The sequence below is a fragment of the Astatotilapia calliptera genome, chromosome 14, assembly GCF_964374335.1.
Source record: "Astatotilapia calliptera chromosome 14, fAstCal68.1, whole genome shotgun sequence".
In the NCBI taxonomy this organism is placed as follows: Eukaryota; Metazoa; Chordata; class Actinopteri; order Cichliformes; family Cichlidae; genus Astatotilapia; species Astatotilapia calliptera.
In genome coordinates, this window is record NC_137435.1 from 17388999 (window position 1) to 17504588 (window position 115590).

Below are 115590 nucleotides of genomic sequence, written 5' to 3' on the forward strand. Positions count from 1 at the left end.
GTGCTCTTAACCCTTGACAACATGACCTTACGCTCTTTCCAACTGACAGCTCTTTAAAACAGATTTTATGTAAACTCAAATGAACCTCGTAACAGCAGATTGGTTTTAATTATATACCCCTTAAACTGACAACAGGGTGTATTTCAGAAACACATTTATGTTTCTGACACTCAAAGAACTTTTAGTTTAGTCGTTGGGAACTCTTTAAAATCTTCTTTATGTTTTTATTTTCTGCATCATTCATTTACTCAGAATTAAAGGGATCGTAAATCCTCAGCATAGTCAGCCAACTCATGTGGAATGGATTTAGCGTACTATGCAAACTCGTCATTTTCCCAGAAATACAAAAACAAGCTCATGAGAACAAATGATTAGAAATAGGTCCAAATCCAGAGACAGAGTCACAATAGTCATGCAAGTCCAAGTAACAAAATCTGGGCTTTTTGCAAGGATCAGTGATACTAACCTTTGGAAAGTAAGAGGAGAGTCACCTCCAACACAAGAAAATGTCAGCTTTCAGTTACAAGTGGCAAACACCTTATATGAAGGGTACAAACAAGCTTATACCAAAAGCTGCCCTGAAGTAACATGATCAACTAGTTCACCGGTCACTGAAAGAATCCAGGCTTGTTGCTGTTTTGGGTTTGCTTGACCCTGAACTCCAAAGCATTCTTGGTTTCTTTTGACACTCATTCCTTACCTCAGTGCATGTACATGGCCACCTGCAGAGTGAAATTAGACAGTCTAGTTTAAAAATAGTACAGACATACTTACATGTCCATTACATTAGCCACCAGCAGCTGTTGTCTACAATGAAGTCTATATAATAATCATACTGGGACTTTAGCATAGGTAATTGCAAAATTCTCAGTCCTTATTTCAAGTAAAATGTATCTTTAACTTTATATTAAGCTAACAAGTGCCACAAACTGTAAATCTTCAAAGGTCTTGGTTATTTTTGTCCAAACTTACAGTAGCCTATTAATGGAAAGAGCCTTACAATGGGTTTATTTCAAAAGGCCAATAAGCTGTAACGTCACTAACGATCGCAAAACAAAAAAGTCTGACTGTATTTCCATAAGTTTTGTTTGCATTAGCTTTTCCTAATGACCTCCTCCATGACCATGATAATAGATCAAAGTAATTGAGAAGCAGATTGACAGAAAGGTTCCAGTTTTTTATCTACCATAGAAAATAAATTTTACAGGACAGTCTGGGCAATGAACTTTTTCTGCAATTTTCCACATTTATTTCATGAGCCCAAATAGTCTTTAATATATAGAAAAAGAGATATGCTGTTAGAATTGCACTTCCTTTTCTGATATTATTATATCAGAAATATTATATTATATCCTCCGCCCCTTCCTCACACCTCACGCCACTGCCATTCTCATCCATAATCTTGTTATCTCTAGAATTGACTACTGCAACTCATTATTATTTGGCCTTACACAAAAATCTATCAACAAGCTCCAACGTGTCCAGAACTCTGCTGCCCGTATTATTACTAGGACTTCTTCTACCCACCACATCTCCCCAATCCTGAAGCAACTTCACTGGCTCCCGGTCAAATTTCGCATCCATTTTAAAATAATTCTGTATACATTCAAGGCTATTCATTCTCTCTCTCCACCGTACCTCTCTGACTTATTACAGATGAAGCTCCCATCCCGCTGCCTCAGATCTTCATCTTCTCTTTCTCTCTCTGTTCCCTCTGCTCGTCTGACCACAATGGGAGGGAGGGCCTTTAGCTGCTCTGCCCCTCGACTTTGGAATTCCCTACCCCCGGACCTCAGAAATATTAGTTCATTCTCTCTTTTTAAGTCCACCCTCAAAACTCATCTGTTTAAAATTGCCTATTCTTAAATTTCTGTATGTTTTAACTTTTATCTTCTATTTTTATCATCGTGTATATTTCCAGTTTTTATCTGTTACAGTGTCCTTGGGTGCTTTGAAAGGCGCTATTTAAATAAAATGTATTATTATTATTATTATTATTATTATTAAAATATCTGAGGGATTAAATGACAAAAACGCCTTTACACCAACAGAAGGGGGGATTTGATTGGTATGGCCCACTTAAGATCAAAGTGGGCTTTATGGGCCCACAATGTAAGATGAGTTGAACATTCCTGCATTAAAAGATACAATTTATCATCTGTTACCGATCACCTGTTTAAGACCTGCTCCAACACAGTCTCCGTGTACTGCTAATGCCGGCCCTAATCACAGAAAAATGGACGGGCATTCGGAAAAACAATCTGGGAAACTCAAATATGCAGATCCACCCAAAAATAACTTTTATTGAAATATCATTTGTAAGGTTTCTTTCCACAAACAATATCAATAGAAGGAATTCAGCAACACAAAATTGTTTTAGGTTTCTCTGTTCCTACTCAGCTGGTACATTAGGTACATTGTAGGCATGCATACCTTTTAAAAAACAGAAGTAAATTCAACTAGATTAAAGGTGCTTAGTAATCTCCAATGTATCCACACTTGTTTTTGTAACTGCACTGAGTCAGTCAGCATTATCGAGCCTTTTTAAATATCTTAGCAAAACCCAAATACAAAGAGTGCATGACAGAAGCTAGTCATTGTGGTTTTATTTTCATTTCCAAAATGCAGTGCTGTAGGCTGTTATGTATTTTTAGCTAAATGTAGGGGACCCACAGCGTGACATCTCTTTTGATGATGGGAAGATGAAAGGAACATGAAGTATGACTAGCTAAAAGGAAGCTGATATTTATGATATGAGAGACTGCTCTCCTTTTTGTGTAGACCTCAGTTTGACTTTAAAAGATGATCTCTTTTTCTTCTCACTCGTTTCAAACACTGCAGCCCTCTTCTGTAAATGTGTCACTCCCGTTCCCTTTACTTACTGTGATTCAGATAGCCTGGGGCTTCTGCTCTCATCCTCTTGTGTGGATTTGCTGACTTAAACAGAGCGACGTGAAGTAGAAGCTGAAGTGAATGCCCTGGTGTGCAAACAAACAGTTGCACAAGGACTACTGTACAGAGCAGGTATGCACATAAATACACCCCCTTAGTGGGAAGCAGAGCTGTACTAGTCATTCTCCAAACTAGCACACACGACAGTCTGCCTCTTATGTTTTTAACAGCTGGGTTTTAGATTTTTTCAGACTTCAAGTTCTGCATAGGTGAAGTATGTCATCACAAATGCTTGCATGTGTTTCACTCATTAATGCATTCATACCTTTCATCAATTTACAACACCTTGTGTTTTAATAGCCCTTACTTCATAAACTTAATGCCTTTGTTTTCTTTCTAAAACAGCAAGAATCCATCTGTTTTACTGTGTGGGCTATGACTCATGGTGTGACAGACACCTTTATATTTACAGTGATGCCAGCCAAATACAGAGCTCACCTGTCTCCAACTATGCCCTGGAACATGACTCATTGTTTGCTGTAAACATTGTAAATGTTGTATGGTTTATGTGGGGATTCCCTAATGAACGCATTTGTTTTGATCTGGGATTGAGACTGTCTGGATTGGTGCACGAAGAAGTCTCATTTCTGCACATTTTCCCTCCCTTTGTATTTCTGCATTCTTAACGGCATGTGAATCCAGCAGGCAACTTTTCTATTTGTCTGAACTGCGTCAGCACAGCCCAAGGTCAAAACTCCCAAACATCCCACACGCAGATATTGCAAACACCTTGTTTGTCCTGCAGCCCAGCAAATATCAACTCTAGTGATGATACTGCAGTGAACAAAAGGACAAGGAAAAGGACAAGAGAGACAAAGATACAATGAGCATTGGGACACCCATAAAGGAAAAGCGCCTAACGGAAGCACACCCACCTGCCCACCTCCCCCTTTTTCTTTCAGCCTGCTGCACACCTTTGAGGCCAGCCATTCTTGTAGCCCACCTTAAGAAAACATCCGTGCCCCCACACGATGTTGAGCCTTGTGTTTCCTTCTGTCTTTAATCTTAGTGAAAAGAGCTTTTAACAAGGCCAGGGAGGATGAGTGGATCTGCCAAAGAAGAACAAAGGCAGGGAGGGACTTGGAGAGATAGTAGCAGAATGGAAGGCTCTGTAATCTATCACCTGTTGCCCTTGGGCGGCCCTGTACTCCCTGGGCCCTGGGCTTGCTGTGAGCTCATGTGTGTATGTATGTATATCCAGGTATGGTAAGGTGATGAATAAATAAGCAAAGAACAAGAACAAAACAGATATTCTGGATTCTTTCAAAACCTCAGATTGCTTCAAGTAATTTTCTTCACAAGGAAGGAGTTCTCTGCTTGCCAGCCACTCCACACTTATGCCAAACTCCCATATCACAGACATATTTTGACATAGTGTATTTGTGTGCTGTTTCTTTTTTTATTGATTGGTTTGTTTGTTTGTTTTGGTCAAGATAATGGGATTAATGGAGCAATATATCAGTTTCCATAGTGCACATATGAAGAAAAAGTGCAAAATTAATTTATAGTAGCATTTAAATGAGAAAAAGTATGCAAAAGTAATTATAAAATACATCAAAATAGTCACATCACGTGAGGTTAAACTCAAACTTTAGTGTTGTTAGAGGGATCTATATGGGTTTTGCTACATTCTGCTGCCTCTTAAAAACTCAGTTCTCAAGTTCCTCTATCTTTGTCTGCCATCTTGTGGCTTCATGTTGCACGTACCGTAATATAGCCTATATCCTGTACAACATACTATATGGCCAAAAGAGTATACGATGGCTTCCCTCTGCTCAGGAAGATTACATTAATTCTGTGAGAGGCAATGCACAAGCTCACTCTACTTCTTATTTCCACACTATACTGTACAATATTGTAGTAATATTTCGATGTCATGTCTTATTGCATTTATATTCGACTTTGCTCGTATTATTTATTTATTTATTTAGTTTCATCTACCTCGTGTCTATTTTGTGGTATGTTTGTAATCGATGACAATGTGTTGCTGGAACACTGCGATTCATAAATAAACTATCTGTAAAAACTATACAGGGAAAATCTGGTGTCTTGATCTGTCTTAATACAACGCGCTTTACTTTTTAGCTTAGTTAAAGTTGGCTAGACTTCACGCTTCTCTAACTGAGCATCATTTTCTGTACTAGTCGTTCGTTCATTAGTTTAATGAGAACTGTCTATTCGTAAAATTCACTCAGTTTCTGTGCGATGCCAGTGTCCTTTCAGCGTGTTCGTCTCTTCTCTTAAAATTCCAACGTAGCCAATAACACATGAACGCAACACCACTAGATAACTAATGACGTAGCGCGTAGCTGTACTGGTTGTGGTCGGAGCAGAGGAAGCTGGGAAAGGATAAAGGAAACCTCTAGCATCGTAGATAAACACCGTAAAGAGGTGTGAAGCCAGCGGGCACACGGCTGTCACAGTACTAAAAGAACAGTAAAAGAGTCCGACTGAGTTCTCCATACAGCGAGGGTCAACATGTCTGAGACATACGGTATGTTTGTGTGGAGTAGGCGGTCATTTAATGCTTGCTAGCTGTTATGTATGACTGCTTCGTGGTCTAATGTGACAGACTGGCAGCGTTGCTATCAGCAAACTGTAAGATTAGCTTAGCTTAGCCACAGGCTAACTTGCCACCTCACCGTGTCTGTGGATTTTAACAGTAATAATTAACATTCAGTGCTGACACGTAGGTCAGTTAAAGTGCTCTGGTTGGATTTCTTCGTGTGTATTAACTGACACCTCTGTCGTTTGATGGTAGCGTGTAGTGCTTCACGGGCAACAAGGAGAGCAGAAGATGGTGAGACATCAACGGGTAAAAGTTGGCCAAACTTTAAGCAAAAGCCATTAATAGCATGTGTAGAGACGTTGAGTTAACGTGAACTTGGGGAGATTCAGGCAAGTTCTGTGACCTTGCGACAGGAAAGGCTGCTGCGATTTGATGTATATTTTTACTTTTAACTGCTAGCAACAAGGCCTGTAAGAGGAAGTTTGAAAGCGATGGTTGATCATGCATCGGTTACCTGCAGGGCAGACGTTGCTTGGTGTCTCACTGGTGTAATGCATCTGCTTCCATGCTTATTTAAAGTAACTCCGCTCTTGCACTTGACACAGATACGTTATAAATGAATCCTGACAGAATGAATGCTGCCTGCACTTATCTATGATCATTCACATAATGAGCAGATACAGAGATGTATTCGTGGTCTCATAAATTCATTAAACAGTACTCTGTCTGATAGTCAGTAAGCCTGACACTGCAGAGCCATTTGTTATGAAATGGCACACCATCATCCTCTCCTGTTGCACTCCCAGATACACTCTCTCCCTCTGTTTATACTTGTACCCTGTCTCTCTCTTTCCTCGTATGAAACTTTATCCAAGTGGGCAACATTTATGGGAGAGTGCCAGCACTAATGGGACCTGTAAAAGACTTTTATTGATTTTTTTTTTCCTTCTCTCTCTCTGTCTCCTCAACTGTCTCATCTGGACGATCAAAAGTCGACAAAAAGGCATTATGAATCCAATAAGGGCCTGTTAAGTGCTTTAAAATGCATAGTTTTCACTTGTTAATTTCAGTAATGTCTATCAACATGAGAATCATGAGTTTATGTTGATGTTACAGAATTTGGCACATGTAGCAGGGGGAGAAGGACATATTGTAGTAGTACTCCTTTTATTGAAGTTTTTGTTGCTGTTAGTTTTTATTCATCATTACTTTTTATATTGTCGGATCTCTCTCTCCCCCCCCCCCCCCCCAAAAAAAAAAAAGAGAGAGAGAGATGGGAGGGCTCACCCATTGCACCCATCCTCCCTGGTGGGGGGGTACTTAATATTGATGAGTGAGGAATAAAGTAGCCTGAGAGGGTAGTTGCTGCAGTCCATTCTCCCTGCTTTTGACATTATTGATGGTTTGATTGTTGTGTCCAGATCTCACACAGAAGTATACGATGTCTGAGAAAATGCAGAAAGGCTTGGGCTAACTTTTAAAACTGAGCGGTCTGTCTCTGATTTTTGTCAGCACTGTCACAGCCACTGAAGTGTGGTTGAGATGTTACGCTGACTGCTGTTACACAGAAAAATAAGTGGGTTTCGACGCCTTCGCTTTGTTGCAGTTACTCTGTTACCGAGACTTTGACCTCTGGCTTGTGTTGCTTAAGAAAACACCCGCTTCAACAAAGGTGCACCATGACCTGAGCTGGCGGAGGTGTGTGTCAGCAAATGAAGGTGGCTCATGGAGCAATGACATAATTGGTTTAAATGTCACCCAGAAAGTAAAGATTAATCTCATACTTTGATTTACTGTTTCTGTTGACTTTGTGTGAAGCTGGTGATATCAACAGCAGCCAGTAATCACTTGCCAGGCTTTGTGCTTTCAGAACCTTTGTTTGAGCTCAAAGTGAAATTGAAAATTTACTTAAAATTCAACCTGAACAAGTTCTCAGTAGGGAAGCTGTAGTTTGCCATCATGCTTTCACATATTTAGGAGAACACTATCACTTCTGCATGTCTTGCATTTCATTTACTACCTCTCTAATTATTTATTATGTCTTACTTAACCAGAGCTAAGAGAGATTGAAAGTTGCAAGATAAAGCTTGTGAAGCCTTAGGAATTACCTGGATTACTGACTGATTTCTCATACAGGCTGGTCTTTATGTAAATCACAAGTATAGCCAGATGAGACTTGACTAATCTAACATACAAAGACTATGATTCACTTAAGCACTAACCTTTCATGTCTTGTTTCCTCCCCCTGAGGAAGAGAACTTTTCTGTTAGCAGTTTGTCTCAGAGCGTGCTGTATCATGCCTTTAAAAATGATAAGCATGGTAGAGGTAGCATCATGGTTTTGGGCTGTCCTTGGGATCTGGATGGCCTGTAGCCATTAACAGAACATTTCATTTAAAATTTATATCAAAAAATGTTCTCAGTGTAAGAACAGAGGAGCAGTTCATGACCCGGAGCTTCAAGAAGTTGGGTAACGCAGCCAGACAGTGACTCAAGTAAAACAACAGAGTGGTTCAAAAAGAAGAATTTTTGGGGAGTGATGAACAAACCGCAATCCTGACCTAGTTGAAATTATGTAGCATGACCTAGAAAGGGAGCAAACAAATATATATGAACTGAAACGGCTCTCTTGGAAGGAATGATGCAGAATTCCTCCCAATTATTGTGTTGTGTTAGCCCCACAAGCTGTACATGAAACACATGGTCAGGTCTTTACTGCTACTGCTTGGGTGGTTAAGAAATTCTGAAATCCTGGTTCCAAAGCCCTTTTTTTTTTTTTGCAACTTGGTTTTCATAACTGATCAGCGTAAATTCACACACATGCAGCCACTTTTCATGCCTAACTCTCCTTATCAGATCTCCCAGTATACTGGTCAGAACTGCCGTTCAGCATACATCCAGTATGCAAATACCCCCTTGTGTTATCTTTGGCCACAGCACACAATGGCTATCTGTACTCTAAATGGGTTTGCATGTCAAGGGATCAAGTAATTATGGATCATTTGTGTTGGCTGGATTGAGCCCTTCAAAGAAAAGACCCACTTTCCACAACATCTGTGCAAAAGCCTGCCTTTGGTTATTATTCAACCTGTGTGCAAGTCTGTTGCCCTAAGCTGTGGTTAATAATGCTAAAGCTCAAACCTTGCTCTAATGACATGTGTTATTAAGTGTTGGTGCTTTTCTAAGGCTTCAGACACACTCATTTTCAACCTCAGACAAACAAGTGTATTAAATTAGAATCGTAAGTGGCAAGTTAAACTGATTACATGCTAGGCGCTTTGTGATTAGTAGGCTAATTTGGGTTTGGCAGGATACTATGAAAGTAGTAGCTCAATGGGATTAAGAGGAAGGATTGTCCCTGAGGATGGAAGTGCAAAGAGCAGCAGGTTCTCCATTGATGTTGGCATTGCATTGATCTCTACCTCCTTTTTTGTGCTTGCAGACTTCCTGTTTAAGTTCCTGGTGATTGGCAGTGCTGGGACGGGGAAATCCTGTCTCCTCCACCAGTTCATTGAGAACAAGTGTAAGTTCTAAAACGCTGCATTTCTAAAGTTTAATACTGTGCAAACACATAAATGGACACGTTCAAGAAATTATTGTAGTCAGTTTCACGAGTTGCATATTGACTAAACCATTAGTCTGCGGATGATCTGGAGAAAATTCTTCATTGACTGGTATGAGTCAGAGTACAATGACAGGATGATGTGGGCATTTGTCGACCCAGAATAAAACCAATCACCACAGTTCTTTGCCTCACACTGTCCTTCAGAAAGAGACAATTTTCTGTGTGGTTAAATGGAGGGAAAACATTATACTTCCTGTAGACTTTCTCTAGCTAACAATGGCCGAGTTTACACCGAGCTCGATGCTCTCATTATATTGTTAAAATTCTCCATATGAAACATTAATTTGTTTAAAATACAAATTGAAACGTCAATTCAGTTTCAGAGGGGTGGTTTAAAAAAAACAAACCATGTCAACACTCCTTCATGTACAGAGTCGTGCTCATGATTACATTTAATTTGATTAAGATATCTCAGGGGTCCCTGTGGATAGAGAAAGAGAGGCTGGGCAACTTGGCACTGTTAATCTAATTTGCAACTCCCTGTAGCTTATAATGTGGATATGAGGTATTTGAAAACAGCAGCAGAGGTCTTTTAAACAAGCCAAACACCAAATATTACACATGTAGTTTTTTCGTTTGTTTTCCTGCTCCTTTATGTATATTTCACGTTGTGCCTTTTTACACTGTCTTCTGTTTGTTCCTACTGCAGTTAAACAGGACTCCAACCACACCATCGGTGTGGAGTTTGGGTCTAGAGTGGTCAACGTTGGAGGAAAGACAGTCAAACTGCAGATCTGGGATACTGCTGGCCAGGAGCGATTTCGGTATCTACCTTCAAAATTTACCTAAAGTCACAAGTCCCAGCTCCACTGGGATAATGAAGTGTCTGACTGATGATAACTGTTAAAATGATTGGACAGTTTCTCCTGTCAAATCTCACCATCTGATCTTTTAAAGGAGCCTTTTTTTTTCTCTCCTCCATTTTCTCCGCAGATCTGTTACACGCAGCTACTACAGAGGAGCAGCTGGAGCACTTCTTGTCTACGATATTACCAGGTAAAACAGCCACTGCCCTCGTGCTCCCACTTCCTTTTCATAAGTTTCTCTAACAAAGTGAGCTTTTTTGTTTGCTGTGATAATGGGATGTAGATACTACAGTTGTACCTTAATTTTCCCAGAATAAAAACTACATGTTTACTAAGACTCCCAGAAGCAACAAAATGTAAGGTTGTATTTGGTGTGGGCATTGGCATCTGTGATTAATTGAAAATTTTAAATGTGACTACAATTAAAATGAAATTTTACAGACTTAACTTTGAAGCTTAGTTTATTTTTGAGTGTTCATACTGTTTCGAGTCCATATATCAACTAACAAAAGGAGTCACATTGTGCCTGTACAGCCTCCAGAAATCGTGCTGTTTAATGACAGGCCACTCACATTACTGTATTTCATAAACTCTGGGTCGTAAACTCAAGATGGATTGAATGCAGTAGTTTGCTTTTAACAAACTATGGGCTTTTGTTGAGGTGAGGTGGAGTGCGGACTGTCAAGAGCTGTAATATAGAGGCATCCTCTGTCAGGTAGCGTCTGTAGAGGAAAGCAGAAGTCCATCACAGATGGTGTCACCTGACACACTCTCGCACAGGGAAACAGACAAGTGTATACAATGAAACTAGAGCTACAGCCTCATGCTGAAAACAAACTGAAACAGAAAATTGGGTAAATAACATGAATAAAATGTCTTACAGTCGAGAGACATACAATGCCCTGACTAACTGGCTGACAGATGCACGGACACTGGCGAGTCCCAACATTGTTATTATCCTGTGTGGCAACAAGAAAGACTTGGATGCAGACAGAGAGGTGACCTTCCTTGAAGCTTCACGCTTCGCTCAGGAGAATGGTAACTTATCTGTACATTGATGCATTTCAAATGCTTTTTTCCCCACTCTTAGAAGTATTTTTGTTCTCCCACACACAGAGCTGATGTTTCTAGAGACTAGCGCGCTAACAGGTGAAAATGTCGAGGAGGGTTTCTTGAAGTGTGCTCGCACCATTCTCAACAAGATAGATTCAGGTACACATTGTTTTCTTTGTTATAGAAGTGTATCTGAGGTGGATGTTTTTTGTTAGAATTTAGTGACATTTCCATGTTTTGTTTTTAATGCTTTCAGAGCTTGAGCACATGAAGTGATGTGGATCTGACATTTTTAGAGCATACATGTCTGTGTCACTGATGTTTCTCATTGTGCTTCTCTCAAAGGCGAGTTGGACCCAGAGAGGATGGGTTCAGGTATTCAGTATGGAGATGCTTCGTTGAGGCAGCTGCGACAGCCCAGAGGCACCACAACACAGAATAAGCAGCAGTGTAATTGCTAGGGGTTGGGACCCACCCTCACCCCAGCCCACAGGTCCACACAGACAGAACTCCCCCTACAGGTCAGTAACTTGTTAACTAGGGATGGGTATTGATAAGATTTTCACGATTCCAATTCCATTTTTGATTCTGTTTAACGATTCGATTCTTTATCGATTCTCTTATCGATTCTTTTTAAAAAGGAGAACACTAAGGTCGATTAGCTTAGAACTTTGTTTTATATCTTCTCTTTGAACAAGATAGAAATTTAGGAGTAGCATGGCCTTACAAACCCAACAGTGAGATCTTAAGAGATCCTTAAGAGATTCAGCCTATGGCTCTTCAATGGGGTGTCACAGGGTCCCCGGGGGAAAAAATTGTAAATGTAAAATAAATATTCTTCTGTAGCAATAACAAAGTATAACATAAATCATTCTGTAGCAATTACACAAGAATATTCAGTAATGTCCCTGCCTACAATTAAACACATTCACTTACCGAAAATTTGAGGGCATCTGCTGTGGCAAATGGGTGCAAGCCTTTTACCACAAACTTAATCACTGCTCTGTGACATTCGTCTATCCTGGCCTGAAAGGAGACGCTACCGGTAGACTGCAGCAAGAACTGCCAGCATCTGAGCCAACCAGACTCTGTCTGTCTCTCATCATGGTCACCTAAATGCACAGTAATGGCAGGTTTTGTAATAAGGCAGATCGCGCTAACATAATATGCACTGTTAGTTGATTATTTACCTGCGGTATTAACGGGAGAGGACGTGCAAACGTTACCGCTGCTGCTGGGTTGAGATTCACGAGTCTGGAGCAGAAATAAAATCACGACATACATTTAAGGTCATCGCGTGTTTTGTGAGCAAATGCTTTTGCATATTCGTAGTGTTTCCTCCCTTAAATGAAATCTCTACTTTGCAAGTTGCCCTGTTGTCATCCGTTCTCGTAAAGTATGACCAAACTTTTTAGCATTTGAGCCGCCATGTTTCCTGCCAGGTAAATGACGCTCTGCAACGTGGTGACGTCATTCGGGGCGACTGGAATCGATAAGGGAATCGATTGCAAAAATGGGAAACTCAACAAGAACCGGTTTTCGATACCCATCCCTATTGTTAACTCATGTGACCAGTGGGACTTGTAAACTAACAGGTTTTATCTGTGTTAGCGTTGATGAGGGCGTGTCGGTGCTCACTTTGTTTCCTGTTCTTAAACATCTCGGCTCCAGGTTTTTTTTTTTTTTTTTGGTGTGTGATCGTCCTTCCCCCTCTCCTTCAGTTCTACACACCTTGGATCACCTTGGGTCGTGGAGATCACTGCAACCTATGACCCTTGACCTCTGGTAAGAGTCTACGGCTTACCTGAGGGGGTCGGTTTGCTCTTGCGTTTGGACAGCATAACCCCTCAGTGTGAGCAAAGTGGAAATGTAAAGAGACATCCTCCACCATGGTCTCTGTTACTTATCAGACAAGGACAAAGTCAAGGGTTGTGTGTTTGGGCTGACCTACTGTTGTGTGTTATTCTTTTTTTCTCTCTTGCTCTCCGCTTTTTCATTCTGGTTTTAGCAATCCCCAAAATACTTTGAGCATTTACATATCATTGCTTGTAAATTATTATTGTTAAACTCTTTTGTGCATTCAACCTGTCCTAGTGTGGGTCATTGGGGTTTTTTTTCTTCCTAGTTTTAGCATTCATAAAGACATCCCTTACTTTTTTTCTTTTTTTTAAATCATGCATCATTAACTATATTTCTCATAAATGATGGAAAATATTATTTTTCATCATTTATGAGAATTTTATTTTTTTTAATGGAAAATAAATGATAAACATCACATTTTTTGGGTACGATTTACACCAGGTGTGATGCAAATCCTTTCTACTTTGTCCTGTCATTTTAATTTTTTCGTAGTAGACCAGATGGATTCATAGCATATAAATCCCAACACTGATATGTATAAACTCTCATGGGGGGATGATCCCATCACTCCATTCTACACCCAAACAGGCAAGGCTGTGGGTCAGGTTGAAAGCACAAAAAAGAGAACTTTTGCTCTTTATTTAAACCAAAAGTCCACAAGTCTGTAAATTGAGCTCTATCAGATTCACACCATGTTTAAATTCACATGTCCAGTTATAGTGATAAATTGGCATTATAATGTTTTTGACTCCTGCTGGGCTTTTCTCCATGACATCTCGTAGATTCATAAATGCACGTACTGTATAAGACGTCACAGGAAACCACAGTTGGCTTTTGTTTGGTTTGTTTGGGAAACTTTTGTGCCGCCCAACCAGCCAAAGGTTTGACCTTTGTTTTGTTTGTTTGTTGTTTTTTTTAAAAATCATGCCACATTGTACGTTCAATTTGACAGGATTCTGTTTTTAAACTTCCAAGTAATCACTTCTCTTTAAGCTCTGGATATCAGAGGGGGGGGATAAAAGACAACACAAAATTATTATTAGACAATGTACTCTCAAATCATCTTCTTTGTTCATTGACATTGATTGTACAAGTGGAGCTATACTGGAGGGATAAATATTTCCTCATTTGACATCTTAAAATGCTAATCAAGATCCTCCATATGTGCTCGTTTGAGCTGTAGTATATGATTTGTAATATTTTATTTTTTATAGTCGGAACAATAATCCCTCATGCTCTATTGATAGGGCCATTCTCACCCTAGAAGACACCACCTCCATCAGATGAAGTTGGGTTTTGTTTTTTTGTTTGTTTGTTTTTGTGACTATCGGTGACCCTGACCCTCTAAACGGAAAAGTAGAACCGATCCATGCCAGCAAAGTGGCCCTCTCAGTATAACTGAGACACCACATCTCCTCAGTGTATGGGTCAAATTCCAAGTTTTTCCCTTTAATATCTCCCTCTGCAGCTCTGCTGCAAAATGTCAGTTTTGTTGCACCACTGAACTGACCCAGATGTTTTCTCTTGAGAACAGACCTTGTATTACTCTAGAGAGAAACAGGGGAATTTCCACAGAAACACAGTTTCCTCTCTGCTTGTAACACTGACAACATGGTTTGTGGTGCTGCTGGAGGAAAATGAGGTTGCAAGTTAATGGCTTAGAAAATCCAAAGCCCCCGCTCTGCTGTTTAATCAAAGGCACCGCTTCTGTCTGAATCACTGTCTGAGAGCAGGTCATACAAACCAAGCCAAGAGGAGCTCAAAAACAAAGTGTGCGCAAACGTATTTCTCAAGCCTCTGTGTTGGCATACATTCTCCCAGACAAACCATATGTGTTTAAGCTCAACTGAGCCAGCACACTGAAAGGGCAAACATGAGATCATATAGGACATCAAGAGACAGATGGTCAAAACACATTGCTTTCATAAAATATTTGCATAGCATGATAGTTTGTCTCCTTCTGCAAGTGCACTTTTACTTTTGAATCTGTGTTTGTTTTGTTTATATGCTGTAACTATAGAATTGTACATTTTATTTTACTTGAACTGTATAATGTAATAAATATATTAATTTTAGATGTTATCTTTTTACTAAATGACAACTGAGATTCTTCATATGGTTTCATTTTTTTCTGATGCTGTCAGGCAGCAACAAAAAATGGTGTAATAGTGTGATCTCATGCTGTGTGAGATTTGATTGGTTTATTGCTCCCTGCTGACGTGGAGGTAATGATGGAAGGGTGTTGACTTTGTGAGCTGTAGGTGGCCATCAGCAGCAATTCTGATCACTCGTTCACAGGCTGTCATCTATGCGCAGTTATTGAGTCAACTGTTGAATTGTTAGCCTGCATTCATCTGTATTCGCTGTACAGTTCATAAAGTTAATCAGAGTAGCTATATGAACATTTTCTCATTTGTTCCAGTATAGACTTAATAATGTGATGAACGCAATCCAACTCAGTTGTTGCTTAGTAATGTTATATAATCTAACCTAAATACTACTGTACATCTCAAGTAACCTATCCTGTAAATAAGATTTGTCTATTAAGGGTGAGTGTTGCTCATTGATTGTAATGATTATGCAATTCCCAGTAAACTGCTTGTTTTTCATGTAACTCTTTTCACTGGTTTCCTGAATGTTAATGCTATCAGGGATTTTTTTTTTTAATTTTTTTTTTTTTAACTTTGGCATTAAGCCACTGTATTCACTCGGTTATTGCTCAAGGGCGTTGAAGTGCATCGGATCCTGAATGTTGGTGACCCCCAGCCCTCGTGCACAGCAACGCAAGCAGCATTTACAAATCAGATTTATAGCCAGCTGACTTAACAGACCTTGAAATTTAACAATGGGTCCTACTAGGTATATGATTCATTTACCTCTGCCTGCCTTTCTTCTGTCAAGTCATTTCTCTCAAAGGCAGTCAGGCTGAGGTTAGGATATCAGAGGACTCATATGATGAAGAGTAAATGCCCTCTGTCACAATTGTCTGGATTTATGCTCTTGGGTCGATGGAGTAATGGCCAGAGCGGTTTAATGTAGCTCAAGTGGATATATTGAATGATTTATTGATTTTTAGACAGGCTATCAAGATGACTTCATAACCACATTGCAAATTCACCGAGGGAAAGGATTGGCTTACCGCTAGATGGCGCTGATGCACTAGACAGGTTTAAATCTGAATTTTAAAGACTTGTATTTACATGTTTTGTCAGTAGCTTTGAGTGTTGTTTTATACGAAATCAGCCCAACAGTTTTAGCAGTGTAGCATGACTACATGTTTTAAGACATCAGAAAAAAGTCAAGATACACCTAATAAAATCCCCTCTTCCCAGAATATTAGGTCAGATACTGAAACCTTTGCATTACTTCATCTGTTTATTATTTACACAAAGAGGGAGATACTGGCATAAGTGAACAGGAGACAGTACTACACGCATCACTTTCATCAACAAACTCACAGGTGGACAAGAAGGGAAGCAGTACATATTTCACTACCGTAATTTTAAAAAATAAAATAAAATACAAAACTTGAATATATGAAACCACCTTTGAGACCTGTGAATAGATATGGTTAAAATTAGTATGACCATGTCAAAGATTTAGGCTGAGCAAAAGGATGTGAGTAAAAGCTTTTTTTTTTTTCTAAGAGGAATTTAAAATTCAACTCATTTTATGCAATGCCAAAGGAATGTATGGAAATACTGTGAGCAGGAACTATTTGTGTTCACAATATTCAACACAGGCTACACTGTATGTACACACCATACAAAGCAATTTTTACATTACTGATTTATGTAAAATATACCTTCTGTATCTAGGGATAGTTTTAAGTGTTCTTAAGAGTAACCAACCAGCACCATTTGATGTAACGAGCTGCATTAAATGACAAAGATTATTTCAAAAGCAACCGAAATCATCACAACATACCACTGTGCAACCATTGGATGTAACATGACCTATACTATTGACCACCATCAGCCATGAGGACGTCTGGACAGCACAGGTTGCCATAACAAACTGTCAGAACGACACTCGTTCTAAGTAAACTCCATTCAATTGAACTAGCTGTGCTGGGTCAACTGGTCTGAAGAGGTTTCCGTAGTTTGCCTATACTCCAATCCAGATATAAATTGCGCAGCAGCCATGATGAATATCCTAAAACTTCCAAGACCTGCTTAACATTACTTATAGAAAAGGCTGCGAGGCTATTATAACTTCTCAATGCACAGGGGTCATTATAGGCAGTCTCTATGGTGCTTGTTAGTCACAGTAGTGCCATTAAATACATGTTTAGGTTAATGAGAGGAGGGCAGAAGAGAGCAGTGTGACACTTGTTTCCACACTGCACAGAGATAGATGCAATTACTTTGTGGTTACTACAGGAATAATTCATTTCTGTGGCCACTGGCTTGTGGAAGAAGAAAAACAGAATACAGCTGAGTGTAACTAAGGCAGTATATGTAATTTTAACTTGTTGAAATGTGCTGTATAGCCTTCAAAACATCCTCACCAGTAAGACGGGTGCAGAATATTGCAACATATAGACTTGTGACAAAAGATTAATTGGACTCATATCCATATGTAAACAATATTAATCTTCTTTACTAAACACCCCCTCCCCCCTTTCCCTTGAAGTCCCGGTAAATGTTGGCTGTGCAGAGACAGGAACATGACAAATGTCCATTTCAGACTGATACAAAAAAAATGAGCAAGATGTTTTGGGTGCCAGGGCAGCAGATTAGTATCCAGGTAAGATAGATGGTTATCGACTTTTTTTCTTCTTCTTCTTCTTTTTTACTCGAGTGATTGGAGCATGAGGAGCTGCTTGAGGACCTTTGTCTGACTGGTCTCCCTGATCTCCCCCGCCAGGAACATCTCATCCACCACCGTGTACACCTTAAAACACAATTCAGAGGACAGAGCCCAACACTGTGATGAAACTGAGGATATTAAGATGATTCAAAACAGAGTACAAATATCACAAAGTAGTCATCCAGCCTGCTATTTGTCATCATTGTGTAAAAATAACCAGAGTGACAAAGAAATTAACCTGACAAGATGAGTCACTCTTCTTTCCATCACCTGCTTTTCTCAGGTGTGTTGTAGTTTGTGAAAGAGGTTGTAGTTGTCAACAGCTGATTTACCTTATTTGTTGGTTTCTGGCCATGTCATACATGAGCGGTGTTAGAGTAAAGCATGTGGGCGGATGTTCACATGCTTTTTAGGTAATTAGCAATTAACACTAGCGGCAGGTGGGTCAAGGGAGTTTAAGCATTTATGAAAAGAAAAAAGAATCCACCCCCACTAAAGTATTTAAGATCAAAAAGAAAAAAAAACCTGTGATTATTATATCAGTTACCATGGCACTATACTAAAAAAAGCACTTTCAGAGCTCTCTTTTGTCCTCCTCTGTTCAAGGTCTTTTTAATTGGATATCAAGACTCTTAAAAACAAAGGGGAAGAATTCACTTCTCAATATGCTTACCTTGTAGAAGTTGAACACAAGGTCCAGCTCACACACATTGTGGAAATACTCATTCAGCACCTTCCAAGAAGCAAAGGAGCAATTGAAAATACAGACTTTCAATTCAATCAGATAAGAATCCAAACAGACTACTTTAGTAAGACACACACACACACACACACACACACACACACACACACACACACACACACACACACACACACACACACACACCTTAATGTGATGCACTAGTGCAGGAAATTATGTGATGCTGTAGCAGCAGCAGAATCCACTTGAAAACCATGTAATACACTTATATCTACTACATCTAAAATGTGGCCATTTAAAATTAATGTGAGTCTGGCCTCATCTCGTTTCCACAGGAGATCATTTCGAGCAGTGATACGGTTTCATTTACAAAGCCAGAATTACTGACCCCTTGTATTTGCTACAATGAATGTTAAAACCAGCCTGTGAGCAAATCCTGCTGTGAGCTAATAGAAAGTGTGGCATGGTATCTTTTATGAGAATATTTTCACTGACTAAAATAATAATAATTTTTTTAAAAACCCTTCATTGGTGTTTAGATGGGGCTTTATGTAATAACAAGCTTGCCAGCTAGAAAGTAAGACAGCTCATTTTGAGAATACCGTAATGTGCATTCCTTCACAGTCAAACATTACATCAAATGACCTTCACTCCCGGGTGCTCTGGACAAAAAATGGTCTACTGTTTGTCTTAGCTAGTGGCAAACACTAGATTGTACTTTAAGCTCACAATTTCAATTGCTACCACATCATTTAAAGACTAAATGATTAGAAAAATAAAGAGATGTTAAACTAAGCTTTAGAGGAAAGCACACTCAAGCTGACTGATGTGTCCAGACAATCACCGTGATCTACCTATGCTCTCTAAATCACTGATTAAACTAAATGCTTGATAACAAAGGAGTTCAACCATTTTAAAAATAACTATCTCATATCAACTGTTGATTAAAGTCCATGAAGGCAGCATAACTTGTCTCGAACCTGATGCGCCACTGAAGACTAGATGGGTAAAGTTAGTTCTGTATCTGTTTAGGTGTTTTAGGTTCAGAGTTGCTCAAAATGAAACCAGCGACATTGAATTTTGGAGGGAATTCTGACAGCAGTTTGAGGGCATTCATTAGTTATGGCTAGTGGTGCAACAGATCACTATTGATCCGTAATCCGAACCGGTCCCCACTCCACAGTTCGGCACGCACATGATCCGAAGGTTCGAAAAAGAAGAAAAAAAAGTATGTGTGTGGTGCGCGTGGTCAGTCTGTCAAGCCGTAGTTATGGCCAGCGCTAGCGGTCCAAGTGGAGGAGCAGAGTGACAAGATTGTTCCAAGCATTTATGAGCAGGAAAAGTCTAAAGTTATGCCCTTGTGTTTATAGCAGGTAGGTCTTTTCTTGAGATGGCATGTGGTATTTAGTTATGTCTCTGTGTGAACATGCCTTTTTTAAGCCTAACGATAAGGTGAATGTTTTGTGCTGTGACCTTTAGTGTTTTGGAGAAGTTGGTCAGTTTCATTTGGATCACTTGCAATTGTTGTTGGCCAGGTAATAATGGTAACTGTGGTGTTAAGCAACAATTGTTGCTGTGATCAACGTGGGGAGTGATACTGAATTTTGTGGCTATAGTAACCTTCTGTGGTATAGAACCACTTGGTATGTGACTATTTATGTTGTGGGGACAACAGATCACTTCTGGTTGAGATTAGGGCTGCCACGATTAGTCGACTAGTCACGATTACGTCGACTATCAAAATCGTCGACGACTGATTTAATAGTCGACGCGTCGTTTGAAGCTTTGTAAGATCCCAAAAGACGCAGGAATAAGTAGTAGGATTTAAGAGTGTAATAACGGACTGAAACAGAAGATGGCAGCACTGCATGTACAAGGATGCCAGCTGCCGTTAAACCCCGAAGAAGAAGCAGCTGTGTCCCAGAATTCATAGCGCAGCCCAGCTCAGTTTCCAACAATGGCGGCAGCTAGTTAGTTTTAATGTTACTCTTATTATTCTTTCTGGGTCACAAAATAAACGTTTAACATATTTTCAGGCGAGAATGTAGCTGTGTAAATCTCAAATATCTGCTCAGTTTATCAGGACACCACATATTTTCAAAAGCGCTCCGACGTTTTCAGAGACGTCTGTTACCCACTAGCTCGATAGCGAGCCGGGGGCTAGGCTCACTAGAGCCGTGAGAACACCGGACTCCTGGCAAATTGTTTTCAAACCCACCGCTGTCTCTCGCTACTCAGGTTAAACATGATATATAAGTCACTTAGATAACTTAACAATGTTATTGTTTGGCTTTTTTTTAGTATTTTATTTGTTCCTGAGTAAATCGGTTTGGCTGAGATTAAAGTTATAGTTTTTACACAGCTGAATAAACGTCAAGCAGACAGCTGATTATCAGAAGTGTGAGATGCTCCAGAATATACTCCGGTGTCCTGTTATATTTTACATAGCAAGGAGTTTATTAAACTTCACCGAAACAATCTGCAAATTTCATTAAAATTTAATAAACTATCATCTTGTCTTTATTTTTAGTTAGCACATACCTTAAACACTTAAAGCTGTAAGCTAATGATAGTTATATCAGAGCAGATGCTGCTGGTGCAATAAGCTGTACGTTTTACGTCCAATGGATGATGATCTGATTAGTCGACTAATCGCAAAAATAATCGGTGACTAGTCGACTATCCAAATAATCGTTTGTGGCAGCCCTAGTTGAGATTATTAGTTACTACTATTGGTTTCAGTTGCAAATATTTCTGAGTAATCATTTTGGTTTGCGGGTGTTATACTCCAATTTGGGTTGATCGCATGTTACTATCGTGTATGCAGTGTAGCAATTTGTGTGATCTTCATAATGATTAAATCCATTTAAATTATTTTAAAAGGACTAAGTTTTTCTGTGTAGTGGTCAGACAGTAGTTTTCTTAATATGGGAGTGGCTGCAGCTCAGGAGGTAGAGCAAGTCCTCTACTGATCGGAAGGTTGGTGACTGGTTTGATCCCTGGCTCCTCCAGTATGCATGCCAAATCCACCCCAAGTTGCTCTCCCATGCAGCCAACCGGAGTATAAATGTGTGTGATTGGTAGATGGAAAGGACTTACGCACAGAAGAAAGTGCTTGTGTGAATGGGTGAATGAGGCATCTATACAGCGCTTTGAGTGTTCTGGGAGATTTTTGCTGGCTTAATCTTCTTTCCAGGGTTGATTTAGCTTGATTGGAATAAGTATGCCACCGTTGCAAGGCACACATATTGTCCTGCTTTCCCTATTTGTATTTCAGATCTAGGATATCAAGAACCAGAAGACTCCAGAGAGGTCTTTTCTTTATTTGGGGATCTTGGAAGAACCTTTTTGAGTAGGGGAGGTGGTACACCCATCTGAAACCTCTACTTGTCTTGCAGTGACAGAGATTGGATAAAGCCATGCCTGAGGTTGGCTTAGGAGGATGGCACTTCTTGTGTTTATGCTCTCTGGCCTTTCATTTTTTGCTGAAATTTTAAGTACTTTAAAATAAAATCGGTGTTTTTAGAAACTCTGGGATCAGCCTTCATGCTGTGACTTTTGAGCCAGGTCATAAAATAGTGCAATACTGCCTTTTGGCACTGCAGTGTATCTATGTGGCAAGGCGTTATCAAATCTATCAATATTTTAACGATAACATTTTTTTCCAGCATGGTATAACACTAACACTAGTCAAAAATGATACACCCAAGACTGTAAAATGAATGTGACGTAAACATAGCTTTAATAGGTTCTGGAATTTGTGCTGAAATACAGCGTCATGCTAAAAGTTTAAACTATAGATACAAGCTGTGGTATGAGTTTCGGCTAAGTCAGATTTATAGAAAACAATCTGACTTCACTAAAAACTATGAATAAGTTAGACTTTTAAAAATGCAGAAATTCAGGTAGCACTTTATTCTGAATTTAAAGCATCCTTTATACCTGAGTTATTTGAAATCCAGAATGGCTTTCACATTTGGGAAACAATATTATAATAATGTAAAAACTAAATGATGTGCTCTTCAGAAGCAACAGATAAAAAAGAAAACATATCATCTTTTAAAATTGGACTTATGTATGCCATGGAAGAAAGGGTTTATATCTGCATAACTACATTTGATATTTAAATTTGAATTTCACAGGTTGAATTATTTTATAGATACTTGCTTACTGGGAATATGCTTCAAAAATAGGGCATTCTATAGTATAATGTTGTAGTTCTATAGTCTTATGCAGATTTTATCAGCAGGAAGTCAGATCACAGCATAGTGGATCTCTGCTACCAATTCAGTTTTTACAATTGTCCTCTATTATGTGGAAGGTAAATACTTGAATAACAGCATCATTATGTGGGCAGAGGAAATATATCAAAATAAAGATATTTTTGAAAATAAATGGCAGAATTTAATTGCTGAATATGGGATGCTTTGAGCCAGGGTGAAAACTGAGAATACCAGTGGAGACTAATGAAAGAAGCAAGAGGGGATTTTGTTTTTCTTCCTGTTCTCTGTGTTATGTAAAGATTAAAAAATAATATTGAAATATATGTGCATTTAGCTATAAATGTATATAGGCTGGTAAATAATACGTGGATTCTGTTTAGCTGTACATAATAATGCTTAACTAATTTATATTCTTTTCCTCCGCTTCTTTGTAATCCAGTTTATATTTTTTTTTACTTTTTCACTTCCACTGTATATACTTCAACTTTAACTACTAAAGACCTTTACTACATGTAATTTTACTGCAATCCTTACAACCCAGAGAAGTTCTAAAGGAGCTCCAAGCCAGTGAAGGATGATAGCCTCTGAACAAAATCATTGAGAGACATTCTTGAAAACCATCAGACCATGACAACTAAATTATCATAGCTCACTTACTAGGTCTATATATTGCGCGTTTCATTTACCTCTACAAAGTTGTGGATTCCCTCGAGGTACGCCAAGTTATTATCAGTCACGTCCACACAAATACAGAAGTACAGACCAGCATAACGTCTGTAAATGATCTTGAAGTTCCTGAACTGTGAGAACAACAGAAAAATCCTCTTAAGAGCTTAATCGCGCATATTATGACAACAGCAGCAGATTTACCAGGGCTGAAGCTCCCACGGTACGGTAAAACACACCCAGTATGCATACATTCATGCTGATTTTTTTTTTTAACAGCATTAAAAACCTGATCCACTAAAGGGGTTCTCTTTTCATGTGATGTTGTATTCCACTAGAATTTCATTCAGTTATCATATAACATAGAAAAAAAACATGTTAAGAGATAATGCCTGCAATATCTATGTAGTGAAGGAGCTGGGCCAGCTGTGTCATTATACAGGATTAGAGAAAAGAGGTTGTTGTTCTAGCACGTCAAAGAATTGTTTGAAAAAAGAAAATGTGGGTACATGCGGCACTGCCTAATCCCATACCTCCACAAAGTTGGTGTGCTTGGCATCTCTGACAGTAACGACAGCATGCACTTCTTCAATCAACTTCTGTTTCTCATCATCATCAAACTGCATGTACCATTTGGCCAGTCGTGTCTTTCCCGCTCGGTTCTGGATGAGGATAAAGCGGATCTGTAAGAAACAAGACAAAAAAATAAATAAATGAGGCATTCTTTACTTGTCCTTAACATCCAATATTAAGCAGTTTGACACTGACAGAATTATGAAACTCCCAGAAATGACTCATTAGCAACACACAATATAATCTTACTTTGCCTATTAGTAGCTGTCGTACATAATATAACTTTGGAGATACTTACCATTTAGGTATCCAACTATTTTAATATGTAAGATATATTACAAGTAACTGTAGCTACCCTTAGCTTATCTACAGCTTATCGACAGTTAAACATAGTGTTAGCTAAACCACACCCATTCATTTTGACAGCATCGTTTTCGGAGAACTCGGCAAAATAAAATCGATCTATTTCAGTAAACTGATAGTTGTTTGGTAAAACATCTTGATTTAAAATTGTTGGCGTCCCAGTTAGCTTATCGTTTTCTACTCATTGAATGGAATAGCCGATCTGGCGAACTCTAAGATGCTAGCAACCAAACGACAAATGCTACTGACATGAGAAGAAAATACAACATAGTTCGTTTGAGACATATTTACCATTTTCGCCTCCCAAATATGGACCTTAGAGACTCCAAAGCAGCAGGTTCCCAAGTAAGTGTGCAATAATTTTCACATTAATACATCGATATTTTATGACCGCTCGTCCGCTATCTTCTCCAAGCTAATAGGAAGTGGCAAAACTATGGCTGCGTCACGTTGCATGATGGGATTGTAGTTTTTCCTGTCACATTTAGAAGCAATGGATTTTAATATAGAACTACAACAACCAACATCCCTGTGTGGCGTCTCGTATTGAGTCGTGCAGTGGATCACATGAGAAGCAAAGAGCCCATCTCTTTAAATATTTTTGTAGTTTTTCGTGTTTGTTTCAGGTTTTATTCTTTTCTGAAAGAACTACCGGAAGCACTTCCTGTCGAATAATTTCACAAGTATTGCATTTCACTTGTTATCTATTTTTTATAGTATCCTAATACTATAAAATTGATTTTTAAAAATATGTCACTGTTCTCTTGGGCAATTTCCTGTCAGTTCTTAGACTGGTTAACACTTCTTCTTTTGGCTGCTCCCTTTAAGGGTCGCCATAGTGAATCGTTTACCTTCATCTCCTATCTCCCCTTGCCTAGCATACTCCTCTGTCACACCAGTCCTCTGTATGTCCTCCATCACTACATCCATTAACCTTCTCGAAGATCTTCCTGTTGTCTGCCTACCTGGCAGCTTCATATTTAATATCCTTTCTCGAATATATCACCTATCCCTCCGCCTCACATGTCCAAAACATCACACCCTTGGCTCTCTAACTTTATTTCAAAAGCACTTCACCCGAGCTGTCCCTCTGATATACTGATTTCCTATCCTATCCCTCCTGGTCCCACTCCCAATAAAAATCTGAGGATGTTCAACTCTGACTCCTGTCTTTTTGTAAGGGCCACCATCTCTAAACCATACATCTATATCTTCCCTTTCACTCTTGCCGCTATCCATCTGTGACAAATCACCCCTGACACTCGTCTTCACCCACTCCACCCTGCCTGCACTCTATTCTTCTTCTCTATTGTGCACTGTCTGTCACCTTCACTGTTAAATCGGTCTCCGTCTCATTCACACATGTCTATTCTGTCAGGCTTCTATTGACTTTCATTCCTCTTCTCTACCGAGGATACCTCCACTTCTCCAGGCTCTCTTCCACGTGCTGCCTGATCTCACTACAGATCACATCATCATAGCCCAAAGAGACTTTTGTCTGCTCTATTTGTTTAAACACATGGTGAAAATTGCTCACATACAGACTTACTAAATGTAAAAAAGTCCCCAAACGTGATAGTGTATTTGTCACATACACAGTTAATCAAACTGTTTTATTTATATCCACTTAATTATATTAGATTATTGCGTATAATTAGCATAAAGACATATGAACAAAAAGGAAGATTTGTAGAATACAAAAGATTTATACCCAAACTCATTACAGGCTGAAAAGTAGCAATAGCCTATATAACTTATTTGCACCCTCTTGAGATTACATTATTTTTGGAGGTTGTTTTCTGCAGAGTCAGAGTTTGTTTACTGGTCTGCCTGGGCAGCCAATTCACCGCAGAACATTGCCCAGACAGCTTGGACAGCTTGCCTCTGTTCTGGGTGTTTAGGGAGTCAGAGGTGGGGGGGATGGGGGACTGTGATTGTCAGGGATTGCACAACTGTGAGTGGAGGAATGCGCTGCCCTTGGGACTGAGACATATTTTAGCTGCAGATACAACGAGGACTGAAAGTGGGATGGAAAAAATAATAATAAAATGAAAGAGGAAACCAACCAGTGATTAAACAAAAAGTGCAGTGTTTTTCTTCTGTATAATGCTTGCAGCTGTGTTTTGATTCTGTCGCGTATTTTAGAGTAAAATAAAAATAAAATTTGCCATGGTGGTTATATAAGAATTATACGCATAAGCAGCACTGCATAGCAATGTTTTGTGATAGTCGCAAGACCTTGGCCTGTTTTAAAAACAAGTGGAGGTAGGCGAAAGGGATGTAAAACAGAGGCACATTATTCAACACACACTTTGACCCCAGCTAATCTTGGTCCGTGTGATTGGGGTCATGCAAATATTGCTGAGAACCTAGTGAGTAATGCAATTGGACAGAAGCGTGTGGACTTACTCAAACACAGGACAGTGCACCTTGAACCCTGTTTGACTGTGTATTTAATGATGGGTCACAATTCAAGCTTGTCAGGACACACATAGTGCACATTATGTACTTCAATTTAATAACTTATGTAAGAACAACATAATTTCTTTCCTATTTTTTTTTATTACAAATGATTTTCTGCTATGTTTTGATTCTGCTATCCAACACTCCAGGAGGTTGAATACAGTAATAACCTTTAAACACGATGCCTCTATTGTTTACGAAGGTTTAGTCTTAAATATCCCCTAAAGTGCCAAATTCCAGTTCAAAACAATAGATTGAGTTCTACGGCCACACAAACTATTTGTTTTCATATCACACAGAGTTTAGATTACCAGATCGGAATTGCATGTTCTTGAGAGTTCAAGGAAGGACTAACAGGGGGAGAGAGAAAGAATTTCAAGAGAGGGTCTCACTGCTAGACACTAAACATCTGTTTGAGCTCTTAGTACAGGCTGTTGTCTTGTACAACACTGCAGATATTTCTCCAATGTATCTCAACTCTCTGCCTTAATTTTTAAAATGGCTTTAATCAAAGTAGAAAACACTTCACAATAACTCTTGACAAGCACATAACTCAGCGAACAACACTTATAATTAGGACTAACCTTTAAGATGATTATTTTTTCTCAGGAAAGGCATTAAACATTTCCTCTCTCTGCTGTTCAATAACAGTTTAGGTGGGAGTCCTTGGATGAATGCACAACAAATCTTTCACAAATGATTCAGCCATTAACTATTTAAAACTATTAAGCAACAGTTCTGTGCAAAAGCCCTCAGCCAATGATCAATGCTAAGTGAACCACCTAGTATTGACCTATGAATGATTCAACCATAAAAAAGGAACCTAACTCAAAAGATGAACCACACCTGGTTTTCTACACATAACAGATATCAGAAAAATTAGAGACTAATTAAATTTGTTTCTTTAGACACTTTTGTTACTAGCAGTCTGTCACAATCAAATCATTTTGTAATTAGTTCCTCTCTTCTTAAGGTGGCTGTCAGGAAGCCATTCCTAAGGAAAGGGAACAAGAAGAAAAGATCAGTGGCAACAGGAGTGACGAATCCACATTTGAAGTTTTTCTCAGTTGAAATCATCATCATCAGTGTGTGTAGAGGAGATCAGGGCAGGGGTAGAATAGTACAAACTTTGTTTTTGCCTTATATACTGTACTTATATATACTTATATACTGTATTTCCACATATCCTTACAGATGTTTCAATAAATCGCTGAACCTATTTCCATTTTCCTGGCAAAATATAAAGAAACGAATGGGTTATTCAAGACCTTTGCACAGTGTTGTATAACTAATGCTTGAATCTGTCCAGGGAAATGGTGGTCAGTTTTGCAAGGAAGTGGTATGGGAGCCGTGGGGCCATGAACGCAGATGGGCCAAAATAAAATAAATTAATCACAGTCATGATAATATAAACACATTTCCTTTTTATGCGTAGAAAAAACAAATAACCGTTTCATGTTTAACAGTAATCCAAAATGAGACATTAAAGACATTAACCCCACTTTGATACAACTCACAAATAAGTCCATGTTGGACAACGGAGCTAGTTTGCTGTTCTTCAATTTAAAATAAAAGAAAGGGCTATAAAGAAATGAAACTAGAAAGTAACAGAAATGGTTAAAGTAACTAGAAGTAGCTGGTTGCTAGCTAAAGCATAGTCACCCTTTGTGTGCGTGTGTTTTTTGTTGTTTCGAATATCTCTTTAATGTATTCAGCATGTTATACGTCAACTATTTTTTTTAGTTTAAATATACACACGTATGGAAGAGTATTATGATGGTTCATTTCAAATAAATTCACTGTTGGTCTCGGCTTACTAGTCACCATTAGCTACGCCTTAATAGTGTGGCGGTGAGCAGCGTATCATAAACAGTCTGCGTTTGTTGTAATTGTGTATATTTACCGCTGGGCGAGAGTGTCTCTCTGTGAAGAGCATGCCGCCATTACTGGGAAGCTGGGGAAAAAAATAGACTTAAACACAACGTCACACATTTATCCTGCAAGGGGCTTAACATCAGAAAGGGAAAAAACACACACACACACACAAGGCTTTCGTACGAACTGTTGTACTCTTCCAACAGCGGCGCTTTTTCTGTAAATGAAGGCTGATCCTTGCGGTCGCGTTTCCTGTGGACTCTTTTTTTTATAAATTTTTGACACAACAAAGGAAATAATAATTGGTCAAAACAACGTGGTGGAAAACACACCGAAACAGCGCTTTCCAACGCCGGCCCCCCTTTTCTCCTCCTCGCAAGACGTTTCCAGCCGTGGTGAAAAAAACTGAAGTTGAGCAGGATTTTTTTCCCCTGCCCTTTTCCTTACTAGAATTTACTTGTATTTTTTTTCCAGACTGGGAGAAAAGACAAACCATCTATGTATCTCGTGTCTGAAAACTTCAGACTGATGTAAGTGAACACCCTATGTGGGAAGCAATGGACAGACAGCCTGTTTACTGAAAAGGCGGAAAATAATCGATGTGAGAGCTTGTAGGGAGTGTTTTTGTCTGGTTTTTAAAGTATTTCCCCGGCTGCGGGTCGCAGAGGAGCACGGAGAGGAAGAAAGGAGCGGACAAGAGCAGGACAGAAACGGGAATGATATGGTAGGTAGACTGTAGCTTTTCGGCCACGATTGTGTGTGTGAGTCAGTGTGAATAAGCAGTTTTTAGACCTAACTAGTATTGGCAAAAGGCATTTTAAGGCGTTCACCTGATTTTACTTCTCCTAACATTGCAGCTTGGGTTGCAGTGAAGTGCTGCGAGTAACAAGAAACTGGGAGTTAACCCCAGTCCCCCTCCCCTCCACGGGGGCTGGCTTGATTTGAAGCCCGTTAATAGTAATCATAATGACTGCGTGATGATACGAGTGTGTATTAAAATAAAAGGCGTTCTTATGCAGGTTAGGGGTTAACGTGTGCTTGTTTAAATGGGACGTTTATATAGGAGAAAGGGACTGAGGGGGGTGGGGGTCTTAAAAATGGATCCTGTCCAAACCTTACAATTGTTTGGACAACAACACCTGGAATGCATTGGTCTGTCAGACCTGGAGAAACTCCAGGCTATGTCTGAACGTAAGGGGCAAACAGGACTTGAAATCGGGTTAGAGCAGATAGGATGTTTGGGAGAGGCTGAAGATTGTTAAACAGTTGTGTCACAGCATGTTTGCATGTTCAGTTTATTTCTATGCTATATACTATGCTCTGCTTTAAAAAATAGACTTTTAATGTTTTAAAAAGCTTTGTTTATTGTAATTTCGTACATTTAAGTCGTGTTTAAGGTCTTAATATACCACGTTTTCTTCATGAAAATATATTTTAACCTTTATTGAATGTATCATTAACTTTGTAAATGCCAAAGCTGCACAGGGCTGGCTACTTGATATAGCTGGCTAATGCCTGAGGGTACCTGTACTAACTTCCTCATTTCCTTTACCCAACCTGTAACACAAAAGGCTGTGTTCTTCCTAGAAAATATTTAAAACCTTTCAAGTTATTTCTCAGGTGAGGATATTTATGTTGGCTCACTGAATGTGGAATGTCCACTCCTTTGTCCTTTAAGTTCTAGGCTGGTTAGGGTGACCTAATGGAGACAGTTAACATTATTAATCTATTTTTATGCCAGGACTAGTCACCAGTGTGTCACAGCCTAATCCTGCAGCAAAGTGGTCACTGCCCTGGAAGCCACCCCCTTTTCTTTCTTTCTTTCTTTCTTTCTTTCTGTTTTTTTTTTTTTTTTTTTTTGGGGGGGGGGGGGGGAGTCCTTCCACTGGACTTTAGTGCTTTTAATTCAAAGAGTGATCCTTCTATATTAAAGACTGACAATGGCTGATTTTAAAGCATGAGATCTCTGTGTAGCTTTATGACGTTGCCTTAAAACAGAGTATCCATTGGTTTGGTCTGTGCTGCTGTGTCATTGCCAGTTAAAGGAGACATTTTAAAACAGGAACCTTGATAATGGGTATGTGCCTTTGGTATCGTGCATCCTTTTCAAGCAAGTAGGTTGAAGCACACATTTACTGGCTGTGCTTGAATATGTGCTTTTTGATGAGTTTTCCTCCCTTTGATCTTAATCAGCCTTGTCAGGAAGACCATACTAAGGAGGAAATGCACACAGACTCGTATGCAAAGTTTTCTTGGTAAGACGGTCTCTTTGCGCTCAGGTAAATGCATTAGCAGCTGTCAGCACTTCTGTTCTGTGCTTGATTGGGCCCTTTGCAGTGCAGTCACACCTCTCCAGGAAGCATCTTCTTCCCCTAATAGCTGTGCCATTTGCCCAGGCAGCAGGCTAGCTACCAGCATACCCACTCACCCCTGTCAGTCTGTCTCTGGGATCATGTTGTGAGTCCTGGGCTTGAACATGTTCCCGAGATTAGAGGAGAACAGGCTTTGTTTGTCAGCATGTAGGCCAGAGATGAGAATGCATCCTTTGATGAGGACACTGTTCTGTCCCATATTATGTGAACAGATAAATCCAGGGTTTTTCATGCTTTGTAATAGAAGCAGCATAGGAACACTTACTCCTTACAGCAAATCTAAGATGTCAGCTCACTTGTTTTCTCAACAGTGGACCAGGGGGGGAAAAAAACGAGGAAAGGTAATTAGAAATTACCTGAGCCCTGTAGTGTGAAACATTACTTAATTCACTAAGCTAAGTAGTGATTAGTTTATTTCAATAGGGCGAAAGTGTCTCGGGCTTGTAGCACAGCACGGGCCGCTTTGCAGTGTCGACCCAGACTCTTAGATTTCTACTGTGCTGGCTGAATTAAATGGTGGACTTGCACCTGCTCCAGTTTTACTGCTTGCATACCTGTCAGAGTGAAGTTACTCCACCTGCCAAGCATGGAAAAATTTTTCCTACTCATCAGAAAACGCGTCATTCGCTAAATCTCTTTCCTCTTGTATTACAAGAGAGGGTTGCTTGCGAGTCACTGTAAGTCTGTGTTTGATGGAGAAAGGAGCTAATTATAGCGGGCAGCTTTGGAGTTTGGTAGACCAGATTACAGTCACTCTCCTCTCAATGACTGCCTTGTTCTAGTGGCTGATTATTAGGCAGAGAGAAGTGCATTCTGGGATGATTGTATCTGAATTTCCATTAGAAAGTGTGCCTGCCTCAGTTGAACTGAGGTTCTCTTCTCTCCCCTCTGTTTCGGCTCTCTTGCTCATTACAGATTTGCAGATGGGCACAGGCTGATATAAAGGCCTCTGTACTGTGACCCTGTTCTGTTCCAGAGCCAGTTTAGCTCTGTACCCTGATTGACCAATTTATGTACGAGGGAAATGACCCTGTTTTGAGGGAACAAAAAGATTAGAAAGTATTACTAATATTTCTATTCACTGGCCCTTTTCAACAAATTAGTGATCTGAGAATTTTAAATTCAACACAAATAGAATAGAATAGAATAATCCTTTAATTGTCCCACAAGGGGAAATTTGGTTCAACAGCAGCCAGAAAGACACAAACAAACAGTATACAGGACACAGAACAGAAACGTACACAATTTTTATTGCATATTTACATTAAGGACAATAGTTACTATAAACAGAGTACTGTACAGTTATTAAATTAAATAAAAATAACTACAGATAAGAGGCAAACCAGGTTGTAGTGCGAATCGGTTGATTAACTTATTGCAGTTACAGCGCAGATGTAAACATCTATGTTTGTTGGCAGCAGTTCTGATTGTACAGTCTGACAGCTGCAGGGAGGGTTAGGGTTAAATCCAGCATTGTTGGACATTTCTAGATAAAAATAAGGGCTATGGTTATGAACAGTGGTTTGAATGGTGGCTGTACGGTTCTATTGAGGTACTTTAATATTTAAAAAATATTAATACAGTGCTGACAATGTTTGAAATTACTGAGACCATCAAGGACCACAGAGGAATGGTGACCTCTGGACACGAACGGCCGTGTTTTCTCTTTTGCAAATGCGATTAAACAACAGAAGGACAAGAGCTGTGGAGCCTGAACATGAAGGGAGATCTTTAGGAACGAGGAAAAGTGAGAGTGTGATGCCACAAAGTGGGTTTTCAGTTTTTTGTTGGGGGGCCGCTACAAGGATGTTTGAGTAAAGCAAAGTGTGAACAAACTGCTGCCAGTTTCTGCTTCAGGCTGTGTTCCTGGTATGTGCTCTTTCAGCTTTGTGCTCAGGGATCAACCAATCAATGGCAGCCATAAGTAACCCTGCTGCTTGGCTATTGGACACAGCTGAATTCCATGACTCAGCATGGCCGTAGATAAGATGTTATGATTGAGGCTCTGCCAATAAAACGAGGCCACTGCCCGGAGTTCAATAGGTTGGACTTCTGCTTCTATGATTGCACGCACAAAGTTTGCACCACCTACACACACTGCCAACATGGTTCTTATCCTTAAAGTTCTCTGAGATTTGTGGACTGTGCAGGGTGCTAGCTTAAAATGAGAGATTTGTCATGCATAAATACACGCTCCATTGGATTATCATGTTAAGGGTATAATGGCCTCTGATGGTTTTTGGATGAGTCAGTGTTTATACAGTCTGTTGAAAGCCTGTAGACATTTGAAACCTCTCTCACTCAAAAAAAAAAAAGCAACAAAAAGACTGCTCTGAAATCCACCTACATAAGTATTAAAGGATAACTCTGAGCATGTTTGCAATCTGTGGATGCATACACGCTCACAATCATTTCCCACACTAAAGCAACACTCGGTTTTCATTTTTGTCTTAACCTGTTGTGCTGACCTAGCCCTAATCTCATTCGCAAGTCCTAATGCGTTATAGCCAAAATTGGGCTGGAGTGAGCAGGAGAAGTCTGTGTTTGTCATTGTTTGACTTTTTTTTTCTCTTCTGGAGCTTCTCCCCCCGGTGGTGGTCCTGAATTTCCTGAAGGAAGTCCACTCACGATGCCTGGTCATGTGTTTATGCAAGGGGGATGGGGATGGAAGGCCAAAAGGAGTGGATAGGGTGGAGAAGAGGAGAGCTGAGGGTCAAAGGTGAGGGTAGGAGTTAGAAAGTGGCAACAATGGAGCCAGTTTCATTCTTCTTTTAAGGAAGAATGGTGGCAAAATGGGAAGAAAGATTGGCTGTTTGTTAGAAAAAATCCTGTATGGTAGTAGAAAAAAAATCAAATCCTGACCAATCAGCTGTCATGACTATTCTGGAGAGATGTAGACAAGTCTTAACACAGACCCTCCTTTTGAACTAGTACTACCGAAAAGCCAAATTAGAATTGAGCCTCATTCAGTAGTACTTAAAACGTCAGTGCTCCAAGCACAAAGACAGTAGCATGTGTACATGTATTATAAAAAAAAAATCTACCAACTTAAATATTTAATCCATATATTCAGTATAAAATAATTTTAGTGAAAGATTGTCTGTCTTTTTTAAGTTAAACAAAGTCATTTTGATTAATTGGAGCTGTTTTGCAGACTTGGCTCACTCCAGTTGTTCTTATTGTTTCAATGTGAGTCTGATGTCATCATGTTAGTGGTCGTGTTAAAGCAGGCTGGACGAGAGCAACTGCAGATTGTACTAAATATGATCATGAAAAGCGACGACCAGCCAGCACCTGCTTGTCAGGTTTAGTCTACACTGGACAGTCCCAAGAGGGAGTGTCTGAAACGTTCTTGAAATTTGAAATGAAATTATTTTTTTTTTAGGTTGTGGTAACCTCATTTGATGAAAGAGATAAAAGAAAAATCTGTATAAGTGGGTGTGTGGTGCGGTGGTTAACACATTCTCCTAACATGTGAAAGGTCCCCGGTTCAGTGCTGGGAGGAGACACAAATCCCTGGGAGAGATGCTTCAGGAAGGGCATCCAGCCAAAGCAAACATGTCAATCCATCCGCTGTGGTGACTCCTCGCAAATAAAGGAGCAGCTAAAGGAAGCTACTTAAACTATAATCACAAGATCTAAACTGTACTTTCACTATTAAGTATATCATCAAGAGGCGTTATCTTTTTTGCTTAAGAGTTTTAAAACTTTCTGCTTGTACTTGCTGTCCTAAGTCGTGGCATGTGCTGTGGGTGTTATATGTTTTTAAGTGAAGCAATAGTTTTGTGTATTCTGATACAACTTGTTGCATGTCCATCTTTTGTGAAAGTAGAGAGCGTTAGAGGGCTGGATTTTTCGAACATTTCATTTTAACGGCATGTTTCTCTCTGCAGTCTTATTGTTTAGCGGTGGAGCCCTCGGAGCATCACCAATTGGATTAAATTCACTGGGAAAGGAGGGGGGAAAAGGTTTGTGTAACAGCAACTTGTGTATTTCAAAGAAACTTTGAGGTTGGGCTGTTATCTGTGAAGACTGGCTGGAAGCTCTTTCTGTCAGCCATAATATTGCAACTCAAAACACAAAGCAATAACTAGAATCCACACCTCAGCTGTTTGCTTTTCATTTCATTTTAACTCATTATTAGCAATAATTAGATTGGGTGGTTAGTTGAAATTGGTGGTGCAGAAATTATTTTAGTGTTTGGCAGTGTACAAACAGGAGACCTTGCAGAGGTAGGAAATGAGATGGTGAAGCTGTAATTGGGTTTAGATTTGTGTGTGGTCAACCCCCCCCCCCCCCCCCCCCAAAAAAAAACAAAAAAAACAAAAAAAACAAACCACCTGCTTTAGGTTTGTTAGTTCTCTTGGACAATGATGTTTAGTTTGCATTATCCCGACTTGATGTTTGTTTATTGTGACGTCTCTTACAAGCTGCTTCTGCCTGGAGGTCTGACATCTTTATTGGAGGTGTCGGCATACACCTGCGATGCTCAGACAAAGGAGAGGTGGAGAGTGGGAGGCTGAGAAGTGTTCTGTTTCGGAAATATTCTAATTAAGGTTGGCAGCTTTTATCACAGACTGATAAGCATTGGAGAAAAAGGAGAGGGACAGGAGTTGAGAGGAGAGTGAGGGGGGGGAAAGGGCTTGCAGACCCAGACAACCAGAGGCCTCAAAAAGAGGTCCACTGGAAGTTTTTCATTTATGAGTTGTGTAGATTGCTTACGCTGCTCCTTTGCTTCCTCTTTTCTCTCCTGTATTTATTTATTTATTTTTTAGTTTTCACAAAATGTTTTTGTTTATTTCTGTGCCCATGGCGCCCTCCATCACTGGATTTTCTTGCCCTTGGAGAGCAGCGCAGTGGTCGTCTGAGCCGCGGTTAAGGACACAGGAAGGGCACCACCTTGTCACTAGACATTTGCTTCAGATACCACTTCAGGGGGATCTGGCCAGCACTGTGGCGGTCTTTGGCATCTCCACCGTGAATACGTGCTGACGCTGTCTCTCTCCTGCATATACATGGCTGCACAAAAAAACCTTGTATCTGGAGAGGGGACATGTTTTACAATGTTGTGATTAGGTATTCTGAAGTTGTATCTTGCCAAAGGCATTTTAACATGTGCAAATCATTACCTGGCTGTTAGTGGTTAGTATTCGTGTTTGATCTAGCTCGACTCAAAATGTTTCAGAATTGGTTGTTTTGAGTAATAAGGGCAATGAAACTGTGTGGGGGACAGAAACATATACACTACTTTATGTACAGGCAATGAGAGCAACAGCAGCTGACCTTTCCTCACGCTCATAACATAACTGTCAGCATGGTTCTGGCCATTCGGCAGCTATGTGACAACGGACATCATATCCTCTTTAAGGTGAGAAGATAAGGTGGCTTTTCATAGCCATTTGTTATCACAGGCAGTAGGCCCCTGACACCTCCACATCCCTTATCTGGCTTTGTCCCAGTTTTTGGCCCAAGCCTGGGCTCATGCGTGCCCAAGGCTGATGAGTAAGCACCGCTCAGCCCGCGGATGGCTGTGCCTGCCGTTATCGATCGCAGCGGCACCGCCTGTCATCCAGCCACCACTTATCTAATGATGCCCATGCTATTGTCTCACGCTTTGGAAAACTGCCATTAAACAGAAAGTGACGGCTGATGGCGGCGTCAGTGAATATTTATTTTAATAATAGAGGAGACATACCTAAAGTGGGATCCACTGTAGCGTGCTTGTGTCCGTCTGTTCAGGTATTTGACTTCACAGAGTGGAAGGATTTGGGGATTTCAGCCTACACTGATGTCCGTGTGCACAGGCCGCCAATAAAACTAAGAGCGCGTAGTCCGATGTGGATGATACAGTGCGTAGGTCACATGAGATTGTTTGTTTGAAAAGTGAGTTTAAGCAGGAAAGAAGGGAACTGCGAAGGGGAGAAGTTAGAAATGATAGCAAAGATCAAAAAAAGCAACAAGAGAAGCACAGACAGTGGCTCCGGTGGAGAGTTTTGTTCCCACAGCTACAGCATATAGACAAAGCTGTGAATAGGCTCTCTCTAGGTTCAACCCACAGCCATACCACTTTTTTTAAAAGGAACCTAGGCTGGCCGACACTCTGTTATGCTGTCCTCGTCACAGGCTGTGCTTTCTTTCTGCCCACTCCCTTTCTTTCTGTTGTTGGCTGTCTTTGTTGTGACGCTGGTTGGTTGGTCTGCATTAAAGACAGATCATGATTTCCATCAGTCTGCAACACTTTGTGCTGACCTGGTTGTGACTGTCCTACTCTGATTGTTACTGTTGTTAGGCAAACACACATACGCGTGTGCTTAATAAAAACCCCTGTGATGAATCACGTGAAATTCTTTAATTTAGAGGATTTCCGGAAGGGCTACCCTGACGCGCAGTACTCTTTAAAACTTCTAGACATTTTAGATGCATCCGTCAGGCAGTCCCAGCAAAGGAAGTTGATTTATCTGTGCCAAATTTAATCAGAAGGGTGAAACTGTAATCCCAACCATACAGAATTACAGATTTTCAGTATTGACACTTATGTTGGAGGCCTCACAGTATCTGGAGCTCAACACCATGGAGTTACTTTAGGATTACATGATGAGGCTAAAGCTACTGAGACAGGATTAACCACAGAAGAACTTGACGTTTCCCAAGATACTTGGAAAAATTGACCCGGCAACCTTTAAACGCTACATACATGTATACCAAGGAGAAACAGCGCTGTTTAAAAGTAAAGAGTAGTCAAACTCAATACTGATTTGGTGTTGTTTATTTTTGTGTTTACTCCTCTTTGTGCTTCTGAAAGCACCCTCACTTAACAGTCATTAATATAGCTACTGTGCCATTTTAGAGGATTGCACATGGATTTTTCTGAGTTGGGGTTTCCTGGTGGTGACATGGGTCATTTCTCGTCTCAGTGCCATAATTTCCCAGGATGCAGTCGAGGCCCCAAGGTCCATAGCTCTTATGTCAGAGTTCATTTCCTGTTGGAGTGCTCCAGCAGCTCCTGATCCACCATTTTCTAACATTCCTGACAAGAACTGGAGTAATCCGTGTCACTTCCCCATCAGTTATTTGAAATTGTGGGTTGTTTTTTTTTTTGTTTTTTTAGAATCAGCTGAGGGAGTTGCGGGGAATTTCCCACAAATTACCCAAAAATTTCAAACCATGTTGAAGTCAGTTTACAGTGAATAAACGAAGTGTAGTTGAAGTGAAACTATGCTTGAAACAGCAGTGTGAAATCATTCATCTAGTTTAAGATTAACCTGCTGACGTTAACTTTATGAATCATAGAAGCGAGGGAGTGCAGTGGTTTTAAAAGGAAAACTTCTCCTTTCACTTTTGTGAATCATTACAAACCGAAAACTTAACTCGTGCATCTTCTTTGTTGCTTTACTGACTTGCATGGCCGTTGTGATGATAAAGGTAAAGAAAACACGGGTGCAGAATGTAAACATTTTGCTTTTTCGAAGTTGCTGTTTTTGGTTCGAAGGTTATTCGGAGAGAAATATTGCCTCACCAAAGCGCAGCTTACATCCACCAAGGAGAAGACACTGCAGACCTTTGTGGGAAAATGTTGCTGTGAATTGTTGATGGGTTGGTTTCCTGTAGCTTAAATCCATGTAATTTCCCCCCCAAAAAAACCCAAAACATATTTTTGGTGGAAAAGATGAATATAAGACATTGGAATTTGAGTGGGAAAAGGAGAGAATAATGCATGTGTACTGAAAAGAAGACATGCAGCATTTAGATTGGGCTGAATGTCTTAATTGTCGTCATTTGCACAGGTGTATGTGACCTTTCAAATCAAATGCAATTGAAATTCGGCATTTACAAACGATTGCATCCATTAAAGAAAAACACCAGGTATTTAGCTTCTATTTCAAGGGTTTCAGATTTCTAAGATCTTGTGCAACAGTGAAACTGGCTTTTGCATTTGTAGTTTAGTCGGTGTGGATCCTGCATTTCAAGTGTTCAAGCCTAACTGAGTCATTTTCCCTGAATTGGCTAAGCCTTGCCAGAGCCACACACACGACTGTTTTTCCATGCACTGTGTAGACCGCAACTAGTAAAAGGACATTTACATGTGCCCTTAGCAATGAATTAAAGATTAACACTTACTAAATGTTTAAAAAGGCGTTTTAAGAACACTGTTTGTGTGAATGTGTAATTGAATTGAGGTTTCCAATGTAGTGCAGAAATGAAGGATCATATCATAGCATATTAATATCGTATTTCAGTATTTGTGAATTTTCTGTGGCTTATAACTCAATTTTACGACGATCCCAACAAAGAGTGAAGTTGCTTCTCAAGCTTATGTGTAGCTACCGTTACTCCTGCACAAAAAACCCAAAACAGTTTATTCATGTTTATTCATGCAGGCTCTTATGCTTTAAGTCCTGCAGCCACACCACGAGCAGTTAATCACTAACGACTCTGAATGACTAATGGCGTGCTCATCCGCCAGCGATTGTGGATTCAGTTCTGTTTCCTCCATAAAACATACCTGTGACACTTTAAGCATTACAAACGCTGATGGGCACTTTTACAGTTACAATTTTCAGCTCACAAATGCTCTATCTATGCAAGTACTTTGTGGGCATGCCAACAGGCATGAAGGTACCCAGAAGGTAACATTAGTGGTATGTTCATGTTGAGACTTTAAGACTACAACAGAATAGAAACAGCATCTGTTACATTACGCAATAGCGTTTTACACCATGTGCTACAGTTTTGTGCACATACCACATGACTCTAAGTAAGACTTTTTTCTTTAGAGCACAATATTTTAATGTTTATTTTTTAAATTATTATTATTTCACCCGCCATTACGGTCCAGCTCTAACTGCGTAGTTTCAGCATGACTTGAGCTTATATTTCCTTGAATCCATATTCACTGAAGTCACGCCTCATTCCTCATTTGGGTTACAACACTTTTTGTGACAGAAAGAAACGGCGAGCAGTGTAATCCTGATTTACTCAAAGGTGCAGTGTAGCAGTTAATAATTTTAAACAGAGCCAGAAAGGTTTTGGGTCATGTTGAGAAGAAGTTTTGTCACCACAAAAAAACAGTAAAAAAAAATTATTCAAAAAAGTTCCTCGAGCAGCTCTATCACCTGCTCTTTGTGTGTGTGTGAAAATATGCATGTGCTTTAGAGAGACCTAGAGTCACAAAGAAGTGATTTGGAACCTGAAATAACAAGAGAATGATTGTACAAGGAGAAGATCCAAAGTGTATTATATCCATTAGCTTAGGAGTTGACGTAACATGTCAGATTCTTTAATGTTTTGATTGCAGTTCTTGTTTAGGCCCAAGACTAGTTTAACCTGCCCTTAAACAATGATTCGAGGTGTTCCACATGAGCAAGTGTTAGACCTTAAGCAACCCTATTTCAGTAAGAGTCCCATCCACAACTTTTCAGTTTTCGCTTCACAACTCTGTAAATACACCTTCTCTCAGTCTGAGGTCTCCCGGTGTTTGAACATCGTGATTTAGGCTGTAGGAAATTTTGCTACTCTGACTGTTCACATGCAGCTTTTAGACTGCAAAGCTGAGCTTCCATTTAAGGCCTTGCCTTTTCCTCTCTTCCTTTCAGTCGTGCCTTCAGAGGTTATAGTTGACAGGAGACATGGATGGGTGATGTCAGCCCTTTCCTCAGGGAATTCAGGGGTCTTTAGGGGTCCTGTGAGGTTGGGCAGCAGCTCCAGACGGGAAACGGTGATGGTAGAGAGGGGAAGGAACAGCTCCCTTTTGTTTTGTTTTGATCACGTCAGTGCTAAAGAGGGAGACACAGGATGTCTATTGCCAAGAGGAGCATTTGTGCATAGACGTATGCTGGAGCTGTTGGAAATACTTGGCACACTACCAGTTTTCCAGATTTAAGTTTAAATCGCAGTTTTGCTGCCTTTTGCATTCATTTTTTTCAGAATTTCTTTGTTTTTTGCTACAAGGGTGTAAAAGACGTTTGCATGAAAAGCTGGGAAAACTTCAGCTGCAAGAAACACAGAGTTTGCATTCGTTAATGCTGGGTCACTGACTTGTTCAGTAGGTGTATAATATTTAACATCATGTGCTAAACACTTGAGCGGTGGTTGTGAGAGCTCTGCTAGCGTGTGGGGCTCCTGGGTCTCACTGATGATGTACCATTGTAAACAGTTCCCACTGCTTGCACAGCTGGGGCACACTTGACAACCTCTGCAGTGCATGTGAAGTGGGATGGGGAGGAGGCAGTCGGAGAGCGCTAGGTTAGCGCTGGACGGCGAGTGACTGGACTGATACAGCAGCGGAATGCTTCGAGGGCCTTTGGGGCATGATACGAACTGCAAAAAAGGAAAAGTGAGTCCAGGGGAAACAAGAGCATAAAACTGATTATAAATGACAAATCCCCAGCTCTTACAACCAAACAGTGTTACCTGCTCTATCCCGAGGATGGTAAAATGCAATCACAACAGCTCTGAGCCCAATTCAATCTCCTGTATGTATTCTGCGTGCATGTGTTGTGAGTACCATTGTGTTTGTGGCCTCCCCGATTTCAACAGTGACAGGAAATTTTGCCCCTCCTCTTCACTGTCCTCCCTTCATCCTCTACCCTCTGCTCGGTGCCTGGCGCTGATTGGCTGGAGGGAAAGCGAGGGATGAGGTTTTGTCGTCTAATCTGCCAGCAGATCGCCACTGATGGGTCTCTGTAGAATGGCTTTAGTAAATTACTGTTCCAGGGAAGGGCAAATCCCTTCTATCAGATAGCAGCTCTCTCTTCATCTCTCCCTCTATTCCAAGTCCCACACTCTTTCTCTTCAGTACGTCAGTCAGGCTCTGACTTTATCTTTTTATCACCATCTAACTCTCCTGTTCCCTTCACACTACTACGCTGTCCACTACTTTGTGTTTTTTCTTCTCTTCTCTTCCCTTCTCCTCTTTTCTTTTCCCTCTCACTTTTCCAAACTTGAACACCTCACGATGCACACCTGTTTGTGCGTCTGCACATTACGCCTGATTTTCCGTGCCGATGGGCCTCACACCTGGAGTGAATTAGATGAGCTGGTGTCAGAAAGAGACGCACTGTGAGTTTTGCTCCGAGGCTACTCATTGACATCGGCACATTACAGTCCCTGTGAACAGTTTCCCCTATTCCCTGGTGTGTTCATGCGTGTTAACAAGATGGGCCAGTTTTGAGAGCAGCCATCTTGCCTCTCAGTGTGTGTGAAATTGCACAAGATAATACAGTACATCCTGAAGAAGGGTGTTTGCGGATTAGAGGGGAACTGTTTTATGCATATGGATTTAGGTTTGCATACCTGTGCCACAAAAGATATCACAGGAATAAAGAAGATTAGGGAGGGAGAAGGATATTGAAAAAAACAAGGGAGTGTTTTTGTCTACCTGTAGCCTGCTGTGTGGGTGCACTCTTGCCTGAGGTGGGGAATGTTGCTTGGCATGAAAAGCTGAGCGAAGCCAAACTCCAAGTGACCTCCTGTGTTTTGTTACAGCTCAGTCTAACTCCTCCTCAGTTGTGTGAAACTGCCAGCATTCTTCTGCTCTGCCGTGACATATGGTAGCCAGGCATGTCTGATGTCACAAAGTACCATAGTTTCTGTGATGATTCTCTGTCTTGACAATTTGCAGGTGGGGTATGGTGAAAGGTGGAGACGCCACACGCGAGCACATTTCAATTTAAAAGGGAGATTTGTAGAAAATGCTGCCGTGGGAGAGATCACTGTTGTTTCTGTTGAATATCTCTGAGCTACTGAAGCCACTTTAGCATTATACGTGCATTATTTGTGTTTTAATACTCACTCAGAGAGTCCTTAAATCACTGTCAAAGACACTGAGAGACACTGTCATAGCATAGAAATGATCCAAAATGCACTGCAGGATAAGCTACATGATCTCAGCTTGCTTTGGGGACCAGGCCTCAGTGTCTCTTAATGCCGGTGGCTGTGACGTCATAAGCGAGGAAGCATAAGTGCAGCTAGAAAGAATAATGGTCTGTGCTGTGGCTAAAAACAAATGGCCATCCTGCTTTCTAATTGTCGCTTGCCAAGAGCTTCTGCCATTGTTTTGTTTACTGTTTATACTTCTTTTTTTCCTCTTATGTCAGACGGAAGGGAAACTGTGTGCTGCAGTGACTCATACCATCTTGGTACAAAGTACTACCTAACCAGCTAGTGCTGGTTTTTAGCCTTACATAATGCAATGTTTTGCCATTAGTAGAAATACATTACAAATATTTCTTGAACAGAATGCCATACCTGCACGTTTTAATTTTGGAATGTTTAAAACTCTTTTATGATGAGATGATTTATTTATTTATTTATTTTTTGGCTATACTGTTAGCATGACGTGTTTCACTAAACATGATTCACAATAACCCAACCCACTGTTTTGTAACTGTTTTATGAGTGTTTGCGGTTAAAGTAGAAGTTTTGAATCATACACTGGCTTTGATTATTGGCAAGATAAGCGCTTTACAAGGAACGCCAAAACTCTAATCATCTGAAGGAATTTGTCTTTGGTGTCTTTGTGTTGGGGGTAAACACACATTTCTTGACGTGTGGACATTGCTGTTGCACAAACAATTGTACTCGGTCACCAGTTGAGTCCAAGATAAGGGCAAGAGCACAGTTAACATTGCAGATGCATTATGGCTGCAATAAATAATTCTTATCATTTACTCAATTTTCTCCTGGAACTTCTCCTGACTCGGCCAAAGTTTACATAAATTTGGTGGCAATGATCAAGAAGAAGGCTGCTAAATTCCTAAATGGAAAAACGCAAGACACTAAGTGTTGTTGCAGTATTCCGAAGCTGTCTACAGATTTAACTAATGCATTCAAGTCAATATTACTCTGACTGGAAGGATATAAGAAACAGTAATGATAAAAGTATATGTACAGTACTGGTGTTGAGTTGCCTGTCACATATATATATATATATGTGTTCAAAATGGAAAACAGGTGCAGAATTATTGAAATAACACACACAAATTCAGAATATAAGGCAAAAAGAGTTTTCACAGTTCAAGGGAGTGTGTAAGTCGATATTTAGTATGATCACATTTATTCTTCAACACAGCCTGAACTTTCTTAGGCAGCTGTCTTGTGATTTCTTTAAGTAGTCTTCAGGAGTATTTCTTCTGTTACATTTTCTTCTGTCCAGGTATGCTTTTACTGCATTGCCAGTGTGTTTGGGAAAATTTCTATGAATCTGGCAAATTAATCTGTTGCCAATTTGATGCTTTCTAGATGGTATTGCATGGTGGATCAAAATCAGAAGTCCAACCTCAAATGATGACAGACCCTCTGCTGTGTTTTACAGACTACCTGTTGTAACTCTTTCCTGAACTTCTCCCTACTTATTGACAATGATCTGAGCCAAAAAATTCCAATTTAAATTCATTAAATTTAAATTCATGTGACAAATAAAGAACCTTGAACCTTGAACCTTGAATTACTCTATAAAACCTGTTGGGACTCATTTTCCTTCCAGTTTTTGTGTAATTTGGCATACTTTAGACTTTTCACCCTGTTTTCTTTTCTGAAGAATGGCTTTTTTGACATCCACACTTCCACTGAAACGATTTCTGATAAGGCTTTGGCAAAACATTCCTCCATTTGGTGAAACAGTTCTCTGAAAATGGTAAGGTACAAAGACTGGACTGAAAATAAGTGAAAAAAAACTTTCCAAAAGACCAAAGAACTGTTGTTCAAGGCCATTTTTAAAAATTGCAAGAAGGTCTGATTCCTTGGAAGCAAAATATAAAATAAAATGAGAGGTGGCAGAAGACCTTTGCAGAGCATTGTGTATATTAATGTTAAGCTACACCTGGATTGTTTATGCCCATAGCTTCTAGTCGGTATTGCTGCTTGTGAAAGTGGATAACAGTAACGTTAATTCTTTGACCTTAACACAGAATGTTTGATCCTTCAGTCCAGATTAATTTTGCAAAGTATTTTGAAAGACTCGAAGGGCTCGTCCCGAGGAGATGCAAAGACAGGCTCAGGAAGAAAAAGCTATAGCTAATGAGAGGAGAAGAGCAGTACACCAGGCAATATGCCGCTGCTAGGGAGCAACCAGATTAGATTAACTCCATATTATAAATATGTATGTCCATCTAAATGTTATATTTTCAAATTAGTTAGTTTACAAGTGTGTTGATAAAATGTGTATCATATACATTTTTATGCTTTATGCTTTGACTTTTTTTGTTAATTTAAACTTTTATGCCAGTCAAGAAGCCAGAGTTGAACTACCCACCCTACAGCTCACAGCTGCTACCACAAATAGAATATTATTTTATACAAGGCTGTTGCAGCCAACATATCTATGCTCTCAAAGCAAAAGAGAAGTAATAAGTGTGCATTTTGTAGGCAATGTTGCTCTTTTTGCCTTACTGCAGTAAGGCAACAAGTCACCTGTAATATTAGGGTGTCGCCTGGACTACACTTGCAGGATAGTAGTTATGTCTTATTACACCTAATAGTGTGCAGACTGGCTTAATTCTTACTGGAGTACTAACGCAGATTAGAATGACAGGACTCAGGATGACTCCTGTTCGCTGAACCCCACCCTTTTTATCGACTGTCTCTCCCCACAGTCTGAAAGGAAGCATCTGCCTGCCCCTCTGTCTCCCCGCTCCTCACCACACAAGCTCTCTCCCTGTTTCCACAGCCCACACTGCTATCACTGCAGCTGTTAGCTATCCAGCTCACACCGATGTTGGAGCCTCTAATCTCTCTAGCATAAAGGCCATGCAAAGAGAATTTATGTTAGCCTGCCACGAGAATGAAAGGAGAAGCGGAGAATCGTTTGAGCAGGTTGACAGATAAGGCTCTTGTGCTTTCTGTGTGGTGCTTTTTAAGCCATGTTAAGCTGCTTAATTAGACATAATCTACAGACCCCAGACTGAGGCGGAACTAATGAAGTTAAAAGACTCAAATCCCATCCTGCCATCACACTCTCCACTGCTCCACACCATCACCCGTGCTTCTCCGTCTCATCGCTGCGCCGTCCTATCTGCTGCCTACCATCGTCCTTCCTCCTCCTCCTCACAACACACTCTGCTCTCTCTTCCTCCCTACCATCCCACTGTTTCCTTTTAACACTTCAATCCCACCCAAACATTCTGCCTACGGGACAACCTTAAACCTTGAACACAAATAACTTGCCCATCATCAGCATAGTTTCTTTGGAGCACCGAATTGTTCCCATCTAGCATCAACAGGATATGCTCAGAAGAAATAAAAAGGTCACACGGTGAACCTCAGAAAGAAATATTATAAATGGATATTAACCCCCCATAAATTCATTTATATACTTATATTTCAATATCACAAACCATCCATTGGAGTTGTTTGAGCGGATACTTTTTCTATACATCCAATTGGCAAATCTCATGTACGGCACACTGTTTAAGCTGCTTTAGCAGCTTTACCCTGTCATGTGTTTTCACTGATGCCTGCTCTTTTTTTGAGCTCGGTCTTGTGGCTCTTCTTTCCATCTACACCTAGACTACTGTTAGGATAGATAATCACAAAAATTTCCAACTAATTTGTTGACTCCAGCTGTGACTTCAAAACGCATCAAAGGAACGTTCCTGTTCCTGGCACTTTAAAAAGCCTATACACCAAAGCATTGCTTTTTCTTTTTAAGGCCGCCATCCTGCATTTTTACAAGATGCTAAAACATCAGAAGTGTGACGAAGCACTGAGTGTCTTTTCCGTGGTGAGCACTGCATGTCTTTCCTATCCAAATGGATGGCTGAACATTTACAGGTCAACACCTCCACGGGCCTAAAAGAAAGTTAAACTCTGGGTAGAACGCACAACTTGTTACAATCACTTTTTACCTGGCCTCACAGTAAAGGACGGGTGGGACAAAGTGTACACAACCAACTATTAGGCCCTACTTCTAAGCACTTAACAGCATTCGAGGAGAAGTTACTGCTGCTGGTCTGTCTGTACCAAATGACATCCCCAAACTGCCGCAATTGTGTTATGAAAAATAATGCTTGGAGGAACACGTTGTTCATTTTGTTCCGTTGGTCTACCAGTTAAGCAGCATTCAGGTAGAAACGGGTACTTGCAACATATTTCTTCTTTAGACATTTTTGTATCGTAGCAATTAAGGCATCACAGCTTCCAGAGTGCTCTCAAACGCTCCCAGCAGGGTGTTTTTAGAAGAGTGTCAGGCGTTTTCATCTGGCTTATTTGTGGTCTATCAAGCTTGTGCTAGTCCTGTCTACATCTTGGAAGGGAAGTTTTGCAAATGCATACATGTGTTTTTGACATGTGCTACATACTCTATAGTATTTGTTGATTTCTCTCCATGTAGCAGCTATCAGCTGTGTAGTAGCCTTTGGGTGTACTTTTGCAGGATAGGTTTCCTAGTAGCAGTAAGTCAAGATGAGAGAGGGATAATGTGACAGTTTACAGCAGCTACAAGGCTGGTGAGATTCTACTGTGAATGGTAATAAAACACAAATGGTGAATATAGTATCCTCTGCGTTGAGAAATACTGAATATTAAAGACAGTTCAGGGCCTAAGAACTCTATATTCCTATCCATGCAAACGAGCTTCTTATCTAAATTGACAGATGTGTGATAAAGTACATAAAGGACAAGGTGCATAAACCAGAAAATGTAATGAGGCAGTAATTGTTGCTTTGTCTAAAAATAGAAAAGTGAGCGAGCTTGGCCGGTGTGGCTTCTTTTAATTTTTGACCCGTGCAGCATTTTCAAACAGCCTGCCCTTGTTTTTCTGTCCCCCTCCAGTAAAAAGAGGATGTTTTCATGTTAATGACAACACTTCTCTTCCGTAATCCCACCATGGCAAAAGAGTCTGCTCTTCAATAAATGTGAACATTTATCTGTAGCTATGTGAGTGATCCCTCATCCACCCATCCACATAGTTTTAAATAGGCTTCGTTAATACATCAGCTTTTGATGCAGCCTCTAGTCGCTGCTTTGGCAAGTTTACATATTTCTCCTATCTTCATATCTTGCAATACCAGCTTCTTTATTTTTACTGAAGCTGAACAGCAGTTGTTCCCTCCACCACCACACACCCTCCCACAGAGGAGTGGCTGCCGTGCTAGCTTGCAAACGCTCATCCTCTGTCCAGGAGGAGATTGCAGCTGACCATTGTTGGGTTTCATCATCGTCATGAATGCTCTGCTTCACTGTCGATGACCTGTCAGAGAATTTTCTTCACCCCATTATCTTTCTGCCTCTCCTCCATATCCTCCTTTAGCCCTCCTTCCCACCTCATCTTACCTCATCTTAACCTATAATGCTCATGGTCATTTGCACTGTCAAACTCATTCTCTTCACTCTCTCTTACGGGTGCTGGAGTATATTTGCATTCATTTAGATGAAGCAAAGGCAAACACTGCCAAATCCTCTAGGATGGAATTTACTTTCAGCTCTTATAAGCTGTAAAAATGTAACAGACGACATTAACGTTATTGTCCCTGTGCATCCTCCTTCAGGTTTACCTCATCTTCTACCTCCCCCTGAATTGGTCTCTTTGCCGGCCGGTATCATGGTACTGTTGAGTGGATCTCAGGGCTGCTGCATTCTGTTTTGCTTGATTAGCCTGTGTGTGATGCTGTAGGCAGCTTTGTTTTGTTGCTGAATGGACTGCTCCACTGAGAGCGCAGCAGACGACAAGGAGCAGAGGAAGGAGGGGATGGAGAGGAGAAGGGTGGAGTGGAAAAGGAAAAGCAGGAAAATGCTGAAAAAAGATAAAGGCTATGAGGGAAGGATGTAAAAAGAGAGGTGGGGAGTAGATAAATGAGTCAGGAGAGAAGGCTGAAGCAAAGGGGAAAAGCAGAAATGAGGAAAGGATTGTGATGCAGAGGAGAAAAGAATAAAGAAATGACCACTTCTCCTGTGAGAGGGAAGATAACTGAGTGTTTAGAAATGCTGAGGTGGACAGAAGCCATATCTTCCACCAACACAGCACCTGCTAGTCTGCCTGCCTCCTCCCATTCACTGACCGACTTTCTATTGTGGGTATTTGTGCGCTTATGAGTGTCTTTCTGCCCGTGGAAGTGTGTGTATCTTTGAATACACGTTATTATTCATACAGTTGCCGTGCCATTTTTGTTTCCACCCATAAGCAGACTGAGATTTTGTGCTCAAATATGACAAATCCCCGAATCCCTGCACTGCACCACTTTAATACATGCGTCCCTTTAATAGCTTTTCATGTAAAATATGGAAAGGGGTCTCTTTCCATAGGTTTCACCTTTAATGACTGCACAAATTCAAAATCTGTATAAACCCGTGGGACCTGCAGCTGTGCATCCTTTATAAGTTGGGGTTGAACGCTCTGATCGTTGCACTGGTCATAGGCGTGGTCTGTGAAACGGCACCACAACAGAGGAGCGACCAGGCTGTATCAGCTGAATGATTTAAATCATTTTTAAAAATGAAAAATATAAGATCCAGATTCCCCGGCGAATAATGTGGTTGCAGTACTTGTACAAAATAGCGCTGCGCTTCTGCAGCGTGCTTACCGTGATAAAGTTTAGAAAGAGATATCTATTTGAAAGTTTAACAAAGACATTCTGTTTGGCAGCCGGCTATAATTTGCCCAGAAATGTAATAAATTGTATGAAATGACTTCCTATTGCAGGTGAATTTTTAACATTAAGTAGTACCTACAATTGCCAATAGTTGTTTTTGTAACCGCTTGAATGAATAGTTGGGGGCGGGGTTAAACGCTTAATTATCCAAGGTTCACAATTTTAGCCCCACCATATTTTCCTTAGTGATCCTTGCTCATTCCTACCAGCTATTTTACAGATACAAATACACCTGTGAATATGGAGGTGGAGCAGCTTCAGCAGTGCTTTCAAATCCACACCTGTTCCCTTACCGCACCTCATCCCACTTCTCCACCTGCCGCCCGTTTGACGACAACACTGTTCATCCTGGTGCAGACAGATGGTGGATGATAAGAGAGCCCAGAAATTTTGTGTTATTTTTTTCATTTCAGTATGAAAAAGGATGATTTTTTTGCTTTCATGTCTTTCTTCCTGTTTTTGTTTTTTGTATGGGTATAATTCATTGTGCCTGTGCCAGCATGCATGTTTGGTTTTGTGGAAGCTGACTGCGCTGTAGATGAAATAAAGCTCACTGTGAGTGCCGACAGGATTGGCTTGTTAGCGCTGATGGGGTGGATGAATACTTAGTAGCGTAGGCTAGGATAGGATGGCAAAATATACTGTGTTTTCTTCGGCTGTACTTGACTGATTCCTGCAAATCTCTGCAAAAATTCAAGGATGCATACGGTAAAATGATAAAAATCCCTCTTTGCCATCTCCAAGCCTCGCTTTCTCTTTCATTTCCTTCCTGTTCCTATATTCTCTTATTCCTCTGTCTATTAAGTGATTTTTCTATTATTGCCTCATCTTGTTGTTCCTTGTCCCAGAACCCATTTTGCTCCCCTTTCTTGTTATCTCTATATGTTTCCACTTCTCCCTTTTGTAAATGGTCTGTTTAATAGACAATTGGAAGAACATGCATGCATGCTTGCATGCATTCACACACAGGCGAAAGGCTGAAATAAAGAAGCCCCTTATCTTTGCTAGCAGAGACACTTTCATGTGCTCGCATGCAGATGAATAATATATGTGGATACACACACACACACACGTAACCCTATTCGATTGGGTGTGATGCTGACATGGGCCGTTGTACGCTGTGCCTGTGTGTGTACTTGGATGACTGCTGGCACTGTGAAGGGATGTGGAGTCTCTAGGGGCCTGGTGATGAATGGGAGTGTTGTCACTAGTCAGGTCCAGCTGCCTTTGTGCTGTCTTTATGCTGCGTGTTCTCCTATTATACCGCAAGCGCTGCATGTTTGGTGCACAGAGAGACAGTGTGGGCGAGCGTTGTTGTTAATGTGGATTGAATGAAACAATCCGAGACGGGCGTTAAGATGTTTACGTGCTGTATGTGTGAGAATATGCGTTAACACTTTCGATTAATGTCTTAAAGCTGTGCGTAGAACATCTAGACATTCACCCATGTGTACATCTGACTACACACACACCAGAAAAAACGGCTTCTCTCTCTTCATTTGCCTGGATAATTACGTGAGCGTCTGTGTAGTTGGTTTGGAATCAATATGAAAGGGTGTCTCCTCTGCCGGCATGTAGATTTTCTTTTTTTGTCCTCAGTGTGTGAGAAGTGAGCTCTGCGAAAATGCTGTCAAAGCAGAAGCTGAATAATTTGCCTACAGACACATTCATGATACAGTGACGTGTGTGTCCATAAATTTGCCTTCCAGAAGACTAGCTGTATGGTTCACATGGTTTGTGTGTATAAAGACAACTCATATCTCAGTGCAGTGGCCAGAGTATGATCATTGTGCGCACTTACGTGGAGGGTTATAGATAATAAACCCCAGCTTCTCTGCTGCGTATAGATGTGGTTGTGGTTTGTGTTCAGTGGGTGGCACACAGGTTGTTGTGGGATGCAAAAAAAAAAAAAGTTTACATGCTTTATGATAAGGCAGTCAGAGCTGTTATACTGATAAACCTCACCAATAATTTCCATGGATGCTGATTCATGTGCAGACAGTCAATGTAGGAACCTGTGCTCCGGTTGTGTGGTCTGATTTCTGGGTGAGTCAACGAATCTAGCATGACTGTTCATAAATTGCTGCGTTCCCCATCTGGCAGGCATCGCTCTGGGTGCAGTGGTGGTATGTTGTTTCACTGTAGACTGGCTGTTCATGAGGTTCAGCACGATTATTTATCACTGGAGATTCATGCCCTATCAAGGTTGGCTTACAGCATTTTCCAGTTATTATTTGTTCTGCTTTCCATCCTGCTGTGATGGAAATGTTACTAGTGTAATCTTGGAAAGTGTGGATGTTTGCAAATGAGGACGCAGAGCTTCTGAGCTCTGATAAAGAGTCACACCTTCCTCCTTGTGATGCAGATCTTTCTGCTTGGGTAAAATCACATTTAATATTTTTGCGGGTCTAAAACTAGCTTTGATACATGTGTAGTGGGATAATCTGACACCTATATGTATGCGCCAGCCCTACTATATTAGAGTACAGGATACTTGTCATATTATTCCATTAAACAGCTACTGTTTTTATCATCCAGACAATTTTGTTCATTATATTTCAAGTGATAATACTCTAAAAAAACAGGCGTCAGGCTAAACTAACTCACCTTGCTGTTTATTATGAAAAGCATTTAGTGGTACAGGTGATAATGACAAAATTACAACAAGCCTCTCTGTTATTGTTAGATGCGCACACACACACTCTCTCTCACCTCCCTGTGCTTCTTCGGGGATCTAAATGGGAATCTGACTGGAGGTAAACATGTCATTGTGTAGAACAGCCAACAAACAGACAGACAGACCAGTTAATGGGGAGATGAAGGGATAGGGTTTAATAAGCAGTGTGGTGGATTTATTTAAAAGGGGCAATATTTACCAGTCTGGACAATGTCTGATTGACTTTAAATGGACCTCGCGGTATCTCACCACATCGCTTGTGTTTAAATTCTACTTATTTAGTTCTTTTCATTCATTATCATTTTCCCCTGATTGTGTCAAGTCCTTGATTTAGCTCCCATTGTAGGTTGTTTCTACTGAGGGAAGAGCCACACTTGGAAAAACTAAACATCGAAGTGGACTGTGGGACTGGGGCCAGGAGCAGTTTGTGGCCATTGGCGTGCGACAAGGATTTTAAAGATTATTGTACAATAGGAGCTTATAATAGTAATGTAGTCTATAAATTGAAGGAGGAAGATTCTGGCTGTAAAACGGTTCAGGTTGTGGCTCAGCTCTTCATTTTCGCATTCTTTCACTTTCACTGACTTGCTTATGCCTAAATTATGCTTCAGCGGGAAATCTACGTCATAACTTAACCGGAAACTCCCCGTAACCCTGTGCTGCAACCTGACGTCAGGTCAACAAAACCCACAACAACTGAACGGCAGGGAAGGTTACAGCGTAGGGGTAAGCGTGGTTTCTAGTTACGGTGTAAATTTCCCATAGAAGTCTAAATCGGGCTTTCTCTCCCTTTGTACCTTTTCTTCTACCATGGCAGCAACTCTCTAGAGTGCAATAGAAACAAGTCTTTAGCGGGCTTAATTCGTTTATTCCTTTCTTTCCGGCCGTTTTTCACCCTCCTTCACACTAGATTTTATCACTATTAGATGTTTAGCCATACCCCACTGCTATTGTAGCTTGAGTTTATGAATGAGCTCACTGAAGGTCATTTGATCACTTTGTGTGACGAAGCTCTGCACACGCAGCTCACACATATTTCTCTTATCTCTCGGTATGAAGGGGGGGGGAAAGAAAAAGTTGTTGAGTGGCTCACGCCTTCTCACCTACTTCCTCCCTCCCCTCCCCGGCTCTCTTTGTGCAAATCCCCATGGAGACAAGAAGGGAAGGAATAAAGAAAGTACGCTGGAGAGATTGCTAGAGAAACAGAGAGATAAAGAGGAAGAAAAAAGAGAACTTTAAGTCCCCTGATGTGTGTTGAGTGGCCGGTGGCAAAATAATCCCTCCTTACCTTCACACAACAGTCACACTAATGACCTTGCCTGCGCTCATCAGTAGACAGACCAGCATCTTCAGGGAGAGACAGATGGAGTGTGTGAGACGGTGAGTGTGTGTAAGTGGCCCCCTTCTTTGTTTGAGAGGGGGGGGAGTACTCGCACATCAAGGATTAGAAAGGCTTAAAGATGTTACGCCTTGGCGGATGTGCGCATTTGTGCATCTTTTGTGAGGTGAGCGTTATCTCAAATGACGTCAGCACTAATAGAGAGTGGTGTTGCATTTGAAACACAGTCAGGTACAGAGGCTGCAGGAATACTGGCCCGCTGCTGTTATGAATGGACAATTTTAAGAGACGGGAGCATGTTCCTTTGGTTCATTTCTGTGTGTCATAATGGTCTTGTGTCGGGCCAGTGCGACCTTCTGTAAACAATAGCAACTCATTATGATAACCATCTTAAAGTTCTCTGCATTTCTTCCGGGCTGTCTGCAACCTCCTGTGGCTTTCGTCGGTGTATGGAGTATGCTCATTTTTACATGTAACCAATGTGATCTATACAATCTGTTTGTATAGTTGTTCTTGTAATCCTAAAAAAACATACGAAGATTAATCGTCTGTGGTTCTTTTGACTTTGACTGCCAACTGGACAAAACTAAACATCTGGTGACATCATTCCATGCTTTAAGAACATTGTTAAAAGATATTTTTTTACCGCTATTTCCAGACATAAGTTCCCTCATAGCAAGCAATTCAATTCAGACAATAATAATATTCAGGTGATCCCTTTTCATAACTTCTACTGCATCATAGCTTGCTGTGGTGAGTCACAAACCATATGAGTTTTTCTTTTTTTTTTTGTAATTATTTTGTTAAAGTGTTACCAGAATGTTCAAGTTTAACCTGTATGTTTTTAATAAGAGAAGTGATGTGAAGAAAACACAGCTTGAAGAACTGCATTTTTCTTCCTTCTTTTTTTTCTTTTTTCTTTTTACCCTATGGCAGGAATCCAGAGAGAATTTGGACCCTTATCAGCCACTGTGATTGGCCAGTGGGTTCATATGAGAACCCTGGGACATGAGGTAGTGTGAAGCAACAGTGCCAATCAGAGGGAAGAGATGGAATGGGTGGAGAGAGGAGGGGAAAAGTGAAAAGGGAGTCTTGGCATCATTGCTTAGAACGGGAATTTAATGGTGTGTGTGTGTGTGCCTGTGTGTAGGTGTGTGTTAGTTTTCATAAGAATGGAAGAGATGGGAGGGGTGAACACTTGGATTGGGTCCAGGAGAACTGTTGTAAAATCCAACCTGGTTCTTTTCCTGTTTCGCCAGAGAGGATGGTCTAATTCTCACCGCTGCCTTTTCCTGACTTTTTTTCTTCCTCCAGGCCTGGAGAGAGAACAGCAGACAATGCACAGAAACTAGTTTGAAGAAGATTGAATTCTGTAGTAGAAGTGTAACTTCTACAAATGAAGAGGAGGATGAGGTCAACAAGGGTCACGATTGATTATTTTTGGCTGCAGCCGTGTTTATGGACTGCCATTGTGTTTGGCGAGCTTTAACAATTGTGCAGCATCGCAGAGTTAAACTTCACCCTTTACTCCTGGTCTCACAGCCTTGAGGCCTCCAAGGTTGTTTTAAAAGATCCAGACTTTGACCTCTAGGTTTGCTGTAAACACGGGGAAGTAAACCTAGAACCAATCAGATCATCTCTTGCCAAGGAAGTAACAAATATTGACTTAGATGACCACAAAATATGCTCATGTGACTTTTAGCTATTTTTATCTTGGTCCTATAAAACTGTGTATGGTGCAGTTTTACTGTTTAAAATCAATCTGTCTATAGTATATGTGATTTTTGCACCCCACTAACCACTTAACAAATGCTGTGCATAGGTGAGACTTGCTGGAGTGCTACACTAGTTTGTCTTGTGCATCGTTCTCATTCAAAACTGATATTATTATTATTAAGTTTAACAAAAAAAGGAACAAGCTAACATGTAGGCGAAGTAGATGCGCAGTGAAAGGAAATATTAATTGTGCGCTCAAGGACATTCCCTATTACAGCATCACCACCTATTGCATACATCCATTGGCAGTGTGATTACTGTTGCTTTTTATTTTATACTCACACTATTCCACTTTCAATAGAATTGCCATAGACCTGTTGAGAATATCAGAAAGGAAGGCAGTGAATTAATCACAATTTTCTTTTTGTGGTTGCATGTGTAAAATACTAAATGATCCTACTCCTACAAAAATGTTAAACTGTAATTTTTAAAACGTTGACTCTTAGCCTGACTGTAATGTAGACACAACCAATTAGTTAGTGGAGGCTTCTTAGCGAGCCTCGTCAGGCAAAGCTTGGCCTTGGGCCTTAATACTGCTGCAGCTGCAGACAGCTCAGTGCAGAGTAGCAAAGTCTTGAGCTGTAATGGCGCACCAGTGTCTGTCTGTAGACTGCTTTAAAATGGATGACCAAGCACAACCCCCGTAACCTCTGGACTTGCTGCCCCAGAGCCTGCCAGCTTCCTCCATTCAGACTAGGGAAGGAACTCAGGGGTGGTACTCCCACATACGGGCACATAAGCACAGCTAGAAGAGTTCCAAAAGGTGATAGATTAACATATTCATGTGCTCCTAGAGCTTACAGGCTACATATGGCTAAACACTGTGTTCTATATATTGTAGTTTGTTGTATTCACTGCTTTTATATTATACTCAACAACTTCTAGTTCTTGCCATAAAGGAGAAAAAGCACAGATAAAGTTTAATTTGACAGAATTACAGTGAACCAGTGTTATCAGATGATATTGGTCTATTGGTGCGATATGCGCTGAACACATTCCACAACAGAGTGCAGAAGGAGGGTGTTTTCAATATTGGTGTGCTCACCTAGTTTGTCCATTATAGCAGCTCATGGTCACTTTTATGTACAGCGTTGCCTGAAGTTTGTGTAACAGTCAAGCTGTTTGTGAGATGCACTGTTGCAAAGTTAATAAACAAGAACCATGACATTTCCCTTTTTTGATATAACATGTTATATATACTGTTTATATAATATCAAACCTGCATTAGTGTCAACCCCCAAAATCAGTATGAGCCGGGCCCCGATCTCTTTGGCTTTCTATTATCCGTGCATGATTTGCACTTTGGTGAGCCAGGCAGGAGGGCAGAAAAAGAGAGTGAATCTGGTGGAAAAAATGAAAGTGATAAAGACAGAGAGGGAGTGAAAGAACACTGAAAAGAGGGGGAAAAACCTCTGTAACCATCTGCCTTTGTGCCAACAGTTGGTTACTGTAGCAACCAGTAAAAAGTCATTATCTTTAATTGACATGGAGGCATGTTCAGGTGTTTTCAATTGTATCTTTTTTTTTTCTTTCTGCAGTGACCCCACCTATCCCCTAGTTTTTCTGTGTGTGTGTGTGTGTGTGTGTGTGTGCGTTTTATAGAGAGACCATCAAGCCGTTTTCTTCTGTTCCTCAGGCTTGATGCTTCTGGGTGTTTAGGCGGTTTAAAGCTGCATACACACTGGAAGCGATTCACTCCTCGCACATCGCTTTGAAGCTGAACAACATTCCAGGCTCTGGTTGCCTAGGTGACCCACTAATGTATATATTACTAGCTCATATGCCAATCATCGGTATTCTTCCCTCTCATTGGTCATTGCTTCAGTTGCTTGCCTGGAAATTTAGAAAAGTTTATCTTTTGCCTACTTCCTGTCACCAGCAGTTATTTCTCCTGTAGTTGCTTGAAGTCGTGGAAAGTCTCTGAGTTGATTATTGAGCAGATGTCAAAAGTGACCAGAGAGCAATTTAAAGATAAAAAATGTCATGAAGATTAAAAGTGAATGGCAGTAGAGACAGGAGACGGTGGTTGGTAAGGCTGAGGACACAAGAGCATTGAAGGTGGTTGTCTGTGATTTTTATGTTGAGGCTTGTTAGGGCAGATGAGCGATGAAGTCGTCCTGTCTGTAGACCATTAGCCAACCGCAAGTTCTAAGCACTTACCAGAAGCTCCTTGTGTTAACTCCCTGCCGCAGCACAAAGTCCCTCTTTCTCTTCTGTTTGTTTAGTTGGAAACTCTTCTTGTTCCTCCCTAATATTTCTTAATACTTCATTTGTGATTTTGCGCACACCTACGCCTCACAATACATTCACTTTGAAAAAACTTTGATTCTTTTCTTTGGCTCATTTCTTTTTCTTTTATAATGTGGTACACCCAAGTTCTTGGAAGGTTGTATTTACCAATGGAAAATAATTTATCTTTTTCTTTGAAACACTCGAAATGAAAAACACAATTTAACTCTGGCGTCAATATAAGCTTTCACAAACCATTTGTACTTTTCAAATCAATTTTTCCATTTTGTACAATGAGCCGTTTCTCACCATCCCTAGCTCAGCCGATCAGTATAAGAGTACAAAAAAAAGCATCCAATTCAACAAAAAAATAATTACACAAACAAAGCCTGCGTTGGGGTGTTCTGTCTCCAACTATTGTTTGAATCTGGGTTGTGCCTTTAATTCTAGGGAGCCTGTCAAAAGCAGTTGGCGGTGCTTTGTCCAGGCGTACCTTTTTATTACTACTGTCTGCTTTATTAGCCTTCCACAGAGCAGGAGAGGACAGAAAGAATTGACTGGAGATGCGAATGAAGGTGGCAACTATTGACTAGTTTGTCTTCTCTTGCTTCTGGCAGGGTGCAATGATGCTACAAGGATGCCGCTGTCCAGGCTAGCCCATTAGCACCTAGACTCCACACATGACAACATGACAAGAACAGACCACCACATGCAATGTGGCATTCGCAGGCTTGCTGCGCCGCTTTCACAGCCACCACTTTGCTTCAGCAGCCTTCTGTAGAAATAGCTTTAAATCATCTTCTACTTCCCCCTCAGTCCCCCTTTTTTTCGTTTCTGTCATTTTCCTTTTTAATTGGTCTCAAGATTCAGCAGTGCATGAACACTTCTGTGGCAAAGAGGAGTGTGGGGGGGGAAAAGTTTATTTAAACGTTCAGTGTGTAAGCAGAGAGTTGTGAGCATGTGAGTTAGAGGGCTTGTGTATATTGTTAGATGTGAACGTGCCGTATCTATGTTGGAGCATATGTTGTAGGTGTAAGTGGCTTTTTTTGTGTGCGTGAAGACCATCTGTCACCTAGTAACGGTTTGGGTGATCTCTGGCTGATGTAAGAGCTCCCTGTAGGGATCATAGAGCATAATTATATACAAAGCCTGCAGGTCACAAGTACAGATGGAAAGAGTTTAGCAGCATTGCGCTTATACTCTCTGTGATTTGAAGAGAAATTATTGTATTTCTTTAATGTCAAAGTGAAAAATGATCACATGTAAAAGCCTTGGCAGCTGCAATTTTCTGAATGGCGTGTCTTTAATGTATCAGCAGGTTATTAACGTCTCTCTCTTTGATGATATCCTGCATAGAGGCTGACTGTAAAATGTATATACTGTTTTCTTTTCAGGGTTGTGTTTAGAAAGTCAATTAAAGAACCTTTCAAGCTCCTATCACATCTCAAGGAAATCTAAATGAAAGATAGATATACTTTGTATAATTTGGCTTTAGGTTTCTGACGTCAAATCAGCCACCAGACTTGTTTGGTCTCCTCTCGCTTTCCTTTAACAGTCCAAAGCAGGAAGCAGGGAATGCAGAGGATGCACACATGTGCACTGCTTATATGCTGCACAATTGAAACTTTCCTTCGTATTAGGACAAAACAATGGAAGCTGTACCAGTAACGTCAAAAAAACAAAAAAATGTTGCAATCAAGCCTTTGCCCCTGAGTTTATTCTGGCTGTCAAAACCTTTGCAGCGGCTGATAAAGTAATAAAAATTAAGCTCTGGTGGCAGCGGCATCGCTCCGTGAGTGCACACAGCTTTCCTGTCTTGTGCACCATCTGGAAAACACACCCAGCACATCTATTAAGCACTTACTCCAGCTAAGGACGAGCGCTCCGCTGAAAATGGGTTAATAATGACAATTAAATTGAAGGTAATGTCAGCAGTTGATCTGCCACTCACAAATCATATTATTTTATGTGAATAGCTTTCTGTGCCTAGGAGTGGAATTGCAGTTTTGAATAAGTGTGAGTCACTGAGCCGAGCTATTGAAAATCTACAAAATTGCATTATTTTGTTTTATCAAGACATTCTCTTACTACATGAAGACTTTCCACCCAGAGGCCAGAGCGCAGAGTCGGCTATGTTCTAATATTTAGGATGTAAAGGATAGAAAGTTCTGCTTGGCTCTGCCGTTCTTTCAGACGTATCAGATGCATATGACTTCTTTCCTAGTTTATGCACTTTTTTTTTTTAAATTGAGGAACTCTATTTGGTGTGGTGTTATTTTATCACATTCATAGTTTATCATAATGCAGTGGCACATGGACGTGTTTATTAGCAAAGACAAATGCAGGCACATGATATCCACCTGTCAGTGCTGCGAGATGGAGGTCATCCCTAGTGCTAAAATGAGGCGTACACACACACACCATCAAACCAATTACACTAGTAATTAGAACTGGAAGCTCATTCAGGTGGAAGATTGCCAGCTGAGTTTAAAAACCCACCTGCTAACCGCTCTCTGCAAAATGTTGTCAGATTTAGGCATAAAACCGCCACGTACGTCCATGTTTTTGTTTACTTTCTGAAAGCCTGCCCCCGTGTCTGCGTTTAATGCTCTCCGTCCTGCCTTGTGCATTGGATATATTTGCGTATGTTCTATATTCGTGTTTGTCGGTTTTTGTTTGTGCTGTTGCATCACATTTGGCTAGGAGGACAGGGTGGCTGTATTGGATGTCTGAATGTGTGTATACAGTTGTGCTGATGCTGACAAGCCTTCTAGCAGGGGAGCAGGGATCAGATGTATGCTAATATCACCAGCAGACAGTCTGCTAGTCTGACAGAGGCCCGGCTGCAAGGTTAGGCACTGCTGCAGGAGAAAGAAAACTGAGAGACAGAGAGGGAGACATGATAAGAAATGAAGAGAGGGGGATAGAAAGAAAAGGACGAAGGTAAAATTACATAAGGGTCAAGGGCATTAAAAGAAATAAGTACGCCAGTTCATGTCAGGCTGAGGGAATTAAGAAGCAGGGAGAGCGAAGGTCCACAGATAAACTTTTGTGCCAAAAGAAAACACAGGCCATCTGTCCTTCTGACCTTGCATGCAAAGCACCAGTTGTTGCTGTTGTTGTTTTTGTTGTTGTTGTACAGCCTGTTAAACAGGGAATTTCTCGGGCAAATGTAAAAGAGCGTGTCTTAAAAAGGCAGTGCTTTCAGTTGGCTCCATCACACATCTGGACTGAAGCCAATCGATCATTTTAATTTCATATTTTCATTTATCCTGCAGATTAATCTGTTAATCAGGCAAATAGTCTCGCTGTTAACCCTGAAGTGAGCGTTACTTTTTTCCTGCTTCAATAACAGTCCGATACACAAAGATATTTTAAGTGCAATGATTTGTCCATAAACTCTTCCTTTTGTCATGCCACTTGAACCTTGCTCTTTCCTAGTTTTTAGCTCCTCCAAATCTTTAGACATAGTCTTGAAATTCAGATTGGACTGTGAATGCAGTCTTTGCTTTGGCTATTTTATTCTCAGTAGTTTTTGTTTATTGCCTCCTCCTGTTTGTCCAGGAGCATTGTCTCCTCGGGGGTCCGTCAGAGGGAATAGCTGCATTGGAGTGACTTACTAATAATGCTCAGGAGCCTTCTGAAAATATAGCTGCAATTAATGTTAAGGTGTATTGTAATTAAAATGATGGTGTTTTACAATGTATGGAGGTATTAATCATTTTTAAAGGTATTATACTCCCATTAGTGTTTCAATGCACATGTTGTGGAATGCAAATATGTACTGAGGCAGAGAGGCTGTAGGGGGTATGATATTTGCCTTTTTTTTTGTTGTTGTTTTTTGTTTATGCTGTTATATCAATGTTCCATCAGATCGTGCTAATGCACAAAGTGTACCACATGTGATCCTGCAAATGGAAAGATGTGACTAGCTGAAGCTATTCCATAGAGTGACCGTAATCCGAGTCAGCGCTAACCAGCGCTTCTGAATCGGGACCTGGCTATGTGATGGTTTGGTTGCTGCGTTAATATTTCTGTTTGTCATATCAAAATATGTTTTTAACGAGTTTATAGGAATTACTTTTTTTAACTTACTATGAAATATGAGAGCTATAGGTCGATTGATTCAGCCTGTGCAAAAGTATTTTTGTAGGAATCATTTATTGCAGTTGGGTGTGCTTGTGCGGTTTGTTTGCCTGGCCACATGTGAAATATGTTAGCAGTGGTATGATTGCAGTGTTTGTCTTCTGTTGATGCATGCACACAATGGATGGAAAGAGTGAGGGTATTTGTATTTCCTGTTTGGTGTGTGATTGATGGATGTGCTGCATATGTGGAAAAGGCAAATGCCTTCTGTTTAAGTGGTTACGCTGAATGCACTGCGCCACAGAGCACTTCGTGTAAAGGGCAGTGAATGTGAAGTGCGGAGGCATTTACATATAGATGTATATACATTATTTGAGTCACTGTAAGACCCACGTCTGTGCGCTTCGCTGGTTAAGTGATGTTTAAAATGAGTTGTTTCTAACTCAGCATTCATATCAATTAATTCCTTTCCACTGCGAGCCGACCCACCCTGAACAGGAAGCAGCATCAGTGGAAGGACTATCGACACCCACACACAGCCCCAATGCGTTGGCCACAACCCTAGTATCTTACTAATGGACAGCAAGTCTCCAGAGGAGGGGCAAAATGGGAGCAGGCGATGGAGAAGGGATTCTTGACAGATGGGAATCGGAAATCTATATGATGATGGTAATGTTCTGGGTGAGACTAGAGAAGTACAACTAGCTGCAGACCTAATTCATCCAAGGGGGGGTAAGGGGGGGCACGCTGTGGACTAAGACAAAGGAAGGGTCATTCACTCTTGAATCTTCGAGAATACAGGAGAGAGATTTTTTTTTTCCCCCCCTGCTGCCTCTCTGTCATCATCATAATCCTCATCACCACACTGCACACTTCATGACTATTTCATGACCTTTGTTTCTGTCAACTCCCAGCCTTTCCTGAGTGTGTATTACTCTACAACCAGAAGGTTTTCTGGGAAACTCGGCTTCCTAGTTTGTCCTTGCTTAGCACTGTTCACACTGTACTGTGTGAGATTCTCTGAGGCATATCTGATGCTTTTGGCAGCAACTTAAGAAAAGTGATAAAGTACTCCTTCTTTTATCAGAAATATTATTTCTACTATACTTTTCTTTGACTCTATAATCTATAAAATACTTGACCTTTACTAACAGTGTTGCACTTCAACTCAACATTTATTTCCATCACAACTATTTTTCTGACTCTGACTTTAAAATTCTTTCTCCGTAGATATAGCTTTCAGTCATGGTCATCCCATTCAATCCATATGGACTCTCTCTTGTCCAACATTTCCAGTCTGTAAGGATTTCTGTGTGTATCAAAACAGGCCTGGCTGTCATCCTCCCTTGCTAACTGTTGTAACTCTGTAATGAAAGGAATGCAGCCAACTCTTGAAAGCTGGATGGCCTCACGGGCCATGCAGCTACAAAGGGACTCTCCCTTGCTGCCCTTTGTAGCACGTGTTATTCTGAACTTCATGCCCTGACGCCCCAGCATTACCTTAAGGCTGAACTCCAGTACCTCACAGACACATCATATCTGCCTCTACTTTGTCCTCGAGGGAGAGCGAGTGTCCTAAAGGGCTGGTTCAGTCAAGGCAAGATTGCTGTATCTTTCCTGCTTTTAAACAGTTTAAAAGGAGGGAATGAAATAATCAGGCAAATGGAGATGTGGTATTTGGGTAGACCATGCTTATAATGCTATTTGCGATTACACAGGGGGGTGAGTGATGGGATGGGTCAGACTTTGACCCTTGTATCCTCTGCGCCTCACCACGCCCTCCCTCAGGGAATTCCAATCTCCAACTCACATGACCCAGGTTGCTGACCTCTCTCTCTCCTTCCTCTTGTACCCATTCTCGTTAGTGCACATGGAGAGGATGGGGGTACAAACTTCACACCCTCCTTTGCCTCCCTACAGTGCCTTGCCCTCCTTTCCATCTCCTGTTATTCTGCCTACTGTCACGTTTCAGGGTCGAAGGCAGATACAACGCAGGCCTTAAACCAGCCCAGGGCCTCGAGATGGTGGTATGCGGCTGGACATGCGCAGCAGACACCAGGCCTCGGGGTGAACTAGGAAACTGTCTGCCTGACTATTCTGCACCTGGACTGCTGCACTGAGACTAGCTAAGCACAAGCAGTGGTGTCTTTATGGGAAAGAGGAAATGTATTCCCCTAATGACTAGATCTATTGTGTGAAATGCTGCACTTAGGCTGCCAGCAGACGTGCTGTAGAAACAAGCTGAATTGTGCAGTTGCAGTTTAATATAAATTCTGTTTCTGTCAGTGACTTTGGTGCAGCCGTCACTCAGCGAGACATTTCATTTTTCTCTATTATTCACTGTGTTGGAAACTATTGCATCCTCACAACAGACCAGCAAAAATAACATCAACACTTTTTTTTGTTGCTACTTTTTTCTTTTTAAGCCTATCTCCTTGTCATACACACACACGCGTGCATGCACACACATTAACTTGCACTCTGCTCTAGTGAATATGTGGGCTGACTGTCACAAAATCTATATGAACTTGGAGGTCCATGTACACCTTGCACACACGGGAACATAATTAGAAAAAGATAGGTAGGGTCAGCAGAGCAGATGCTAGCAGGGCATCTGTAAGAGTGCTGAGCCTGGCCAGCCGCCAAGTCCATATAGAATTTTGGAGTGCTTGACTGCACTTAATCCAGACCCTCACTGCTGGTCGCAAACATGACCTATTTCACACATGAAGTGATCATCACCAGGATCTTGATTACATAGGATACATTCTGGGTCATCTTTATGTGCACGCATGTGCAAGCTCAGATGAAACATTCATGCTAATGTGGTTCTTCACTAGGGTTTCCTTACTTATCTGTAAAGGTAATACCCCCTCTCAGCTCATGCAGTAGACAGCTACTTCAAGCATGTCACAACAGTTTACGCTACAGAGATAAGTTTTACAAGCTAGCAATGCAAAAATAGAGCCCGCAGACCTACCAGAAATCCCTTTTGGTTTACTCTGGGGGAATAAAAAGAAATGCAGTATATGCAATTTATAATAAGTGACATTGCTGTACAGACTAGCAGTAGCTGTAAAATTAAAGGTTACCACCTATGAGGGATCCACTAATAATATGGCAGCTACAAATATGTATTGTAGTATGTATTGTATTTATTGATGGTCTTGAGTACCATGCAGCTTTTTAATTTCATGTCTGTGAAGGATGTCTGTATACAGCACAGCAAAGGATCATGTAGACACTGTATATTAAGAAATGATTATTATTATTATGCTGAATAGATGTTCAATTAAGTCAGTGGACCATGTCCAGGGGCAGCAGGTCTCTTTTCTTTCTGGTGAATGCAGTTGAGGGATCTGCTGAGGTCATCTGTGTAATGCGAACATAATTAGGTCAGTGAACAGGTTTGTTATTAACCCACAGATACCTCGATAAATACCACAGTGCAGTCCTTCCCATCCAGTTAAAGTGGTGTGTGTACATTCATATACTATCAAGCAAGTAGACACACACATACCCAGCGAGAGAAGGAGATGAATTAATCACAATTCCTAGGTCATATTCATATTTGATCCTATCGACCATCAAGTCAGGCTGTACACAGTGTACAATGCATATTGTTATTATAGGGATTTGGTCCACCTCTGTGAGCTTTGATGCATTTTTCATGCATGTTTCCTCTATAAATATCAAAACACGAGGTATTCTATTTGATATGGATTCCTTTTCCTGCTGGTGCTGGGTTATACACCTGGTTAAGCACAGGGGCACTCTTGTCTCTGTAATTTTAATCCACAGCCTGAGTGGAATTTACTTTTAGCAAAACACTAGGCTTCAGCTGGGAACTTTGATTAGTGGCACTCCCTTTCAAATGAAACTCAGAAATGCAGTATATAAAAGATGTAGTAGTCATTACATAGCAGGTTGGGTGTAGCTTTTTTTAAAGTCTACACTATTTTCTAACACACACAAGTTTCTTACCATTTTTTCTTGTCATTGTTCGTATCTCTGGTGAATCAGAGTTGGACAGTGAGGTTCATTTTAGGGAATCCGCAGATCTGTGTTGCCTGACAAACTCGATTCAAAAATAATGAAGGCTTTGGCTGCTTTTGTGTTCTCTGTCAAAAGAGCTGTTCGTGATTAATAGTGGTTTTAATGTCTGTTTTTACTACATAAATGACTCAGTTATGACATGGAGGGGGTGGTCTCCATCATTTTGAAATGCAGTGCATGCTATCTGTCTGAGAGCTTAACAAGATTTTCATTCCATACAAATTGTGTTGTAACACCCTTTCATGCCTCATCCTTTCCCTTTTCTTAACTTATTTTTAGACCTAATCTACCAGTCGAATAAATAATACTGAGATGAGCAACTAAGCATCTCTATATGGTCTTATGTGTTTTTGCCTTTTTCTTACTTGCAATGCAGCCATTTCTTGCTTCTGATTTAGGTAAATATGCATGACATTAATGATGGTACAGGAGCCAACTCTTATCTGTTTGGTTATAAACATAGGAAAACATGTTTTTGATGGAAACAAGTCAGCCAACAGGCAATGCAGCCTTTTAAAATGCAGATGGCTTTCCCTAGTTGGCCAATTAGTAACTTTAGCTCTGGAACACTTATCTTCTTTCATCTTCCTGTGTGTGTCTTTCATTTAGGGTGCCGAGAGCTTGGTGTGCCTTTTTCTACAAGAGTGTCGTGCTACTTGTGTGCATATGTTTGCGTGCACAGTCGTTTGTCTGTTTGCTGCAGTAGTGAAAGAGCTACATTACTTTCCTCCAATGTTGCTGCGAGTGAGGCAAACCAACCAGACTGTTAGAAGCCAGATAATAAGCCAAAACACACATTGCGTTGCAATGAACATGAGAATGAAATGTGGAAGGCACCACTGTTAGCACTGCAGTTCTGGCAGCATTAAAATTAAATGAGTTAAACTGGGAAAAAATTGCCTTTAACTGAGTTACAGCTGGGTTAAGTAATATGCAGCATTCCAACAGCTTTACCACTGACCTCAATCTTTTCAGGAAATATTCAGTGGAGGAATAGGATCAGAGATTAACAATTGTTAACAGAACACAGGCACATAGTAGGAATTTAGATGCGAGGCACAGTAGCTAAAGGTTATCATTAGAATAGTGGAATTTTTTTTTTTGTATATCTCTAGATTAAATCTCACTTTTGTCTCTCTCTTTCTATCATGCAGGACCAAGCCTCAGACCAGTGAGCTTCTCTTGCATGGAAACCCTGCTTCCTTGGCAGCCTGCTCCTCTCTCTAGAGCTCACGGCCAGCATGGCAGGATGAGCCTCTGCCAGCAACGATGATGGCCAAAAAGCAAGATCCGCGGCCACCCACCTACAACCTGGTTGTGCTTGGGCTGTCCGGCACAGAGAAGGAGAAAGGGCAATGCGGTGTGGGCAAGTCCTGCCTGTGTAACCGCTTTGTCCGGCCAAGTGCAGATGACTTCTACCTAGATCACACCTCTGTTCTCAGTACCAGTGACTTTGGAGGGCGTGTAGTGAACAATGACCACTTCCTATACTGGGGAGAGGCTGTAAGGACAATGGAGGAGGGGTCAGAATGCCGTATAAATGTGGTGGAGCAGACTGAGTTCATTGATGATCAGACGTTTCAGCCACACCGAAGCACGGCACTGCAGCCTTACATCAAGAGGGCAGCTTCCACCAAGCTGGCTTCAGCTGAAAAGCTGATGTACTTTTGCACAGATCAGCTGGGGCTGGAGCAAGACTTTGAGCAGAAACAGATGCCGGAAGGCAAGCTTATGGTGGATGGCTTCTTACTCTCTGTAGATGTTAGCAGGGGTATGAACCGTAGCTTTGAGGATCAGATGAAGTTTGTTACCAACCTATATAACCAGCTAGCAAAAACAAAAAAGCCTGTGGTTCTGGTCCTTACCAAATGTGATGAAGGTGTTGAGCGGTATATTAAAGACTCACACACTTTTGCCCTAACTAAGAAGAATCTACAGGTGGTAGAAACCTCAGCACGTTCCAATGTCAATGTTGACCTAGCCTTTTTTACACTGATTCAATTAATAGACAAGAGTAGGGGAAAGCCCAAGATTATCCCCTACTTTGAGGCACTGAAACAGCAGAGTCAACAGATTGCCTCAGCCAAAGACCGCTATGAGTGGCTGGTCAACCGAATTGTAAAGAACTACAATGAGACCTGGCCTGTTGTCAGTCGGCGCATGCAGACTGCCCCCGAGTACAAGGACTATGTTTTTCTTGAGGGCACTGCTAAAGCCAAGAAGCTCTTCCAGCAGCATGTGCATAGACTTAAACAAGAACACATAGAGAAACTTAGGAAGCTCTATCTAAGTACTCTGCCACAGGCACTGTCTACACTCTTACCACAGTTGGATGAGATAGACCACTTGAGCTGGTCTGGAGTTCAGAAAGTCCTGGAGACTAAAAGAGATTTCTGTCAGTGGTTTGTTGTGCTAGATGATACACCTTGGGAGACCACAACACACATTGATAACATGGAAGATGATCGCATCCCACAAGACCTACTGGAGACACCAGCAGCGGAAGCCATTTATGAGTCCCATCTGGTGCAGCTAAGGAATGAGCGGAAACGGGCTGAAATGAGATGGGAGTTCAAGGAGAAGTTAAGTGTCTCTCCTTTTATCACACCAGGGAAGCCATGGGAGGAGGCCAGAAGCTTCATCATGAATGAAGAGTTCTACCAGTGGCTGGATGAAGCTGAATATCTGGATATCTACAATAAACACCAGAAAGAAATCATCGACCGGGCCAAAGAAGACTTTCAAGAATTGCTCCTTGAATATTCTGAGCTCTTTTATGAGTTAGAGTTGGATGCAAAACCGAGTACAGAGAAAATGGGAGCCATTCGAGAAGTGCTGGGGGAGGAGCAAAGATTTAAGGCCCTTCAGAAGCTGCAGGCAGAAAGGGATGCTCTTGTACTGAAACATATCCACTTTATCTATCACCCCACAAAGGAATCCTGTCCCAACAATCCGCACTGTGTGGATACTAAGATAGAGCAGATACTGGCCTCCAGATTCCCAACTCGGTACCCTTCATCAGACTGTGCGAGACTGGAAGGGGGGAGAGCTGAACGGATAAATCTTGTCATTCTAGGAAAAGATGGGCTAGCCAGAGAGATGGCCAATGAGATAAGAGCCTTGTGCACCAGTGACGACCGGTACGTGTTAGATGGAAAACTGTATGAGCTGACCCTCCGTCCCATAGAGGGCAATGTACGTCTCCCAGTTAATTCCTTCTACACACCAACCTTTACACCGCATGGCTGCCTATGTTTGTACAATTCAAAGGAATCTCTCTCCTATGTTGTTGAGAGTATAGAGAAGCTTAGAGAGTCGACTATTAGCAGAAGGGAAAGGGAAAACAGCTTATCTCAACTGCCACTGTCCCTCCTTCTGGTCACCAAGAGGGGGGTGGGGTCCATAGGGGATATTGGAGGGGAGACAGCTCAAACTCTCATACAACAAGGGCAGCAGGTAGCTGCAAAGCTACAGAGTTCTTACCTAGACCCTGCCTCTCCAGGCATGGGTTATGGCCGCAATGTCAGCGAGAAGCAGATCACTCAGATGTTGAAAGGACTCTTAGAAATACGTAGAAACATAGGGAGCAGCTCCCCTCCACTACCTCCTCCATCCTCCAGAGACTCTCAGTCCCAGTCAATGCTCGAGGCAGACCTGAGGATAGTCATGTGCCTGATGTGCGGAGACACCTACGACCTAGACCAACTCCTTGCTCCCTTCCTTTTGCCCCAGCATTGTCGTCCTTCCTCGAGCCTCGGTGGTGGCACCTCTGTTCTGCTGGATCTTAGTATAGGAGGTCAGAAGCAGAATATCGAGCTGTCATTGCTCTCCTTCCATTCCTCATTAGCCCTTCGCAAGGCTGGGCTCGTCCATGGCTACATTGCTGTTTACTCTACTCGCCGCAAGGCCTCTTTGGAGACATTATGTGCTTTTCTGTGTGAGGTACAAGACATCATCCCAATCCAGTTATTAGCAGTAGGGGAGAGCCAGATGGAGCTGTCAGATTCAGACTCTGCTAAGGAACAAGTTATTCAGGGGGAAGAATTGGCTCATGAAATAGAGGCAAGATTTAACACGGTAATATGTGGACATGGTGGCGTAGTAGGTGGTCTTCATAAGATAGATCTCTTCCAGCCTTTCTTAAAAGAGGCGATGGAGAAGCGCACCATTGTTGAGGCCACACACATGTATGACAATGTAGCAGAGGCATGCACCAATGAGAGCGTCAGCCCTCGTGGTGGCTCTCCCAGCCCGGTTACACTTTTGGACTCAGAAGATGATATTGATCCATCACCTCCTTACCCTACCCTGAGGGAGGATACTCTCAGCTCCCAACTGGGAAGCTTCAAGCTGTCAGAAATGGATTCAGATGATCCCTTCTCTTTCATTTCCGAGCTTAGCACTTTTGAGAGCAAGGTGAACAACAAAGTTCCTCCACAAGTGAAGCCCAAGCCAGTCCTTAAGGTTAATCTTGGCCCTTACATGGACCAACAGGGAGGCACCAACCGCCGCTCTTTGCCCCAAGCTGTCACCTGGGCCCGAGGTAGTGATGGTGGCTATGACCCCTCAGACTATGCTGAGCCAATGGATGCTGTGAGCAAACCTAGACACACAGAAGAGGAAAATATTTACTCTGTCCCACATGACAGCACACAGGGCAAGATTATCACCATCCGCAATGCCAACAAGGGTCATTCAAATGGGAGTGCTGGGGGGAATGGGTCAGACAGTGAAGCTGATAGCAGTTCACTGGAGCGCAGAAGAAAATTGTCTGCGATTGGCATAAAGCCTAAGCTTTACAGAGACAGATCCAAACGGCTTGGGAAGTTCAGCAATTTTAGGACGAGCTTTTCTATCGGCAGCGATGATGAGATGGGGAGTTCATTCAAGGCGAGCCAGGATGACGAAGCACTTAAGAAAGACAACTCCACTGAGGATAGTGAGGATCCTAAAAAGAGAAATATTCTCAAAAGCCTGCGCAGAACTAAGGTTAGTGTTCATGCAACTATCTGCTTAAGTTCAATATGAGTGCCATTTTGGTTTAAAAAATTCTGTAAATTAACTCATAAATTCAGAGCACTTTCTTTTTCTTAGTTTAGCAGTTTCCAACACAACAGTTACCAAGCTTTATTGCCAAATGTTCAGTATTTATTATTGAACCAATCGCCTACTCAAGTGCATTTTAAACTGTAAAATTTTCTTAATAACCTCCTCACGTCCTTTAATTGTTTTGGCAGATTAAAGTGTCTAATGCTAAAGTAAGGTAAAATTATTTTTTAAGCAAAAGAAGAAAACATTTGTAATGGTTAATTTTAAATATTCAAAACATGCCAGGTTTACTTTTTAATATATTTGCCTCACATATAATTATAATGTATAGAAAATCTGTATGAAAAATACCTCAAAGAGACAAGTGTGTTTACATATAGTTTATATAAATTCATCTGTATACATGTAGAAAATAGACGCATAAAATGTCCATAATCTCTCCAATATGATTAGTTCTTGTTTGAGATTGAACAGCTGTTTGCTGTTGCGATTAAATGTGTTTCTAACTAAACTCAAGGAATTTCTAATGAGTTGAGAAAGATCTGTCTTCTCTGAAGCTTAGCCCACTGATAACATGACATATACTGTAGGGGGTTTGTATAAAAGGATGTCTGCAATATTTTTTCACTGACCGCTCTGTGGGATCCCTCTAAACTACCCAGATCATCAGAGATAATGGAGGCAAACTCTGGTCAGTAAACCTCTATACCAGAAAGCAGAAACTCTTAATGAATAGGGACAGAGCCGTGGTATAGACTGTGCTATTTCATCTGTCTGTGTCCATCTCTATCTGGTATCTTCAGGTTTCCCTAGAGGAATAATGTTAGACATTGATCTTTTGCAAGGTTCTTAAACGTCTTTCTATACTGGCACTTAAAACAGATTAAAACAGATACTAAATCACTGCAGACTTTTAGAAAACTAGGTGCGAACATCCCTGCTAATAGCACTAACAAGCAAAAAAACAGAATAAGAATATAAGGAAAGTAATCTTTGTTTCAAATTAAAACCTTCCTTTTTAGATTGATCTACGGTATGTGAAGTCTGTATGTAACAGCAGAGTCACTATATGTAGTGTAATGTTTTTGTTGCTTTTACTGTCGTACTGCAGTGAAGTTTTGACTAAGACTGGACTGATTATCTTTATTTGCTTCCTTCCGTTACTTTTCTCATATTCTCAGTTTGGTCTCCTGTTCTTGCTGATTCATACTGCTTCTCACATTCCTGTCACTTTTTTCCTCTCCCCCCATTATATTCTTGTCTTTTGGACACACGTATCTCCTACTTTACTTGATTTCTGTCTCCCCATTTCTTTTCCTTCCTGTGCTTGTCTCTCACCCACATGCAGTGACCTTACAGTGTTCGGCTTATCAGCCTGGTATGCTGTTCATTCACACACATGGTGCGGTATAGAAGTGCCAACTGAACAGCAGTTACATCTGTGTATGTTGTGCTTCTGTGTCTGTGATAATTACCATGGCTGTCAGCAGAGAGGAACAGGAGGGGGATGATTAATGTTTTCACACACTCAGATGTGATGTCCAAGTACCTGAATAGAAGCTGTCCTCCCGGATAATTCAACTGCTAAGATCGCATTCTGTAGCACTTGTTGCCATTCATCCCACTGGGGGGAAAAAAGTGAGAACCTTTAAAACACAAGGTAGCAGGATTTGTGAGCAGACTAGTTCAAGTAGTACACTCAGTGGCACTTTATTATGTACTTGCTAGTATTGAGTTAGATCCTTTTGCCTTCAGAACGGTCTTAATTCTTTGTGGCATGGATTCACCAGGGTGCTGCAAAAGTTCCTCAGAGCTTTGGGGCTATATTAACATGACAGCATCACACAGTCGCTGCACAGTTGTCACCTGCACATCAATAATGTGAATCTCCTGTTCCACCAAATCCCAAAAGTGCTTTATTGGATCAAGATCAGGTGACTGTGGAGGCTGTTTGAGTACATCGGGCTCACTCTTATGTTCAAGAAGTCAGTTTGAGATGCCGTGAGCTTTGTGGCATGCTGTTATTCTGCTGGAAGCAGCCATCAGAAGATGGGTACGCTGTGGTCGCATGGTCAGCAACAGTATTCAGGTAAACTGTGGCCTTTAAAGAGCCCCAAAGTGTGCCAAGAAAATGTCCTCCACAATGTTATTCCATCACCAGAAACCTGAACAAGGCAGGATGGATGCATGCTTTCATGTTCATCCCAAATTCTAAACGTTGATGCTGACAGCAGCCATGCCACATTCAGAGTCACTTAAATTTTCACTTAAAACTTCTGCAGATCATATTAACGATGTATACATGCCTAAATGCATTAAATTCCCACGTGATTGGCTTGCATTAAAAAGCAGTTTTGCATGTACCCAACAAGGTGGCCGGTGACTGTATGTTAGCAAGTACACAAGATGTAATAGCTGTGATTTTTACACAACCATACGCTTTGACCTTCTCTATGCAAAGGGGCAGAGCAAAAGTGGATCCATAAAAACCCTGTGATTTAAATTTCCAGTCATACCGCCCAGTACTACATGACACATTTTAAACCCACACATTTCCAAAGGAAAAAAAAAAGCCAACAGAAGGTAGGCCAGTGTCAGCATCATTAGTTATATCAGTGCCCATGATTTGTGCCCTACGGCATGTCTTGGGATCTGGATATCCACATTACAAGCCATTATGGCTTAATTGTGGTTGTAACAAAGTGATCAAGTTCCATCACCTATTTTCTAAGCAGCTGTCTGAAAGATAAGTGTCCATTTTCAGTCTGCTGCAGCCTGAAATCCCTTCAGGAAGGCATTTTATTGAGTTATTTGGTCATTTCAGGGAGATGTATTGTGGCAGTGCCTCTCCATTGGCAAACAACCAGCCATTCCTGTTGTTGGCTGGTTGGGGTTAACTCAGCCTGTTTTTCAGTTGTCTTTTACGTGACCGTTTGGCGTTATGCAGTGTAAACATTTTCTTGGAGAGAGCCTTAGGGCGCTGTCTACCAATCTGAATCATGACGTCTAGGAACAAATAATGGAAGCTACACTCTTAGCCCATTTTAAAGCCCTCTTTACCTCAGGCGCTGACCAACTGTGTTTGTCCTGATCACCCTCCCTCAGCGAGAGGCCGGAAACGTTTCCTCTCTCTTTCGTCTGCACCTTTTTTTTTCTCCCCCTAACTTACTCAGCCAGAAAGAAAAGTGTTTGAAATTCCTCAGTCACCCAGTTTGTCTACTGACTTCATGCAGGAAAAAAAAGGCAGGGAGACAGTCAAACAAAAGGCTCAGAAACAGCCATGGAAAGAAAATGGAGATGAGAGGAATAAGAGTTATGATAAAACTTTTGAGTGGCTTTGTGTTTCAGTGTCCTACAGTGTGTGTAAATGCTCACTGTGGTGTCTGCGTGTTATTGTTGAGGATCTGTTGTGTTTTGATTTTGTGGTAGAGGTCTGTTTTGTCTCCTCAGCGCTGGCAGCATATCCTGTCTCAGTCAGCAACTGAAAGGAGTGGCCAGAAGGCAAAACTGCAGGGAGAGAAGACAGTAAGAGAGGAGAGTGGATGCAGGAGGAGGGGGTGGGCGTATAGAGACAGTCTGCTAAACTGAGATAGGGCACAGATATACAACACGCTCAGTGTGACAGGACACAAATAAATTATGAGCTGCAACATGGAGCTCGAAACCAAACTGGCAGCGAGTTATAACAACAATAGTTCTCTGCTGTTCCTAAAATTCAATTGAAGCTTTACGTTAGTGTTTTGTGAACGCATGAATACAGGGTTCAAATCTACCCCTGGTCCCATGGACGTCCCAGGGAGTGTCAGAGAGGCAGTGGAGGAGGTAGCTGGGGAGTGATAAGTGAAGGAATTCGACTTAGGAATCTGCTCATGTGGGGTTATGATGGAACGATAACTGGGAAGCTGTAACTGACTGGCTGAGAATCTGCAGGTATTTAACATGTATCACTTAGTGCAAGTCCAGACCTTAACAGGATTCTTGAAGGAGGTGCAGACTCTTCTTGGAATACTTTGTTATACTCTTATCTTTTGACATTTAGGGATTTTTTTCACTTGAACTTTTTTTGTCAACCGAAGGCTGTCATAGAGGAGCGTCTTGAGGCCAATGCAAATACTTGGATGCAAAATATATTCTTATGTATTTGTTTGCTAACTAAGCATCGCCTAATATTTTAGCAGTTAATAAGATTTAAGAAGGGAAAATCACAGTGAGTGCGCTAATGACTGAAGAGTGAAACTCATTGGCCTATGTAAAATTGAAGCTCTTAAAAGAATGTGATAAAATGAAACTACAGTTAAAGGTAAGACACATACAGACATAACTCTAGCCTACAGTTATGTGCTAATAATGGCCTTATTCATAGAAGGCTAATGAAAAATATCTTGCCATGGCGATGGCAAAAAACTCCAGGTGAGCCTTTGTTAATCTGCCCGGTCTTAATGAATCTATCACCACTTGTTCCCTCGAGTACCACTGAGAGTGAGTGTGAATATATGTGCAATCGAAAATGTTTGGCAGAGTGCAGCGAGGCCAGTATCTGGAGCAGAGGGCACGCCGTGCTTCTTCCCTCTAATGAGCACTCCTCTGCTCCTTTTCTTGTGTCTGTCAGGCCTGCACTGCACCAGCAGCCTGTGTGTCCAGCCAACCATGCATCTCTGGCTCGACACCCAGCCTTCCAGGCCAGAGCCTCAGGGGGCTGACAGACATACTAGAGATCCAGGGCTCAGAGGCCTTCAAATATCCCTGCTGAACACCATTAAGGCACAGCACAATTACTGCTGACGCCTCAGCCATACGGAGTAGCAGGCAAAAATGTTGCAAGAGTGTATCACAACTCCCATAACGGTAGTAAGAAAGTATTTAAACAATGAATAAGGGAGTTTGATTATCTGTTAACAGCAGTGCGCGTGCGGTAGCAGAGAGAGAAACAGAAACAGAATGCCATACAAAAGAACGAAGAGATAAAGTGATGAAATAAGTGATGCATATCTCTCAGGTATATGCACAGATCAGGGCTTAAGGCAGCCATATAAGTTTAACCTTTTAAGGAATGTGCGGGATAGGTGCATACACGTCTCGTCTCACAGTTGCTAACATAACAACACAGTCACATTTAAATAAGGTCATGGCCATTTCAAGACCAGTGCCACCAGGAAATGTTGATGTTCTTCTTTTGTTTGCTACCAACATTCTGATATATCTTTTTTTTTTCTTTTTTTTTTTTCCTAGAAACCACGATCCAAACCCAGGCATTCCATCTCAAAACCTGGCTACTTTGGCATGCCACTATCCACTGTGGTCACTCCTGAGAGACCAATCCCAGTCTTCATCGAGAAGTGCATCCATTTCATTGAAACAACGGGTAAGGATCTGTACGGACGCCTAATGGCATCCAGTGCAATGCATCGCAGGTTCTTGTGTTTCAGTCGTTTAGCTAATAACTCTTATAAAATGACTTTGTTGTTGTGGCCCTGCATGTACTACAGCTGCTTCCATTAGTGTGAATCGTTTCTTTTCTGGTGGATATTTCCTTATCCGTCCTCTCTTCTTGGTCGGTTTACATTTACATTCACGCATTTTCTTTGTCTCTGTTGTTCTTTGCTCAGGTTTATTTGATGATTGTGCCTAAGCCTATAGGTGGGCTATACAGGAGAACATCTACAACCCACTTTTTTATAAGGAAAAGAAAATGAATTGAATTTGAAATCATTCACATAAATATTAAAGGGTTCATGTGGCATGTTGCAAGTGGTTCATGTAAAAGCATCAAAGAAAACATGGCCGTGGTTATAGTGACAGTATTTTCTGTTGCCTTAGAAACAGAATCATTGATTTTAAGCAGCATAATTTTTCTTTAATATGAAGTATGTTAGAATATTAGTATGAAATATTCTCATCTGCTCTGTGTTATGTGAATTTTGCAGCTGTGTTTCGCTGACAGGTCTTTAGACTGTTGCCTGGCCTCCTCTCTGCAAGCGCAGACACACGCGCTCCGATAGCTTCCTCTAACCTTGCTACCCTGTTGCCATGCTCCTCAGCTGCCCCACTGCCCTAGGATTGCCAGCTTGCTTCTCACTCTGTTACCAGCTGTTACATTAAACCAGAAGCAAAGTCTTGCGGGGTCAGTGCGCGTGTGAAGACATCGCACGCCTCTCCCTCTTCTCGGCTGGATCCATAAAAAGGATTTTAGCTACTCAAGCCGTCAGTTAATAAAAAAAAATGTGCACACATTAACTTCATAATGGGAGTTGCATTTGGCCAAGCTTACTGACATGCCAGTGCATTCCACTGTAATCTCTGTCCTGATTAAAGACTCAGTATTTGTGGATTACTGCGGCCTTACAAAACATCCGCCTTCCTCTGTGCAGGAGCGTAGGGGCAAAGCTCTCGATAACAAAGCGTCATGATAGGTTTCACCTCGCCCTGTTCAGATGTTCACTGGAAGTGGCTACAGCAGTTGCACCTGGTTAAAGTAGAAAAACTGGTTGCATATGCATTCAAGTACGCACAAGAGTGAATTCCAAGCTCCTCGGGAGGTATTTTCCACCTATTATCCTCACTCGCTGCTTTGTAGTATTTCTCCTAATGCGCCGTTTCCTTTCCCCTCGTCTCTTTTTGTGTCCTTGTTTCTCAACTTCTTTCTCCTGATCTGCTCCTCCTCCTCCCTCCATCTCTCAGAGTACCTACACTTGTCACATTTGATTTCCTTCATCTTCTTCCTAGCACACATTTCTTTTTCTTTCCCTGTCCTGTTGTCACCCTTGTCTAGTCATCATATTTTTTCCCTACTGTTCTCAAATCCTGTGTTTCCTCTTTCATTGCTTTTGGTCCTTCCCCCACACCTTTTGTTTGCATGCGGTTGGGTGTGTTTTAGTTACACCATGGTTATGAAGTTTCTTTTGTGTGTTTGGCTTGTTCGGGTTTTACCTATGAGTATAGGCATGTGTAAGCAGTATAACTTCACACATCTTATTAACCAACAGCGTATGTATGTATGTATATGTGTGTGTATGTATGTATATATATATATATATATATATATATATATATACACACACACACGGGGCACAATTCTGGGACTGGAAGGGGAAATGAGCTACAGTGTGCTATTTAGTTTTGATTGCAGCTGCTGTAAAGTCAGACTTTACTTATCCTATCTGCGTCCGTAATCTCTGGGTATAATCACACTCTCAGGAAATTACTTTACAGCACTGACACTATGTTTGTCACTACAGTGCGAGCTGGTAATGACTGACGTTGTCAAGCTGACCTTGGACCTGCCGCTTTAACCTACATCCTTCCCTTTTCCTTTTACCTCGAACAAAAACACTTAGCGCTAACTTGAAGGAAGAGTTCAGCCCGAAATCAAATAAACATGTTTTTCCACCAATTTGTCCATCAAATTCGATTTGGTGTGAGTTACCCAGGTTTGGAGATACTGGATGCAGAGATGTATGCCTTCTCTTGAATATGATGGAAATTGCCTTAGCTCATCTTGCACTGCTTAAAAAGAAAAATATATCTGAGAAACTCTGTGAAAGTGTCTCTTTCCTGACGTCATGACCCAGTTACTTAAACTACTTTATACCAAACTATATCCACCAGCCAAATTACGCTTGCAGTTAGCTTTCAGCTCAGGTAGAGGGATGGTTGGATGGCTTATTTTACCCTTCTCGTGCCATTATATTCCAACATAAGCCAAATATCTCTACAGTCAATATCTCAAAAACTAGAACTTCAGTGAAAGAGATGATCGATATTTTGTTTTATAGTCTCGCTTCAAACCCTGTCCCTGCTTATATGCAGCTGTGTAAATATGAAAGGTAATCCTCCAGTCCTTAATATATACATAAAAAGCCCCACAAATGTTCATAATCATATTTTTTTCTGGTTGTGAATAAAACACTTTTTTTCTCTTCTTGTAGTTTCAATCCTAAAGTCTTCTGTTGCTTCTTTTATTCGTGCTTCATTGCTCACTCTCTTTGTCCTTGAGAATAATAGGAGTGGATGTGGTATTTTGTGTTATTTTCATGCATTCTGAGCTTGTAGAAAAGCAGCTATATAAAATCAATCCACAGCGACTGCTGTTATCTCTTCTCAGCTCCGGCTTTCTCAGCGTGGTAGTCGCAGTGTGCTCTGCTCATGGGTACTGAGGTGATGAATGTGTCTTAGCGTGTGCAGGCATATCTGCCGGCCGTACAAGCCTCCATAGCGACGAAAAGGGCAGCACCCAGCGACCGCTCGTCTCCATGGTGAACTATGAAATCAGCCTCTGGGCTGCTGAACCCTGAGAGAGACTGGGATCTGGGCTGATGTGGGATCAGCTGGAGTGGTGTCAGATAGTAACACTCTGCAGAATCGCAGCCTCTAACGCAGCGGGAACATTTATCGCACTCTTGGTTTGTGTGATTGCAGGGCCACAGGCATTTTTGACCATTTGATTGCTCCTGGAAGCTAACAAGTCACCACAGATTAGTGTAGTTTAGGTTTTTGTTCTGGTTTAAAATGTGTGTGCAGTGCTTAAAGGTATATGCACCAAAGCTGACAATAATTCATTTGTTGAATATAAACTGTTTTATGAATTGGAAAAGCCTTAAAAAGGTATATAAGAAAATGTCTGAGGGGGCAGAAAAAAAGTTGTTTGTCATAGGGAAATTTTTATTTTTGCCGTGCCCCTGGAGTGATTTTATCAGGAGGACAAGGAATTTTTTTTTTTTCCACCTTCTATAGCCACTAGCTTCTTCTCATTGTCCCCTAACCTCCCTCAGTAGTGTGTTTTGGAGTTTTCCATCCTTCTGGTTAGCCCTCCTTATCTTAATCCCTTTATTTTTTCTCATTCTCTCTTTCATCAGTCTTGACTATGCATCCTCACACTCCCCCAGTGGCCATCCCATCCTCGGGTGCTTTTTCTATTTTGCACCTATCTCTCCCTCACCACACCACTACTACACTGCTCCCTCTCTCCGTATCTGTCCTCCCATCCCTGTTTTCCTAGTGTCTGGCTCGAAAAGCTTTTGTGGGTAATTGATTGGTAGGAGGGGAGGAGATCAATGTTGTATGCCTTGACTGAGAGCTCTCTCATTTCCTCCCTGCCTGTTCCTTTCAGGCCCCATTTTTTTTCTGCCACTCCCCATCTCCTTTACTCCCTCTGGATTGCTCTTTGTCTTCTTAGATTGCCACCAATGTGTCAGCGAATACAGGATTTTAAGGATGTAGATTTGGGGGGGGAAATATATTAATTAACCAAAATGAAGTGCACTTTCATTTATGCTGGCACTCCATGTGTCTTTCTGTCCCACTTTGGCTTGTTTGCAGTTTTTCCAATTTGTTCATTAGGTGTGTGTGTTCTGGACTACTAGCAAACTTTCTAATATGTAAAGAAAGTGTTTGCCGTAGTTGGTATGAAAAATCAGTGCATTTGTCAAAAATTATAGTAGGTTATATTAGAATAGATTATTGCAGTAAACAGATTATAAAATCCAACAGCCTGACATAATAAGCATTTAATTGGCTACCTCAATCATGTTGCATTAGTGCGCACCTGCTGTGAGCCATTAAAAGTCTGGAAAAACACAAATTTAAACAGTAAGCAATAGGAGCAGTAAGGCTTGTAGGAAAAGTAGCACTCATTGCTACTCTTTTGTCTTGTGTTCGTGGTTTGAGATCTCATGTTTGAGGGATTCATATTTGCTACAATTCTTTATCAGTCTGTTCAGAATGTCAAATCATGACTTGGAATTTTAGCTTGATTTCATTGCTTTTCTTATAAAGTACATATTATTGTGGTTGAGTTTAGGCTGCAAATTGACTTTAACTTGGAGAGAAAAAGCTTGTGAAAAACAAATTACAATTTCTCATGTTATTTTATAGCATTGTGGCACTAAGATGGCCTGAATTTCTCACAATGGACCAATGGGCTATTAGCAGACCTGCAGGAGTGCTTTATGGGTTTAATAAATTGTGCTAATAGTGTGTTTAGATTGAAGGGGACATAGGCAAAAAGCACAGCCTTCAGTAGCTGTACTTTTTCTCACACAATTCTATGTTATTTCAGCAGCTCCCACGTATAGTTGACACTTGTTGCAAATTAAACATATGAAAATAACTGTGAGCTAATACCATTTCTCTCTTTCTTTCTCTTTCCACCAGGCCTGAACACAGAGGGCATCTACAGGGTCTGTGGGAACAAGGCAGATATGGAGAGCATGCAGCGGCAATTTGAGCAAGGTGTGTTACTTTGTGCCTACTGTACTCACACGTACATGTGCACATATGCCTCAGATGCACACCTACAGGTGTCTGTCTGCTTCTATCTGTTACAATCTTGTATCACCTTAATTAACCTTGGAGCATTAATTCTTCTGAGGGAATTGGCCTTCACTTCCTCTTAGATTACTTCCTCCTCCATCGTCTACCTGCTTCTCTGCGCGCTTGCAGCTTCACTTGGTACAAGAGCCCTCGATGTGTGTCTCCATGCATGTGGCTGTCTGGTGTGGGCAGTTAATTGCCTGCAGATTGGTTTGGTTAATGAAGCTTGCAGCTGCCGAGATAGATGGCGCAGAAAGATGGCTCGTGTGTGTGTGTATTCATGCATCCACGGCTGGTTGAGGTTAAATCCTACTCTGGTAATCAGAGTTGAAACCCAGTGTTGAATCATTCTGAGCCTCAGGCTGATGGGACAAGACAATTACAGGTGAAGCTACAGCGCAGGTGTCTCATAGCAGTGCTGAAGATGGCACTTCGTCGCTTCCACGAAGATTCAGATAACTCATCACAGGTGAAGCAGCATCAGAAGCTCTATGCTTGGAAACTCTAAAAGTGGGAGCTCAAATCAGACTTTCAAGAACTTGTTAAACTGAAGCTGTGAGACTTGTCTGTTTTGCCTCTTTTTTTCTGCACATACTACCTTTGTAAAGTAACAAGTTATCAGAAAATGGCTTTTTTAATTAAGTCTCCCACACACACGCTCTCTGGGAGAGTGGTGCTCTATTGGTTTCTTTCTTTGCTCAAATTAACTTTACAATTATCTGTCGTTGATTGTTCTATTTAACTATGTTTATTAACTAAAATGATTTGTGGTACATCAACAGAGATGCTATTTGATATAGTTTACTTTGATATTTATATCAAGTAAACTATGAAGTGAGAAGTCTGTTTGGCCAGCCTTGTCTCTAAGATGTGTGACACTGGAAGCATCTAGGAAAATTGGCATTATGAAGACCTAGCAAATTGAAGTGCATCATCATATTAAACAAAAATTATTTATATCATCTCCCATTATTTCTACAAGGCACTGCTGTTAATGGGAATAGATCTCGGAAAGTTTGAAATATTGGGTAAGGTTTACAAGATGATACTGAAACCTGCTATGATCTATGGTTTGGACAGGAGGTGGAACTGCAGGTGGCTGGGTTAAACAGGCTAAGATTTTCACTGGGAGTGACGAGGAAGGACAAGATTAGTAATGAGTACATCAGAGAATCATCTCAGCAAGAATGACCTGGTTTAGACAAGTGCAGAGGAGGGATGGTGAATATATTGGACAAAGGATGTTAAAGATGGAGCTGCCAGGCAGGAAGAAAATAGAAATACCACAGAGAAGGTTTATGAATGTAGTGATATTGTGATATGAAGAGGATTGGTGTGACAGAAGGGGATGCTAGCGATTGGGTGAGACGAAGATGGACCCCTAAAAGGAGCAGCCCAAAAAAAAAAAGAAGAAGCTGCCATTCAAGATTGCATTATGTCATATGCTGCTGTATTGAATTTGTGTAGTTTTATATTCAAAGGTGAGTACAATGAGCAAAGAAAAAAATAGTAGCACAGAATGAAAAGTTAATCGGTTCCATGGATGCAAAGAAGTATTGATCAAACGTATTGACTGATTGGCCAAAAGGATAACACTGATAATCACACAACAGTGGCATCAGTTCGGTGAATGAATTTTGCACTGGCTAGGCTATATCTTCAAAGATGGCACAAAGAGCCGAAAGACAGTTCAGCTATTTTTCATAATAGAGATTACTCTCTTTCCCTGCAGCAGAGGGGGACTAAATAATGAGGAAAACAATAAATATGTATGCATCCCTACGTGGTACCATTTTGTTCACTGTCCTCAAATGTATTAAATTGCCTTCTTTTACTTGTGTGGTCCAGGGATAAAGCATTGATCTCATGATACCGGCGTGATGACTAGATGAAATTAGAAGAGTTATTTTTTCTTATACATTCTATGCATGCACAGTTGGGATGTATATATTTGGCATACATCTGTCTTGCATTTAAAATGTCGAATTTCCCTTTCATTTTTTTTCCCCTTAGACCACAGCCTCGATCTGGTGGAGAAAGACTTCACCATCAACACAGTGGCAGGTGCCATGAAGGCCTTCTTCTCTGAGCTACCTGACCCTCTGGTGCCCTACAGCATGCAGACAGAGCTGGTGGAGGCCTTCAGTAAGTCCTGGGGCTGTGGGGACGGTGAGGTTGAGGCATGTGTGGGGAATTCTGCACTAAAACCCGAGGATGGATTGGATTTTGCCTGAAATCCTTTCCCCTTCATTGTAACTTTTCTTTAACCTAACAAGCAATACTCCTGCAATCCAAATCCACCCATGGGGAGAATTGGATTTGTCACTTGGTAAAGGGCTGGAAACGGGAGGAGGAGAAATGGATGGAGGGGAGAATATTTAAGGCTTTGAGAAGGAGGATACGGGGCTGATTGCGCAGCGTGATGAGGGATGCAGGAGCACTAGGGTCTGGATGAAGTCATGAGAAAATATGTTAGATAAACGAGAGTGCCCCTGCCCTCTCCACAGCCTCGCTTTTTCTCTTTGTGTCCTGTAATCTGTCAGAATGGCGATTTAAAGCATAGCTTAGTCTTGCATCACGCCAGAGAGATTTAACCCTGGGCCGTGAGGCTGCTGTCACTCACCGAGCTCTGCATCCCATGTCTTTGAGTGTGTGTGTGTTTGTTTTCTAACGCCCCCAGCGTGACCTTTCAGCTGTGACAGAGACCTGATAAAGCTCCTGCAGTCTGTACCACAATAGAGGAAAAGAAGTGAGGGTGAAAGAAGAAGAAAAATTATGGTAGAGTTGGAGATGAGAAAGGCGTCATTTGTGGAAAATAGCAAATTGGGGTTAGCAGAGAGGTGGAGAAAAAGGCGACTGAGAGAAAAGCTGGTGGGTGGATTTTTGGTGGATATTGTCATGGTGACATTACTTTAAATAAGCTGTAAGGAACTCGAGTTAAGTTTTGATCGCTCGTGATGGATGTAGAGCGGGAGGAAACTGTGACTGTGTAAAGTCGTTCGGTCCCAGATCTGTTTTTGATCCGCACTGACCTCATTGTGGGAATACAAACTCAGATTGTGCGACTGTAAATCATGTTTGTGATGTGCAGGAGAACATCTGCTGTTTCTCGCTGCTGCTCTCTGCCTCACTCACGCACACACACACACACAAACTCCCGCACTCTCAATGGACTGTGTTAGCCGGTGACGTCAGTTTGTCTGACTCACTCCTCACTGCCATCAGGCTTAACACACCCTGAGTGTGTGTCAGTGTGCGAGTGTGTGTGTGTGTGTGTTGCTGTAAGCTGCAGGACACTGTAATGGGTGTATGCATGGTGTATTTCTGCTGCAATGTGTGCGGTCCTTGTCCAATGGGGGGGTTTTTTTGTTTTTTTTTTATATATTATTTTTATGAATCTAGTCTGGAGTCCGTTCAAATATTTCTGATTTTGTCAGGGAGAAAATTTTATATTAGGATTAAATCAATGTGTCCTGCACAGACCTCTGCTTTTAGAGCTGAAATTGCCTCCCCATGCTCTTCAAGCTCTCTGCTATTCAGTTGTGCTCTCCCCATCCCTTCCTAATCTTTCTTTACTCTCCACTCGCTCTCCCCTGACATCTTCTCCTCAGATTCTTCTAATCTTGTCTTTCAGCCACTTTTCTCCCTCCTGCTAACCTCCCGTCTCTCTTTGCCACCATTCAGAGATCAACGACAGGGAGCAGCGCTTCCAGACGATGAAGGATGTTCTGCGCCGCTTCCCTAAGGAGAATTATGAGGTCTTCAAATATGTCATCAGCCACTTGAACAAGTGAGTGAACGGTGGGGGTCAGATGACTTCTGGCGACTGTGCTGACTACACCACTGGTCAGACAGTCAAGTGACCCAAGGGTGATATCAGTGTGATGAGCTTACTGATGAACAGAGGTTTTACTCAGTCTGAGAAATGATCGTCATTAATGCCGTGGTCACGTTATCTCTATTTTGAAATGGAGGGTAGTGGATGTTACATTTTAATTTATGTAATAAATGAATAATTCTGTTATCAGCATGTGTCAGGAAAACTGAAACCTGAATTCAAAAGTGTATATAAAATAGTGGCCATCGACCTGAGGGCCTAACCCCCTCTAAAGGTGACAGGATGATTAAATAAAAAAGAAGGGGCATATCAGTTATTAAAAAAATAAGGTTATTTTACAGTTTGGGCTTTCTTTATCTTATCAAGAGACAGTTTCACCTCTACATGGTTGTAAATTGAGAGACTCTTGAACTTCACATCATAAGAAAAAAACGTAATTATATTCTGTGAGATTCTAAACTCAAAATTTGTGAAACACGCTCATGCTCTGAAGGACCTTATCAGATCCTGGGCCAATTCAAGATTTAAGACATAAAATAAAACACTGATTTTGATTAGGTGCATGTGCATAACCAATGTCACCATGTTCCTGTTGACAGTGGTGTGATGTTGTCGATGCAACCTAGCGAAGTGAAGCAATGTCATTCCTTTACATAAACAAATAATAATGTGTGCAACCTGTTCACTGGAACTGTGTTGGTTTACTTTTATGTATGATTTATGTTTGTTTTCAAAATAATGAGTTTTTTTCTAGAAACTTTGAGTTTTATCAAAAATGTTTCCTACAGATATTTGGGGGGGGGGGGGGGTAGCCTGCCGACAATGATCATATAATTTCACTTCTTTCTTTCTGTTTTCCAGGGTGAGCCAGAACAACAAGATGAACTTGATGACCAGTGAGAACTTGTCCATCTGTTTCTGGCCCACGCTCATGAGACCAGACTTCACCACCATGGATGCTCTGACTGCTACCCGCACCTACCAGACAATCATCGAGAGCTTCATCCAACAGTGTGCATACTTCTTCTACAATCAGCCACTGGCTGACGGCCTCCCTGGCTCCCCCACAGCTACGCTCTCCGGAGGAGGAACCTCTGCCTACTCCTGCATGGCTGGAGGCTACTCATCCTCAACAGCTCCGTCCCCAACTCCCTACGTCCTCCCTGCCACTCCACCTGTTATTCCTCACTATGGTCCTCCTATCCACCATCATTCCCATCAGCATCAGTCCCCATCCCATTCCCCGCCTCCTACTCCCCAGTCGCCGCTCCCGGCCCTGCTGCCCCCCTCCCTGCACCCGCATCACCCCCCGACAGAGCAACACACACTGTGAATCAGGGATCAAGGGAAAGCGGAGGGGGAAAAAGCAGAAGGATAACAAGATTCAGTTTAAAGGTTTCAGAATGAGAGATTTTGAAGTTTTGGGAACGATGTGAAGGAGATGAATTGAAGTAGGAAGTTGGGAGAGAGCGAGTGAGATGCAGTATGTACAGGGAGAAGAAGGGGGGCATTTATTTCAGCCTTCAGTGCTTTCAGAAAAACGGACACACAGAAGCCAGGAAGGAGAAACACTGAGGAGCCTTTGAACTGACAGTATGATCTTTCTCCCTCCCTGCCACTTTATCCCTTTCTGTCTCTCAGTCTCACTTCATCTAGATCTGCCCTCCTTGCCTTATAGCAAATCTACAGACAAACAGGCGAATGAAGAGTCAGATGTATCAGTAATTGTTAAAGGGACTCAGGGAGGGACTAAGAAGTAAATTACAAGGGTGAATGTGTAGTCCTTTATGTTGGGATTGCTTCAGCGTACACACAACCATGCACTTAATGCAAACACCCAGTGGCCAGTGTGCCTCCAACAGCCATTCTCCTCAGTCCCTTAGCTTCTGATTGTGCTGGGAAATTTGGTGGCCTGCACACGTTTGTTTTTTCATTTTTTTTTTTTTTTCTGCAAATCAATCCACCTGCTGTATGTAATTGGAGGCTGCATCTGAGACAAAGTGGATAAGAGAGCCTGAACACACACATTTGTTTCTTTCACCACTGTACAGAGGACTTGAGCAAGAGACACGAGTTGCTGCTCACCCAACAGGATGTTCTCCTCGATCACAAATTCCTATCTGTCAACCCTTTACTCTGCCGCACACACACACACAGACAGAATCAGTTTTAGTTGAGGCAGTACGCCAAGCACATTAAAAAAAAAAAAAAAAAAAAAAAAAAAACTCACCCGACTGGATCTACTGGGCAGCAAATTAGAGCAAAGGATTGTGGGCACTGTGCTGTCTATGCATTTTTGGGAAGGCTCCTCCCACTCTCTGTCACTTTGAACTTCATCCTCATGCTCTGTTCTCGTAAACACAAACAGCTTAAAATGTGATTATTTTATTTTATTTGGTGAAAGCCTTCAGTCAACGTTCCCATTACCACTGTCCCCATTTGTTTTTATTATGTTGTTCATTTATGAAAAATCCCAGCCGAACTGGCAACTAGTGTAATGTGTGGCTGGCTGGCTGGCTGCTTCCCTGAGCACACCTGTATCCCTGACGTTTTGTTGAAATTCCCTGCATTAGACAGAGAGTGGAAATAATTCCAGGTTTGGATCCCCGCCTGTCATGTTTCTTCTTTCACGCTGTGGTGGATTCACGAGTGAGCTGGTGCTGCAGTTTTCATACCAAGGACCTTGTTCATAAAGCACTTTTCTGAGCACTTTTAAGGCACATTTTAAATTGGAGCTGCCATAACATGACAGCCACTGTTCACTTTATTGTCAGTCCACCCTACTGTCTCTTTCTGAGAGCACACCACTGACATCTAGAGGAAGAAATGGGTATTGCCGTTGCTTCCACTGCTGCATGGGCGTAGCATCCTTCTCCTACTGTGGTTTGTGTTGCTTCAGATTCTCTCTTAGGTGCAATTGTCAAGAATAATCTGTCAAGTAGGTTAAACTTAAGTGTAAAATTATAAATTAAGCAACTGTGGCAGTTTTAAATCTGGTAAAAATCAGTTGAGATTACATAGATCCTAACAGTGGAACCGCAAAGCATGTGGCCACATTGCAGTTGGTTAAGCATGCAGTGAATGAAATTGCCTTTGTGTCTTTAGTTGTTAGTCCCCTGTGGGCACCGACTCAACATTCAGCCCTTTGTAAAGGAGTTCATTCCACTACCCAGAAGTTATTTTAGAGAAAGAATATGAAGCCTTAGAGACTGAGGCACAATGTAGCATTACATGCAAGAAATAAGAGCTGGAAGTAAGGCTCAAGCCTTGAGAGGTGGGAGGCTTTTTATCCTTGGAAATTATTGGTAACCGCTGCTCTAGGCCCCAGCGTGTTGTCCTCTCATGAGACAGTGTTTAGAGACATGTCTCTAAAACAAAGATTAAAACCTGCTCTTGGTGGACGCAAAATGTAATTTGCAAGAGTGCAACCACTACGCCAAACTCCCTCCATCGTGACTGTTACGCCGCCGCTTCCCCTCGTCATTCGCTGTCCAAGAGACAGTTGGGTCCGGGAGAGACAGCAGACAGAACAGACAGTCCATTCATCCGTCTGCATGACTCGAATGAATTCCTCTGCTCACAGCCTGCTGTTACCGTAGAAACCAGCAAGATGGGGCTCGAGGAGAATTGCTGAGCCCCGATCGAAGCAGGTTTTGCAGTGCGTGTGCATTCATGCACGTGCTTTGAGTTTGAGTAAGAATGTGAAGTTATGTGTGTTAATGTTAAGCAGATGCTCACTGAGGTCACCTGCTCTGTTTGACACTAAATTGCATCTTTGCGCGTCTCTCTCTCTCTGCCCAAAGATATAAGAAAAAAAACATTCAGCCAGTCACTGAACTCTTAAAGGAGCTTTTATCAGTCCACACTACCTATTTACTGCGTGTGTGTGAGTGTATGTACAGTTTGTGTGTAAGAGTGTGTGTTTGAGCAGGTCGGAGCTAACATGCTAGCAAGCGTTGCTTGGCAAATGGCCAGACACCAGTGTGATCCCACCAAACGTGAAGGAGAGGAATGCAGCTTCTCTCGCGGTCATTACCCAACTGTGTAACCCTGTTAGCTCGTCCAGATTACACACACTGATCCTCAGTGAAAGTGTGAGAGAGAATGGGGAGGGGGGAGCGAGAGGGAGGGAAGACAGACAGCAAACTGGTGAATGGGATCTTTATTTGGGAGACGGAGGGAAGAAGGAGGGGTGACCACTGGTACTTGTGTGTGAACGCCGGCCAGTGGCGTTCCCTGTGTATATCAATGTGTTAATACTGAACTGACTGTGAGGCAGCCAAAGACTGGAGGGGAAAAAAGGGTTGAGTGAGAGATGGGAAGCAAAAGTGACAGTTTAGGAGAACATTGGATAATTAAAAAAAATTGAAAATGTGACTTTGAGCGATAATTTGTGGCTGCATTGCTTTCCTTTTTCTTGTTTTTTTTTTTCTTTTTTGCAACAATGGTGACAGATGTCTGTTAAGTTAAATTCAGAAACAAGCAAAGCTATATTCAAATGGTTGTTTATTGGTATGTTAGGGGGTCTAACACTTTTCCCTTTAGTCAGTGGTGATAGAGAAAGTTTCTTTTTATGGTTTATTTTATTAATTAAAAAAAAGAAGCATTTTTAACAATTTCTTGATGAACGATTGAGAGACCAGCCCAGTATAGTGCATGATTTCTTCCGGACCAAGGAAGTGGGCTCCACCACTCTCACTATTTAAGAGATAATAAAAAAAATATTAAGAAATGATGGGGGGTGGGGTGGAAATGATACAAAAATAAATAAATGAAGTACTGTAAACTGAAATGATAACATCAAACAAAAAAAAAACTCATTATTTACTGAGTATGGTAATTTGTCTCAATGGGAATGGTGTATACAGCAAGGCCTTATGTGATCTGTATCATAGTTAATAAATCAAATCTTGTAAAACTCTCGTCTCCTGTGTCTCTTTATCGGTTTAGTTACGTCATGTGTTAGGAAACCCCAAGCTACCATAACAGCCCAGATATTTCAACTGGTGAATCCTCTCTTAATAAAGCTTTGTCGTAAGAAATGAAAAAAATAAAAACGGTGTCATAGAAATTAATTCTATTAACTACAGACTGTGGTAAATATTTACAATCATTAATAGCTCTCAGTGACCAAGAAGGTGTGTGATTGGTCAAATGTTATGGGTGTACTTGTGTCCAGATGGTGTTTGGGTTATTTCTGTCAACATTTTAAAGCCTTAAAGTGTTAAAACTGACTATTAAGTTTATTCACATAACACCATAGGGATAAATCATAAGAATTCCAATCTAAAAATAATGTCATTCAGTTTGAAACAGAGGTAATGCTCACGTTTCATCTATTTTTGTAGGCTGTTGGATAATTATGGTGGTGCTCAACAAAAATGCTGCTTTATTTAAATGGGGTATTTGAACAAAGCTGTAGTTAAAGGAGGAAGGAAGGAAGCTGACGACTAAACCAGTGGATATTAAGTGAGCTGGTAGTTTACCTGTCTATGTCTGCAAGTGTTGTGATTTGATGCCAAAGAGAGCTATGATCACCACAGAAAAGTGGTCTCGTGAACTGAAGCTAAATATGAATCTAGTGCACCTTTATAAAGACAGACAGTGCTGTTATAAACATATAAAAACACCAGCAAAGACATTTCACATTTCAACAAGAAATGTCAGGATGGAGAAAAGTACAGAGTCTTTTATAGAAGACAGCTTTTTGGTATATTATAATGCAGTTTAGCAGAAGTATACTTATACCATGGGCTAAAAAAAAAGTTTAGTTTCACACAAATCTCTGTACCACAGTCTGATGCTCTGCTCTTTCTGCACACTGCTGAGGGACACTTAAGTCACAGGGGGACGGGGACAAGGTCACAGCAGCCCACAGGACCTTCCTGGATCCTGTGAGAGCGGCCCAAGAGAGGCTCGGTCTGTGCCATTTCAGGGTGATGTAAGAACTCTGGTCCCTGTGTGGCCGATGTGAAGGCCTCACTGCCATTTCATGGTGCCCTCATCTGACCTTTTCATTGAGTCAAACCAAAGGAAATCCATGTCCATGACCTTTGTGGTGCATCGCTCCATTCTGGCACAGTAAGAAAAAAAAAGAGCAGCTGATTAGGAATGAAAAGGGCAGGCCTGTGTGCACACAGGACACACGACCCATGAACTCTAACCTTTAAGAAGCACCATGAGGGAGAGAGTGCTCTGGGATGTGATTGGAAGTCAAATATGGGGACTGTCAACATTGCTTGACAAGCCAATGTTGCGTTCACGGAGATTTGCACGGTTTCGAACCCAACCTTTGCCTTTTCTTTACCCGGCTGCACTGATCTAATGTTCCACTTTGTTTTAGTAAAGCGATCCTCCTCCTCTTCCTTGCGCATACGCAAGCGCACCACTAGGAGGCTGACTTGTCTCACGCTACCAACCATCCACCTCGCTGCTTACTGTATCTGGGTAAACGAAGCAAAAGCAGTGAGCGCGGATCTAATTGATTGTGTCAAGATTTGGGTGTCAGCGGTGAGAAGGCACTTTAATCCCGCGCTCGCAGCGAGATGGATGCGAGAAACGAGCATCTGAAGACTTTTCTCACTGACTTCCTCTCTCACAGTCTGAAGTTGGGGGAGGAAACAGGTTTGACTAAACTCCAGAGATTGTGAGAGGAGAGGGAGGCGGTGGCGGGAGGGGGTGCTCAGCAAAGTAAGCCTCGGAATAAAGACAAAAGAACTTAATATAAAGTCATTGTTAGTCTGCGTTAGAGACGTGATGCTTTTTCCGCGCGGCGCATTGGCCTAAAAGTTCTGAGGCAGAAGGAAAAGATTGTGGATGGGGATGAGGAGGAGGAGGAAGGCGACATATATGGAGAAAAGAGACTGGTCTTATGATAAGTCGAGGCACGTATCTCCGCTCAACCGTGTCTTTCTGGGCTCGGAGCGCGCAGCTGCGGCGGCGGGTATTGAATTCAGATGCGACCTGTCTCTCCGCTCGGGCCGCTACAGGTGGAAATGCTCTTATCAATACAGACTGTCCGAGCCTGACTGCGGCCCGATCCGTCTCATTGACGATTTTAGGTGCCCCTGCCCTGCCTCTCCTCCCCTAGGAGCCCAATTGATTAATGTCTGGGTCACAGTGGTATTTCCATATTGATACCTCGATTGATGATGGCGCTTCAGGAACAAGCCATATTGACCAGCTGAAGAGTGATACGTTTCAAACTGTTTGGCGGAGGTATTTATGTGTAATGGGTATAACGTGGGTGAAAGCGGAGGATATCCATGATGTGCAAATGTGTATATATGACCCATTCATGCTGATTATCCTGTGTGTATGTGTGGCGCATGGAGGGGGAAAATCAATATTCCCACAATAAAAAACAGCCTGTTATAGCTACTCTTACTGCCAGTACTTATAAAGGATTGATAAGTGAGTAAAATGTAGTGTGTATGAGATGAGCTAAGAGATCAGATCCTATAAATACGCCTTACATTTTCACTGATCACAGAACAATGAGGAAAACATATTAAGATACATGGGATATGCTGATTAAAAAACATTCAAATGTCTGAAAGTAAGTCAAAGTTCTGTGTGCATGCTAGCATACATTTAATTAGCTTTTTATGAAATGAGGATCTACATAATGTAAATGTCTGCTAAGACAACTCTGGGCTTCCTGAGAGGGATTTAATATGCATTCATGCACTTAACAACTTTTTGCATATCATATCACAGTCAAAGTGACCACAGGCCAGGGAGGCCAGGGTCACACAAAGGGGCCCTTCAAAAAACAAACAAAAAAAAAAAACACGGCTTATAAGGGGTGACATTAGATTTTTATAACTCCAAATGTTGGCTTAAGTTAGGTTTAACTCCAATCAGCAGCATTTGTCTGCTACAAAAGAAGAAGGCGGTGAGAAAAACACGTGCCAATCAGTAATTTGATAAATGGCTTATTACAGCTAGATGAGACAGCTAACCGAGCTTCAAATAAGCTAAATCATCTGTGCCCAATTTGTAAGTGCATCTTTAAGAGAGGCGGGGATCACTTAGAGGGAAACCAGGGAACACTGAAAGAAGAAGCAACAGCTGTCACGCGGTTACAGTGCTACAAAATGTCATGAAGCCCGGTGCGAGTTTTGTTGCCACATTTTGCCATTCTGAATTTCCTTCGCCCCATGTTTACACGGCTTTGCCTTTGCAGCTGTGTGATCATATTCCTGCGAGTCCACCATGTTTTTCCAAAAGTGGCTATTTTTTTGGGCTTTTTCTTCATCGTGCCAAGAGCGCGCACCTCATAATACAGAACAACTCCACCGAGGGCCCGGAGTTGTGAACCCAATTTTGCAGACGCCCTAATTTAAAGCATAGGGAGACAACAACGTGATTCTGTGAGGCTTGTTCTGCTTGTTGTAGAGATTACTTTGGAGGCAGAGGGCATTGTGTGAAGATGACAGTCAGTGAGGAATTTTTAAAAAAGCACTGGGCAGAACTGATCCTACTTTATACTTTGAGGGTCAGTGGTCGAAACAGGCGCTCAGCCTTCAGGTCCTTGTGACAAGGATCAGGGGCCCCAATGTATATCTGCTGATTACATCTCCTGAAGTGGAAAAAATGCAAATAATAAATGTATGAGCAACGTGCTTGTTTTTTTACTTGATTAATTATGCCGTTTAATTCCAGATCCACCACGCTGCTCCACCGTATAATTTCCCAGTGGTCTTGGCTGTTTCTTCTCTCACATGCGCTCTCTCCTTTTTTCTTCATTGCAAAATGAATCATGGATCCAACCGTCTGTACCCGGGGGAGAGCGGCGAGCTGGCGAACGGGCTGACCAATCATGAGCATCAGAGGCAGACACACAGACGCACGGAGCCTTTTGTTGTGCGCCGCGCTCATTGAGTTAGAAGACAACTACGGATTTGGCCGGAAGAAAATTAAAAGATGGAGTGTAAGGAGACCAAATAGCCGACTTCATCCAAGTTCGTCGATCTGTTTTCTCTATTTTGTTACATTAACTCTCCTCCTCCTCCCTCTGTACTTTCCAGCTTATCCAATCAGGCTGACCAGTATGTGTTTATTAGAGTGGGTGGTGGGGTTTCAGTGCCAATCATAATGTCACCTGGTGAGCCGAATGCTCTTCTATTCCCAGCCCGGCCAACCTTCTTTCAGCCTCTTGACAGTTCCAGGTTAGCCCTTTTTCCTCTCTTCCTTGCCCCTCCTCTTCTCTTCCCTCCAGCTTTCCTCTCCAGCTCTCCCAGGGGCCCCACTGAGAATACTGCTCAGATCCAGGCCTCTGAGCCCCAAAGCCGGTCCTAATCCTCTGCATCGATCGTCCTGAGAATTTCCTCCCCTGCACAGCAGGGCCCGCTCACCGGCACTCACACTCCTCGACCCTGAACAGGCAGCACTTTATGGGTAGACACATGGAAAAGGCGCACTGCCTTTGTCTTCTCAGCAGATGGGTCTTGTTGATGTTATGTGTGTTATTAGGCGGTTATGGCAGGCTGTGCTTTGCTCCTGGGAGAACTGATGCTGCTGCCTCTCCAAATTCAGTTAGACTTGTCTGTGACTGGCTTGATGAACTCTCAGTATCTCAAACTGAAACATCTATACTGTTTTCTGACTGCAAGTTGTGTTCCAGTCAGAAATGATTCAAAAGTGAGTCAGAAGGGATTTCCAACTACAAATACACCCGGAGGAAGTGTAGCATGAAAGCAAAAGACATCCAATTTCATTTGTTTGGACAAACACATATTATGGTTCCTTATTCACAAAGGGTTGCCAAAACAGGTAGCTCTGCATATTAATTTGACAGATTTTTATGCTGGATGCACTTCCTGAGGCAACTCTAAAGAAATTTGTGTCTCCTCCCAGCCACGAACCGAGGCTCTTTCATTGGTTAGGCAAATGTGTAAACCACTACACTGTGGAGCCACATCCTCATAGATCCACTGTCTACTGATAAATGTAGTAAACACAAATGAGGCATAACTTTTTTTGTTGTGCAGTATTTTCGTAATTTCAGCAAATGATAATGATAAATAACAATAGACAAATAATAAAGATGAGTCACAGTGAGAGATAAAGTATACCTCAACATTTAGATGACAAAGATTTGAAACTCAGAGAGTTTCAGGGGCCCTCCTTAAAACTGAGGTCTCTGTGCTGTTCTTTTTGATACTGGGGTTTGTGGTATCATCACATTAACAACTAAACAGACCTTTAAGATCTTTAGATAAAAAAAAGATTATAAGTTCAATGTTGGAAATCTACATGTATCATCTATCTCTAAGTGACCTGTCTAATTTATCGAAATTTGCTTTCTCCAAAGAAATTCATTCCAAGAACAGGCTTCTTAACACAAAAAGAACCCCTAAATTTCATCTCAGGATCAGCATGTAGCTACATGAACGAGATTATGCACAATTCAACTGGAAAGGCTGTGTACCAAAGAATCCTTTGTTCAAGTAGGAGCATTGCACCTGAACTACTGTTTGTCCGTTGACCATGTAGGCAAACCAGAATACTTGGAGGAATGCGTGCTAGAGAGATGAATCAAAGATAGAGTTGTTCAGTCATAGTAGCAGTAGACATGTTTGGTACAGATCAAAGAACAGCATTTCAGGAGAAGAACCCAATAACAGCTTTGAATCATGGTAGTGGAAATGCTGTGCTTTAGGGTTGCTTCACTGCCTTAGGGACTGGTAAAAAGGAAGTATAGGCAAGAAACCCTTTAGATATCTCACAACTAAAGGGATTTGTATTAAGGAGTGGTTAAAAAAAAATCAGTGCCAGAGACTGGTGGGAAAAATACCTTCAAAAAGTGACTTCTGACCACTAGTGTACTTGCATGTCATTTTTAGGCGTGGGTCAAATCTGTCCAAATATGTTCAAGACTCCCACTATTTGCAAATGAAACTGCCTTTTAATGGAGGCAGTGGAAAGACTATAAATTAGCTTGCCTAATGATGTGTACAGGTTTGACAGACCACTGAACAAAAACACTGTAGACTATATGAGTAGAAAACTTATACATAATCAACTGTGGTGTCACTGCTGTCATCTGTAAGGGCAGTGGGGTTAGATCTGACTTGAATGTTGGGAAGCACTGTGTTAGCAACACCAGATAAGTTTGAACGGTGCAGTTCATTGCTGGAAACAGCTACACTTTGAGGAATTTAAAACATAGATCTCCTGGCATAAGGATAGACCGTATTTTCATGCGCAAAGATGGAGTAATGGAAGGTGGTGCATGCTATACAACTCTGCTGGAAGATGAGAAAGTATCATTGCTAGAGGCCTCCTGGGAAAGCTCCAACCAACAGTCTATCCTGCGTAACATACTTGTTCATAATTTATTTACGCGGAAAGCTTCCCCTGGACTCTGCTGTGTGTCTTTTTACTGCAAGTGTGGAGGTTTTCGAGAGGTATTTTCCTGCATTTCTGTGCTCTTGTGAACAAGACCGGCAAGGCTATGTATCCAGTGAAATAGTAGATGATTAGACCTCATGCTTTATTAACACATTTGCTGTGTGGTTGGCATGCTAACTTCATCCCGATCATGAACGAGAGGGAAAATCTGGAACATTTGGCCCTCGTCAAAATTTGACTCCCTGGGCCAGTTAGAGAATCACTTTCTATACTGGCATTTAACACCAAGTACAGATGGTAATGTATCAATACTCTTTTTAACGGCGCTCAGAGCCACATTGGTGAATCAGCACAAGGAATATATCTGGCAATATCAGTTTGCAGCCCTTCTTGGGTAAATAATTTCTGTTCAATTGGGGTTTGGTACATTCTCACAATATACTGCAGAGTCATCTTTAATCTGCATTTGGATTTTATTGATAGGGTTATAAAGTATTTAACAGTTACCTTTACCCTCTCTGCCCGTTGTCTTCTCCTGCTTTTTTCTCTTATTCACTAGCCTGTTTTTCTGCCTGAACTGACTGAAGACCCTTAGCCTTCACACTCATGTTCACACACCCTATTTTGCTAGTATTTCCCTCTATCTCTTTACACCCGTCTATACTTTAGCGCTCCGCTCTTTCCTCTCATATGGTTCCTTTCCTGGCATCTGCTTCCTTCCCTCCTGTACTCTCTTCCCATTTTACCCTTGCTCTTCTTGCTCTCCTCTTGTCCGCTCCCTCCCACCCTGCCTTCTCTCCACTCTCCCTCTTTCTCTTTATTAATTTATTGGGTTGTTATTCTCCTTGCCTGGCTCTGCTAATGAAGGCAGGATGCAGATGAGGGCGAAGGTCATCTCCGCAGCGATCGACCCCACCGCCCTGCAGCATGGCACTCTGACTGGCACAGGTCAGTGGCAGCTGTCAATCAAAATGCACGCATGCGTGCACCCATTCACGTGCACACAAGCACTCACGCACACTACCATTAAAATAAATTCACACATAAAGATAACAGCTATGTTGTATGACAGTTAACAATTTATAATTACCCCTCCAAAATCAGATATCATTAGAAGGTAATTTTACAGCAGTGGTCTTTGACACATTCTTATGAAACAGTATCCTTATTTTAGGTGATTTGTTTGTGGTCTCAGACTTAAATTTGAATATGTTTCAGGCCTTTAAAACATAGAATATCACTCGCAAAACTTATTAGTGAAAAGTGGGATGTACTCAAACCACTCCACAAACTAGCCAAACCTTTGGACTCCGAAAGATCAGAAGCGTAAATGAGCATCTGTAAACATCATCACAACCTTAATAAAGGTAGGATTTATTTAACTAATATCTTTCTCACTGAAATTCTCACTATTCTGACTTCAATCTTTTATCTATGTTTGCTGAAATGAAACACCAGCTACATGTCAGCTGTCATGTCATGTCATGTCAGCACAGAAGGAAAAATAATGCATGATCTGGTCTGTTGTCTCAGATATTCATGTTTCTCGGAGAATAAAATGTATCCACTTTTTTAATTTTCCAAATTTCACTGGTTCAGTATTTCACTTTTGTCTTAGGTGTACCTTGTGCTTAATGCTAGCAACTGAATGTTAGCCTGCTAACATGCTAATGTAGCGCAAAAATGCTGAACCTAGCCACTCAGGCCTACACACTGGCAACACATCTGGGAACCACCGCTCACTAGAGTGAAATGTGTATTTCCTTGCTGATTGTGAGGGGTTGCTGGAGACTGCTGGCAGTTACTATGAAATGACTTGCTTCAGCCTCAGTCATGCAGGCTTAGAAACTGGTCAGCAACCTCATGGTAACCACTGTTTGCTAGCCGGTTTGGTGGTTGTGGGATGTTGTTTGGGTGCCCTGGTGTGAAGCTGATTGCAAAGATGTAAACAGTACTACACGGAAAACCTCATTGCGATTGCTTTAGTTGCTGACTGGTCACTTCAAATGCCTGTGGTTTATATGGAAGAAGTCTGCAAACTGCTCTTTTAGCTGTATTCAAATTTTAAAAATTGCAACCCAAACCAGAAACAGAGTCCAATTATTCACCCGCATGTTGTGACTTTTGAAATTTATCAGCTGTAGCAGCAAGGCACAACTTTTGCTTTTAATGCGAATTTGTTAATTAATTAACCTTAATTTAAAATTTCACTATAGCTTAGAGAGTAAATGAATGTTTACAGACAAGTTGGCATCTTCCATGCATGTACAGGTGACCACTGCAATCTGCTAGCAACCAACCCAATTTCAAGGAGGTTTTTGGTAAAACGTCTTTATTCCAATCAAATTCATTGAATGACATTCAAATATATCTTAAAGATATACATTTAAATATAAATATGTATAGATGCAGATATAAATGTAAATATAAAGTTCTTTATGTGGCAGAAAAATAGGTGTGGCTGTTAGGTAATGAACAAGGAATCTCTTGGGGTGTGTTGTAGGAAGTGGACTGAAACTGACTTTACTCCTACAGCACCCATGCTATCTTGCTTAGATAGAGCGCTTTAGGTTGAAGTTGTAAAATGTTGCTTTTTTTGTTTCTTTCTTTGGGTTTTGTTTGTCTGGCACTGGGATTCTGTGGGCTTTTTAGGCGGGGCATTCATGGAATGGGGCTGCTCACTATACCTTTAGGTCTTTGCCAAGGCGCTGACCCAATGCCATGACAAAGACCATGCATCACTGCGAAAACCTGGGCAGTCATGCAGGCTGTGTTGTCCTGCAATGGGATGCTATTTTGTGGTGGTGGTGTTGCTATTGGGGATTTACATGTGGTGTGCATCTGTGTTTAAGTGTTTAGTTCATGTCAAAGTAACATTCATGAATGCCATGAATACCCAAGTCATCCCAGGAGAATATTGTGTTATATTAAGATTATTAATTTTATTCACTTTGTGGTTTTTGATCATGCAAAGATACTCACATGATCTTTCACTTAACACAGCTCATACATCTTTGCCTCCACAGGTTGACGTGTTACACCCCTGTTAAAGTGCCTAATCCTCGCCCTGCTGTTCATTGGCCTTGACATTGTGAAGACCTTTGGACTGCTGCTCCACGAAATTCCATATCTGAGCACTCCGAAGCATTTACAACCCCTGCTCTTCATCACACCATGTCAGGAGGCTGTGCGTATGTGTGTTTGTAGATGCACTCTGTGTTCAGACATCTTGTATGCATGTCAATGTTGTTCATTGTTATTGTTGTGGGTTTATTTGTGTGCTCAGCCATGTTCTTGAGTGTGTTCACCTGCATCTGGGCTCCTGTGAATGTGCATGAGTGTACAGCTATCACAAACACACGCACACACCCAAAACACGGACACACACACACACATATCTCTATTAGCAGTATAGTAGTGTTAACAGTGTTCTGCCATGCGTGAACCTCCCCACCTTTCCCTCATATCTATGCAAAGCTGGGGTCCTGTCAATCAGTCACCTTGGTGACATAGAGCCCCACCTCCCCAATTAGAGCTGACAGGGCAGGATTAGGAGGGGGGCGGGCCCCCACCGACCTGCCTACGTGTCAATCACGCGCCGGGCATCCACACGCCTGTTTACTGTCAGATCCCATCTCCGTCTGTCAGACTGCACGGCAACCGTCGCCCAGGGAGGAGAGGAGGAGGGTTGTGGGAGAAGGAGAGGGGGGGAGGAGGAGATCTGATCGGAATTAACTATGCTTCTCCCCACAGACCGGCCGTGCTTTTAATTCATGAAAGGGATGAGAGGAAAGTGGGAAGAGAGAGGGAGTGATGGAGGGAGGAGAGCATTTAAAACCCAGAGCAGGGCCTTCTTTAGAAGTTTTCAGAGTGATGTTTCTTCTCTCCCTGACAATCACTTTTCTCACCCCAACTCTTCCACTCGTCTTTCTCCCAGACTTCTTCACTCAGCGATACCTTAGTGGCGATATTGTTGTAAAGGTGTTGTTTTTTTACCCCGGCTGTTTTTAATTCACCCAAATGGGTGTTCGTATTTTTCGACTCAGAGAGTTAAGGTCAATTTTATTTAGTTCTGTACATGCTCATGCAAATTTGTGTCTCTGTTTCAGTACATGTCTTGGGGTTAGGGTCCTGCCTACACACCTACAGTAAGTGAATACATAATGCAATTCTGCTCCTCAGATTGTGTGCTCTAAAGCAGCATCACGCATTTAGAGTTGACACAATGCTAATGAGTGTGTGTTTGTGTGGCTCTCTGTTCACTTCGCTGTGTGTATTTCTTCTTTTTTGGGTCTCTGGTGGTGGCCTACCTTTGACCTTGTTGCCCTTACTCTAATCCTTTAGCAAATGAGGACTGTTTAGGGCTAAAGAGGGGGTTTGAGGGTCTGCATCAAGACACTGTTTTAGGATTAGAGGAGCAGAGTGAAGGTCTTGGGGGTTATTAGGATAGAAGTAGAGGGAAACAATAGATTGTATTGGAGGAGGAGGAAGGATATTATCAGCACTGTGCCCGTCACTAACGTTTTTATATCTCATACAACAAAGCTGTGTTTCTGACTCCCTCATTTTTGTTTATGTGTCAGTTAGCAGAATCAAAATGTGCTTAATTCCTTTCAGTCAAATTTTTAAAAAAGTTACAGCATCATTAAGAATACTCTTTTTCTGGTATAGAGAGCTCCAATATGGGGCCACTTTTCAACAACTTTCACCTGTGCACTTATAGTCAACATTCCTAACACGATTCATATATTTCCATATGAGCTTAACCTATTTTTGCTTGACTAGAACATTTTGTACACTAAAAGAAAGCATTATTCCTTATTATTACAGTATTATTACATTATTTCATGTCATTGACTGCCATATTGTTCTTGTAATCATGCTTGTGTGAACTGCTGCTAGTATGCATCATGAAAATGTGATCATGTTTAGGCCAAAATTAATTAAAAAAATTAACTCTTCACCGTAATGCAAACACATCTCTGGCATATCTCAGCTAACTTCCCATAACTCATAGACCATAAGTTTGGCATTAGTTTTTGTTAAATTATATTCAGTGGAGATTGGATCTGTTAAAAACAACTTCACATTTTTCATCTTGACATCGCCTGTCACCTGTTGGTTTGTGGGTGCACGTTGCAGCCTCAACTTTAATTCACTAGCACTGTCACAGTTTGCACAGCAAAATGCATTTTGCAAACTATATGTGGCCACTGCACACACTCACACACGAGTGGCACAGCAAGCCATATTATTTATTGAGGTAATTCCATTTAAAATAATTCACAAGACATATAAACTATAAACTTGATCCACTTTTAAGTTCAGTGAAAAAAGAAGGCAGCTAGCCTGTTTTGGCATCCACCTGCCACTTAAAGGGGCAAATAATTATTTGTCAAATTTAAAACATTTATAAAATAAATTACCCTCCTTTATAAGTGTAGCCATGGGAATGAAAATATGTTTTTTGTAATTTGCTATTAACCTGCTTATTTCTGCTCAGAGGTATTTGAACATTTGTGGTAATAGTCTGTGTGAGCATTTGGGGTTCTGCAGTTTGTGGCTCCTCTGCATTGACCCAAGAAGGTTGCTGCTTGGTTTCTGCACTCTCTTTCGCTCTGCAAAAAAAATAAAAATATATATATATATATATATACATATATCTCAGATATATTCAGGGTGAATTAACAAATGCTTATTTTGAAGAAACTGTTTGTCAGCTATCATGCCATGTGCTGCTGACAGGCATAGATGCATCCTGTCATTTGCGCCGATAACCGTATGCTCTCGGTGTTTGTTGGTAGCAGGCGTATGTGGGTTAAACATGTTTGTGTGTGTCTGTGTGTGTGTGTTTGCATTTGAGATGCAGGGTTGTGTCTGAGATGCAGCTCAGGTGTCTGTTGGTGTCTGTTGAACGACCTCGCTGCAGGGAACAGGCTATCAGGCTGAGATGGAGGCTATCATGTTAATTACTTTACACACACCCTGCCAGCCAAGCGTGCAACACAAGTGCTGAGCTCACACACACACGGACACGTACATGCAAACGCACTGGCACACGCACCTGAGTACATACACAATTAAGCGCGCACACCGATACGCACAAAATCATCCGTCTTTTCCTTTCATTTTGTCGTTTCTCTGTCTTCCTCCCTTTCGCTGTTTGAAGGCCTTGGACATCAATTCCCTTTTGCTTTCAAGAAAGATTGTTTTATATTCTAATCAATTCAACTCTGTCCTGTGAAATTAATTGACATTCATTCAATGATTTGAAATTCCTCCGAGGCTGTTCTTTTGTTTCAGCCTGTCAGTGAGCTGCAAGTGAGATCGGGCTAAATGTTTTGTCATCTCACACTCCAGGGTAAGCTGCTCCAAAGCATGAGCCCGAGGTCAGTTTAACCTCCTCACAGTCCCGTCTCCCGCTGCCTTTACAGTTTGCGAAGGGGATAGGGGAGGGGGATTCAGGATCAGAAACTTGGGTGAAGCCCATTCTTCAGTGGCAGCCTTCATATGTCTGCTCAGGACTATATTTTTTCAGAATCATGTCAGGGGTTTGAAAGGAGGTGTCCAGAGCGCCCGGGCCGAGGAAACAGAGGAGCTGGGGCAGGTTGATGCCTTTAGTTAAATGATGGTGGCACGCAGAGGGATTGCTTTGGGAAGTTGTCATCCATCATGATTTTAGAATGACTCAAAGCTGCACTCGGCTTTTTGGGGTTATGGTCTGCGATCTGTGATTGATGTGAAATGTGTGTGTTTGTTGTGTGTTGGAGAGAGGAGTGAAAAAGAGACTGTGTGTATTTATTTGCTGAAATAAGTTAAGATTGCCCTGTAGTTAAAGACTTCTTCTGGAGAAGTTTAATTTCTTCTCTTTTTGTTTGTTTTGTTTTGTTAAAGAAGCTGATGGATTAAAGTCACTCAAAATCAAATGATAATGACTCTCACAATGTGGCAAATTGTCTATACCTACTCATTGTTAAACGCAGTTCATCGCATGCCTTTTCCTGTGCATGCGTCTGTCCGCTGTTGTATTTCTTTTTTTTTGTTTTATGTCTGTCCCATTTGGATCTTTAGCCATCAGAATTGTTGTCTGAGGCCAAGAAAGATTCCTGGCAGATTTACTTTACCAAGTGCATCATCATGGCCTTGCCATATTGGTCCATTGGATTGACATTTATTTTAATTATGTATTTATTTTAATTTTATTTTCGGTTGTTACAGACGGGACAGACATGACTGGGGGATAGGACAGGGAGAAAGAAAGAATGAAAGAAAGAGAGGGAGGGAGAGAAAGAAAAATAGAGCAGAGAAGAGATGTTGAGAAAGGGGGGGAAAAAAAGAAAAACAAACAAACAAAAAAAGATGTTTTATTTGTTTAAGCTGAAGCATCTTGTCTGTCTTTTCCTTTCTCCTGCTTCTTTTTCCAGGTCCAAGTCTCACCCAAGTTAATTCTTCAATTAGTGCGATCCCAATATTCTGGAGAGATCATGGAGAGGGGCTCTTCCAATCAATGTCCAATTAACCAGGCTCTCAGAGAAGACGGGGGATGACCGCTCAAGCAGTTTTAGAAAAGACAGGGTTAGGGTGAAGGCAGAGGTTCAGAGGAGAAGGTGGAAAAAGGAGGGAATGGGGGCAGCTTGAAAGAGCGCTTAAAAGATGGTGAGAAGAAAGGATTCAACGTCTGTAAGTGGGTGGGGGTGAGAAGGGAGCATTGGGGTCTGAGGAGGTGGGTGTAGATGTTAGATGCTCAATCAAGTTGTGTGAGGACAGTGTAATTAATCCACTGAAGATGTCTGATTGCAGATGACTTTGGGAATACCAGAGTGGTGGCTGGGCCTGAGGGAAGGGGGAGGGCCGGAACAAGATGGATGCGGGGATGCAGGGAGAGGAAAAGCGGAAGGGCAAACAGAGAGAGAGAGTGAGATTAATCGAGACATGGGAGATACAGTACCTTTTAAATGAGAAGGATGAGTTTCAGTGACAATGTAAAAAAAAAATAAAAGTAAAGAAAAAAAGGGGGGGGGATTGATCATGTGCGGGCTAGGTCGACCATCACTCACAGCGCCGTGGGGGATAAAGACCTCCACCACCAGAAGTCACATGTATGTAAAGGAAGAAGCACGAGGCTTCATGCTCACTTAACTCCGACTTTCTCGCTGCTGAAACACTTTCCTACGAGATAAATGGGTGTCTATCCTGTTCTAATGCTAATATGCTTTTAAGGTACTATTAGCTGGCAGAGGTTTGCTTTTATTTAATGGACTATTAATTTGTTTGAATGCATTTTGTCTCTGTGGCTACAGTACAGAGTTGTCTTGGCTTAAGCTCAGCTCTTGAGCGGCACGTGATTTACTTACCCAGAGCTATTTGGAGGCTAAGCCTTTATAATCTAATTAAATTTGATAAAGCTGAGCAATCATTAGAATATTATGGTGAGTACTCATCATACTGATAAGGTGATTTAGTTTTATTGTTATTAAATATATTTATTAAGGTTTTTTTTTTTTTTTTTGCATTGCTGTTGGAATATGTTTCAGACTGCATACACTTTGTTGCAGAAGCCCGTGTGGGTTATAGAAAAGCAAATGTTTGTTGTTTTCACAAAGACCGTGATGGTAAACTGTGATGGATTTTCACAAGGCGTCAGTTCATGCGCAGGCTGGTAGAAATTGCTGACAAAAGTTGGATCCTCAAAATGTTTGACTTCTTTCATGGCAGAGAAGATGGGCTGAGTCAAAGGCCCCTTTTCCCCTCTTGACAGCTCACTTCAAATGTGTGTACATGTGGCAGACGGAATAGTCTGTAGTTAGGAAGATAGTGATTTATGTCTACTACTTTTGTTTCAAATTGTGTTTTTTATGTTAAATATGGGGGTTTGTTTCCCCCCCCATATTTTTATAAAAAGTATGCTGTGATGGCTGGACTAGAAAAGTCTTGTATTAAACTTGCTTAATATAACAAATTGAATTTAAATGAAACAACTGCTCTGATTCTCCCTACTTTCAGCTTTGACTTAATTGCTATGTTTATAATTAATTAAAAATGTAACAATTGCATAATTTGGGGACTTTAGGGGAAGTGCAAAATAGCAAGTTAAATACCCATTTAAGACTCATTTTTCAACAACATTTGAATGAACTGGAATAACTTGTCACTCACTAAAACATTCAGAACTTGTAGTAATGCGTCTCTGCACTTGTGCACTGAAGGTTTTGTGTTTGGGACCAAAACTGACTTCTCAACATGTCTCAAAATGATGTTCTATGTGTGACGTGTGCACAGTGAAGATCTCTGCAGAACCATGTAATCGATGTAGAAGCCAAAATGCTTCCATTTAATAGTAATTAATAATTTAATAGTATTTTTTGTTCATCAGTTAAAATCAGATATAGATACAGTCGCTGAATTCAGAATTATTTTACTTAAAATTACCAGGTCCTGGTTTCCATGTTTATCTGATAGCATCAGACAAGTTGCTGCAGATTTGTCAGCTAAACCACTTTGAGATTATTTAAGCTTTGTGACACGGCACATTATCTTTGTGTGAAGCAGCCATCATAAGATGGGTAGACTGTGGTCATAAAGGGATGGACACAGTCAGCAAAAATGCTCAGGTAGGCTGTGGCATTTAAACAATGCTGAGTCAGAACTAAGGGACCCACAGCCAAGAAAATATCCCTCATACCATCCAAATGGCACAACAGAAATCAAAGCTCATTAGACCAGGCAATTTTTATCCAATCATCAGTTGCCCAGTTATGGTAACCCTGTGCAAATCATAGCCTCAGTTTCCTGTTCTTGCCTGACAGGAGTGTTACGGGGTGGGCTCCTCTTCTTCCAGGTTTGACATGCTGTGCATTCAGAGATGCTCTTCTGTATCCCTTGATTTTAACGAGTGGTTATTTGAGTTATTCTTTCCAATAAAAGTCCTTTTTGCAAGTAAGATTGCAAACACAAACATGTATAAAGTGTTATGTTTGCAAATTCACAGCTTTTGTTTGCTGTTGAGCAGAATCTTTTAGGCTGGCAGAAGTAAGATGGGCCTCTGTTGGCCAGTGACAACTTGGCAAGGGCTCGAGAGATAAAAAAGAAATATGTCTTTCCCGGTCTTTACACCTTCACAGATACTGTACAAAATCAATCCAGGTATACATCAGTTTAAAGCTTTAGATAAACATTTGATTCCATTTATTTTACTTGCAATAAAACATTTTACAGTAGAGCGACTACAGCTTTGATCTCAAATCTTGATTTTACTGCAAAACCATTCTGTTTGGTTACATACTAAAGACATAAAATAATGCCACAATAGCTGAAGGCCAGAACTCAAATCGCATTAAAATTCTAATTTTAACTACAGAACTTAAACAATGTGATCGTTGCAGACTTACAGACTGCACAGTACATTTGTCCAATTGCTGCCACCATCCAGTAAAGATAAGGTAATAAATGAACACTTTTTCCCTCCAGAGCACTGCACAATATAAAATAAGATTAAATAGGATGTTTTGATTGGGCTGTGCTCTCCATTTTCTGTCCTGTATTCATTTACAGGACGAATGACATTTAATAATTAATGCAAAATTCTGGCTTTAATACATTCAATGAATTATTAAAAATGAATATGATACTATTTAGTGGATTGCTTTTTATTTATCTGCATGCTTGGAGTGGCCAAGAATTATTACAATCACCATGGCAGCAAAAAGGGACTCAGCTTAGCTTTGCACTTGACTGCGACACTGACTTGTATGACAAAGTTTACACATTCGTGACTCAGTGTTGTAGAAAGCTTTTATTAACCCTCACGATAGTTCTATAAATAAATTACCATTTTAATGCAATAATCTAATGATTATTGGAATGAATGTGCACGATGTGTACGCGCAGACATGTTTCAGACGTTGATAACAGCAAAGAGACTGAAACTCGTGTGTGAATATAAATCCATTTATTTGCTGTGTTTTATACATTTTCTATTTTACTGGTAGATAAAACTAACTGTCATTTCAGAAAGTCTAACAAGTAATTTCACACATAGAGTTATGGTAAAAAGAAAGTTCACTCTGTCAGTGAAAGTTTTACATATCAGGGTGTAATAGAAAGTCATCCAGTGCTTTTATGGGCTTTAAAAAAAAAAAAAAAACTCACACGAACAACAACACATGCCATGTTACATCATTATTTATTTAACAAAAACTAAACCAAAATGCAGAAGCTGTGTTAAACATTAGCTTCACCCTATGATCCAGTAGCTTGCTGAACCACCTTTAGCAGTACTAGCTTGCAGTAATTGATCTGTGTGACTTTGTGAAGTCATTTTGGACCACTCTTCTTGAGGTTTGCAGGTTTACACACAACTTTTTTATTACATAACACGGCGACAGGACTGGAAAGTGAGGAGAGGACGAGCAGCAAAAGGGCCTGAGGTCAGAATTGAACCAGTCTGTTTCATTTAGCCTTACAGCAAATAGTTGCCTGCTCAGCCTGTGTGCTAAACCAGCACCCATGCACAGCTCTCTTAAGGTTTCTACTCAGCATTTCAGTAAGGTTGAGGTCTGGACTTTGACTAGGCCAATGCAACACCTCGATTCTTTTCTTTTTCAGCCTTTCTACTGTGAATTTGCTGCTGTGCTTGCGATCACTGTCCTGTTGCATGACATCATTTTGGGCCAAGCTTTAGCTGTCACACAGATGGCCTCATATACTCTGGTATACAGAGGAGTTCATGGTCGACTCAATGACTGCAAGGGACCCAGGTGATCTGGCTGCAAAACAACCCTGCTACTTTACAGTCTTACTTCAGAAGAGGATATACAGAAGAGTATGCTACATTTAAACACTGCTTCTGGCTTCAGTTTTTGGGCAGATAAATAATAACTCAGAGTAATGTGTTATGTGTTATTGATAAGATCTGCTAAAGACCAGATGATTTTAAAAAATATCCTGAAATGTAAAAACTTCGAAATAAGAGGTTCTTTTGGCCATCACTGTAAGTAAATTCAAGTCCACATGCATCATCACACGGTACAATTTTTACATTAGTGCCATTAAAAAGAAACCTGTTAAAGCATTTCCTAATCTCTATGACATACAAAAAAATTACATCCCCTTGAGTTTAGTTTGGGTGGAACAATGGTGAGGTGGTCTGAATCTGGGCAGCATCCTTTCTGTGCGGAGTGCGTGCTCTCAATGGATGCTCCGGCTTTCCTCCACAGTCCAAAGACTTGCGTGTTAGACTGATTGTCAGTCTGGCTGTAGGTATGAATGTGAGCATGAATGCATGTCTGTCTCCCCACGTTAGCCCTGTGACAGATTGGCAGTCTATCCAGGGTGTTCCCCGCCTCTCGCCCTATGACAACTGGGAGTGGCTTCAGCCCTGTCGTAACCCTGAATTGGATAAGTGAAAGAAAATGGATGAATGTTGGGTATACATCCAGAGGATTTGTAGTCCATTTATTTTGTGAGTGTTTTGCCTCATTGCATAGCAAGTTGATATTTCTGCCACCGCTTAAAAAGCAACAAGCCTGTGAATTCTCTGCAGTCTTGCTCCTAAGCTGTGACTCCACTCCTCTTCAACAGGCGTGTTTTGATTACTTGAGTAGCAACACGAACACGTCACCTTAGTCGTTACAACAAAAACACAATCTGAGTACTTTAACTCATTATAGGAACTTGTTGAACCCACCCAGATCGCGACACAGCACGTTGTTTCAATACTCACTATCGTCCCTCGTGGCTTGATCTGTAGGGCTCTCTAGTTTGTGAACAGCATCATTTCTGTGCGAGATCGGGGCCACGAGGTCCTGAGAAAAGCTAAAGAGAAAAGATGACAAAATAGAAATTAGTAGAGAGAAAGATAAACAGTAAGATGACAGTTTGAGATAGAGTGATAGGAATATACAAGAAGACTGCAGAGAAAATCATCCAGAGTGGAGAAAAACAGTGACAGGCAGTGGCAGAGTGGTGGGAGAAATGTAACAGACAGACTCAGGGTGAGCGAGGGAGAGGGAGACAGGCAGAGACAGACAGAGGGAGAGATAGACGAGCTGCGTGAGGATGCAGAGAGTGTCCCCCTCTCTCGGCTGCTGCCAGAGGCAAACAGACAGCCTCTCTGCTGGTGGAATGCTAATGCAACAAGCTGCTGCTCTCTTGTCTTCCCGCCCTTCTTTACCTTTCTTCTTCTTTAACTCTCCTCTGTGCAGAAAGTTTAGAGCCTATAAGACAAAAGCATAGACTTTGATAATGGAGACCCTGACCGTTTCATATTATTTGCACTTTATGTCGCGCCTGATTTGAGCAACCACGCCGATTCCTATTCTCTCTGGAAAGATTAATTTTTGGGGGCTAGTTAGTCGTACGTGGACGTGAGCGTGTTGAGGAGAATCTTAGATGAGTTGTTTTTTTCATCTCTCGTCGTCTTCTCGCCACCCCTGTGTCATACACTGACATCATGTTTGTCTGCAGCTCAGTAACTATGGCTACTGTGGTGTCACTTTTGTTTGTGTGTGTGTGGGGGGGGGGGGGGGGGGGGGGGGGTAGGTGGGTGGGAGGTCAGCATATCGGTGGGGCAGTCGCAGGTCAGTCTGTCAACCTCTCTCTGTCTGTGTCACTGCTAGCTGACCTTTGACCCCCAGCTCTAAGACTCGGTCCAGCCGGAGAGACACAAAGCAGGTTTTTTTTCTCGCGACGATAAATGTCTCCTGGCATTATCTTCCAGCCACTTTGTTCTTCCATCATTTAAGACGTTCACATTACACAGAGAAATGGCCGCAAGTAAAAGACAGCGGCTATTTGTCCTCCGGAACTCCAGCGCATTTCCCTGCTGCGGCGACGGTCATCAGTTCTCAACTTTCAGGCAGGACATAACCTTGAGTGGAGCAAGTGGGTTGAGCATGCACCCCACCCCCCACCCCTTACTCTACGCCCCGACACGAAAAACCACACTCGCGGTCTGTCCGCCGGTGTGTTTGTCTGTCTGCGTGGAGATGGCAGGTTCTGAGAAATGGTGGCACGCTCTGAAGTGCGATCCATTTAGATAGCAGCGAGGTTCTCTCCCTGTGCACATGCACACACTTAGCTAAACACACGCAAGACACCCAGACACAGACGAGAGCATGCGTGCGCTTCCAAACACACAAAACGACGTGCACATGGGCACAAAGAAACAGAAACAGATCTCCCTGCTCCATACACACACACACACACACACACACACACACACACACACACACACACACACACACTATATGCAGCAGTCTCTTGACATGCACTTGCTTGGTTGACAAGTCATCTCAGATAAGCTTGAGTGGCAGGTAGGGAGTGTTGACTACCAGTGTGTGTAGAACACTCTGCTCGATATCACAACCTTATGATTATTGTGTAGTATTTATTTCATCAGATTTATATTATTTACTTCTAAAATAACAGGAACTCATTTCTTAACAGATATGGAGGATAGTATTTTTTTCCCTCATCTCGCGCTTACTGTTCAGTTCATGTGGTATTGGGTTTATTTCTTTTTTTCCCCTCGGTTTCATTTTGGTTGTTAATTTCCCTGCCACCTTTTTCTATCTCAGTTCAAACATATTGCACTGCCTCCGTCATCTAGAGAGAATCTTGTCAGTTTTTTGGCAGCAGATGTATGTTCAAGCTATATTTTGAGGATTCAGGCCTTGTATACCCTCCTGCATTCACTCCTCCTCTCTGCGCTCCTCTCTATCCCCAGGCCTCCCCGTGCTCCATTCCTCTATTTTCTTATCTACTTTCTTCTCCTACTTGCTCCTCTATGTCATTGCCAAATCTCTCCTGTCTGCTCTTCTCTGTCTTCTCCTCTCCCTCTCTCCTAACTCTCTCCATTTCTTTTACGCAGCCTCTTCTCTCTCTATCAGTCTCTCTATTCTGTGACTGCTCTTGCTGGTCCCCCTGTGGCACACCGTGTCGTGTCCCTAATTTATTTATAATTAGTGCTCTTTGTCGGGATGCGCCGGGAATGTTAAAGTACACGCCACCTCGCTCTGGATACAAATGGGCTGATGTTCCTCCATCCTTTCTGCCCGCCCCAGCTGCCCCACCGACACGGCCACTGGGATGGACAGATCTTACATCTCAAAGCCAGACACAGGTTCTTAAAATTATAACGACTCCACAGAGGAGGAAGCTGTGCGCTGCAGGAAAAAAAAAAGGCTATTTTAAAATTGGGCTTTAAAAATGTGTTAGAACATGTCAGTGAAATTCAGTTTGCACTAAATTTTTGTACTCACTTTTAAGAAGTGAGTGCACGTTTCTTAAAATCAACAAAGGAGAGAGGGCTGGCTGCTGCACCGCAATCAAGAAAAATATGACTTGATTGTGCAACATATTTGAAATTCTTATCTGCGCAGATCTTTTTTTCAATTGTTCTGAGATAAAAATGACTTAATAGGAGGGAGAGTTTGCAGGCTGACTGACACCTGCTGAGATACAGATACACATTGTCAGTGCACTCACCTGTGCCGCACCTGAATGCAAAACAGAATAACAAGATTGGACAACATGTAATCTGAAAGTGTAATTTATTAAACATCCTGTTGAATTTTAATGGCCATCACTTGTAAAGTTGACTTGTTTTGGGGATTCGAACTGCAAAACCCCCCCAAAAAAACACACAAAAATGGCCCACAAAAAAAAAAAACACAGTATTTTTTTATCACACCACATTAATGTCAATGCCATCGTCAGACATAACGTACACGACCAGATGTGACGGCGCTGACAGGCTTGCTGTGTGTGTGTGTGTGTGTGTGTGTGCGCGTGTGTGTGTGATCAGCCAGGAAGAGCTTTTGTCCTTGGGCTGAGAGGGCACCTGGCTCCTCTTCCTGTCCTTGTGATCTCTCTGTTCCTTCTCTCTCGTGCCGCTCTATCCTTTCTCTATCTGTCTCTTTCTCTCTTCCCCCAGCTCGGATCCCTTCATCCCCCCATCTCGCTCACTCCCTCTCCTCTGCCCAAGGCGATGCCGTCCTGCAGGCTTTGATCAGGGGGCCAGGGAGGAGAGAGGAAGTGGGTCAGAAAGTTGTGCTGGAGACTGCAGGAGAACAAGGCTGGAATATCGAGTAGGTGAGGCTGGGAGTGGGAGAGAGGGAGAGATGGGGTAATCTAGTGAGAAAGTGATAGAGCGTGAGAGGGTGAGATAGTTGGGGGGGGGGGGGGGAATAGAGGGAGAGTGCTGGTAAAGAGGAAGGGAGGAGGGGTGAAATGGGGCAACCGTGAGAGGTAGAGGGAGGAGTGGGGGCTGCCTGAACTAAACGAGTAGAAGCAGATAAAAAGAAAATGAAGAAAGCAACAGGAGGAGATAGAGGAGAAGGACGTGGGAAAGAAGAGGTGTCTTCATTTACTGAGAGGAGGAAAAAAAGACAACACATTTGTCTTGAACGTGATGCTCAGCATTTAAACAGCAGGTTGGAGGATAAGGCCCTGTTTTAACTAATCTACACAGTGCAGGACAGATAGTTCAGCCCAGTGTGTCTGCATGTATGCGCAAGCCTATGAATGTGTGTGTGTGTGTGTGTGTGTGTGTGTGTGTGTGTGTGTGTGTGTGTGTGTGTGTGTGTGTGTGTGCGTGAATACAGGCAGTATAGCCCTGACTGTGGCTCTTTGTTTTTTTTCTATAGATCATTAAGATGCAAGCTTTATTAATATTCAGATCAAACCATTAATATTCGCAGAGTGTTTCTGCTCTCCTTGTGTCGTCAGCTCACCTGGGACTGGGGAGGGCAGAGGAGGAAGAATGGAGGCGTGAGGAAGGGGCAGATGGGAAGAGGGGGCAAAAAGAGGAGTTTACAGGGTAAATCAAGGAGGAGAAATACAAGATGATTGTCGAAGAGGAGAAAGGTGAAGCAGCGGTGATGACTGCATGTGACTTAGGAGGGAAGGGAAGCAGAAAGTACAGTGGAGGTGGTGGAGGTCCTGCAAAGGGTTGGGTGTATTGTGATGGACAATCTGGCCGTGCGGGGCTGTGGGGCGGGGTTGGAAGGTTGGGGTGTTTGGAGGCTCTACCACTGGGACCGTGAGGTGAGAGGGGTGAGGGATTTTAGAGGAGAGATTGGAAGCTTTGGGGTTTTGCTTGTGGAGTAATTGGGCCAATGGGAGGCTAACCATAAACACGCACACACACCAGCACTCATATATTTAAAAAACACACACACACGTCAATAGCACTTTGTTACACTTCTATATTTAAGAAAATCACAGCTATTCACAGTCATGCATGTGAATACATATTTTGATTTTATCAAGGCAAATAATAGCTGCAGAGGTACTCACCAATCACGGATCTGTGCAAACCACTTATACACGTATGCATGCAAAACATTAATGCTTTTACTCAGAAAACATAAAGATGTGCACACCTTTTGGGGGCTTCATTTAATTGTTTGAATCAGTCGCAATGTCTTACGCTTGTTTGTGAAATACCGAAGCAGCAAATCATCACAATTAAGATGCAAAAATGGAAGACAGTGGCTTTATTTATGGTTGAGAAACAAACAATTAATTATCGAGTGTTGTCAGTTCGTTTAATCAATTATTGACTAATTCTTTCACCTCTACTCACATTTATGTGAATACGCGCCCTTTATTATCTCTTGTATGCATACATGTACCCCCCTCACGCACACATTAATACACACAGCAGGCACTCCAGTCAGTTACAGATACACTCAGGCATGCACAAAAGCGGACAGCAAATTAAAGTGGTAATTACTTTTAAGCCCAGAAAGGTGAAGGATTGTATGGCAGGGAGCAATGGGTCACTGTTGAATAGAGAATAGCGATGCAGGCAGACAGTGTGAGAGGCAGATATGCAACTCAATGAAATATGGAGGAGCATATTCAACAAAAAGGAGAAATGGCTCCTTAATGGCCACATGCCCTCAAAGAATTATTGTCTGATAGATTTGGAATATTATCTACTCTGTGGCAGTTATCTTCAAACACCCTTTTATGCCTTTTGTGCGCTGCTGTATAGGGAAGGGGAAAAATGCAACCTAATGGTGTCATTTTGGTCTAATAAACACCAGTAAACTGTTGTTTATGTGCTCAATTGTAGGACTTCCACTTTAACAGTTGCTACTTGAATGTCATGAAGAAACTACCTCTTAATTACTTAGAACAAGACTTGGAATGTTATAATTTTGCTTTAACAGTTATGATCAGTAGCAGAAGGTGACTATTATCCAAAAAATCTAAGATTATTTATCTGGTGCATTTTGTTGATTAATCATTAAAGATCACACAATTAGTCATTGTCTGCACATTTAGATACGGTATGTTGAAATTCATTGTTTATATGGTTGGTTTATTTTTGGAAGTTTTCAGCAGAACAGCTTCATTTTCATTCAGCGCACAGACGCAGTGTGTTTTTGCTGCCAGTTTCGCTGTGTTTACTTTCTACGGAAACAGAAAGTAGGGTGTGTTAGGTCAGGGGACACGTTATAAATCTCATCTGTCTTTAACATAAAACCGCCACAGGTTTTCTTCCCATTGTTTGTGACCTAAGCTTAAATAGCAGCCATAAGTTCTCTTTTTGTAAAGTAAAGTAAATAGTCGTCACCTATGATCCCCGAACAGAAGATGTTTTTTTATTTCCCAATAAATTTCAGCTGCATCTCATGTCAGAGTTTTTATGCCAAGTCAGATTTTGGGTTAAGAACGAGCGTTTATGCTTTTAGTCTTTTCTGTAGCCTCACTTTCCTTCCTTTCCTGCTTCAAATAAGGAATAAGCAGTAAGTAAATGTGAATATAGTGTACTTAATTATAAGTTTACTCCTCCCACTAGTTAAAATAAACAAACTTATTTAGTAGTTAGAGTTACCTGTCACATGGCAGGAGCTCAATACAGTCACTGAGTATCAGAATAGGGAAGAATAGTGGCTTTCTGTGACACTTCAGAGCAAAGCGTGTAATAGACACGCCAGTCCATTGTGTCTATTTCACGCTTTGTCTCTCCAAAACGTGAAATGGACATGCATGCAGAAGTTACAGCAGGAGGAGAGAATATATTTAAAGGGAAGAAGTCTCTAGTGAGCAAGGAAGGTAAGAAGTACATTCCAGAAATGATAAAGCTAGGCAGCTAATATGGATTTACATGTAAATGTGTCAGTAATGTCCGTTTAAGCGCTTTCCCGTGATTATTTTCATATTGGCCTGAAATAAAATATCTCAGCAGCTTACTGCTACATACTGAAACTGGTAAAGTGTCAAATGGACACAGTGGACCAGCGTGCCTATTACACACTGTGTCATGATACTGTGGTTGTTGGGGTCAGATGGGCAGGTCTGAGTATTTCAGAAACTGCTGATATACTGGGACTTTTCCTGCACAACAGTCTCTAAGGTTGATAGGGAACGGTCTGAAAAAGAGAAAATATCCAATGAGCAGCAGTTCTCCAGCTGAAAGTGCCTCG

General features: G+C 41.5%; 3 protein-coding genes and 1 long non-coding RNA gene across 6 annotated transcripts; 2 read left to right on the top strand and 2 right to left on the bottom strand.

The window, feature by feature from the left end:
• Window positions 1–5247: 5247 nt before the first annotated feature.
• On the top strand, window positions 5248–13468 carry rab4b (RAB4B, member RAS oncogene family). Of its 2 annotated transcripts, none has more exons than XM_080288940.1 (8): window positions 5248–5446; window positions 8903–8983; window positions 9735–9849; window positions 10019–10081; window positions 10775–10929; window positions 11008–11103; window positions 11290–11465; window positions 12616–13468. In XM_080288940.1, exons 1-7 carry the CDS (start codon window positions 5431–5433, stop codon window positions 11403–11405), a joined length of 642 nt encoding a protein of 213 aa, XP_080145066.1. In that variant the 5' UTR covers window positions 5248–5430; the 3' UTR covers window positions 11406–11465; window positions 12616–13468. The 2 variants fall into 2 exon arrangements, with proteins under 2 accessions (XP_080145066.1, XP_026048206.1); XM_026192421.2 differs by having other exon boundaries at window positions 12666–12804.
• Window positions 13469–16160: 2692 nt separating this feature from the next.
• On the bottom strand, window positions 16161–27328 carry ap2s1 (adaptor related protein complex 2 subunit sigma 1). 2 transcript variants are annotated; one of them, XM_026192426.2, is made up of 5 exons: window positions 27189–27328; window positions 23739–23888; window positions 23226–23339; window positions 18290–18349; window positions 16161–17700 (listed from the first exon to the last, which is right to left on the bottom strand). In XM_026192426.2, the coding sequence occupies exons 2-5, from the start codon at window positions 23829–23831 to the stop codon at window positions 17599–17601; spliced, it is 369 nt and encodes a 122-aa protein (XP_026048211.1). In that variant the 5' UTR covers window positions 23832–23888; window positions 27189–27328; the 3' UTR covers window positions 16161–17598. The 2 variants fall into 2 exon arrangements, with proteins under 2 accessions (XP_026048211.1, XP_026048210.1); XM_026192425.2 differs by lacking the exon at window positions 27189–27328 and adding an exon at window positions 24433–24600.
• A 131-nt stretch (window positions 27329–27459) lies between these two features.
• LOC145420138 (uncharacterized) lies at window positions 27460–28949 on the bottom strand. The gene is made up of 3 exons (XR_013901435.1): window positions 28812–28949; window positions 28508–28558; window positions 27460–27598 (listed from the first exon to the last, which is right to left on the bottom strand). It is a non-coding gene; the product is annotated as an uncharacterized LOC145420138 (long non-coding RNA).
• On the top strand, window positions 28591–86460 carry arhgap35a (Rho GTPase activating protein 35a). Its single transcript, XM_026192419.2, has 7 exons — window positions 28591–29203; window positions 66753–70587; window positions 75877–76009; window positions 80797–80874; window positions 82969–83100; window positions 84640–84745; window positions 85655–86460. The coding sequence occupies exons 2-7, from the start codon at window positions 66868–66870 to the stop codon at window positions 86124–86126; spliced, it is 4641 nt and encodes a 1546-aa protein (XP_026048204.1). The 5' UTR covers window positions 28591–29203; window positions 66753–66867; the 3' UTR covers window positions 86127–86460.
• The last annotated feature ends 29130 nt before the right edge of the window (window positions 86461–115590 follow it).

Bases quoted from the DNA above. Each gene is read 5' to 3' on its own strand.
- rab4b (XM_080288940.1), top strand. The intron at 10,082-10,774 runs GTAAAACAGCCA...AATGTCTTACAG, and splicing joins CTTGTCTACGATATTACCAG to TCGAGAGACATACAATGCCC. The intron at 11,104-11,289 runs GTACACATTGTT...CTTCTCTCAAAG, and splicing joins TCTCAACAAGATAGATTCAG to GCGAGTTGGACCCAGAGAGG.
- ap2s1 (XM_026192425.2), bottom strand. The intron at 23,340-23,738 runs GTATGGGATTAG...TTGTTCTCACAG, and splicing joins AGCACACCAACTTTGTGGAG to TTCAGGAACTTCAAGATCAT. The intron at 17,701-18,289 runs GTAAGCATATTG...TTGTGTTTTAAG, and splicing joins TTGTGTTCAACTTCTACAAG to GTGTACACGGTGGTGGATGA.
- arhgap35a (XM_026192419.2), top strand. From the start codon at position 66,868: ATGATGGCCAAAAAGCAAGATCCGCGGCCACCCACCTACAACCTGGTT. The intron at 83,101-84,639 runs GTAAGTCCTGGG...GCCACCATTCAG, and splicing joins AGAGCTGGTGGAGGCCTTCA to AGATCAACGACAGGGAGCAG. The intron at 84,746-85,654 runs GTGAGTGAACGG...TCTGTTTTCCAG, and splicing joins GTCATCAGCCACTTGAACAA to GGTGAGCCAGAACAACAAGA.